The 137,855-nt window shown below is 42.4% G+C and overlaps 10 protein-coding genes and 1 long non-coding RNA gene across 20 annotated transcripts; 5 read left to right on the top strand and 6 right to left on the bottom strand.

The window, feature by feature from the left end:
* Nucleotides 1–4,414: 4,414 nt before the first annotated feature.
* Nucleotides 4,415–7,696, bottom strand: LOC138634793 (tubulin alpha chain-like). Its single transcript, XM_069721948.1, has 4 exons — nt 7,592–7,696; nt 5,918–6,140; nt 5,662–5,810; nt 4,415–5,564 (listed from the first exon to the last, which is right to left on the bottom strand). The coding sequence occupies exons 1-4, from the start codon at nt 7,592–7,594 to the stop codon at nt 4,584–4,586; spliced, it is 1,356 nt and encodes a 451-aa protein (XP_069578049.1). The 5' UTR covers nt 7,595–7,696; the 3' UTR covers nt 4,415–4,583.
* Nucleotides 7,697–9,136: 1,440 nt separating this feature from the next.
* LOC138634794 (tubulin alpha chain-like) lies at nt 9,137–12,056 on the bottom strand. Its single transcript, XM_069721950.1, has 4 exons — nt 11,948–12,056; nt 10,833–11,055; nt 10,577–10,725; nt 9,137–10,479 (listed from the first exon to the last, which is right to left on the bottom strand). The coding sequence occupies exons 1-4, from the start codon at nt 11,948–11,950 to the stop codon at nt 9,499–9,501; spliced, it is 1,356 nt and encodes a 451-aa protein (XP_069578051.1). The 5' UTR covers nt 11,951–12,056; the 3' UTR covers nt 9,137–9,498.
* Nucleotides 12,057–19,731: 7,675 nt separating this feature from the next.
* Nucleotides 19,732–21,451, top strand: LOC138634788 (tubulin alpha chain-like). The gene is made up of 3 exons (XM_069721943.1): nt 19,732–19,966; nt 20,056–20,204; nt 20,302–21,451. The coding sequence occupies exons 1-3, from the start codon at nt 19,846–19,848 to the stop codon at nt 21,280–21,282; spliced, it is 1,251 nt and encodes a 416-aa protein (XP_069578044.1). The 5' UTR covers nt 19,732–19,845; the 3' UTR covers nt 21,283–21,451.
* A 2,607-nt stretch (nt 21,452–24,058) lies between these two features.
* Nucleotides 24,059–37,554, bottom strand: pmelb (premelanosome protein b). Its single transcript, XM_069721941.1, has 12 exons — nt 37,495–37,554; nt 34,624–34,719; nt 34,363–34,509; nt 33,076–33,204; nt 32,572–32,733; nt 31,447–31,779; nt 27,775–28,026; nt 26,034–26,171; nt 25,840–25,942; nt 25,524–25,729; nt 25,330–25,420; nt 24,059–24,266 (listed from the first exon to the last, which is right to left on the bottom strand). Exons 1-12 carry the CDS (start codon nt 37,550–37,552, stop codon nt 24,104–24,106), a joined length of 1,878 nt encoding a protein of 625 aa, XP_069578042.1. The 5' UTR covers nt 37,553–37,554; the 3' UTR covers nt 24,059–24,103.
* A 7,448-nt stretch (nt 37,555–45,002) lies between these two features.
* sarnp (SAP domain containing ribonucleoprotein) lies at nt 45,003–51,972 on the top strand. Its single transcript, XM_069721924.1, has 11 exons — nt 45,003–45,056; nt 46,210–46,309; nt 46,586–46,629; nt 46,711–46,781; nt 47,211–47,262; nt 48,197–48,270; nt 49,006–49,043; nt 49,994–50,019; nt 50,132–50,200; nt 50,633–50,719; nt 50,837–51,972. The coding sequence occupies exons 1-11, from the start codon at nt 45,024–45,026 to the stop codon at nt 50,876–50,878; spliced, it is 636 nt and encodes a 211-aa protein (XP_069578025.1). The 5' UTR covers nt 45,003–45,023; the 3' UTR covers nt 50,879–51,972.
* A 1,043-nt stretch (nt 51,973–53,015) lies between these two features.
* ccnt1 (cyclin T1) lies at nt 53,016–59,988 on the top strand. Of its 3 annotated transcripts, none has more exons than XM_069721940.1 (9): nt 53,016–53,224; nt 54,636–54,717; nt 54,821–54,949; nt 55,579–55,639; nt 56,154–56,216; nt 56,352–56,397; nt 56,597–56,760; nt 57,741–57,811; nt 57,929–59,988. In XM_069721940.1, exons 1-9 carry the CDS (start codon nt 53,052–53,054, stop codon nt 59,204–59,206), a joined length of 2,067 nt encoding a protein of 688 aa, XP_069578041.1. In that variant the 5' UTR covers nt 53,016–53,051; the 3' UTR covers nt 59,207–59,988. The 3 variants fall into 3 exon arrangements, with proteins under 3 accessions (XP_069578041.1, XP_069578040.1, XP_069578038.1); XM_069721939.1 differs by having other exon boundaries at nt 56,346–56,397; XM_069721937.1 differs by having other exon boundaries at nt 56,343–56,397.
* A 1,651-nt stretch (nt 59,989–61,639) lies between these two features.
* kansl2 (KAT8 regulatory NSL complex subunit 2) lies at nt 61,640–72,070 on the top strand. Of its 3 annotated transcripts, XR_011312014.1 has the most exons (11): nt 61,640–61,716; nt 62,893–63,150; nt 63,294–63,466; nt 63,574–63,688; nt 65,348–65,511; nt 65,605–65,768; nt 67,104–67,200; nt 67,900–68,159; nt 70,105–70,278; nt 70,529–71,139; nt 71,210–72,070. XR_011312014.1 is itself a non-coding variant. In XM_069721920.1 (10 exons), exons 2-10 carry the CDS (start codon nt 62,900–62,902, stop codon nt 71,285–71,287), a joined length of 1,476 nt encoding a protein of 491 aa, XP_069578021.1. In that variant the 5' UTR covers nt 61,640–61,716; nt 62,893–62,899; the 3' UTR covers nt 71,288–72,070. The 3 variants fall into 3 exon arrangements, 2 of the variants coding, with proteins under 2 accessions (XP_069578021.1, XP_069578022.1); XM_069721920.1 differs by lacking the exon at nt 70,529–71,139; XM_069721921.1 differs by having other exon boundaries at nt 70,529–72,070.
* Nucleotides 72,071–72,369: 299 nt separating this feature from the next.
* nckap5l (NCK-associated protein 5-like) lies at nt 72,370–108,284 on the top strand. 4 transcript variants are annotated; one of them, XM_069721913.1, is made up of 14 exons: nt 72,370–72,525; nt 82,266–82,435; nt 92,630–92,715; nt 96,606–96,746; nt 97,182–97,250; nt 97,324–97,362; nt 97,449–97,568; nt 99,252–99,344; nt 99,587–102,480; nt 102,706–102,823; nt 103,002–103,074; nt 104,734–105,033; nt 106,539–106,690; nt 107,192–108,284. In XM_069721913.1, exons 4-14 carry the CDS (start codon nt 96,606–96,608, stop codon nt 107,450–107,452), a joined length of 4,260 nt encoding a protein of 1,419 aa, XP_069578014.1. In that variant the 5' UTR covers nt 72,370–72,525; nt 82,266–82,435; nt 92,630–92,715; the 3' UTR covers nt 107,453–108,284. The 4 variants fall into 4 exon arrangements, with proteins under 4 accessions (XP_069578014.1, XP_069578016.1, XP_069578018.1 ...); XM_069721917.1 differs by having other exon boundaries at nt 72,371–72,525; nt 104,755–105,033; XM_069721915.1 differs by lacking the exon at nt 82,266–82,435.
* Nucleotides 108,285–109,645: 1,361 nt separating this feature from the next.
* On the bottom strand, nt 109,646–114,888 carry tegt (testis enhanced gene transcript (BAX inhibitor 1)). Of its 2 annotated transcripts, none has more exons than XM_069721918.1 (10): nt 114,781–114,888; nt 113,423–113,675; nt 113,241–113,349; nt 111,579–111,699; nt 111,456–111,504; nt 111,245–111,342; nt 110,681–110,760; nt 110,481–110,581; nt 110,158–110,233; nt 109,646–109,800 (listed from the first exon to the last, which is right to left on the bottom strand). In XM_069721918.1, exons 2-10 carry the CDS (start codon nt 113,476–113,478, stop codon nt 109,777–109,779), a joined length of 714 nt encoding a protein of 237 aa, XP_069578019.1. In that variant the 5' UTR covers nt 113,479–113,675; nt 114,781–114,888; the 3' UTR covers nt 109,646–109,776. The 2 variants fall into 2 exon arrangements, with proteins under 2 accessions (XP_069578019.1, XP_069578020.1); XM_069721919.1 differs by having other exon boundaries at nt 114,770–114,873.
* A 1,368-nt stretch (nt 114,889–116,256) lies between these two features.
* ctdsp2 (CTD (carboxy-terminal domain, RNA polymerase II, polypeptide A) small phosphatase 2) lies at nt 116,257–126,012 on the bottom strand. 2 transcript variants are annotated; one of them, XM_069721910.1, is made up of 7 exons: nt 125,249–126,012; nt 122,471–122,634; nt 119,801–119,899; nt 119,525–119,581; nt 118,856–118,948; nt 118,161–118,346; nt 116,257–118,077 (listed from the first exon to the last, which is right to left on the bottom strand). In XM_069721910.1, the coding sequence occupies exons 1-7, from the start codon at nt 125,307–125,309 to the stop codon at nt 117,952–117,954; spliced, it is 786 nt and encodes a 261-aa protein (XP_069578011.1). In that variant the 5' UTR covers nt 125,310–126,012; the 3' UTR covers nt 116,257–117,951. The 2 variants fall into 2 exon arrangements, with proteins under 2 accessions (XP_069578011.1, XP_069578010.1); XM_069721909.1 differs by having other exon boundaries at nt 119,801–119,902; nt 125,249–126,009.
* A 10,178-nt stretch (nt 126,013–136,190) lies between these two features.
* On the bottom strand, nt 136,191–137,486 carry LOC138634778 (uncharacterized). The gene is made up of 3 exons (XR_011312015.1): nt 137,368–137,486; nt 136,674–137,014; nt 136,191–136,446 (listed from the first exon to the last, which is right to left on the bottom strand). It is a non-coding gene; the product is annotated as an uncharacterized lncRNA (long non-coding RNA).
* Nucleotides 137,487–137,855: the final 369 nt, after the last annotated feature.

The following is a 137,855-nucleotide window of genomic DNA, read 5'->3' as shown; positions in this document are numbered from 1 at the left end:
CTGTTAGGTAGGTAGGTAGGTAGGTATATACTTTATTAATCCCCGAGGGGAAATTTTTTCGCCACAGCAGCATACATACAGGAGCAATAATAGAAACCAGTTAGGGTGAGGATCTCACATTTTAGTTATGGTTACCAACCCACATGTCACAGAAAATTCAACATTTTCCTTCATCCTCTAAGTCTTCCAGGTGATGAAGGTCCTCGTCATCTGTGGGCGACAGCTTCAATAACTATCAAACCTAAAGGCTTAATCTGATGCTCCTACATTTAGCTGCAAGTCAGCTTCTGTGGTTGTGACACACTAATATGCACACATGAATCAGGAATATTTAAAACACCAAAGGTGCGAAGCCCTATTGTTTTTCGTAAAAATGTTCTTACACGTTAAGACGTTTGACGTTCTTATTCTTACGTAAAGTGATTTTCCTTTTTGGAAGCTTCATCATATTAAAAAAATCATGAAAGTGGAAACACATTTGTCTCCCTGCGAAAGAATTTCGTATTCTAGTGGAGTCGCGAATGGGCGTGGCCAAACGGCTCGAGAGCGCCCCCTACAGAGATGCCCCAGCGGCCACATTTACCTAAATTCACCAAATCCAGTGGACACGTGTATCACACCCAGACGCACTAAAAAGTTACATTGCACCGTTACTTCAACTGGACAGGAAGTCCACCATTTTGAATTTAGTCGCCATTTTGGGCGATTCTTACACGTTGTACTTTGTCGAACTCCTCCGAGGGATTTTGTCGCACCGACTTGAATTTAGTTTCTATGGATAGATAAAATATTTGGGATTAAATCTTAGCAAAATAATTCATTTTTGTCGATGCGTGTGCCCGTAAATAGGCGGCCATTTTGAGCATCTCGCCATGGAACTACGAGTTGCTTTAAATCTTATGTACATGGACCGACCTTCTCCAAACATCACAGGTGTGATAACAGCCCCGCCCTGAAGACCCCTGTGGGGGAATATTCGCTCATAGTCATAGCGCCTCCTGTTGGCCACTGGAAATGACACGACGTAAAGTCGGGTCACAATAACCTAAACATGTAGTTGATGATATATTGAGACATTTGTTCGACTTTGTCAATGTTTAAGGTCAAAGGATGCTTGAAACCTCACGAAACGTGTCACATACATCCGGCCTGGTGAGATGATACATCTGATGTGTTTTGCGAGTGGGCGTGGCCAAACGGATCGCCACCGCCCCCTGCTGGAGACAGGAAACAAGACAAAAATAGAAACTTTAAGAGGGTATATGCGGTCCCTCACGCGCTGCACGTCGGGGAGAAGGCTTCGGGGAGGCAGAGAGCCAGAGTGCGAGGGCCCGTACATCACTGCTTGCAGTTTTATTTTTCATTTCTAATTTACAGCATCTTTAAATTCAAGTAAACATTATCTCCAACAAAATGCTAGCACAGCCATTAAATTTCACACATATGACATTGTACTTATTCTTGGTTGAAATACATTTTATTATATTTTTAGTATAGGTTTTTAAAAATGCTTACCTATGTTTTTTTCTGGCCAGATGTCTGACACCATTTTCCCGTGGTCAGTCTGTCAATGTCTGGTCTGTTAGGTCTTGTGCTGTAGCAATCCGTAAAACAGCGTGGGGGTTAGGATAGGTGAACTGATCACCCCATCCGAATGAGTGGATGAGAGGTGGAGCACAGGCCTTCCTCCAGGCCAGTCTCCCAGCCCAGTCCCACTCCCTCCTACTGTGAGTCTGGTGGCCGTAATTTGTCTGTGGCCTGGGGAGGGGGGGGTTGGGGGGGGGTTGTCCCCTCTGTTGGCTGACAAGGGTCCAATTATATTGAGCTGTGCTCATGGTGGATGGGGAGAGAAAATTAAATTAAAGGGGAATTAAATTAAAGGGGAAAGTCCAGGTCAGTAAGGTCAAAAAATAAAGTTCAAGGAAGGAAGTCCAATTCAGGTAAGTATTTTAAGGTAAGTATTTTTTTTGTTTTTAAAAAGTTGTTTTAAATTTAAATTCGGGTAAGTATGTTCAAAAAAAAGAGGGGCTTGTGGTCTGTCTTTTATGTGCCTGTAGGACACATGTTTTATGTATTCCCTAGTAGGAATTCATCAGGCTAAGGCACAAAGTAAAGTGGTGATGTTGCTCTCTGGAATTTGTCTGCTTGCTAAGTGAGGCTGTGTGGTCTTCTTTGAGCAAGGAGACAAGTGAGTGAAGGAGACAAGGCCCTGCAGCTGTTGGCTCTTTATACTGTGCCCCTCCCTTTGCAGGGGGGGACCCCTATGGCACAGCTCATTGGCTGTGAGGGCCCAGCTCCTCCCCGCTGTTGGTCTGTGATTTTGCATGGGGGAAACAAGAGGGGAAAGGGGGGATTTAGGGAGTCCTTGGTTTTGCAAGAGACTGGGCCTTTTCCTCAGGGTTTGGCTTTTTCTGTGCTGCACTGATTATTTTTTTTTTTTTTTTGCCAATCTTGTTGTTATTTAAACTTTAAATTCAAAGTGAGTTTAATTGTGTCCACTAAAAAAATAGAAATAATTAAATATAATACAGGTGCAGGTAAGTATTTCAGGTAAGTAGGTATTTTTTAATTTAAAATGCCAATCATGTTAGTGTTATAAATTAAATAAAATTAAATCCAGGTACAGGTAGGTGTTTTCAGGAAACTATGTTATTTTTAATTTGCCAATCATGTTAGTGTTTTAAATCAAATAAATTAAACTTAGATAAAATCCAGGTGCAGGTAAGTATATCAGGTAAGTATCTTTTTTTTCAATTTTCCAATCCTGTTTGTATTTTAACTTTGGATTTGAGATGAGTTTAATTTAATCCTCTAAGAAAATGAATCATAAAATTAAAATAAAATCCAGGTGCAGGTAAGTATTGTTAAGTCTGTTTTTTTCTTTTTTGTTGTTGTTTGGCCTATGTTTAAATTTCTTAATTTTGTTCTCTAAAATCCTGTGGTTAAGGTTAGGCCTTAGGGGATTGGGGATAGGGTCAAAGGTCAGGATAGGGTTAGTGGTTAAAATTTTTGGGGTTAGCAATGGGTTGGATTTAGGGAGGGGGAGTGGGTTAGGGATGGGGGGGGGGGTTGGTTAGGTTTAGGGAAGAGGGATGGGTTGCCAGATATTCCTTAAAAAAAACCAATAATAATTAAAAAATAAATAAATAATAACAAACAAAAACAAAACATATATATAATAACATAAAAAAAAAGGGAATCAGCAATCTCCACATTTTTCAAATAATTCTGATGCTCATTTCAGGGCTTAAGGAACCAGCTACAGATCGGTCCATCCCCGCATGTCTTGCTCAGCTCCAATGCATACCACATTTTTAGTTAATTACATGTATTACTTTGAATGTGTAGCAATGTATTCAGTTTGTTTGCAGGTGTACAGCCAAATGTTTACTGCAATCAAAACCATCTCTCATTAGTTGGTTGTACGGTCTCTGCATGTCTGTCTGCAGGCATTTGTTTTTGTAAAATGCCACATCTGTCACATGTTCTTAGCAGCTCACAATTATTTGTTGTACCATAGTTCTGTCCCTCTCAACTGTGACAAAAAAAAGCTTTGAACAAAGTTAATGTAATAACTTGTGTTTGATGATATTTGTGTTATTCACTTTAAAAGTTTGATCTTTGATAGAGTAATGTGGGTTTCTTAACCTTACATTAAAAGGATTTATGTTATAATAACAGAGAAATGTGCTTCCATATATTTTGACATTTATATAAATGCATGCAGAGACAGTCATTTAACAATACGTTAGGGAGTAGTTACATTTATACAGTCTTACAGTTACAACCGGCCCTTTGAGGGCAAACATAATGCTGATGTGGCTCAGGGTGAAAACAAGTTTGACACCCCTGCTCTATACCAAACTGCTGGACTGCTGATGAGAGGCCACCAGGGGGGGCCATTGTGATTCTAAAAACCTAACCCGAGCTGTGCCCTAAGAACTCTTTCACCTCCAAAGAGTAGGCCTAGATGTTTTATAATCAAAGTATGTACATAAATATTACACAGCAATACATTTTGTTTCATCATGCGTACTATGGATGTTGTGAGTTAGGGTTAGGGGTATGTGTAAATGCACCGGCCAAAAAGTGCTCCTCAGTGTTATATTTTGTATTTCAGTCACACAGTGACTCTCCTGCAGATGGAACGTCCTCGGTTTTGTATCAGATCTATCAATGAATGTTGTTTACCAACATGTATACTTTATATTGATTGATTCTTACTCCATAACTTGCTCACTAGCGCCCCCTAATCAACATTTCTACAACAAACTGAAATACCAATTGTAAATACTTCAAAAATATGTTTCATATGTGTATATGCAGTAAACCTTCGACATTTAAATGCGTATTGCGTAAGTGTACAAATCAGTTCAGACTGTCATGACAAACAGTTCATAAAAAGACAAACATCTTCACATCACAGAGACTTTATTTTGAACAGCCAAACTTGACATTTTCAGAAGTTTTATTCTGAACAGCCAAACTGATACTTTATTCGATACACAAACGTTTCTGTTTGGAATGCATTCAAGAACACATTGAAATAAATGATTCCCCGTTTAGTGCCTCAAGGTCCCTTTTTAATACTCCTCCCCTTCCTCCTCTCCCTCGCCCTCGACAGAGTCGACTCCAACCTCCTCGTAATCCTTCTCCAGAGCGGCCATGTCCTCTCTGGCCTCAGAGAACTCGCCCTCCTCCATCCCCTCACCTACGTACCAGTGAACGAAGGCCCGCTTGGCGTACATCAGATCGAACTTGTGGTCGAGCCGAGCCCAAGCCTCTGCTATAGCGGTGGTGTTGCTCAGCATGCACACGGCCCTCTGGACCTTCGCCAGGTCTCCACCGGGAACTACGGTGGGCGGCTGGTAGTTGATGCCCACCTTGAAACCGGTGGGGCACCAGTCCACAAACTGGATGGAGCGCTTGGTTTTGATGGTGGCGATGGCTGCGTTGACGTCTTTGGGCACCACGTCTCCACGGTACAAGAGGCAGCAGGCCATGTACTTGCCGTGGCGAGGGTCACATTTCACCATCTGATTGGCCGGCTCGAAGCAGGCGTTGGTGATCTCGGATACAGTGAGCTGCTCGTGGTAAGCTTTCTCAGCAGAGATGACGGGGGCGTAGGTGGCCAGAGGGAAGTGGATACGGGGATAGGGCACCAAGTTGGTCTGGAACTCTGTCAGATCAACATTGAGGGCGCCGTCGAAACGAAGGGACGCAGTGATGGAGGACACGATCTGACTGATCAGCCTGTTCAGGTTGGTGTAGGAGGGACGCTCGATGTCCAGGTTCCTACGGCAGATGTCGTAGATGGCCTCGTTATCTACCATGAAGGCGCAGTCGGAGTGCTCGAGGGTGGTGTGGGTGGTCAGGATAGCGTTGTAGGGCTCCACCACGGCGGTGGACACCTGGGGAGCCGGGTAGATGGAGAACTCCAGCTTGGACTTCTTGCCGTAGTCGACGGACAGACGCTCCATCAGCAGGGAGGTGAAACCGGAGCCGGTGCCGCCGCCGAAGCTGTGGAAAACCAGGAAGCCCTGAAGACCGGTGCACTGGTCAGCCTGAGGACAGGAGGGAGACACAGAAACCTCATGTGAGACACAGTAGTTCAACTTAATATTGTAGAGCGACAGCTAGTCATCCTGATAAGTCACCCACTAGTTTACGGATCCTGTCCAGAACCAGGTCGATGATCTCCTTGCCGATGGTGTAGTGTCCGCGGGCGTAGTTGTTGGCAGCATCCTCCTTGCCTGTGATCAGCTGCTCAGGGTGGAACAGCTGGCGGTAGGTCCCAGAGCGCACCTCATCTGAGGAGACGAAAACAGGCTTTGAATTAGATGTTGGTCACTGATATTCAAAATATTTCACTTTAATTTACTCAAATGAAAGTTCAGCCAGAAGAGATGACACTTACCGATGACGGTGGGCTCCAGGTCCACAAAAACAGCTCTGGGGACGTGTTTTCCAGCTCCGGTCTCGCTGAAGAAGGTGTTGAAGGAGTCGTCTCCTCCTCCGATGGTCTTGTCGCTGGGCATCTGTCCGTCCGGCTGGATCCCGTGTTCCAGGCAGTAAAGCTCCCAGCAGGCATTGCCAATCTGGACACCGGCCTGACCGACGTGCACTGAGATACACTCACGCTGCAGGAAAACAAGAATTAGTATTAATGTTAACCAAAAACGTTTTAACTACAATTAATCATACACTTCAGATTACTTATTAAATGAGTAGGTCAATTTAAAAACCTACGGTCCAAATGAATGCGGTAGAAATACAGACTTTATCCAGTACCAGATATCACAACCTCATGACCGAGTCACCTGATAAATTCCAATATGTTCCACATTTTAGTGTTTGAATCAATTTATTTAAGCTAACGCATGATCAACGATGATGCATTAAATATGATCAAGACAGAAAAATTATCTTAATCTGACAAGTACCAATAATGATGTAGTAATAAAGTTTAGTCATTAGGGATTTCATTTTTAAAATGTAAACCTGCCACTACCTTTTTTTTTTTTTTTTTAAATTTTTTATGAGATCTGGTCCAGCAAGGCAAGTGAATATTCATAACACACACAGATATATGAATAAAGAAACCTGGGAAATATCATTGTCTTTACAATCGCTCTAAACACCAGAATAAAATTCAGCACAGGGGACCAACCCACGACTCAAAAACCCAGACTACAAATAGACTGTTCACATTTTAGAGCACAGGAATGGTACATAGTACCGAAGACCTAAATCAATCAATGCAGATCAGCCAACTGTGGCGTCGTCAAAACCATTTCAACAAATGGGGGGGAGTTCCCTTAGCCACCACTAGTGGCCGTTAAATGGGCTCTCGGTAAACTGTCCAATTACAACATAATATAAAAGTACATCGTGTATATAAACCAAACAAAGGAATGTATAGATCAAACGTGGAAGCGTGTTGAACTTGTCCCGCCCTGGTCTGGTGACATCACCCCCCCCTGTGGCGGACGAACACGGACCCTTACAGGGACCCTTACAGGGACCAGGGCGGCGCCCAGATAGACGCACTGCACCCACCGAGCCGCACAGTGATGGCAGACAACCTGCTGCATCAGAGGCAGTGAGGATGAGGTGCACAGAAGCGACTACAGCCCGTACACTACAGGCAAAAGCACGAACTAATCCCCGTCCCACCTCTAACATGAGGGCGGTGTCCGGTCCCTGCTTCACCTGCTTAGTTGTCTTCATTACTACAAACTGAGGCCAGCGACATCCCGCCAGACAAAAAGCTCTTTGTTATTCGCCGGCCGGCCGTTCAATGTCTGCAATTATTCCCACGACGTCTAACACAGGTGAGTTGTCGGTCATTTCGTCTATGGGACGAGGACATTTTTCGCTTCTCGTCTCCACAGGGAGACAGAAACCCTTCCCCACATTTAATCATTACAAAACTATACTCGCCGTTTAAATTCTCTTCTCGGTGAACATTAGCGAGCTATAAACGTCAAAGCTCACATTTCGGCAATTTACGTCAAGGTCTGCTTAGTGCTAATAAATCAACCTCACGTTTATCATTTGAGTTATTTTAGATTCAAATTGGTTTACTCACCATGTTTGCTTTTACTTGGAGATAAAACGACACGGATGGAGACAAACTTTACTTTCACGACCGACTGTCAATGAGTCCTGTGTAAGAAGCTGCTGAGCGTCACCGGGCGGGGTGTTTTATACTCGTCTTGGACGGATAAAGGGGAGCTGTATCCGATTGGCTGGGACGCACACGAGCTCTTCTCCTATTGGTTTAACACTATCTGTCATCTTCCGTAAAGAAGAGGCCTTTTTTTCACAGCAGACATTTCGAACGTTATCAGAGCAGGAAAATCCCAGTTTTACAAGCAGCATCAAAAGTACCTTGAGTATAAATGCCGCAATATGAGATGCAGAGCAGATAAATATACGTGGTCAAGAAATAATGATAGAAAAAGAGAAAAATAAAACCTTAAATCAATGTAGAAAAGGGTTTTTGTAATGTACAGTCATGCTTGTAAGATTGGATTACCATTAAAGCAGACAACTGCCTAGGCCGGACCAAACGTCCCACTTTACCCAGTATCATTTGGGTCTACATAAATTGATTACAAGCTAATGTGTGGAAAATTTTCAGCACTGAAGTACATTAACTATGTCTGCACCTCTATCCTTCATCTTGTGGTCCCAGTTTTGTTTTAACTCCACATTAAAATCAAGTTTTAGTTTATATTGAGCTCATTTGTTGTAAAGTTTCTCATCAAACTGCTTCATTTTTTTTATACGGTATTTACATAAAGGAAACTGCGGCAGACTAGTATCATAGAAGAACTGCAGGGCTACACCCAATATTATTTTCATTAGCTGGAAATAACACAATTATCTTTTTAAATAATCCTTGAAAAGAAAACATTATTATTGCCCTAAACCCAAATTAAGATATTCAAGTTGTTTTTGTCTCACCAGTCAAAAAGGTGAACAAAAACACTGGAAACAGGTAAATGCTCACCTATTACAAGCAGCTTCTGTACCATTACGAGGCCTTTTTTTTTTTTTTCTGTAAACAATGATAAAAACAATGAAATTTAGAGGTGTTGAGTGAGCCTTTATGTGCCGGTTAGACAACTAATTATTTCCGCTCTGCAGAACTTGAAGATGTCTGGAGAAATTTTTTTATTATGAGGGTCAGCAGCGCACCGACAACGAATTCTTGCCCACCGGGAGGTTAACTGGGCCGTGCAGATTTGGGCTTAAGAAACTTTGACTATAAGATAGCTTTATTAGAACATGGTAATAAAGCTGTAGGTGATTGTGTTAAATATTTTTGGTTTTTTTTTTTACAGATATTCTGCTTCTTATCCTTTCAGACCAATCCAAATGTCAATATCTTTTTTTACAGAAATTTGGAAACATGGTACCCTCAAGTACCCCACACCAGAGTCCAAGGGCCCCTGGACCAGATCTGAATGTTTGTGAATGTAAAGTAAATAAAATGACTACAAACTGAAAAAAAACTAGTGAGGGAAAGAGTAGCTCATATGATGAATGTAGATTGTTATCACGACAGATGTTTTTCATTCTTAAAAGAAACGAAACAAAAAAGAGAGAATGAACAAGACAGACAAAATTCATGTTAGAGTAAATGTATTTAGAACAGAGCCAAACATTTTCAGATATTTCATAGACAAACAGTTATTTTTGGAATGCCTTCAGGAGAAAGTTAAAGCAATTCTCTTCGTTTAATTAGTGCTGTGATCCCTTTTAACCCTCTTCCTCAACGTCAGAACAATAAACCCCAACCTACAAACCTGGTGATACACTGTCTTTTTCCCTTCATATTACACGAGTTTCACGTTCTAATGTTCTAAATTATTTGGAGTTATATTTTCTTAACACCCAAACTGGTAATTAATAGACAGACATTTCTGTTTGGAATGTATTCAACGTTTGGAACTGATGATTCCCCGTTTAGTGCCTCAAGGTCCCTTTTTAATACTCCTCTCCTTCCTCCTCTCCCTCGCCCTCGACAGAGTCGACTCCAACCTCCTCGTAATCCTTCTCCAGAGCGGCCATGTCCTCTCTGGCCTCAGAGAACTCGCCCTCCTCCATCCCCTCACCTACGTACCAGTGAACGAAGGCCCGCTTGGCGTACATCAGATCGAACTTGTGGTCGAGCCGAGCCCAAGCCTCTGCTATAGCGGTGGTGTTGCTCAGCATGCACACGGCCCTCTGGACCTTCGCCAGGTCTCCACCGGGAACTACGGTGGGCGGCTGGTAGTTGATGCCCACCTTGAAACCGGTGGGGCACCAGTCCACAAACTGGATGGAGCGCTTGGTTTTGATGGTGGCGATGGCTGCGTTGACGTCTTTGGGCACCACGTCTCCACGGTACAAGAGGCAGCAGGCCATGTACTTGCCGTGGCGAGGGTCACATTTCACCATCTGATTGGCCGGCTCGAAGCAGGCGTTGGTGATCTCAGACACTGAGAGCTGCTCGTGGTAAGCTTTCTCAGCAGAGATGACGGGGGCGTAGGTGGCCAGAGGGAAGTGGATACGGGGATAGGGCACCAAGTTGGTCTGGAACTCTGTCAGATCAACATTGAGGGCGCCGTCGAAACGAAGGGACGCAGTGATGGAGGACACGATCTGACCGATCAGCCTGTTCAGGTTGGTGTAGGAGGGACGCTCGATGTCCAGGTTCCTACGGCAGATGTCGTAGATGGCCTCGTTATCTACCATGAAGGCGCAGTCGGAGTGCTCGAGGGTGGTGTGGGTGGTCAGGATAGCGTTGTAGGGCTCCACCACGGCGGTGGACACCTGGGGAGCCGGGTAGATGGAGAACTCCAGCTTGGACTTCTTGCCGTAGTCGACGGACAGACGCTCCATCAGCAGGGAGGTGAAACCGGAGCCGGTGCCGCCGCCGAAGCTGTGGAAAACCAGGAAGCCCTGAAGACCGGTGCACTGGTCAGCCTGAGGACAGGAGGGAGACACAGAAACCTCATGTGAGACACAGTAGTTCAACTTAATATTGTAGAGCGACAGCTAGTCATCCTGATAAGTCACCCACTAGTTTACGGATCCTGTCCAGAACCAGGTCGATGATCTCCTTGCCGATGGTGTAGTGTCCGCGGGCGTAGTTGTTGGCAGCATCCTCCTTGCCTGTGATCAGCTGCTCAGGGTGGAACAGCTGGCGGTAGGTCCCAGAGCGCACCTCATCTGAGGAGACGAAAACAGGCTTTGAATTAGATGTTGGTCACTGATATTCAAAATATTTCACTTTAATTTACTCAAATGAAAGTTCAGCCAGAAGAGATGACACTTACCGATGACGGTGGGCTCCAGGTCCACAAAAACAGCTCTGGGGACGTGTTTTCCAGCTCCGGTCTCGCTGAAGAAGGTGTTGAAGGAGTCGTCTCCTCCTCCGATGGTCTTGTCGCTGGGCATCTGTCCGTCCGGCTGGATCCCGTGTTCCAGGCAGTAAAGCTCCCAGCAGGCATTGCCAATCTGGACACCGGCCTGACCGACGTGGATGGAGATACACTCACGCTGTAGAGAACAAAAAACAAAAAAAAAAGATAAAAGAGATATCACTCAGGTGTGTGCATTGATTTTCAAAAAAGAAAACTGTAATTTTACACTAAAAAACAGTGATTGAATAAGCTGTTAAGCTAAAATTGAAAAAAATAAATAAATAAGTTTTCAATTTACTAGTTTTATTTAGATTCACTTTGTGAAAAAGTAATCAATAGTTAGTGTCACCGATGGTCGAATCTTCTCTATTTGTTTCTGGCGCACTGCGTTGTGTTCCGTTGCTATGCGACGAGACCTTCACTCAGGCAACAGATGACGTATGAACTGTCGAAATGTGTGAAAACGTGCACTTTTAACCGCAGAAAACTTTTAATCTCTCATAGAAAATGTAAGATAAGGAGTATGTTCACCTACAACAGCAGAAGGCAGTGCTCTCTGCGCAGCTCTCGGGGGACCAGTGTCTATTACGAGCATGAATTTTTAATGGCTCGCCAGGATGGGGTTTCTTTGGGTGTGGGACATTTTAAAGCTCGTGACAGCTCATGCGCATCCTGTCAGTCTGGTCACGAGAAGTGATGGCGAGGCAGACAAACCAAAAACAACCCGCAGACTCGGCGGTTGGACCGGAGCCTTCATTATTCATTCTATCCACCTCTGAAGACCTCTTTTGTTCAGCCTGCCCACCACGTCCCGTCCGATCCGCACCAGAGCATCTCCCCAAAACCCAGCAGATAACCCCACTTTATATTAGTGATATATAATATGGAGCTTCAGTGTTGTTTTATAACACTCTTATTCCCACTTTTCATTAAAAGCTATCACCCCCCCCCCCCCCCCCCCCACACACACACATTTAAGGTCAGACCCTAAATGTGACTATTTAACGAAGCTTTTTGAAAGTTCTTACCATTTTGCTGTGTTGTAGTCGCGCTAGAGGGTGAACGGAGCTCCACGACCACCGGTCTTACAGTTCGACGGTTATGGGGTCGATGTAAGAGATAATGGCGCACATGAAGTTGAACAGCGGTATATATGCCGGTGATGCACCGGCGCCGGTGGCTGTTGCGCTCCTATTCGTCAATTCCCTGTCAGTCTGACGTTCTGAAGTCATCCGCGGCTTTCTATTGAACGAGCGGTTCTGTCGCTGCAAACCCCGCCTCCCAGACCCCACCCAACATCCATCCCGTTATTGTGCTGCTGCTGCTGCTGCAAGCATGGCGTTTAATAGTGAGGAAAATGCAGCGTAATTACCAACATGCTGGTACCAGTCAGACAGGCCCAAGATGCGCTTTTACACCTTCAAAGCTAATGATAGCATAACAGGTTGAAAGACTTGTAATAAAATGTAAAAACAGACTATAATATTCAGCACTTAAGAACTAAATATAAACTTGTTTTTTTTTGGTGGATCTAATCAGGCCCCATACATAATGGGATTCATGTCTGAACACTTGTTAGTACATCAGTCAGAAAATCAGCCAACTCATCTTTTTCCAAATGTTGACCCTTAATTAATAACCATTGATATGAACTTCAAACCTTCCTTTTATCAGAGTTAAACTGTGCCTTCAACCAGCGCCAAATCAACAAATATGCATCTAAAGTTAATGAGAAAAGTATTTTAAAAACCTGATTCTGGTTAAATTGTGTTACCAAAAAGGCCCCATACATTTTTACCATTGGGATTTATTTTTGATTAATCTCTGCTCTGACCAAGTGTCCTTGCCAACCTCCTGTCATAATATTATTTACAAACAGTCATTTCCATGATGGATGTGTAGTTTTTTTTAATGAGCAGCATTTTTATCTCCAGTCTTTTGTCTTTATTTTCTTAATCCTCTTCAGATAAAAGAGGTCATACTGCCCTGTCATATACATGAGGGACATGTAGGCCACTACAGGCGCCCAACCCCTCACCCCCCTTCCCCCTCCCAAGAATTAACGGTTGCTAGGAAATGAATGAAGGAGTTGCCTGGATACAGCCCTAGTATCCACACAGACCGCCTTTATCTGGTGGTCACGTGACCCAGCTTAAATGGCAGCATTAATGGGGCAGCACTGCAGCTGCCTCTGGGGGTGGTGAGTGGGGGTGGGGGGAGGGTCTCTCCCCAAAAATCATTCGCCCTTATGTGTTGCGTCCGTAGACTGTATATAAATCCTGCTTCTAAAGATCACACACAAGTGCATCGAAATGCAAGTGTCCTCTTATCAGACTGATGACAAAAACATGCCATGAGCATGATGGGGTGTGGCCCCGTTGATGCTGTCGACAAGATGCATCTTTCTGGAGACGTGTTTGGGAACTGTCAGTGTCTGTCTTCTATTAAAACTTGCAGTTAGAAAGACCATAAATTGTTCTGCATGAGCCTACTGACAGACAGTTAGCCACCTTGGTTGCTAACAACTTAAGTAGCTCTCTGGCAACCGTTGTCCCAGAGGCAGAAATGATGCTTCTTTGAATGCAGGGCTTCTTTAAATAGCTGAGATTTTGAGATTCAGACATGACAGAAGCTGGTATTTATAGCACCTGCAGCCAAAGCAAATGTTGAATCAGCAACTCTTTATTGCCACTTTTTGTCAAATCACATTGGGCATCATGTCATCTCTACTGTATGTCATTTAACTGAGTTTATATCAGAGGTTTTTAAACTGTCCAGACCAAGTTTCCCATCAACAACTTCCCTCTCCAGATACCAACAAATTTTTTTCAATAAAATATAATTCAAACATGCAACAGCCTCAGAAAGGCTAATAACAACATAAGGCTACAGCTTTGAAATCAAAGAACTACATTGACATCTCTGAAGCCCAAAGGAGGACCCCGACTTCCATTTTGCATTGAAAGGTTCGTCTGACTTGTCAGGTCCATTCGTTGTTAATTTCGTAATTTTTTTGTACTCTGCAGCCATTTTTTTAAACTCCATGTATTTAGCTCGCTAAAATCAAAAACTGAGTATTACGAATCCAGCTGCATCAAGCTAACATTAGCATTGTGCTATGTCGGACATAATGTGCTATCAACAGACTGCACAAAAAAATGAACACAGCTTTGGGGTCTGAAAGGTAGAGTCAATGCAGAAGTGCCATGAAGTGCAATACCACCGACTGCCCCTAAGGGCTGTCTCCAAAAAACCTCGGACTCCATAGACTCCCAATCAAAAAGTGCCAACTTCTAACATAGTGTCTCTGTAGACCTTCGCTCCTCCCCAGATCGTCCAAATATGGTCACTTCTGGCTAAAAAAACCAAGATGCCAACTTGATGCTTCAAAATGGGAGTACATGAACCAATGGGTTACGCTTGGTGACGTCACTGTTAGAAATTTTTTGTTAAATATTTAGATGATTAACAACCAAGCGGAAACCAACAGTGACGTCACCAGATGGTTTGTGAACGTTATGAAGCCTCGAGTTCAGATTCTGTCCGTCACTATCTTGCTAATTTGGAGCGGTTTGGAACAGGAAGTGACCATATTTGGACGACTGAACTGATCGGAAACCTGACGATACTACGTCCCGCCCACCGATAGCTGTAACCTGACTGCACCACAGGCCTGTCAATCAAACAGACACGCCCCCAAAAACAGGTCTTCTTGAATCTTCTTTTCTAATGAATGAGGGATTATTTTCAGATGGACCTCCAGAAAACTAAGAAGAAGGAGTGACTTTAGCTAACAACACCGAGATAACTGATGGACACATTTTATTAGGGCCCGAGCACCGAAGGTGCGAAGCCCTATTGTTTTTCGTAAAAATGTTCTTACACGTTAAGACGTTTGACGTTCTTATTCTTACGTAAAGTGATTTTCCTTTTTGGAAGCTTCATCATATTAAAAAAATCATGAAAGTGGAAACACATTTGTCTCCCGGCGAAAGAATTTCGTATTCTAGTGGAGTCGCGAATGGGCGTAGCCAAACGGCTCGAGAGCGCCCCCTACAGAGATGCCCCGGCAGCCACATTTACCTAAATTCACCAAACCCAGTGGACACGTGTATCACACCTAGACGCACTAAAAAGTTACATTGCACCGTTACGTCAACTGGACAGGAAGTCCACCATTTTGAATTTAGTCGCCATTTTGGGCGATTCTTACACGTTGTACTTTGTCGAACTCCTCCGAGGGATTTTGTCGCACCGACTTGAATTTAGTTTCTATGGATAGATAAAATATTTGGGATTAAATCTTAGCAAAATAATTCATTTTTGTCGATGCGTGTGCCCGTACATAGGCGGCCATTTTGAGCATCTCGCCATGGAACTACGAGTTGCTTTAAATCTTATGTACATGGACCGACCTTCTCCAAACATCACAGGTGTGATAACAGCCCCGCCCTGAAGACCCCTGTGGGGGAATATTCGCTCATAGTCATAGCGCCCCCTATTGGCCACTGGAAATGACACGACGTAAAGTCGGGTCACAATAACCTAAACATGTAGTTGATGATATATTGAGACATTTGTTCGACTTTGTCATTGGGCATCGCCGTGATGATGCGGCAAAGTTTGATGTCTCGCCGTAACACAGGAAGTTGATGGTTAAGGTCAAAGGATGCTTGAAACCTCACAAAACGTGTCACATACATCCGGTGTCATGAGACGATACATCTGATGTGTTTTGCGAGTGGGCGTGGCCAAATGGCTCACCAGCGCCCCCTAAACTGCAGGTCCGGCACCTAGTTTCACCTACATGCTCCAAATTTGTTGGTCTTGTCTATCACACTGAGATGTACCAAAAAGTGTCTCGGCATCGTGAATTTGTTTCCCTCGATCGGTGTGACCGTGTCGTGGTGGCCATTTTGAGCATCTCGCCATGAACCTACAACTGACTGTAACTTTTATGTACATATTCCGATCTTCCTCAAACATTACATCTTTGATTGCAGTCCCGCCCTGAAGACACCTGATAGTAATATTCCGTCATAGTCATAGCGCCCCCTGCTGGAGACAGGAAACGAGAAAATAATAGCAACTTTAAGCGGGGATATGCGGCCCCTCGCGCACTGCACGTTGGGGAGATGGCTTCGGGGAGGCGGCGCTCAGCGTGCAAGGGCCCATATATCACTGCTTGCAGTTTTAATTCACTTTGTATTTGATGAGAGAAGTTGAATGGGAGTTTATGGAGCCGGAGGCTTTTTGGAGCCGACCTTTAGTGGCACTCTGGGGTTTATAGCACTTCTGCATCTTATCCATTTTTCAGAGCTGGAAGCTACGAACTCTTTTATATCCAGTCTATGTTAACAACTAATATTTATATCATTCTAGTATTTGTAATAGATATGTCTATGACACTTTTTTGGGTCAGTTGGAGTGCGATTATCTGTCCTTTTAGTAAGACTCATTTGTACCACCAGGGAACTTTGATGAGTTTTTTTCCATATTTAATATCATACTCTTGAGTATGTGAGATTTTCAGTCAGTGAGCCAACTGATCAGATTTATTTCCTATCAGTCATTTTAAATATTTAAAAAGTGCACAATTCCATATTGCATTATTACACTGACCAATTGCATTTGTTGTAATTTTTTAAGAATATATACAATCAAAACATGAATATACTGCACTCACGTGCCACATAAATTCTGGGTCGTTATGAAAAATACCTTTTGGGCAACAATTACAGAAGATTAAATTTAATTATTTTTGTATTCTTACGTCTTCAGGCCAGTTTTCCTGTGAGGCGCTGCAGCACCATCATCAAAATGAAATATTTGAAGACCTCATGTGACAAAAAGTCCTTTTATTTTTTACTATTTTAGCTTTTAGTTGAAGAGAAAAGACTTTAATCATCTCATGGCCATGTTTGGTTGACTTCACCTGCATTAACAAAAAAACTCCAACTCTGCAGTGACAGATGGAAAATATGCTCTGTCACTTTGCCGGGTGTCGTGTTCTCTCTTTGCTGGATGCAGAGCAGTCAGTTTTACGCCATGAAGAGGACCACTCCCATCTCTCCGAGCATTCCCATCATCCCTCCCTCCTCCCTGGTGAGCAGCTGGTCAGACCATCCCTGTCTCACAGCTGCTAGAGGGAAGAGGAGGAGGAGGAGCAGGAGGAGGAGGAGGAGGAGGGGCGTGGACAATGTTCTCTCATGAAGTGCTGGCCGGGAGCCACGGCTGCTTCCTGTCCTTCTCTTTTATCCCCTGCAGTTCGTGTTGAGTACAGCAACCACAAAAAGGGCTGCAGTGAATAACCCCTTCACTTCCCTGCTGAATAAATAATAAGAGATCCCACATTCAGGTGGGAGCTTTCGGTCCGTACTGTATTGAGGATGGTTTTATTTCAGCCATAACAGTACAAAACACTGATTATGTCACTGTGTAGCACTTTTGCCGCCTTCACAAGCCTTTTTCAAATGTCTCTCATTCCTGGCAGGACTTAAAGGGGCAGCTTTAATAACCTTGTACCTGCAAGACTGTGCCAGTCAAGTCTCTTCATGCAAAACATTATGTCACACAAAACTGCAAATTCAGGCAGTTTTCCGGTTCCTCAAGCAGATCAGAACCAGAGAGGAGGCCGAAGACCAGCCTCAAGAGCAGGGGCAGACATGCAGCCACGTGATCGGCTCACTGAATGACATCACTGCAGAGAATCTAGGACAATGAGGGAGGAGAGCTGGCATGCCGGGCAGGACATCACGGCAGGAATATACTCCGCAACATGGGCTCTGGCTGACAGCGACTCCAGCGAGATGGGAGCATCTTGTGCCAGCAGAAGCATTCAGCCGTTTCCCATCATTTATCGTGCATCAGGTGCACGAAGAAAGTCCACGCAGATTTTAATGCAGAATTTGTTCATTTTGACTTTGTGTGTGTGGGCGAGGAAGGTTTATTGATTTGCAAGCTTTGCCTACCACACCTATAAGGTGCAGTGTGCCTAATAAATTATCTTTGTTTGAACTAGGCCTTTATTCTGCAAGCATGACCTCCATTTTCTGCTTCAGATTATGAACTTGAAAATTCACATTTTAACTACTGAAAGCTCAAATATATATGAATATATATATAATCATAATAATAAATAATTTTAATCCCACCAAAAAATTCAATCCCCAAACATACATTCATCTGCATTATGTTTATTTCACTTTAATGCACCAAAAAAAAAGCAGCTTTTCCCTTATAATAGGTTCATAATTCTGCTCATATTTGAATGCAAAACACAGTTAAATTTGAGCAACTCGACCAAATGGTAGGTAGTAAGCCCATTTTTTTTTCTTTCCATAGTTGCACAGGAGCAAATCTTCCTGCCCTGTGTGTGTGTGTGTGTGTGTGTGTGTGTGTGTGTGTGTGTGTGTGTGTGTGTGTGTGTGTGTGTGTGTGTGTGTGTGTGTGTGTGTGTGTGTGTGTGTGTGTGTGTGTGTGTGTGTGTGTGTGTGTATATCTGGAAGCACTGCCCTCCCATTCAGCAGTTGTTGCATCGACCCCGTTGGGTACAACACGCGACTCAAACACACCGTTTTTTTTTTTTTTTAGAAAAACACTCTTTTTTTTCTTCTCCCTCCTCTTCCTCTTTAAACCTCAAACGAAAAAAAATGGTAAGTGGATTTTTTTTTTTTGGTTTTTATTTCCAATCAGATCTGTCTGCCTGAAATACATTTTGTGAGGTAGAAATGCGGGTTAATCGTCAACCGGTGTGTCAGTTCTTGCAGTACGGCGGCAACGCATTTGCATCTCCGGTTTTTCTTACACTTAACAAACACATATTTATATATTTAATATTAATTCAACACCTTATGTAGTGGTATTTAGATATTGATGATGACTGATGCGCAGATTGGTCCGCAGCAGTGGCACGACGTGATTGTCATTGTGTAGAGATGAGAACAATGCGCTCGCTGGCGGCGTTTACAGGAACAGCAAGGACAATAAATCTCTTTATCATGTCAAGCAGCATAATTATTTGTCTTTAGATTTCGATTTTAGTCCGTTTTAATGTGTGAATACGCAACAACAAAAAAGAAGTGACACCTTACAAATACCATACCCCTGTGTAGAGGCTGGGAGGGGCGGGTCGGGTGGGGAAGGATGGAGACATTAGATTGTAGCTTTCATTTTTAATTCATGGCATACAGCAGCAAATGTATTTTTAATATCATCTATGATTAAAGAACATGAAGTGACGCAACGCAGTGCTTAATGACATGAAATATAATCAGTTCAATCTAATAAACACGCTGTATTTCGGTTAATTTCATCCTATTTCATGATTAAATCTGGATTACATTCATATTTTTCTCAAAATAAAAGCCTTAGCTGTGATTTTTTTTGAGGAATTTTTGTCTATTTTGCGTCCAAGCATCTGCCGTGATTGGTCATCCTCAAGGCACTAGAGCAAGTGGAATATTCCAGATCCTGCGACGCGGGCACGCACACGGAAATGCATTTGAATGTGTGGTTATGCTCGTAAAAGAGGGCGCAGAGAGAGTGGGTATAAAGAGGCTAGAGGACAAAAAATTTGGACTGGAGGTAAAGACGGCGTCGTTCCTCTGCGGGGGCTGCTGTCAGGCATTTGTCCCCGTCCCCCCCCCTCACGGGTTGTGGTGCAGGGAGGTGCCTCCTGCTGCACTGCTGTGCATCTCAGACAGGGGGCGTAACTGAATAATCATCAGTTTAAAATGCCTTTATGTTGCAGTTCCGATTGGTTTCTTGTTACAGCTGTGAAATTGCTGCAGGTAAATGACCTCTCTTGTTGTTCTCTCTACAGCGTGAGTGTATCTCCATCCACGTCGGTCAGGCCGGTGTCCAGATTGGCAATGCCTGCTGGGAGCTTTACTGCCTGGAACACGGGATCCAGCCGGACGGACAGATGCCCAGCGACAAGACTCTCGGAGGAGGAGACGACTCCTTCAACACCTTCTTCAGCGAGACCGGAGCTGGAAAACACGTCCCCAGAGCTGTTTTTGTGGACCTGGAGCCCACCGTCATCGGTAAACTCTTGATACGTACAGCGACACCGTAGATACCCTGACAGTTTATTTGGTCAAAGGTTAAAGTCATTTTGCCTCTGTCTCCTCAGATGAGGTGCGCACTGGGACCTACCGCCAGCTGTTCCACCCTGAGCAGCTGATCACAGGCAAGGAGGATGCTGCCAACAACTACGCCCGCGGACACTACACCATCGGCAAGGAGATCATCGACCTGGTTCTGGACAGGATCCGTAAACTAGTGGGTGACTTATCAGGATGACTAGCTGTCGCTCTACAATATTAAGTTGAACTACTGTGTCTCACATGAGGTTTCTGTGTCTCCCTCCTGTCCTCAGGCTGACCAGTGCACCGGTCTTCAGGGCTTCCTGGTTTTCCACAGCTTCGGCGGCGGCACCGGCTCCGGTTTCACCTCCCTGCTGATGGAGCGTCTGTCCGTCGACTACGGCAAGAAGTCCAAGCTGGAGTTCTCCATCTACCCGGCTCCCCAGGTGTCCACCGCTGTGGTGGAGCCCTACAACTCCATCCTGACCACCCACACCACCCTCGAGCACTCCGACTGCGCCTTCATGGTAGATAACGAGGCCATCTACGACATCTGCCGTAGGAACCTGGACATCGAGCGTCCCTCCTACACCAACCTGAACAGGCTGATCAGTCAGATCGTGTCCTCCATCACTGCGTCCCTTCGTTTCGACGGCGCCCTCAATGTTGATCTGACAGAGTTCCAGACCAACTTGGTGCCCTATCCCCGTATCCACTTCCCTCTGGCCACCTACGCCCCCGTCATCTCTGCTGAGAAAGCTTACCACGAGCAGCTCTCAGTGTCTGAGATCACCAACGCCTGCTTCGAGCCAGCCAATCAGATGGTGAAATGTGACCCTCGCCACGGCAAGTACATGGCCTGCTGCCTCTTGTACCGTGGAGACGTGGTGCCCAAAGACGTCAACGCAGCCATCGCCACCATCAAAACCAAGCGCTCCATCCAGTTTGTGGACTGGTGCCCCACCGGTTTCAAGGTGGGCATCAACTACCAGCCGCCCACCGTAGTTCCCGGTGGAGACCTGGCGAAGGTCCAGAGGGCCGTGTGCATGCTGAGCAACACCACCGCTATAGCAGAGGCTTGGGCTCGGCTCGACCACAAGTTCGATCTGATGTACGCCAAGCGGGCCTTCGTTCACTGGTACGTAGGTGAGGGGATGGAGGAGGGCGAGTTCTCTGAGGCCAGAGAGGACATGGCCGCTCTGGAGAAGGATTACGAGGAGGTTGGAGTCGACTCTGTCGAGGGCGAGGGAGAGGAGGAAGGGGAGGAGTATTAAAAAGGGACCTTGAGGCACTAAACGGGGAATCATTTATTTCAATGTGTTCTTGAATGCATTCCAAACAGAAACGTTTGTGTATCGAATAAAGTATCAGTTTGGCTGTTCAGAATAAAACTTCTGAAAATGTCAAGTTTGGCTGTTCAAAATAAAGTCTCTGTGATGTGAAGATGTTTGTCTTTTTATGAACTGTTTGTCATGACAGTCTGAACTGATTTGTACACTTACGCAATACGCATTTAAATGTCGAAGGTTTACTGCATATACACATATGAAACATATTTTTGAAGTATTTACAATTGGTATTTCAGTTTGTTGTAAAAATGTTGATTAGGGGGCGCTAGTGAGCAAGTTATGGAGTAAGAATCAAATTTCAGAGCTCCTGCAGGACTGACAATATTTTCATCACAAAACAGCTACTATTACATAAATACCAGGCTCAAAGTTCACTGAGGATAACATAAAGAGGCTAAAAGCTGAATTGTGCAAGCTGCGTCGATCTGAATGGCGGAAAAACTCCAAAAATAAAAATATAAATCAGGCTCATCGCGGCCTACGAGAACCACGAGGCAGAGCCCACCAGGTGTCCCGGACCAATCTTCCCCCACTCCAAGTGAAAGCTCAGGTATGGCCGCTGAAATAATGAACGCGAACATCTTGTCCTCCCTAAAGGGAGAGATTTCCAAAATTATAAGAGGAACTTAAAAGTGCGCTAATGGAAGATTTCAATGCCCTCAAGTCCGAATTACAAGCGGTGTGGTCCAAAATTGCTAATAACCCGACTAACTGTCAAAGAGACAAGTTGAAGCCAGTTATAATTTCAGAAATGTTCTTTGTACAGGCATGTTGAATTGGCAGGATTGATTGAAATGCAATTGAAATCTGTTGAGTTTATATGGTTGAGCTCAAGGTACCGTAATTTTTATGTAATGCCGCAAAGCAATGGGCTACACCAAGAGTTGGCGTGGGCACATGACCGTGGCATTGTGGGTCGTTTTGCTGGCACAGAGGCAGAGAGGAGTGAACGACCCCAAGCCAGACTAATTCTGCACATGGTCCAAAAGGTGCACACAGTAAATTGTTTTTGTTCATATATTTGTGTATGTTGTTGTTGACCTGCATTTATGTTGACATGTGTTGCATTTTTGAGAGATTGTAGTTCGTAGTTTTATGACATTGTTAATGTGCTAACGTGTGAGCCTGTTTGACAATGGACATTTGCATTAAGAGACTCCAGAAAGAGCTCGCAATGTATGTCAAAATGTTTGTTTTGTTTATAGTTTTCACGGTGTCCATAGTGTCGAGAGAGAGAGAGAGCATGCGCCAATAAAAGTTCATCAAAGACATCAGTACGAAGTGTCGCCATTTTTTGTTGGACTTGTGTAGCTACAACGACCGCCATCCAAACAGAAGTTGACCACATGAAAGCCGACATACAAGGCATGAAGGGCGGCTTATCAACATGGTCCGACAAGGTGGTTGCACAACAAGCTACGATTACCAGCCTTCAAAGACAGGTGACAACTTTAACAGACCGATGCGAGGACATGGAGGGGAGAATGAGACGCCATAATATCTGAATAGCCGGCATTCAAGAACAACCGGACTCCAGCTCCCCTAAAACAGTTGTCAAAGTTATCAAAGAAGTCTTGCAGATGGACTGGGACATAAAGATTGACCGATCGCACCGCACACTCGCCACCAGGAGACCGGGAGAAACCACGAGTGATCATTGCTAAAGTACACAATGACGGGGACGCTGTTGAGATCCTGAGAAGAGCCTGGGACAGAGATCTTTTCCTGTGTCTATTTTTTATTCTTTCTTTTTCTATTCCATAGCATAATCAATTCAACCTAGACTGTGCACTGTTGCTGCTTGCCCTTAGTGGCTAGGGACCAGGTCCCACCAGACTGTTGTTATTGTTAGTTATTAGTATTTATAAGCGTGGTGTTCTTCTTGTTCTGATCCCACTGTTCCCCGGGGGATCCTATGTTGGATATAAGAACAACAAGGTCATCATTTATTTTTCTTAAATATCTTTGTTTACCCCACTCCTATTGGTTTCACTATCTAGTCCAAATCCCCACATTCCACATAACAAGATACATGACTATGTGCAGGCTGTTTGTTTCCGCTCCCCATCTCTCTTCACAAAATCCCAAAATATGCAACAAAAAAACCAAACAAAATACAGACAACTTTTGGGCTTCCGAAGTTAATTTCATCATTAACAAGCATTGGATCTATGAAGACCTTCACACCTTTTATTTCTAATTGACGCAGGAAAAATTATCAATATTAATGTGTGAATAATTTTTTTTAAATCTGAACTGAATTCTGAAATCATTTAGCTTTAAATGCATGACCTTAATCATAACCTGAAGTGAGGAATATTTTATATAAAAGGATTGGAAATCGAAAGCCTGTGATGAACAAAAAGTATACAATTTATTCTGACTCCCAGAAGTTTGTTTATCAAGTGTGAATGCAGATTCTGATTATTTGTAACTGTATTGTACATAAATGAAAGAAAAACAACTCTAAACACTTTTGAGCAATGTTTATTGGAAAAAACATTAAACTTTCAGTTTGTCCAAATTAAAGCATTCACATCTACCAAACCTGCATCAAGTAGGTAAAAAAATATCAGAAGGCATAATTCCAGGAAATTCTTTGATTTAACCCTAAATATTACACATTTGTGAAATTTGTGTGTCCCAAAAAATATGTAAAAAAAAAAAAAAAGTATAAAAAGACATCTTAGGTGCCTGTAACTTGCAAATAAAGATGCAGCTTGGTTGTGTGAGAGCTGGCAGCGGCCTACATGGGCCTGTCCTGCAGCAGAGGGCAGTTGTCGACGGCTCCCCGTCTGTTCAGGAGGCTCCAGAACATGGAGGCTCCGGAGCAGCTGTGAACTCCACCGAGCTGTGGGCCTCCGGACCCGATGACGTCCTCCTTCAGAGTGCGGTAGGACTTGAAGCGCCTGCAGAGCAAAGCGCAAATACAGACAAGGTGTCAACGAAGAATTATCACCTGAATCCCCTCAGCTTCGTCGTTCATAAATTTGCTCTAACTGTTGTGGTTGTTGTGGAACACAGTGGAGCATTTAGCAGCTAAAGGGACAGATGTTTTTTTTACAGGACTTTGTAGAGACCTAGCATCTCATGCACTAGCATACATTCAGGTCACCTAAGGTAACCATTGGTTTCTCCGCAAGATAACTAACTGCTGATGTTTGAAAAACCAAACAAGATCATTTAAGAAACAATGTATTTCTGTATCCCAAAAATCTTCTAATCATCTGGCGGACAAAACATTCTGTTAGCTGCACATTTGGACTCTTTCCTGTTCTGGTAGCCAGCAGACTAGTGGAGCAAAAACTTGGGGGAACAAGTAAAAAGTATTTTTTTAATTACTCAGTGATTAAAAGAATCTTTGACCCTGTGCGCACCTGGCATTAAGATTCGATCTGATTCATCTGGGCATGATCGGATTACAAGTGGTCAGCTAAAAGGGATGGATGAATGTGCTCTGAGGCTGTATCCTGAGGTGGTCCGGACCACATAATTCTAGCAGTATGTACGCAATCCATCCAAGGCCAAATTGGAAGACCGCCTACTCAACTGATGTCCTTGGCCTGAACAGAAGGACGTTTTCACGCCAACATCTTCATAATAACAACAAAAATCAATAAAGAAGAATAACCAGCAATAATTAGCATTGTGTGGAAAACCCGCTGCCTTATTTCATTTGCGCCCACTATCATGAACGCATTGCGGTTTTAAGATGCCAGAAATTATAGTCAGCTGTGAAGAAGTCTGAAAGGCCGTCAGTTAAACGGAAGTAGAGACAGGCGTTGAACTCTGCAGCTGTATTATCAGAGGGGGACTTGGTATCGCCAAATAGTTAATATCAAATGACTCGAAGTGGATTGGGGGCAACTAAAAACTTGACTGGGACATTTTTAATCAAAGGATTTGTTGACAGTCAAGCAAATAAAGGGTAACTTATCCTTCAAGGTAAGCAAATTGTTTTACAGTTCTTACTTGTAAGAATATGCCACTATTCCGACAGCTATGACGAGTACCAGGACACCCAACAGCGTGGTGATGGTGCCAGAGGAGGATAGAGCAGAACCTGAAACAAGGATCGAACAGTTAGTAAGCAAGACAAAAGGAGGTAAGTACCGTTGAAACCTTTTACGTTTACGGGCTGGTGTTACGGCGGTTTTGTGGCGTACCCATGCCAACATTGAACTTGGCACTGGCGACGGCCAAACTGACGTCGTTGGCCATGGAAACGTTGATGCAGTAGACGCCGGAGTTGTTGAAGAAGTGACGCAACACCAGCTGGCACTCCCTGGAGGGCTCCACCATGTTGCACACGGCGTGAATCGGCCTCAGGCACTCTGCGTCCAGAATCACACTGCACACCTCTTTGGGAAGGCTGTGGACACGAGAAAAACCTCGGTGAGGAAAAACGAACTGGGCTTAAAGCAATCTGTGCAACCTGACTGTTTCCGTAGGTAATTCAAAGTGTAGTGTGGGAATTTTCACCTTCCCTGGCAGGTAATAGTGATGTCCAAAACATTTGTATCCTTTCCGGGCACTGCCATCACAGAATTGTCCATTTGTACAATCTCTACTTTATGAATGCCCTCTGAAAGAAAACCCAAAAAGGAAGAAGTGTCATGAATAATCGTTTCTAAATTTTGTCTTTGTAATTTTTTTTTGGCCGAAAAGGAACTCACCAACTACTTCAATAGTGGTGCAAAAGGAGCCGTATCGGTATATCACGCAGTCGTCATTTGAGGGTTTTTCGTCTGCGTTCCTCTTTGCTAGAACGTGGACCGCAGCTCGGCCCGTCAGCGCCACCATTCGCTTTGTGTCTGGTGAAGACAAGCAGGAAAATATTACACTTTTTGACATTTTTACTAACACTCCTAGAGTGTGTCTACACTTTTTCCTTAAGTTTCCAGAAAAAGTTTCAATTTAAAAAGTACTTTAAGTGTAATTTGAACCAGAGACCAAACTCCTCATGTCCAAAATTGCTTTGACTGTTGTGAACCTGAAACACCTTTAAAGGCAACAAAACAAACTAGTAAGGAAAGGAAATTAAAGCAATAAGAACTTTGTTTTAATGTCCATTCACAGACAGAAAAAACAATGCAATGATTTGTCATATTTTGTGATTTCTTCATAAAAGTTTAGGCAGTTATTCTTAGGTATTAGGTATTTTGTTCATAGAGTTCTTGATATGTTTAAAGGAAGCCACATGCAGTTATTTAGAGTAAAATATCTTTCTTTTCCTTCAGCGGACAAAAATGTATTGATTTTGTATTGTGAGCTAAACACTCAACAAAATAACAACTGTTTGCTGTCCTGGCTCCTAAATGGTAGAATGAGCTCCCCAATGACATCAGAACAGCAGAAAGTCTGAACATCTTCCACCGCAAAGTAAAAACACACCTCTTCAGACTTTACCTTTAATAGTAGAACTTAAAATGGAACTTACTGATAGAACTTTGAAGTTTGGATTTCTTGAAGAAATTGTATTTTCTTGATTCTTGTTGTTCTGGGTTTTGTATCCTCATGGTTGAAATGAACTTATTGTAAGTCGCTTTGGATAAAAGCATCAGCTAAATGTAATGTAATGTATTGAAGTTAATGCTTTTTCAATGAGAGTCTATTGGAGTCAGCCCCTGGTGGCCCTCATTGGTATTGCACTTCAAGGGACTTCTGCATTGGATTCACTTTTCAGACCTGCAGACTACGTTCATTTAAAAAAAAAAAAAAAAATTAGAGCTGGTAAATCTCCAGATAGAACAACAAGATGTGTGCTGTATTTTCAAAATCCTCAGTGGGCTTGTTTGTGAATATTTATCTTCACAGACAACAGTGGTCCAAACTCAGCAGGGCGCTAACATAAGTGTGTCTTCAAAAAAAGTTAATCGCGTAAATAATGTAGCCGAAGTGGTGCCGTACTTTCGTTTCCTGAGATATGTGGGACTTTTAGAGGTCAGTTGAGAGCTTATTTATCTATTTTAAAAGTTATATTTTTAAATTGACTTATGTATTTCATTCACTTTGCATTGACAGCCTAATATTATGTTCATATTTTTGGTCTGTTTTCTGCAAATTAGTTTTCTTATGTTGCCTCTTGGATTTGGTGTTATTTGTAGATCCATAAATATAATCAAATTAAATAAGAAAAACTGAGCTGCCCACTCTGTCAGCATGCAAATCAGATTTCAAGAAGCACAATAGAGCAATTCATTTTGTTTCGGACAGTAGCAGTGCTTCTCTAAAGATTTACATCACATTTACATTTTAGGAAATAGATTATCTGGTTCATCTGGCAGATGTCCTGCTGATTGTTTTCAATTGTTCTGCACTTTGCATTGTTTTTTTTTTGCACACATTATCTTCGGAGGGGATGGACCCAGTGTTCTCTTTTGGACAATTTACCATAATTATGCACTGGCAGCTCACCTGCTATCAGCCGGTTCTCTGCCTCACGGTCAGCCAGCAGCCGGTTGACGAGGGACGGAGTCTTAACCAGTGTGGACGACTCCTGGGCCGGCTGGGAGGAAGAGGAGGAGAAGGAGGAGGAGGAGGAGGCAGCGGAGGCCTCATCCTCGGAGTTGTCCTCCTCCATGTCCGAGGGAACCATGTTGACATTGAGACCCGCTGAGTTGGTGGAAACCAGCAGGGGAACAGCAGACACCAGCGCAGGAGCCTCCACTGCACACAGAAACGACCGGTGAGTTAGCTTCGTGCTACATTCGTGAGTACATCCACTCATATCCAATACCTCGTCACAGGAGGACTCTGGAACTGCCAGTCAGCTACCCGCAAGAAAGACTTCATCTCTGGCTTTGCTATCTAGCAATCTCTGGACTTCCTTGGTCTCACTGAGACCTGGATCACACCGGACAACACATCCACCCTGCTGCTCTCTCCTCTGTCTTCTCCTTCAGCCACACCCCCCAACCACTTCTTTATCTCTGACTCTCTCAAACTGACAACCTGACCACATCAACAGACTCTGGACCTGTCCGTCACAACATTCACTCCCTCTCTCCCTCCTCTCCCTCCTCCTCTTCCTCCTCCTCTCTCTCCCTCTTCCTCCTCTCTCCTCTCCTCTATCTCTGCAGCCAAAAGCTCTTTCTACCAAACCAGAATTCAATCCTCATTTTCTAATTCCAAAAAGCTATTCATCTTCTCCATCTTCTCCATCTTCTCCAACCTCCTTGACTCCCCCCCTCCTCCCTCCATCCTTCTACCAAGCCACTTTGTCAACTACTTTACTAAAAAGATAGATGACATACGCTCCTCATTTTCAAACCCAGCTTCTATAACTACATGTCCATCATCTTCATCTTCCTCCCCTTCACTTTCCTCTTTCACCCCCCCTGTCTCCCAATCAAGTTGTTACCTTGGTAACCTCCACCTCCCCAACCACCTGCCCCCTTTACCCCATCCCATCTCACATTCTCCAGTCTATTGCTCCAGACCTTCTTCCTTTTCTCTCCATCTCATCAACTCTTCTCTGTCCACGGTCTGTTTCCTGAACTCTCTGAAGGAGAGTGAACCCTCTCCTGAAGAAACCCCCCTCAACCCGTCTGAAGTAAACAACTACAGACCGTCTCTCTCCTTCCCTTTCTTTCTAAAACTCTGGAGCGAGCTATCTTTAACCAACTCTCCTCCTATCTCCACCATAATAACCTTCTTGATCACCAGTCTGGTTTCAACAGACCACTCAACAGAGACGGTCCTCCTTCTGTCTCTGAGCAGCTTCACACTGCTAGAGCAGCCTCTCTGTCCTCTGTCCTGATCCTTCTAGACCTTCTGCTGCATTGGACACAGTGAACCACCAGATCCTTCTTTCCTCCTTCAGGACCTCGGAGTTTCAGGCTCTGCTCTCTCCCTGTTCTCATCCGACCTCAACGACCTCACCTACCGGGTAACTTGGAGAGGATCTGTGTCTGAACCTTGTCCTCTCACTACTGGTGTCCCTCAAGGCTCCGTCCCAGGTCCCCTCCTCTTCTCTCTACACCGATTCTCTCAGCTCTGTCCTTCACTCGCATGTCTTTTCCTACCACAGCTATGCTGATGACACCCAACTGATCCTCTCTTTTCCAGATCTGAAACACAGGTAGCAGCATGAATCTCTGCCTGTCTGACTGACATCTCTCAGTGGATGTCCTCACACCACCTGAAAATTAACCTCCACAAGACCGAACTGCTCTTCCTTCCAGGGAAAGACTCTCCCACCCTCGACCTGACTACTACCTTCAACAACTCTGTTATCCCGACCCTGACTGATAAGAACCTCGGAGACACTCGACAGTCAACTCTCTCTTACTGCCACATCACTGCAACAACACGTTCCTGTAGATACATGCTGCACAACATCAGGAGAATACGTCCTCTTCTCACTCAGAAGGTGGCGCAGGTTCTGGTCCAGCTTCTGGTCCAGGTTCTGGTCCAGGTTCTGGTCATCTCACATCTAGACTACTGTATCTCCCTCCTGGCAGGTCTACCTGTTAGTACCATCTGACCTCTGCAGCTCATCCAGAATGCAGCAGCTCGACTGGTCTTTAACCTCCCGAAATTCAGTCACACTACTCCGCTCCTCCTCCTCCTCCTCCTCCTCCTTCTCCTCTTCCTCTTCCTCTTCCTCTTCCTCCTCCTCCGCTCCCTTCACTGGTTACCAGTAGCTGCCCGCATCCGTTTCCAAACATTGGTACTTGCGTACCGTGCTGTGAACAGATCAGGTCCAGTCTACATCCAGGACATGGTCCAACCCTACATCCCAGCCCCTCCCTCCGCTCTGCTTCTACCAATCAGCTTGTTGCTCCTCACTGAGTTAAACACTCTACAAAATCACAACTGTTTGCTGTCCTGGCTCCTAAATGGTAGAATGAGCTCCCCACCGACATCAGGACAGCAGAAACTCTGAACATCTTTCACCACAAACTAAAAACACACCTCTTCCTCCTTTACCTTGAACAGTAGAACTTCAGTATCTTAAAATGGAACTTACTGATAGAACTTTGTAGTTTGGCTTTCTGGAAGAAATTGTATTTTCTTGATTCCTGTCGTTCTGGTTTTGTACCCTCATGGTTGAAATGAACTTATTGTAAGTCACTTTGGATAAAAGCGTCAGCTAAATGAAATGTAATGTAAAGTACATACATAGCATACATAATAAATATTACTATATTTATTAGCTTTTAAGACATATAGCCATTTTTCGGAAAGATGCTAATTTTCTTTCGAAGTGAAAGATAAAATAAGATAAAACTCTCATTGATCAGTTTTTCAGTCAGCAGCTAATTAGCTTAGCTTAGCATACAGACTGGAAACAACTATACATAAAGCACAACATGTATACATAATTTCCTCTACATACACACACATAAGGGATAAAGACCCTCACTGAAAGAGTTGAAAAGCAACCACTGCTGGCCACTAAAGTGTAAAAGCCTTCTTATAAAAATATTTTTTTAAGTCAAGATTTAAAAGCTGAAAACATTCGGTGGAAGAAACCTTCAGAGCCGAGGAGTCAGTCCTCAAAAGGCTTTGACAACCTTTTGTTTTTAACCTGGACTCTGGAATAGTTCGAAGATCCAGAGTCTTGCATTTGATACTTAAAAAATAGATTAAAAAAGAGACTCAAAGTAAATGCAGTGAAGCCAAAATTGATTTAATGTGCACTAAAATAATAAGAAAATAATCACGTGCAATGACTTTATTTCAATTTTGTGTTGAAAACTACTTCCCTACTGTTTCTTCAACCCGGTATCACGGCCAAACGTGAAATAGCCACACTTTGGCACACATTTTGTTCTTTTATATATACTGCTGTTGTGGGTTTTTTCCCATCTGATTTGTGCTCTTACCTGTGTCTTGTTGTCTTGTCCGCACTGTATTTAGTTCTACCTCTTCCTCAGTACTTTGTCAGTCTAATATTTGTGGATTTTTTTTTTTTGCAATCATTCTGCCTCTTAGTAGGTTTTTGTTTTCCCCTTTGTTTGTTTTTTTGAGTCTGTTTTTTTCCAGTTGCCACAGCTTCCATTTTTGTGATTGTTAAACCTTTTCTTTGTGTCATGCTTTTGGGTCCCACCGTGCTTCAAGCATACCAAGTGTATTCCCTACCTGTAGTGCCCTGATCGGCAGGTGGAGCGGGGGCCTTGGTCGGCATATCAGACGGTGGGTCGCAGCTCTTGTCCGGGATGACCGCTTGCACCACCACCTGGGGCTTGAAGGAGCCAGAGTTGACGTAGGTGTGAGTGACGGTCAACTCTCTGGAAATGAGCGCACCGCTTTCGTCCCCGAAGTCCCAGTTGAAGGTGATGTCGGCATCGCTGAGGTACTCGCTGGGGTCGTGGAGGGTGATGGTGAAGGCAATCGCCCTGTTCTGGATAAAGCGCATGTCTCCGGCCATGAGGTCGTTCACTTGGTCCAGGGAGACAGCGAAGGGGATTTGATCTAAAGGGGGGACAGCACATAATGAGATGATGGTGGAAATGAGAAATCTTTGGGTTTATGGTTCAGGCCCATTTTTTCCCAACCCCTAATTCTCAAATAGTGAAATAAAAAAACAGCTTCCAGTTTAGCCATGATGCTAGATCAGGGGTCTCCAACCGTTTTTCTGAGAGCTATTTTGACAAAATGAAAGTGTCCGGGACCTCCTTATGTTTAGTAACATTTATTCACATAGCTGAGCTCCACCCTGTAGGCATTTCTTCATACCTCATTTGATGGGGGGGTATTTTCTGTATCTACAATTACACAGATGTTCCCTGAATGCCTCCTGCAGTGCTTGTAACTTGTGTGTGGCCAAACTGGTTTTAAAAGTGTCAAAGAAAGCGTTATAATGTAAAATTGTATGGGAAAATTCTGTGTTTCCCCTTTAATTTTGTCTCTCAATGTCTTTATGGTCGGACCCTGTGTGAAATTTCCTGAACGTTGACACGACTGATTTATCTATTTGTGTAAGACTATTTTTACGTTACAAACATTAGACATTAGGGTTTGCATGCAAAAACAAACTTTTCAGTAGTGTGGTGTTCAGTAGCTCCTGGTTCACACTTGCAAGGTGGCTGAAATATTAGTTTATGTCACATTTTGGTAGCAAATATTGCAAAAATTCGAATGTTTAAATCAGGGAACATCACGTTAAATTCTTGTTTTGCCTGAGTCAAAAATACCATAGTAAATATTAACAACCCTGGGGAGCCTCTAGCTTCCCTCAACCATCTCCAACTGCCTCCAACTAACCAGTGATGGAGAACTGTGTGAAGGCATATCCCAGAGGAATGAACTTCTCTTTGCTCCTGTAGTGGTAGATGACGATGTCCATGGTGTAGGAGCCAAGGGGGACATCGTCCGTGCTGATGGTCAGGGATGAGGAGGGCCCGTCCGATACCTGCCAGTACTGACCTGCCAAATCCAGAGCAGAAAACACTCATTGTCATTTTAATTCATCTTAATGTCACGTGTTCTCGTCTGAGCTTGTTTGCTTGGAACGGACATATAAAGACTGATAAATATTCTTCAAACCTAATATGACAAGTTCTGAATTGCCACAGTAAAAAAAAAAAATTATGACTGTTTGTTCTGAGCAAATGAAGTGAAATAATCTGATCATATGACCGGGCTCATGTATAATCCATCCTGGGTCATGTTTCAGGTCACGGCATGTGTCAAAAGAAACTCTGTGACCTGCAGAATTAAAACGTCAGTCAGCAGAGTTTTAATAAGAGACTAACAGGCTCCACTCACCCCAGGCCTTCCACACAAACACATAGGCCGGCTTCTTGTCTTTCTTTATCGGGGTCCCGTCGGGGAAAACCGGCTCCCAGTCAGTGTTCGGCATCGGGTACACTGGCTCAGACTTGTGGTACTTTGTTCCTGTAACGAGAGGTTTCAACTCTGAGAGACTGCGAGGGATTTGATTGAGATGTTTTTTTTGGCCACGTTGGCAAAATCTAAAAACCCTTAAGCCTTCGGTATGTTTGTTTTGTGTTTGTGTGAAACAGAGGGCAAGAAAACAGTTTCATTTTTAGGTCAAATAACCAAACAAAGCTGGCAGATATTTTTGTGGGTGATGCCTCGTGCGATTTGAGACAACACTACCCTGTTGAAATTTACACAAGTAAGTGTACTTCAAGTAAGTGCACTACAGGAAGAACACAAACTGAGACACAGATTCGACGAAGAGGTTTTAAAGCTAGGTTTAAAGCTAGGTTTAGGCAAGTTGTGATTATGGTAAAAAACAAAAACATGGCTGTTTGAGGCTTATTTCTAATTAAACAGGATTGATGGACAGAAAACTAATAAGGAGCGACTTTAGCTAAAAAATAACTTAAAGGTATTTACTTAGAATTTCATTAGACTTGTTGAATGGGAGTCTATGGAGCCGGAGGCTTTTTGGAGCCGACCTCTAGTGGTACTTAGTGGTATTGCAGCTTAAGGCACTTTCACATTGGCATAATTTTTCAGACCCGGAAGCTACGAACACTTTCATATCCAGTCTGTCGTCCAGACTCATACACACATATATTATATATTATATGTTATATATTATATATTATATATTATATACAGTCTGTATTTAGAAAGAGTACGTTTTCTTTTAGTGCCTCTTCTCTTTCTTCCTTTTGCATTAGCGCCACCAACTATCTCGCTAGCTCAGTCGATGTGACGTATCTCCTGCCGTGCAGAGGATTGTAGGTCAGAACAGTCAGAGAAGAAGCATGCTGGCCTGCATACTGTAAAATATGACTGGATGTAGTGGAACATCTTGATATTTTTTGGCATACTACTTTTCACATACTATGTATCAGTGCATACTAAATCTTTCTTCTGGCATACTAAATAGTATGATGGTATGGATACTGGAACGCACAGTCGCTACGCGTTAGGGTTGAGTCTCATTGTTTTGTCAGCATGGCAGTCGCCTTTCAGTCACTTATAATGCACCAAACTGCATGAAAGGTGCCGTACGAATAAAGTTTGATTAATTGAGGGAGAACATTATGTCACTGAGGGGTCAGATGTGTGTATTACCATTGACTAAACAGTCTTCAGCCCAAACCACATCTCCATCAGGCAGCATCTTTTGGTTGTGGGGGAACTCTAGGTCGATGGTGAAGGTAATTTTGGCTCCGGTCAGAGTCGGCGAATCGTTCGCGACATTGAACGACACTCTTCCACCTGCATCAGAAGACAGGAAAGCACAAGAGTTTACACGCGTGTTGTTGTTGTTTTTAAAGACAGGAAGTACGAGCCTCTAAAAGACTTTTTAAAACAACGTTACAACAGACGCACCTTTCCAGGAGTCCTTGTAGCGTGGGTCTCCGTCTTTCCAGATCGGGTACATCTTAATGTTCCATGATGGATAGCGAGTAAAGCGGTTTTTGGGCTCTGAAATATCAAAAAACAGAACATGAAACACTCCTCTATATGCAAGCTTTATTGATTATAGGTCCAAATCTTTCAAATAATTAAGAGAGAACACTATGATTTGGTTCAATATCCGTGAAATGAATTAATTCAAATAAAAGTCTATGAATGAAAAAGGTGAAATAAACATGCAAGAAGGAATTCAACATATGGAAACTAAAGATTCTAGTTAAAAAAGATTAATTCCTATTTCCCCCATAATTCGTCCCAGTTTTTATCATTCTTTTAAGAGGCTCTAAAAACTTTATTCGTGTTTTACATTCGTCCAAACTTCATTATTGGATTTCAAAGATTTAAATACAGTATACTTATGTCATAATTAAGCGCCTATGATTTGACTTGAATTAAAGCTGAAGGCGCCCACGGGTGCCCAATGTGATGCTGCCCCGCTGGCAGTTTAAACCTCAGGTCTCGATCCCTCTCATGTGATGCCTGGCTGGTTGAGATTATATCAGATTAACAGTGTCACAGGGTTGAATTGGGATTAAACATGATGCCAGATGACAGAAGTGTTGGCTGAATCACACTTTTTGGAAGTGATCTGCGCTCCTGTTTGAGTTCACTCGGGGGCAAACGGGCACGCCAGCGGACAACTCCAGTTTTTTTTGTTTATATTCTTGAGAATGTTAAAGTTCACAGTTTAAAATGATGCAACACATGCATTTATGTAAGAGAGATTAAGATGATCATGTTGGCCCTTGAAAAACATTTTATTTCAGTTTAAATGTTGGGCGGCATGAGACGGTGGGCAAAACAAATTTGGTAACTTTGGAAGAGATCCGAAAACTTGGCTAAACTTTGGAGCAAATTTTGATTAGATTAATTTACACTGAAATTTAAAAAAAGTATCTCTTTTAAGTCTGGACAGGGGGAATTATTACAATAACCAATAACTCTAAGTCAAAACCGATGAAACTATGTTTAAAAGTTATTTCAAAATAAAAGGATTGAGGTCAAAAGTGAGTGTTTTGCTCCTGAAATGTCAAATGCTGTCATTTACTTTCAGGCTTGGTTGAGTAAAGAGGTCACGGGAAAAAACTAGACTCAGATCTTGTCGACTTCAACACGTGCAACACCACAATAGGAACCAAGATTTACAGTGAGTTCTGCCAATGAAATCAGAGTGGATTAAATGAGAATAGGTTTTGTCTCTTTGAGTCTCTTAAATGGCATTTTAAGAGTTCAGTAACATCATGGTAACTTCACTGCAACCAAACTGTGATGGACAGAGTGATACTTCCAGATCAGGGAGTCAGTTTAGTGAAAAACTCCTTAAAATAAGCTTATTTCTAAAGGCTTTCTGAAGTTATTCAAACAATTAAAATAAAAAAAATATCACTTTTTCCTGATTAAACATTAAATATAAACCGTATAACATCTGCACAATGACTTTTTTTTTAAGAACCTTTAATCTTGGGTAGCTGGTCGTTGTGTAAATTGAATTATTCAAAATATTTTCATGCCATGCTGCTTTATAATTCACTGCAATTCAAATGCAATGTTGAACTGTGATTGTTTAAGCGTTTTAATCACTTGTTACTTTGCAGAAGGACATTTTACATATAAAATGTATCAATATCTAACGTCACACAATAAATTATTAATATTAAAAGACCCCAAATTACAAACAAAAGATATTAGGACAATTAAATTAATTTTAAATAAAATTTAGAATTAATTTAGTTATTAATACAATAAAGTATCAGTAATATTATTCAAATAATAGACTATATGACAGTAAAGGGTTAGGGTTATGGTTAGGGTTAGGGTTAGGGTTATGCTGGGGGAGCAGCATTGGAGCCGGTGACACCAACAAACTCAACAAGCTGGTTAAGAAGGCCGGCTCCATCATCGGCTACAAACTTGATAGTCTGGAAAAGGTGGTGGAGAGGGGGACGCTGATCAAACTATTGTCCATCTTGGATAATCCTGTCCACCCTCTCAACCACCTGCTGCAGGGACAGCGGAGCACTTTCTCTAACAGATTCCTCCAGCTCCGCTGTCACAAGGACAGATACAGGAGATCATTCCTGATACAGGAGATCATTCCAGATACAGGAGATCATTCCTGCCCACTGCCATAAGACTTTACAATAACTCACCTCTGGCAAAATCCATCACAGTACAAAAACACTGTTGACTGTGTTTCTTGGTTGCTTGTATATTGTATGTATATTATATATATAGATATATACTGTACCGTATATATATATATATATGTTGACTGTGTTTATTGGTTTGTTGTATATAATATATATAGATATTTAATGTACTGTATATATACTGTATGTACTGTGCATTTTATATTTTATATTTATATTTTTTATTTTATTGCTTTTCTATTATATTATTCTATTCTATTATTATTTTTATTCTATTGTTTCTATTATTGCTCCTGTATGTATGCTGCTGTGGCGAAAAAATTTCCCCTCGGGGATTAATAAAGTATATACCTATCTACCTACCTACCTACCTAAAACACTGAAAGTTCCTGAGATGTTTTTATGTAGCTATAATATTTACATACTTTTACTCAGGTGGCATTTTGAATTACTTGTAACAGAATATTTTTATATTGCAGTACTGCAGGTAAATGATCTTAATGCCTCCTTTGAGTTTGCTAACTTTTAAAATCTCTTCTGAAAGCTGTAAATGATCTCTTTCACCTCTAAATCTGAAGCTCAGCATTAATGAACACATTCTTTTTTTTATATAAAAATCATTGTTTCTACTCACTCGCCGCAGTTTGCGAAGCCACAGCCAGCAGCAGCAGCAGCACAGCAGACGCCCGCATTGTCAGCTTGCCTCCTCTTTGTGAAATATCCCTTTAGTGAGCAGCAGGGGAGTGAAGACCGGCTTTATAAACTCCTCTGATGTTGGAGCTCACACCTCCTTTACTCCAGAAGCCCCCCTTACAGAGATTTAGAGGCACCTGCACGCCGACTGTGATTTGTGTGTTTACAGTAAGACTCTGGGATTATGGTCGTATGTACAGTTGAGAGAGTAGCCGCGTAATCATTTAAGAAATGCTGAATTCCTCGTGTACTTTTTGAGTGGCAATGCTGGATCACAAGACTGTGCATAAACTGAACAAAAGAGAATTTTCAAATAAACAACCTGCAAATAATAAACTTATTCAGCTGTTGACACTGATTTACACTTAAATAAAACTGGTGGTGCAGCAGGACGAGTACATTTAGTCACACTTTGCATTTAAATGCTGTAATTTAGTACTACTTTTTATTCTACTCTACATTTCAGAGGGAAATATTGCACTGTTTACTCACTTAATTTACAGCTTAGGTCATTATTTACTTTGCAGATTAACCGATTCATTGAATTACCGAGCTGCAAAAATAAACAAACTAAAATTAGCGGCAGTTTAGATATTGAAAATGCTACGAGCGCAATAATACAATCAGTATTGATTACGAAATCAAAATTTTTCTGCATAGTAATTTTCTGGGAAACAACATTTTGACTGCATTAATGTATTTTAACTCAATGCTGTTGGTGGACTTTAACTATGTATTCCAGCACTGAGTAAAATAAACTGTATGGATATCTACAGCATCCCAACTGGAAATTTATTGCTCTAAAAATGTTGGGAGAATATTGTGTTTTGGTAAAAAAAATTGTTGTTTTTGTTGTTGTTTCCAGGATATTCTATTTAAAGGTGGTCTTCAGTAGCAAGGTTTTCTATTTTGTTCAAGTTACTATGCATAATTGCACCATTGTGTCTATGTATATCTAAATCTATCTAATCTATATCTATTTTAACTCTGTTTTCTTTTATTAGTGGGATTTATTGTGTTTAATTTGATGTTCCTGATGCATTTTATTTCTTCATTTTAAATTGTATTTTTTTGATATTTTGTAGAAGTGCGTGTATTTTTCTTACTGTAAAGCACTGTGAGCTGCATTTTTTTGTGCTATACAAAATAAAGTTTATTATTATTGTTATCTCTGTTTGTCTGTATGTAAGTTAAAACCAAAGTCAAATTCCTTGTATGTTTAAAAATACCTGGCCAATGAAGCCGATTCTGATGTTCCCAGAGTGTCATTATTTTATAGTCTGATAATGCGTTTTACAAAAAACATTGTGCAAATCTTTTGTGGTATCATTCTTAAAATGTTTTTAGAAAATGTTTTATTATTTTTATGAAGAAGATCCTGGAAACAAATGAAAAACCTTCCCGCTGAACATTGCACATTTCTAGCTGGGTATTTATGTAACTATATATCTTATTTTCATTATTCTAAACTTGTATAGTTATTTCACTCTCTGTCAGTACAATAAAAATCAACCACAATATGTGATTTTTTGGGGGGGGCTAAAATAAATGACCAGTCAGAGAGTTTAAAGCTCAATACAACACGCTGGGATAATTTTTTAAATCATGAGGGGTTTACAGCATCATTATTTTTATCCACAAAGCACATGTTTTAATTCAAACACAATATGAGAGGTCACCTAAATCTCTGCTGAAGTCACCAGACCGGTTTTGGGCTGCCTCTCCAATCACACCTTATTATGCGCGGATTTACTCTGAATTCATATCGATTATCTGCCGTCAGGTGATGGAAAAGAAAAATGATATAAATATATGTGTGGAGGTCGTATCAGGTGAAAAAGTCCAGTGATATACTTCAATATGATGCTAAAAAAAAATACAATGTGAAGTATTGAAGATTTGTTTCTTCTTTCTGTGTCATTACAACAATAGGCCACACGCACTGCTCAGAGGGGCAGCGCCTGCAGAAAAAAAAAATGGGAGGAATGCAACGTTAATGAGGATTATTGAAGCACTTGTGACTCCCTAAATTCATCCGGCTTTGTCCTGCTACCCCCTCAACTTTAAAGTCACTCTGTTATAAGATTTTTTTCTTTTTTTTGTCTCTATCATATGTTAAACTGTGACACTGTTTAAACCTCTTTTTTGAACAATGTCAGCATTCACAGCAAAATCCTGCTCAGACCTGTTTCATCTATTGTTACGGCGACCGTGAACCCTTTAACTCCCCTCGGGCCTCATCGCTTACATGTGCAGACCTGGCAGGGTCGATATTTCCTGTGGCAATTCTCTGTTGATATTATATTTAATGTATAAATAAATTAAATTGTAAACTGCATGCAGCATATAGAACTTTTTTTTGTGGCAGTATTTGATTTTGTGTTTATTTTTATTTTTTGTGTGTATATATAGTCTGTGTGTGTGTGTGTGTGTGTGTGTGTGTGTGTGTGTGTGTGTGTGTGTGTGTGTGTATTTATTCATTGCTAATTTTTTTTCTAAAATATTTATTTTTATCTATCTTATTTTATGTATACGTATTTGTGTGCACCTTTTTTGTGTTTCCACGCTGCTGTGATGACTACATTTCCCCACTGTGGGATTAATAAAGTCTAAATCTAAATCTATAATCCTGCTGTGCTGCAATATAAATGATTAACGTGAGACAAACAGACTGAAAACTTTATTTTATCAGATAAAACAGATGCTGACAAAGTTTTCTTTTGGAGGGCATAATTTAACGTTGAAATGAATCGCATTACATTTTAATTTATTACAATACTCAGAATATGGCAAAATACTTAAAATTCTGACATTGTGATATTATTGTATTGGTATATTGGTAATATCGTATCGTCCAATTGTGACCTTTACAATCCACAGGATGGTCGCACATGTGACTTAGGCAAGGCAAGTTTATTTGTACAGCACATTTCAACAACAAGGCAATTCAAAGTGCTTCACATAAAACCATTAAAAGCATCAAAACTTAAACAACTCTCAAGGTGTCAATGACCCCACAAGAAATTTAAACCTGATACTTTCCTCCAGTTGGTCAGAACGGAAGAAGGTGAAATATATATTCAAAAAACTATGAAAGACGGCCAGTTGAGTTGGATAAAATTTAGGTCTGAAAAGTGAGGCCAATGTGATAGTGCCTTACCACTGAGGGCCACTACGGGCTGGCTCCAAAAAAAACTCTGGCTCCAATTGTCAGGAGTTCAGTTTTGTCCTCCGTTTTGCCCCCGATCACCTCTCCTCCTGTGTCCCCTATCTTTGCCTGTGGCCACGCCCCTCACCAGTCCCAGCAGATGCAGCCACTCACCCCTGATCACCACCTGCAGGTGTGCTGCATCTCCCTGATCACCTCCCCAGACTATATGTACCCTGCCCCTGCACAACTCTGGTTGTCGGTTCATTGTGTTTGTTAGCCACCCGTCCGTCTTCCGTCTGCTCCCCGTCTGTCTTCCGTCTGCTCCCCGTCAGCTCTCTGTCAGTCCTGTTCCTGTTCCCGTTCCTCCGGCCTCTGTGTCTCCTGCGGATATCCCGGTCAAAATCACCAGTCGGTGGAGTTGCCCTCCCGGCTTGGAGGATTGTTGACGCCGTCCCTTCGGCTGGTCTGCCGGCTGCCCTGTTACCCGTGTCCCCCTGGAGCTGTCGGTTGAGTTGCCCTCCCGACTGGACGTAAAGTGGACACGCTCGGTGCCACCTTTTGGTTTGTAGTTTTTGTTTGTTTATTTTTTGGACAATAAAGACAGTATTTTTGGAACTTATACCTCGAGTCTATGTGCTTGCATTTGGGTCCTGGAAGAATACACCACCACATAACACCAATAACCCATAAGCGATGATAAGTGTTCTGGTGGTCCTTCTAAAAACAATTCCATCATCCTACTTTTTAGTAGGTGAAAGAAGGGTCAGGTCAGTAACATGATTGGGTATAAAAAGAGCATCCTGGGAGAGATTCACCATTCTGTGAAAGACTGCAAGCATCTAAGAAAAAAAATTCCTCAACGTAAAACTACAAAGTATTCGTGGATTTCATCATCTACAGTTCATAATATCATTAAAAGATTCAGAGAATCTAGAAAAATCTCTGTACAAGGCTGAAAACTAATATTGTATGGTGGTGATCTTCAGGCCGTCAAGCAGTACTGGATTAAAAACAGACAGAGCTCTGTAGTGGAAATCACTGCATGGGTTCAGGAACACTTCTGAAAACCATCGTCTGTGAACACAGTTCAATGCTGCATCCACAAATGCGGGTTAAAAGTAATTTCAGATGGACTGAGGCGAAGTGGAAAACTGTTCTGTGGTCTGACAAATCAAATCAAAAATGTTTTAATTATTTTTTGAAATCATGGACGCTGCATCCCCCAGGTTAAAGAGGAGACCCTGAACTGTTGTGGAGCTGAAATCCTACATCAGGAAAGAATGGGACAACATTTCTCTCCAGCCACTGGTCTCCTTAGTTGCTGGCATCAAATTAAAAATGAACATATATTCTTCTGTAAAACAATAAAAGTCCACAGTTTCAACATTTGATATGTTGTCTTTGGTCAAATTTCTATTAAATATAAATAATTTTTGTCACTGACTACCTGACAGGCAGACCACAGTTTGTCCGTCTGGGCAGTGTGCTGTCTGATACAGTGGTCAGTGGTACTGGAGCTCCTCAGGGAACTGTTCTGTCTCCTTCCTGTTCACCTTCTACACCACTGACTTCCAGAACAACTCAGAGTCAAGACATCTGCAGAAGTTCTCTGATGACTCTGCAGTGGTAGGATGTATAAGGGATGGACGGGAGGAGGAGTCAGTGGTCGGTGTATAAGGGATGGACGGGAGGAGGAGTCAGTGGTAGGTGTGTAAGGGATGGACGGGAGGAGGAGTCAGTGGTCGGTGTATAAGGGATGGACGGGAGGAGTCAGTGGAAGGTGTATAAGGGATGGACGGGAGGAGGAGTCAATGGTCGGGTGTATAAGGGATGGACGGGAGGAGGAGTCAGTGTAGGTGTATAAGGGATGGACGGAAGGAGGAGTCAATGGTCGGGTGTATAAGGGATGGACCGGAGGAGGAGTCAGTGGAAGGTGTATAAGGGATGGATGGGAGGAGGAGTCAGTGGTAGCTGTATAAGGGATGGACGGGAGGAGGAGTCAGTGGTCGGTGTATAAGGGATGGACGGGAGGAGGAGTCAGTGGTCGGTGTATAAGGGATGGACGGGAGGAGGAGTCAGTGGTAGGTGTATAAGGGATGGACGGGAGGAGGAGTCAGTGGACGGTGTATAAGGGATGGACGGGAGGAGGAGTCAGTGGACGGTGTATAAGGGATGGACGGGAGGAGGAGTCAGTGGACGGTGTATAAGGGATGGACGGGAGGAGAAGTCAGTGGTAGGTGTGTAAGGGATGGACGGGAGGAGGAGTCAGTGGAAGGTGTATAAGGGATGGACGGGAGGAGGAGTCAATGGTCGGGTGTATAAGGGATGGACGGGAGGAGGAGTCAGTGGTCGGTGTATAAGGGATGGACGGGAGGAGGAGTCAGTGGTCGGTGTATAAGGGATGGACGGGAGGAGGAGTCAGTGGACGGTGCATTGGAGCCGGAGACACCAACAGACTTAACAAACTGGTTAAGAAGGCCGGCTCCATCATTGGCTGCAAACTGGACAGTCTGGAAAAGGTGGTGGAGAGGAGGACGCTGAACAAACTATTATCCATATTGGATAATCCTGACCACCCTCTCCACCTGCTGTAGGGACAGAGGAGGACGTTCTCCAAAAGACTCCTCCAGCTGCTGTCACAAGGACAGATACAGGAGATCATTCCAGATACAGGAGATCATTCCAGATACAGGAGATCATTCCAGATACAGGAGATCGTTCCAGATACAGGAGATCGTTCCAGATACAGGAGATCGTTCCAGATACAGGAGATCATTCCTGATACAGGAGATCATTCCAGATACATGAGATCATTCCAGATACAGGAGATCATTCCAGATACAGGAGATCGTTCCAGATACAGGAGATCATTCCTGATACAGGAGATCATTCCAGATACAGGAGATCATTCCAGATACAGGAGATCGTTCCAGATACAGGAGATCATTCCAGATACAGGAGATCATTCCAGATACAGGAGATCATTCCTGATACAGGAGATCATTCCAGATACATGAGATCGTTCCAGATACAGGAGATCATTCCTGATACATGAGATCATTCCAGATACAGGAGATCATTCCAGATACAGGAGATCATTCCAGATACATGAGATCATTCCTGATACAGGAGATCATTCCAGATACAGGAGATCATTCCAGATACAGGAGATCATTCCTGATACAGGAGATCATTCCAGATACAGGAGATGGTTCCAGATACAGGAGATCATTCCTGATACAGGAGATGGTTCCAGATACAGGAGATCATTCCAGATACAGGAGATCATTCCTGATACAGGAGATCATTCCTGATACAGGAGATCATTCCTGATACAGGAGATGGTTCCAGATACAGGAGATCATTCCAGATACAGGAGATCATTCCTGATACAGAAGATCATTCCAGATACAGGAGATCATTCCAGATACAGGAGATCATTCCTGATACAGGAGATCATTCCAGATACAGGAGATCATTCCTGATACAGGAGATCATTCCTGATACGGGAGATCATTTCTGTCCACTGCAATAAGACTGTACAATAACTCACCTCTGGCAAAAATCTATCACACAACAATAACACTGTTGCACTGCTGTTTTGTATATTGTTTTATTCTAATTCATTGCACTGTTGTTTAGGTTTAGGTTTTGTTTAGGTTAGTTTATTTAATATTATTTATCTTATTTTATTGTATAGAGTGTGCATTTTTTATGCTGCTGTAACATAAAAATTTCCCTCAGGGATTAATAAAGTATCTATCTATCTATCTATCTATCTATCTATCTATCTATCTATCTATCTATCTATCTATCTATCTATCTATCTATCTATCTATCTAATATGGGTTTACATGATTTACAAAATGATCACATTCTGTTTTTATCTACATTTTTACACAGCGTCCCAACTATCCTGGAAATGGGGTTCTAGCAGACTGTCTACCAAATTCCCCCTATCTTTTTATATATTCAATTCAACACTCTCTAAAGCAAAAAGCAATTAAAAACATACATAAATCTTTATCCCCCGCCCCTTAGCGTTATATTATATTGCTGTGTCATTCTTATTTTGTTTGTTCTTGTATGTATTGTATTTGTATTTATATTCGTATTAAACTCATATTCATTTTTAATAAAATAAAATAATAATTGCATAGGTTGCATTTACTTCTTTCTCTTCAAAAATCACCACATTGCGTGGTCCTATACGCCAGCAGTGTCTCTGTTTGTCCACCAGGAGGCGCTGTGGGGAAACGAAGTCGGAGTGAAGGAGGTCAGAAGTTTGATTGGAGGAAGTGAAACATCAACAAAGAAAGATGGCCGAAGTGATAGAGCTGCAGAAGCTGAAGGTGGGTCGTATTCTAAAATATATCTGTTTTTATAAACCTCAGGTCTTTATATTAGCGGAGTGTTGGTTTTAGCCGGTGTAGCTGCGGGACCAGAGAGCGGGGTGACGCATAATAAGGTGGTTCGAAGAAGAAAATGTGGACGCTAGCAGCCGGCGTGTGCTCAATGAGCTGCAGCTAACAACCGAGCTAAAGGCGAAATCCAGGCCGTTAACTTCGCCGGGAGGAAATGAACATACTGAACATGTAATATTACTTTAAAACAGTTCATCTGGGTCCTGGTTTCATTCGATTAACGGCATCATTCAACTACAACTTAGCTAATCATTAGCCCGCTAAAAATACCTGTAGCACGCGAACTACTTCAAGAACGGATGAATGATTAAATTTAGACTTTATTAATCGGACAGTGGGGAGATTTAGTATGATTAATAATCATTAATTCATTAATAACAATGTGTAAAAACTGCACGACACGACTCATCTGTGGCTTAATTCAACTTGCAGGAAGTATTCAGATCCTTTATTTTAATAAAAGTAAAGAAGTATAAGCAGCAAAATGCAATTAAAGTATTAAAACTGCTAGTTTGGTCCCTCTGACTGGTGCATTTTTTATATATGACATCATTCGATTATTAATAGTGAAGCAGATAAATGGTCGACTCATGATTACTGAGAAGGAAGTTCTGATCCACAAATCTGTTTTCAGACGTTTGAACTTCCAAACATTAATTATATTAAAATGAAACCATGAAGAAGTTTAGAGGGAAACATCATAGTTTGGTGGAGCTGTTATCAACTTCGACTGCACACAGATCTTTTGTAAGATGTTGGAAACACTTTCGTTTTCAATAAAAAAATATTAATTTCAATATCCATTGTGTCAAATCTCCATTTTAAAAGGCTAAAAACTTATTTGATAAATCCTTAAGTTAGGGAATCTTCAGGGTCACTTAGGCAACGCTACCTTAGGTCTGGATTTCTTTAGTTTTGAAAAAAATAAATTCTTTCAATATTTATATTTTTTTATGCGTTTTTGTTGTTTATTTTCACAGCTGCAGCACAGATTTCCTCATACTTTGTCCCGTTTACTCTGAATGATCCATAGATGTTGTTTACTGGTCGTTGAATGAAGTGCCTGTGTTTTCTGTTGCAGCTTGCTGAGCTGAGGCAGGAGTGTGATGCTCGCGGTCTGGACACCAAAGGAAACAAAGGGGAGCTCATCGCCCGACTGCAGGCCTACCTGGAGGAGCACGGTGAGGCCGCGTCTCCATGCTGTCCTCACATTCACGTAGTACCATGCACTTATAAAAGAAAGAACAGCCGAGTTACACGTGCACAGGTGGTCCAACATGCATTCAGTAAGGCTGAGATAAATAGTTTTTCACGTACAATCTAGATGTTGTTTGTTCTTGTATGATTAGATTTAGTATCCTCTTTATAGTTCCTGTTTTTTCTGCATTTTTTTTTTTCACGGATCTCTGCCCCTCTTTCTCTCTGGAAACTTATTTCTTTTATATTCCAAACAACAGAAGAAGATGTGGACGTAGACGACGTGCTGGCAGAGGACGCAGTGGTAATCTCTTCTTTTTCACTCTCAGTCCGGATTAGTTTATTTTTGTGAAGGAAAGATTAACGTTTTCCATTTTTATTTCAGGACTTCACTAAAGTCGAGAGTTCCAACAACGTAAAAGTCGACAAGGATTCTGAATCTACTGAGTCTGAGCAGTAAGTTCATCTTCATTTAATCTATGTCCTTATTTCTGTCCCGGAGTACTTCTGTACTTCTTGACTGTTCCTGCACCTTTTAAGGAAACGTCACAATCCTGGTTAGAAGCAGAGAGAACTCAAACATGTCTTTTGTGCAGTCTAACTCCGTGATAATGAATTTCTTTGATAATATATGACCAAAATCATAAAAACATGCTGAATATGTTGAAACGGGTGAGGGTGGACTGGATGGATGGACGTGTGAATCATGATGGCAATTTTCAGTGGGTTTGTCATCACTGTAAAGGTTGCTAGGCAACCAGCACAACTAAAAAGAACGGACATGCTGATTTGCCCAACGTGCTCACATCTTGTGTTTGATTTTCGTAGGTCATCGGATTCGATGTAAAAAGACGAAGTGTCCTCATTTATTTGTTCTGCTTTCAGACCTGCTGAGACGAAGGTGGTGAAGATAACTCCTCCGTCGACTGGCAGCGAAGTACGTATGACATGTTTACACACACTCATAAAACCTCCCATTCAACAAGCCTGAAAAAAACCATATTTATTTAATTGATGATATGTGCAGGTGAAAGGAGACTTTTGCATGCAGTAACTCTCATATTTGTAAAATACAAAAACTCCTGAATCTGTGGAAAAAAATATTCAATTAAACTTGACAGGAAAGATAAAGTCACTGCAATTTATCATAACATTTAAAAAATCAGCTCATATGAAAGCTGCATTTTGGGTGTTTTCTGAGCCTGGATGAGTGCAGCCTTTAATGATGCTGTTCTCAGACTCAATGTGCAGTGTTTTTTTGTTGTTGTTTTTTTTTGTCGAGGTCATCACCTTTCCGGTACTTCTTTTAATTATCTTTTTACATCCCATTAACAATGTCAGCACTTATTTTTCTTTAAAGATGCAGCACCTTTTATCTGAGTATTTCTTTTTTACACTTCATCTACCATTTCCCCCCATAACATGGATATTTTCGGACATTTCCAGAAACAATATGGGAGTGATGAAACTCTCCGACGTATGTGACGTCTAAGCAGCTGTTTTACTTTTCTTCTTCGGTGTAATAAAGAAGCGAGTCTGATTTTTCCGGCCGTCATTAAACTATCAGTTGAATGTTTTTGTCGCGACTGTTTTAAACCTTGATATCAATCATGGACACCATCTCTCACCCCCTCCATGAAACTGTAGGAGCTTTAAGCAGCTCCTTCAGTGGCAGACTGCTGCACCCTCAGTGTAGGAAGGAGCGCCACCCGCAGGTCGTTTGTTCCGACAGCAGTCATTTGTAAATTTGTTCATACTGTGTACATGCTGCTATGACGAATAAATTTCACCACTGTGGGATTAATAAAGTGTAATTTATCTATCTATCTATAATGTTCAGATATTAAGTTTGACTTATTTTTGTTCAACAGAGACTACAGAAGAGAGCCGAACGCTTCAACATGCCGGCAACCTCTGAAAGCAAGAAGGCCATACGGGCAGCCAGGTGTGGCTTCATTACGACTCTTTTTGAATAACTTTGGATTTTATTTTGATAGTTTTGTCCATCTTTCCTGTCAGGAACACATTGATGATGCTAAAAAAAAAAGAGAATAGGTTAGCAAAGAATTTAATGAGTCTTGACACAGTTTTAATGTGCAGTTTTACGTTTTAATTTAATTTTAGTCATGTTTACATTGGAAAAAAACAAAACCAAAGCACTGAAAATGTCAAGTTTTGATGAAGATGTGGAGGATTTCAGATATTTTACTGTCAGACTTTCTTTTCTTGTGCAACTCTTTCCACCAAAACAAGTTCCCCTGACGATATTTAGCAAAGGCACCGGCACTGCTTTCTGAGCTGAAATCCATCTGAGACGACTGATTGTTTTCAAGACATACATAGAAATCCGGAGCCTTTTTCCCCGCTGCAGCAGAATGACATACGGAGGAGAAAAGTCTTGGCTATTTGAGACTACAATGACAACGATGATGGATCCATTACTGAGTTATGTTGTCGTGGAAAGAAGAATTTAATGCATCAAGTATTCATATAATACGAACCTGTTTAACCAGGTTCAAAACTCAGGCATAGCGACTTTTTTTTTCCCCTGTCCATATTGATTCAGACGGTCGGCTCTTTGTTCTCAAGGGTTTTTGTACCCGAGACAAAACTGCAAAATAACCCCCAAAGCACCATAAATAAAATGTTATGTTGAAATGTATCATCCCCTCTTCTTTAGGTTTTGTTTACCTGCTGAGGCTTCAAGTCCATCTCCAGGTCTGTTGTCACTCTTCACTTCACTCAACTGACTTTCTGTGTTCTGATGTAAACTAAAGGGAATCTGTGATTTTGAAATGACTGTTTTTTTGTGTACATATCGATTCTTTCAGTGTGATTTGTTGGCAGGAAAGCGGTTTGATTTGAACCACATAAGAAATCCTGTTTGTTCGTTTCATCATATTATAGCTGCTTTCAAACTGCAGGAACCTTTTGTTCTTAAAACTCTGTTATTGGGAACCTTTTTTTTTTTTTTTTTTTTTTTTTTTTTTGATTGAAACCAAATTATTCTTTACTGTTTTGTTGGTTTGTGTCACAGACTGATGAAAACAGCCTCTTTATTGTCTCACAAAGTTTTGATTGTGAATCCGACCTGTTTAGTTGCGAATTAAGAATCAAAAAACTTTTTTATGCTTGCATAGAAAAGACACAAAACTACCTTCGTACTTCCCAAGTATAAGAGGAACTATAATGACGTACAGTAAGTGTACGGTGGTTCGTTCATTCAACAGCCCTTTACCTCGTTGAGTTGAAACAGTTCCATCCCTCTCTTTAAAGACACCAGACTCCTTTGACAAAAACGGATTTTACCTCCCAGAACACAGGAGTAGCTCTGGATGAGTCGGCAACAAAACACCCAAACAAAGACACTCCTAAAATTTTCTTCATCTTTTTAAGTGTACGCTACATTTAGAATATTTTCACCTTTAATTTGCTGTCAGTCAGCCCTTTTATGACAGGAACTCCACCCTTTTATCGCTCTCTTTAAAGACACCAGACTCCTTTGGGGAAAAAAACCTGTAATTTTACCTCGCAGAACACGGGAGTTGCTGGTGTGAAGTAAACACTTGTACGATGTTTTTATGATGTAATATAACATCATTATATGTCTTACTGCTTTGAAAACATGCAGCATTTGACACGTTTTCTGTCTGCTGTCTCCTAAACAGGTGCGGTTGCAAACAGTAAAGCTCCTGTAAGTGTTGCAAAAAAACAAAAAACATCCCCGTTAGCCGATGTTTCGTTTCTTTATTTCTCCTGTTAACGAAGAGATGATGTTCGTTTAATTGCGTTTGTGTCTCGTGAAGGTGAACGTGGATCAGCTGAAGAAGAGAGCGGAACGGTTTGGCATGAACGTTTCGTCTGTTTCGCAGAAGGTGAGTTTGTGTTTGTTCCTGCTGATCAGGCAGAAATTCATGGTGTGAAATTAATTCAGGGGTTTTGTTTTGGAACTTTTCTGACCTTTAAAATCTGAAGTTTGTCTTTACCGTGATAAAATCAAGCGAAGAGGCAGCTCATCGTAAACTTTGTTTTTAGTCAGAGTCTCAGATTTCAGCTTCAGAGACCACACAAGAGCAAATAGTCTAAAACTGCTTTATACAATAATATTAAACTTTATTTTTTTGGTACATTTTATACAAGAAATGCAGATCAAAGAAAGAATATGTCATGCAGTGTTTCACATAAAAACAGATACAAACTAATTTCACGTCAACAAATTTTATACAATAATATACAGAAAACGTTTTTAAAAAAGGAACAAGTTGATGCATCAAACATTTGACGTGATACAAAACCTGTTTCCTCAGATCGAAGAAGATGAAAAACTGAAAAAGAGGAAGGAGAGGTTCGGCATCTTAACAAGTGCAGGTTCAGCTGCTGCAGAAGACACCGAGGTAATGTTCCATTGTTGACTTAAATTCTAACATATTTTATCACACAAAATGACCACAAAGGATGAATGAATGACACCGGCTGTGTATTAATGTTTTCTTTCTTTCTGTTCTCCACAGGCAAAGAAAATGAAGCGGGCCGAGAGATTTGGGAAAGTGTAAATAATGTTTTTGCTTTTTGTAAAGCGTTTTCATGGCTGAGACTCCTGAAAATGACAAAACATCACTGATGGGATTCCTGTTAATCAAAAGTACACTGAAATACAACGATTAATTGATTTCTTTTTTGGGGGGGAAATACAGAAAAATCTCATATTTTCAGGATAATTTTCTTTGATTTTTAGACAGACATTTTCTTTGCCTTTCAAGCTCTTCACTTATCATTTTTTCATAACCATTTTCATGAGGATTAGAGGGTCACTGTTTGTTCCTGTGTCCGAGCAGAGATTCTTTGTTTTAACATTTGTCCCCTTCTAACACTCACGGCTGCAGTAAAGTCCATTTATCAAGTCTTTACTAACAGTAGATAACAGTATTTGGTCCTGCAACTGCTTCACAGTAAAAACCTTCAGAGGGGAATCGTTTTTTGTTTTGTTTGCCACATCTCAGGTGATTATTTATCATTTAATCTGAAAATAAAAAGGTGCGTAAAAAACACCTGGAATTTTATAAATCAAATAGAAGATGAGAGCAGGTTGAAAACAGCGAATACTTTTATTTTGAAGGAGCTGCAGGAAGCTGCATTTTAGACAAGTGCCAGTTCTTTACTCTATAAAAGGTGGATTAAATCTAAATTGAATCATTTTGATGCTTTTATTTTTTTATTTTTTTTTTTTTTTTTTTTACAGTGGATTAGTTTGTTGTAGACTGTTAACTACAGTTATGACAAAGCATTTTATAAAAGTCATAAAAAAATAAACTTAAATATGCTGGAATATAAAACAATCCAGCCGTTTAAATATTTGTTAAATTCATTTTTTAAAGTAAATTTGAACAACAAAAACCTAGTTATCAGTAGCATAAAGAGGGCGAAATTATATATCAGATTATTGGCTGTACAGGAGTAAAACATGAATCAGATTTAAGTGTCTTCTCTCCTTTTATCTCTGTATTTAATTGTACTTTTGATTCGTCAGACAGCCTGTTGATTTTTTCTTGTTTTCTTTTTTCGGGGGATTTCATCGGTACACTGCTTCAGTTATCTGTCCATTTTATAACAGTTTGTGATTTGAAATAAATGGTTTTCAATTTTTTGATATCTGCTTCCTTTCTGCTTTTTAATTTTTATTTTTAGAGTTTGTTTATCAAATTTGAACAACAACAACAACAACAACCCAATTTTAAATAACTTTTTTATTGCCTTTCCTTGTTTGTTATTAGCTTTAAATTTTATTTTGGTTTTGAAAATTAAGATATCAAATTTGACCCCATGATAAGGCCAGCATAGATTTACTGCTGTATGTGTATATGTATATTCTATACTATTTGTATATACTCTTAAGTACATGTTATACCTTTACAAATGTACACAGGATGTTTCCACATGAAAAACATTATTGCATGTAGGTGATACAAAGTGTTTCGTATATTGCACATTAGTGATGCAGATTTGCTGTATGACTATACAGTACATGACTAAGAAATATACAGTATATAGATATAAAATTTGAAGAAATAAGTACCACAGCTTCAGCTACATTTTCTAAAGTCAGATTTGTACATGATTTGTTTACTGGTGACTTGATTCACTCCAAAAATATGTAAACACGGCTCTGTGGTTTCCTACATTGTCCTGAAGTGTTGTGAGCTCAGGTGTTACCCAATGCATGATTGCAAATCTTTCAATTTTTTTGGGACGTTTTTTTCAGTGCAACAAATAAGCTGCAGAAGTCTTGAAGGTGTATAGCATAGAATAAACAAAATATAATAATAGTACGATTTTAGAAAAGTTTCTGTCCTGCATTGTTGACTTTTGGAAATATGTAAAAATGTGGGACATCGTCTATATATTTGGAACTCAGGACTGGGGATAAAAATACTGTGCTGTCCCTCATGAAATGGGTCACTGGGTCACCCTCTTCCTACTACGTTTAATATAACATAATGAAAATGATGGAATGGTGACAGAAAAAGAAACCAGACTAAATTAAAACCATACAGTCCAACTTTAATATCATTCAGTGGCAAAGACTCGACCTCAGGGATTCAGTAGCTTGTTTGGGGTATTTTATTGCCGCCTGCTGGTCGCCAGCGGAACAGCAGGGACGTCGCGGGGCTGCTGTGTGACGTAGTTCCTGTGACGCGCAGAAATTTTAAACTCTCGTCCTTCTCAGTGATGGCGGCTTCGTTTCGTTCTCTTCCCGCAAGCTGTAACAACAAATGGTACTACACCCGGCAACAGATCGACAACAACCCGTCCCGGCGAGCTGGACTTGACCCCGACAAGGAGCTGTCGTACCGACAACAGGCGGCCAACCTGCTGCAGGACATGGGCCAGCGGCTCAACGTGTATCCTCTCAGCCGACGCTAGCGAGCGAGCTAGCGAGCTTCTCCTCCTCCTGAAGCCGGCTGGGTCGAGAGGGCCGCCGCTGCTGCTTCTCGGGTTTTTGTTCGACGGCTTCTCGTTGGTTTTTATGTCTCACGGCTGTTTCACGCGGTGGTTTGAGGTTTTACTACGTCTCCGTTACCCCGGTAACGTTATGTGAGCGCGGCGCAGGAGGCTAACGAGGCTAACGGAGGCCTGCGTGGTCGGCGGGCCTTCAGGACGTTAGCATTAGCTTAGCCTCTCACTTGCATATGTCCATGAACAAAGTGTGTCGAGGAGCAACGTGTTCTTCCTCCGACACGTTGGTTCCGGGTGGTTCGTGTGTTTTAATCTTAAAGACTCGTGCTGCTGGAATACTTCTTCCGGCTGCTGAGTTCAACCAGCTGTGGCTTCAACTTTGTTGTTCTGCCACTGATGTGATTACAGCCTCCTGATGAAGATGATGATGAAGATGACTGTCACACATGTGTAAAACGGTTTCTGGCAGCATCACAAAGAATTCGTATACTGACACCAAAAATACACAATCAAGTCCCATTTGATCAGATCTTAAATATTATAATGAGTTTGTGGATGATCGGTGCTTCAGAAGCTTTATTTCACGTTTCACTTCACTGTTGGAGAAAACACTTCTTCTTTTTAAACAACTTGAATTTAAAAGTGTTTCCTCTGATGGTGGATCTTCTGGGTTGTTTTCCAAAAGTGATGCAGTCACTGCGACTATCGAGACCTTCGAATCAGGGAAAACAATTAGTTGGAAAAAATAACTATAACCCAGCTACTTCTAATCTTTTTGTGGAGGTACCAACAAATCTGTTGAGGTAGTTTTAGAATAATCTTCATGGAAGAAGCATTCATTTTTTATTTGTTTCACACTTTATTTGCTTCAATCTAAGACATATCAAAGGCTTCAGGTACACATGAGAAAAATGCTTTTAATTTCATCACTTTTCAGGAACAATTAAACATTTTTTCAATGAGTTTCTTGTGAGTTTGGCTTCCGATCTTTGAGCAGCGTTTGATGGATCGGTTTGGATTTGAATGCAGTGGACGGACACTCGCCCTGAAACAGTCCCACAGTTCAATGTGTTCTTACAAGGATAACAGATGTTCTATAATTACACCCAAATATTTATACAAGACCTGTTTTTTTACAATGTGGATATCAAACGCAGCTTTATGACACTCCGGTGGCCGACCAGATATGATTTCCTGTTTTCTGTGTTGTGATGATGATTTTTTGAAGTCATTAATTTAAACCTCTTCAGTTGTGTTGTTTCACGTGTAGCCGAATGATTCCATTCAGTTTTTAAAGTTCATTACAGCTTTTTTGATGCACCGTTTACCACATTTTCCTTAACTAACATGTATCAGGTCCCAACTTACAATCAATACAGCTATTGTGTACATGCATCGCTTCTACATGGTCCAGTCTTTCACCAGATTTCACAGAAATGTAAGTATTGTTCCTCGTATTCACCCGACGAGACTCCGATGCCGATGTTAGCACTTAAATCAATTGACTCGTGCGTTATTTTTTGGGGTTCCTCCATCAACAGGTTATTTCTCCCGCCGCGCTCTTCCTCGCTGCAAAGGTGGAGGAGCAGCCGCGGAAGCTGGAGCACGTGATCAAGGTGGCCCACGCGTGCCTCAACCCTCAGGAGCCTTCGCCAGACATTCGCAGTGATGTAAGTGCTCGACTTCGGTGAAAATAAGTCATAATCGTGTGAGGAACACGTCGTGAGGTCTGATTTTCTGTGTTCAATAAGACAAAATCTATACTAGCAGCCCTTTGACAGGGAAACCTTCTTGGTTATTACATTTGAAGTTGCTGTAATTATTGACACTCCCCGACATGATTCTCGTTGTCTAGAACAAATAATACGCCACTTGTCTCCCATAGAGACAACAGCTATTTGAATGTTTTTTACTGCCGGCTCTCACTTTGCATGTGATCTATGTACACCCAATCGAGTGATTTTTGTTCTGAGCCGCTCCCTCTGATGTCGAAGCTGCCGGTGATTACGCGGGTTGAAAAACAAAAAAAACAAAATGAATTTGTAGGTTTTCAGTCGTCCAGGTAATGTGATGTCTAGCTGTTGTAAAACAAGAGCATCTGCACACGATGTCGCTTTAATCCTTGAGGCTACAAGAAAAGGTGGCTTTCAATATTTAACGTCGGTAACCGCACCTTTTTCATTTGAACTCAGAAAGCCTCTTGGATAAATGCTCCAAACCTTTTGAAAAGCCTCGTCCAGTTGCTCTTGTTTTGCTCGGAGGCCTGCCGGTGTGTAACGTGCTGTCCTCTCAACCTCAGGCTTACCTGCAACAAGCCCAAGACCTGGTCATTCTTGAGAGCATAATTCTCCAGACCTTGGGTAAGTTTGGAAGGACAGAACTGGGCTCCATTGTTTTTCCCTCCAGAAACACGTGATTATAAAAAAAAAAAAAATGACAGCTAACCTGTTTTATTTTGTTCACAGAGACCCCCCTCAACCCCCGCGTGTTAACAGCAATGTGACATTCATGCTACAATATTAGAAGCACTTAACCTGCTGGTTCAGCTTTTTTGTTTCTTAACTTTTTTCCATTTCCCTCTTTTGTTCTACATAGTTTTAAGACATTTGTTTGAAGAGTTTGTGGTGAACAACACGGAGCAGGAAACAGAATAAAAGCATTTTTTTTACTGACATGTTTTTCATGTTGTCCACGTCACTCTTGACTCTTCCACATACAACACTGCTCACTTTCTGGTTTGCAGGGACTTTTGTTAATGTTATCATTACCATGGAAACTGGATTTAACGAAATCTTATATATATGTCTGACTTCTGCAGTTCCTTTAATAAACTCTCCTATCTTTTTTTTGTCCCCCTTTTTTTTTTTATTGCAGCTTTTGAAATCACCATCGATCATCCGCACACTCATGTTGTGAAGTGCACGCAGCTCGTCAGAGGTGAGCATCAACTCTTCAATCTTGTTGTTTGTTTGGATATTTCAGCATTTTTTTTTAATTCTTGTTGTTTTTTGCACATCAGACTTGTTAAGTTGTAGGTTTTAAGTGTGTTTCTTTGTTCTATTGTTGTTCCAGCAAGCAAGGATCTGGCCCAAACGTCATACTTCATGGCCACTAACAGGTATACTCACAGTTCACTATGAAATATTGTTGTTTTAAAATTATATAGACACTTGTTCCTCAGCTTTTAGGGTGTGCAGAAGTTGCAGCTTGTTGTCATCATGTGTAATCAACATAAAAAAAACTCAATATACTGAATGTCTCTTTTTCTGCTTTGTGTTTTTTTTTCTGTGCTCTCCCGGACGCATCCTGCCACGTAGTCTGCACTTGACCACGTTCTGCCTGCAGTACAGTCCGCCCGTCGTGGCCTGCGTATGCATCCACCTCGCCTGCAAATGGTCCAACTGGGAGATCCCCGTGTCAACGGACGGGAAGCACTGGTGGGAGTACGTCGACCCGACGGTCACCCTCGAGCTGCTGGACGGTACGTGCTGCCGACGACCTCGTAATTCAGTCCGTACCACGTGATGTTGGGAATAATGTGACAAGGGACAAACACGAGGGTAAATCAATAAGTTCTGAGACTACTGCTCGCGGAGCTCTCGTGGATTTCGAGGAGCGCAGTGACATGCACGGAGCAGCAGAAAGACCTGATGAGGAACTGCGACAGATTTTGGTGTTTCCTGAGCGCCACCTGTTTTTGTGAGCAGTGGACCGGGTGTGTCGGTCTGTGATGTTTCACTAAGGACGAGCATTTCAAGCAAAACTACTGCTCCAAATTCATTCGGAACTATAACATTTTTTAATGGCATGTTCGCCACCGCTCGGTGCTTCATTTTAACTAGTGTGCTGGCTTCACTTGCATGGTTTGTACCGCACCTCCTCTTTATTTATGTTTTGAAGGAGTTCCATACAGAACTTTTTTTCTCAGACGGCTCAGAAGGTCCCAGCAGAGCTCCGTGGTTTCACTGCGACTTTCCTGGGATGAATTCACGGCACACAGCACACCAACATCACAGAAAACCCACCTGCTTCTCCTGACCTGATGCTCTTTTGTCAGTTTTGGACGCTGACGTTCTGCCCTCTGAAACCTGGATGTCACTCAGAACACCTCTCCAATTGCGGCCCTCCTGAAGCATCGTAAGAGTCTCCATTGACGATTTCCAGAGTTTGAGACAAAATCTGACGTGTGCCCTCTGGTCACGTCCACGGTGAAATCCCCAACGCACCCAGAACACCGCTCATAAAAAAACGTGTGTAACTCAGGAACTGATGATGCTCAAGTGACGAAGTTTGTACCCATTAATCCTCAGGGTCGAATATTTCTCCTGCACTGTGCACATCACGGTGCTGCGCTGTAGTCGTGGAACTTATCGATTTACCCTCGTAAGTCATACATCAGTTGGGGTGGATTTGTAACTTTTAATGAAGTCCAGCTGATTTTGCCTCTTAAACTTCCTGCAGAGCTCACACACGAGTTTCTGCAGATCCTGGAGAAAACACCCAGCCGGTTGAAACGGATTCGCAACTGGAAGGTACAGCTTTTATCCAGCTTTTTTGTTGACAGTTTTACAGCCACATCTTCCTGCGCTGTGTTGACATCTTTAATAGACTTGCTTTAACTGTGATTGTCTTGTCTTCTGGGGTTCCAGGCTGGAGGTCAGACACCAAAAGTCAAGCCAAAAGTCCAGGAGGAGGGCGACCAGCGGGACACCATGATCAGCATGATCTCCATGGCTTCATCTGAGAGCACCGTGGCGGGCCTGATGAGCCTCTCGGCTCCGCCCTCCGCCTCCTCTTCCTCATCTGGGGGCGACAAAGACGGAGCATCCGGCAGCGCTCCGACGTGGAGCGGAAAGTGTCAGGCTGGAACTGAGCAGCTGCAGCCCAACCACGAGGTCCACGCGCCGGCCAAAGTGTCGCTGAGCGAGTACCGCGCCAAGAACGCCGACGTCCTGGCTGCCCAAAAGAGGAAGCTGGAGAACATGGAGGCCAGCGTGAAGCGGGAGTACGCCAACGCAGCCCAAGCTCTCATTGGTCAGCAGCAGAGGAAGGAGAAGCAGCAGCATCATCACCAGCAGTCCAGCTCCTCCTCCACCGACATGTCTAACCCCTCGCCCATTATCCTTAAAATCCCCCTGGAGAAGGAGAGGCACGACAGGAGCTCTCTGAAAGTGCGTTTCCCGTTGGGTGCAGGAGGAGGAGGAGGAGGAACCCGTGGTCAGGACCCGGACATTAAAGTGAGAATACGAGTGCCTGAGAAGCAAAGGGGGAGTTCAGGAGAGGAGGGCAAGAGCAGGGACAAGCACAGGGAACGGTCCAACCACCACCACCACCACCATCACCACCACCACCACTCTTCCTCCTCCTCCTCCTCCAGCGGTGCCTCGCTCTCCTCCTCCTCACACAAACATTCGTCTGGCTCCGGCGGGGGAGCGCAGGGGAGCAGCAAAAAAGTGCCCAGCGACTCCTCTAGGACGAGTTCCTCATCCTCTTCCACCTCGCGTAAGAGGACACACTCCCAGGACCCCACAGCAGGCACTCACCCTCCCTCCAAAGTCGGCAAGTCCTCCAGAAACCCTTACCAGCTGCCGTCCCTGTCTTCCTCCTCCGGGCAACCTTTGGGCACCGACATCCTCCCGGGCCTCGGCCTGCCCCACCACCAAGGCGTCTACTCCAAAGGCGACAAGACGGACACTAACGGGCACGGAGCGGCGGGTGGGGCGCAGTCGAACGAGTACCAGGACACTTTCGAAATGCTAAACTCGCTGCTGAGCGCGCAGGGGGTGCAGCCGTCCCAGCCGTCCATGTTCGAGTACCGATCTCAGTACGGGGAGTATCGGTACTCCGGTGGCTCCAGAGGGAACAACCCCAGACCGCCGCCCCTGCCCTCAGAACCGCCTCCTCCCCTGCCGCCGTTACCCAAATGAGTCTCCTCCCCCACCCCCTCCACCCTATTCAGGAGGCTGAGTTATGTACATTTTTACTTGACATCATCGATCTTTGTTACATCGAGTATTGTATGATCTTATTTTTCTTTGAACTCACCCAGCATTTTTTTTTTTTTTTTTTTTTTTTTTTTTTAAATAGGCTTCAGTGTGACAGCAGAGAAATGTACTGGTGTTTATAAAGGAGTTTGTTCTGTTTTTCTTTTTACTGTGTACTTCTTGTGGGGCAATAATGATGAGGCTTGAAAAGCTTACAAAATGTGAGATAAAAAAAAAGATTCACAGGAAAGTGTAGATAAAAAAAAAAAAAAAATTCCTTTTCTGCTTAATTCAAATGAAATGTGATCAAGAGGAAGTCAAATGTCATGAAATCATTGAGGAAACAAAAAAGATTTCTATCACGTACCTGTCGGGTCTTCTTACCAATTGTCTTTTTTTATAATGTTTTTATAGTATGTTATTTATTAATTGAATGCTTTTAAAGAGAAAAAAACACAAAACATTAGTCCCCTTTTGTACCTTTTTTAAGGTTCCTCCTCTGTCTTCATCAAGACTGTACAGGCTAGTTTGAGAGTGCATGTCTCCAAAGCCATCTTTTCAATATTTTTTTGTCTTTGTTTGGTTTTCTGCATTGTTTGTTTAATTTGTACAAAGATTGCAAAAATGTTTTAAAACAAACATGAGATATTTTTTACATTTTGGTATGAAAAATTGCAAAAAAAAAAAAAAAAATGTAAATTAAGGAAGGCTTGTATTTTTTTTTTTTTTTTAGATCTTAAGTGTTGCAGTCATTGTTTTAAATGGTTGTAAAATGTTCATATTCAGTTCTCTAACAGATACACTAAAGTTCATACCAAGGACAAACACACAACGCTTTTTTAAACATATCTTACCCCCGGTGTGGTCACAATGAAGGAAATTGCCAACAAAAACAAAAATGTACAGAAGAAATGTAAGTTTATTTTTCTTTCCTCATGTAACAGCTAAAATGCAAAGATAAAAGTAGGCAGTATATATGGATATTCATAATTTTCAGCTGTGTTCTAATCAGCTGCACCCTGAAATCATGTCGGGGTTAGGGTTAGTTTTCTGATTTGTGGAGACCCCATCGAACGCAGCATAGTATTAACAATACACAATAATCAAAGGTCATCTTTGTGTTTTTGTCATTTCTCGGGGGGCGGGAGGGGAGGGGTGTTTTAAATGTGTAAAACCCAAGTGTATATCTGTCGGTCCGCGCCGGTCTGATTTAATCATGTCAAAGTTGTCTTTTTTGACTCCATACTGTAACCTACAAAGTAAAAACTGGTGGATATTCAGCTCCAGATTGTTGTTTATAATCCATCCACACAAGCCATCATTCATCAGAAAGTGTTTTGCATGTGTTCTATAGTTGTGTAAAAAATCATAGACGGCAAGCAGGCTATCGATATACCTCCTCCACAGGGTCTTGAGCATGAATAATTAATCTGAATTTAATGTTTGAAATTTTGTGTGTGAGCAGAAAGAGGTGCGAAAGAATCGGGTATCACCTGTACATTTGATTCATATTAAGCTTTATGTGGGTTTGACTGTATAATATTACTGCTCTTAACCTGCTTTCTTTTTATCGGTTTATCAAAAAGAAACTCGTGTTTTTTTCAGCAGATAACAGTAATGCAGTACAACAAATCAGCCATAGAATTGTGAAATATATTCTGTGCCCTCGAGATATGGACGATATGCTGGAAAAAGAAAACTCATTGCTCAGGCAGCAAAGGTTTTATTAGTTATTCAACTCTTGGTTGGAACAGGGAAAACGGTAAATGCACTGAATATTTATCTTAGTAGGTTTGCCTACAATGCAATTGACAAAGTGTTACATGTATAATGGTTAAAATATTAGAGTAGATATCCAATATATCATTGCCATTTGATCCGGGCAAATCATCCAATTTTAAGTATTAACATTACGCTGTGAGAAAGTGATAAACAAAGGACACATTTCGTAATAAAAATCCATATGTCAGAAAAAAAACGGAAGACACTCATGCAACCTAACAATGCAACAATCACATAGCTACAATAAGTTTCATGTTTTTTCATGTCTTGGTGTTTTAAGTGACACTCAGGTCTGGAAATGAAACGTTTCGGGGTTTCTTTTTTTTCAGTTCAAAAGTTCTATGTCAACACTGTTCCTTTTGATATAATGTGGTTGCTTTATTCTCAAAGTCAATAAATATTTTAAGAAAACTCGATGCGTTAAATGTTCTTATAAAACTACTGCAGCAGTTTTTGTTTTGGGTGTCGACGGAAATGTTGGGTTTGGTGCCACTTTGAATGGCAGCTGGATTGGCCAATGAACGCGCTTGAAAGGCTGGCGTTTTGACCAATCAACTCAGAGTAGGCGGGGTTGGTTTGTGTCCGCAGAAGCTGTGGCACTTAACGGAATGCAGGAAAGTCGACGCAGTGTGCTTCGGGAGGTCGAGCTTAGCCGGACGTCTGAGAGGGAGGTAAGCGGTTACGAACAATAAAATGAGGCAATGTTCATGTTCCAACATCAAAGCATTTCTACGGCATGGAGAACCACGGCTGCCTGTGCCTATCGACCGGCAGAGCTCGTGTTTTAGCTGCAAATTGTAAGAATTAGCGGTGAGCTACTGTTAGCAACGGCTAAACAAAGATGGCGATTCCGTAACGGAAAGAGTGACGCAGCAGAGAGGCGGGCTTTCCGGCGCGAACCCGAACCCGGGTTAGAGTCCACGAAGGCGGACAAATGTCCCGGGTTAGAGTCCACGAAGGCGGACAAATGTCCCGGGTTAGAGTCCGCGAAGGCGGACAAATGTCCCGGGTTAGAGTCCGCGAAGGCGGACAAATGTCCCGGGTTAGAGTCCGCGAAGGCGGACAAATGTCCCGCTGTTTCTTTTGCTGTCTAAACACTACCAAACGTGCTCCTTTAGGGAAAAAGGATTTATTTATGGAGAAATGTGTTCGTTGTTTATGTGCATAACGTCTATGAGCTCGTAGTGTGGACATTTAACGAGCCACGTTATTTACTGGGATGAATAACATCAACGTTTCTTTAAACTGCTGTAAACACGGTGTTTTTACATGTAGATGCTTGTTCTGTTAAACCCTGAGTACACCATCAGTTTAACACCTCTGACCTTTGGACCTAATTTATGATTCCGTGGTTAATTAAGCCACGTGTATCTGCAAGGTAAACATGTGAAGCTGACATTTCTTTGTGATGTTCATAGATTTCAGAGGAGTATTGTGAGCTCGGTATAGTCCTGTTCACATCTATGTAGTGACATTTATACTTTTGTATTAAATACCAAAATGCCTGAAAATATGAATGGATTTTAAAATATTTGAGAAGCTTGAATGAGGGAGGTTTTGACATCTGTTTTTTGACAATTTTTTTTTTAAATTTCCTGTCCATTGACTTCACAACTATTCACTTCATTTCTACTTCTTTGTATGGCTCTAGCCACCATATTCAGTGTCTCTAAAAAAAACATTTTGTTTATAAAATTCTAGAAAAAGTCCATTATGTTTTCCTGTTTCTTAAAAAAAAATTCTGTTTTGTCTGGCCAATAGTAGAATTTGAGAAGCTGTAACCAGTGATATTTTTGTCTTTAATTAATTAATGGCTTAATAGGTTTTTTGGCTCAAATGTCTTTCAGGTTTGAAATGAACAGGATACGAATCCACGTTTTGCCCTCGAGCCGGAGCCGGGTGACCCAGACGGCCCGACCCCAGGAGCTCCAGGCCTGCTCCTTCAGCCAGCGGCCGTGCTCGCAGCCCCGACTGGAAGGCCTGGACTTCTGCATCAAACACATTCTGGAGGACAAGAATGCGCCGTACAAGCAGTGCAGCTACGTCTCCGCCAAGAACGGCAAGCGCTGCCCCAACGCTGCCCCGAAGGCCGAGAGGAAAGACGGGTGGGTGGAAGGTGGAGGTCCCGTCTGCTTTAAACAACAGCTCCGTTTGCTGCCGGGCTCGGTGGACGCTCCCAGAACTATTACACATCCATAACAGGTCTAAGCAGCTTTGTCATCTTTTTTTCCCTTCGTCTGTTCTGTAGAGTAACGTTCTGTGCAGAACATGCTCGCAGGAACGCCATGGCTCTCCGGGCTCAGATGAGAAAGGCTTCATCTGGTCCGTCTCCGGAGGTTCTGTTGTCTCAGCTCAGTGGGTTCAACCGTGCAGAGACACACGGCCTGGAAGGAGGGCGCTCTGAAGCCAACCGCGTTCTCGGTAAACAGCACCGACTCTGCTGATGAGATTTCTGTGTTTGTGTGTTGACGGGTGAATGTGGGCGTGAAGTTTCTTCTGATGTTAAAACGTTTCAACGCTCTTGGTAGACGAGGACAGTCTGAGTGAGGAGGAGCCGGGACCGCTGGTACTGGACCAGACGTGGAGAGGAGACCCGGACAGTGAGGCTGACAGCGTTGACAGTGATCACGAGGACCCTCTGAAGTAAGCTCAATTAGCTTTTTAATATAAACTCACAATGCCATCTTATAGTATTTATTGATAAATGTCTGGTTGAAGGTTCAGATCTTCATTTATCTGCATTAAAGATGAATTTGACTGCTCGCACCCAAGTTGTCAATAAACTAAGCTAGCTGTGTAGTGGAGCGGTGCGACTATAGAAAACAGAGACGACAGGCTTTATTGTCGCGAAATCTAAGCCTACAACAACTAGAATGCTTAGTGGTCTTTTTGTTCTTCGGGTAGATATGGTCCTAAAACAATATCACCATATTTCAGGGTATTTGTGCGATAAACCGCAAAGTGATAACAATAAAACAAAATACTAATTTCAAGAACACATTGTTGCAACCATGTAATTGTTATAGTTTTATGTCAGCATAAAGGCAACAATTTGCCTTCAATTATTTTATAAAAAAAAAAAAAATAACATTCGGAATTTCGATTGAGTCATCTTGCTAGTTCGGAGCAGAAGTGACCATATTTGGACGAGCTGGGGGAGGAGCCAGCGGTGGATCTGACTGATCTGATTGGAAACCTGACGATACTACGTCCCGCCCACCGATAGCTGTAACCTGACTGCACCACAGGCCTGTCAATTAAACAGACACGCCCCCACAAAACACAACTTTTTGGGAGTTTATTTTATAGTTATAATTGAGAGATAATTAAAACTAATAAGAAGGAGTGACTTTAGCTAACAACACCGAGATAACTGATGGACACATTTTATTCACTTTGTATTTGATGAGAGAAGTTGAATGGGAGTCTATGGAGCCGGAGGCTTTTTGGAGCCGACCTCTAGTGGCACTTGCTGGTATTGCAGCTGAAGACACTTCCGGATCGGAACCATTTTACAGACCTGAAGCTATGGACTTTTTTATATCCAGTCTGTAGTTTTCACACAAGAAACCCAGGCTCTGTTAGACTGAAAAAAATAGTAACACCCATGTTGTTAAAACATTATGTTTAATTTACGCTCTCTTTCACCTCGGCTCTGATCAAAAGCAGCAGCTTGCAGTAGCTGCTAGTTTCCAAGGGAGCCTACAGAAACTCCTTCCTGTGGTCTGTTGATTTTTTTCCCGGAGTTACAAAGGAGCTAATCGGTTCAGTTGGAAGGAACAAAATCTCTCCTCAGCCTACTTCCTACTTCTTTAACCCCAAATCATTCAGAGCGGCCTCATACTTTTCATATTTTTCAGTCACTTAAGTTACTTGCCTAATAACGGTACGTTATGTCGAGTATTGACATTATCATGGTATTTCATTGTGCTGTTAATCTACAGGATTTTCTCACAATACACGGAACAGAAGGGGCCTCTATTGAAGTTTAATTAAGTAAATCAATTACGACGGCAGAAAGATTTTGGAAGCCGAAAAAAAAAGTATAAAATGATGTGCAATTTAATCACCAGTGAGTTTGAGATTGTATTTCTCTCCAAAGGTACACATTGTATGATTTGCTCTTAGTATTAAACTCTAAAGTATTTTAATTTCTTGTTTTCTAATTTCCAACCCCATACTATGAGAGAGAACAAATGGTACATATCGTATTGTTTGTGATAAAATACTAAGATTTTGGGAAACAGACTCGTCGTACCTTGTTTGTAGAGTAAGTTTTTTTTCTTTCTTGTGTATTGGCAGACATGCTGGAGTGTACACGGCGGAAGAGGTGGCGCTCATCACTCGAGAAAAACTCATCCGGCTGCAGTCGCTCTACATCGACCAGTTCAAACGGCTGCAGCACCTGCTGAAGGAGAAGAAGCGGCGATACCTGCACAACCGCAAAGTGGAGCACGAATCTCTCGGTAAACACGCGACTGATTCTCACTCTGTTTCCAGCGCTCCTTTCTCTCGCAGCCCGCTGCTGATTTATCTGTATTTGTTTACGATGATGGCAGGAAGCAGCCTGCTGACGGGGCCTGAAGGTCTGTCCACGAAGGAGAGGGAGAACCTGAAGAAGCTCAAAGCTCTGCGTCGGTACCGCCGGCGGTACGGAGTGGAGGCCCTGCTGCACCGGCAGCTGAGGGAGAGGAGGCAGGCCGTGACGGAAGGAGTCCCGCAGGTGGAAATATACATGCAAAGTCATAGAAGTCAAACTAAACTGCTCAGCTAGCTCAGTCTGATTGGAACAAAGATATCTGATGAACAAAGATATCCATAGACTCTTGAGTTTTTAAGATTTTAGCACCCAATTTCACCAAATGGGTCACATTTAATAGACCTATAACAAATATAAACTATATTATATGAAACTCAATTCTAATGATATATTCCCATTGAGAAGGTAGAGTGATATTTTTAGATGAGCAGGGTGTGATGTCATGATGATTTGAGCTCATTCCAAATGTTCAGTTGACCAATCAGATTGCTGGGTCAGAACTACTTGTTGTTGTATCTGATGTTAAAGGGTCAGTGCACCAAAACTGCTGTCTGTTCTGTGACTAGTTTCAAGTTTATCTGTCCCAGTTTGACAGCCTCCATGTCTGAACTTCTGTTCTAACTCCAGTGTGTCTGTGATTGAGAGGAATTGTGTTTGTGGTTTTAGACTCCAGCACGGTGTTTAGTCTCAGAAACAAAGTCCGGGTTACTCTGGAAGATCCACATATGTCACTTTGTACAGTGGTCACTGAAAGGAGGTCAAAAACCAAGGACTGTTTTCTCTGTTTTTTTTCTCCCCCCCAGTCCTATTTTAAGATCCCTTTAAACTGTGATTTTTGGAAACTGATGCTGACGATATGATATGATTTGGGGTTATTTTTTATTTTATTGAGACCGTTTAGACGGACAGGAATTGTAGGAAAAGACAGCAGAGGAAGACCCATAGAAAATGTCCAACTGGCTCAAACTCCAAATGGGAACTCACTATTGAGATTGTGACATTTAAAAAAAAAAAAAAAGTTTGTCATTTTATGATCTTGACTTTCCATATAGTGGAATGATGAGTCAATTCATTTTATAAAATCAAATTTGTTGGAGAACAGAGCCACAACAACAAGAATGTTCAGTATTACATAAAATTTATAAAGTTTTGCTTGAGTGAAGAGACTTTTGGATTTCAAAAAGAGAATAGTCCCAATTTGTCTGGACCCCAACGGCTTCAAATTGAAAGGCGCAGTTTCAAAATGAATGCCTGCAAGCGTTTAATAAATGATTCAGTCATTTACCAGGTTTCGACTTCATCTCTTTTTTGTTGTTGTTGTTGTTGTTGCAGGATGTAAAGTATGTCAAGTATGTTGAGTTGGATTAAAACATACTTTTGGTTTTAGTGTGTAGTGTTCAACATCTCTCCGTGCAGCAAATCAGAACCGAGGTTTTAAACCTCATCAGGCCGGCACTTCACTTTTACTCAAGCTGTTTGAAAGTGATCTCATCTAACGCTCACTTTCTTCTGTTGTAGCCTCACACGAGAACAGTGACTGAAAAATGCATCTCCTTTGTGGAGGGGAACCGATGTACCAATCCCTCCCTGCCGATGGCCCGACACTGCGTCTCCCGTATCCTCCATGGTTTTTCAGTTTGGGTTTGTCCAAAATAGTACGATCTGTTTCCACACAAGAAACCCAGGCTGTGTCGACTGAAAGAAAATATTAAATGTGCACATTTCTTTTTAATTTAAGCTCTCTTTCACCTCGGCTCTGATCAAAAGCAGCAGCTTGCAGTAGCTGCTAGTTTCCAAGGGAGCCTACAGAAACTCCTTCCTGTGGTCTGTTGATTTTTTTCCCCAGAGTTACAAAGGAGCTAATCGGTTCAGTTGGAAGGAACAAAATCTCTCCTCAGCCTACTTCCTTAACCCCAAATCATTCAGAGCGGCCTCATACTTTTCATATTTTACATTGGACAGGATTTACATCATAGTTCCCTGTTTAAGAAGAATGAAAGTACAGAGAGTTTTGTGTTTAGTGGTGATTGGGATTAAATGATCTCCGACATCAGTGTTGAGTTGTAGACAAACCATGAAGTGTTCGGATAAAATCACCAACACACTGTTTACAACCAATCATAACAATAAGTAGTTTTATGTTGAGAAATAATTACAACTAGATTATTTTTATAGGAATAATCAACAGTATTTGAAATAATACTAATTAGGCAACTTGTAATTTCAATGTCCACATGCTAGCATTTGTCTTCCTGTGTTTTCGTCTTGTGTTTGTGGATGCATCATGTGACTCCTTGACCGCCCCGACACTCAGACATCTACCAAGACAGCAACCAGGTGCTCTTCAAAATGTGCCCTGGGCTGAAAGACGTCCCGTGCGACCGCACCGTGCACATGGGTCAGTCCGACGACCCGCGCTGCCCGCTGCACCTCACCCTGCCCCCCCTCATGTACCAGCCTGAGCAGGAGGCCCCTCGGCCAGAGCAGTTCGCCGCCGCCGCCGCCAGCAAAGACATGTACCTGAGCGCTGCCGAGCTTCAGCCCACAGAGAGCCTCCCCCTGGAGTTCAGCGACGTACGTAGAAATATGTTCCCGTGCCAACGTCACGTCGTGTTACACGCTTACGTGCACAATCACGGCCACTTCAGGCTGCTGCCATTTGAACTGGAACAAACTCAGTGAAAGCTGTCGTTCTAAAACCTCTTGTCTGCTGCCGGTACCGGTTCTAATCTGCTCTCTTTTGGTACCAACTACTTTCCTGGGTTTTGTTTTTTTTGTCACTGTAGATAGAACAACCTCAATGTGGCAGCGTTACTATGGTGACACAGCAAGAGATCATCTTTTAATGTGTCACTGGATCCTTTTGTTGGCAGCCAAACAGGAACGTCTCAACCTCCTCAGTTGTGGCGTGGTTTTGCAGGTTGCCATTAATTGGGCAGTTGAGTGAATAAAAAAAATATTATAGGAGCTTAGTTTGTTTGCAATGACATCCAAAAAGCAGCGATTGTTTACAATTATTTCTCTCCAATCCGTGGTCTGCAGCGTTTTTTGTTTTGTTTGTTTTTTGTTTTTTTTAACGTCATCTATTAGTATCTGTTCAGCTTGCTCAGCACCAAAATGAAAAACCAAATAGAGGACAGTTGAGCGGTAGCTTCAATATTGAAAAGAAATATTTTTAGGAAGCATTTGTAGGAAATTAAATGTGTCACCAGGTAAACGGAGATTCTTTAGTTGTGTTTAAACAGGTCTAATAAATCTGACGTGAACATATTCTGTACAGATCAGTTTTTAATGTCGCAGTGAAGAAGTTTACAAACCATAACGGCTAATAAGTGAAGTTGAACTGTACAGTACACCTCCAACACTTCACTTACACGGGCAGCCATGGACGCACAGCATAATTACCCACAACCCCCCAAAACTTTGACCAAAGTCTTGGAACTGTGGTCGGTTCGTTTGAGGACAAAACAAAGTAGAACAACAAGAACAGGACTGTTTAATAAGTAGATGTGATTTAAATTAAGTGAAACTAAACTGCTTTTTGTCAGGTGGTTCAATTACATATATGTAGTGTCCCGTAGTAGTCATGGTAACACGCGAGGGCAGCACTGATGTGGGAAGACTGTAGAACTTGATGTTTACAGCTCTTGGTTCATTTTTAAAACACAAACCGGACCATACCTCGAATGTTGTTTGATTTGAACCAAACAAAAAAAAAAACCTTAAACTATCAATGGAATCAATAGAAGAAGCCATGAGTATGTGATGTATAAATATATGAACATGTAGCAGGGTTTTCTCGGGTTTCTGGAGGGCTTAGGTGCCAAGAATGATGTATTTTCACTTAATGCTGGACCATTGTCATTATTTACTTAAAAATACATTATCTGTTCTTTTTCAAATTGGAATTGGTAAAATCAAACTTAGAGAACCTATAGAGCAGGGGTTTCAAACTCATTTTAGTTAAGGGGCCACATACTGCCCACTTTGATCTCAAGTGGGCCAGACCAGTAAAATCATAGCATAATAACGACAATATTTCCCTGTTTAAATCATTGGTGAAGGTTTTTGGATGATAAACCCTATTTTAAGGTCTTTCTACAATAAACTAGAAACATAAAGACCAAAAACTCAGACATCAGCCCACTGTTTATCTGCCTGGGCTCTCCTCTGCAGATTCCCTAGCAGCGAGCGCCGCTGCCTCTGGAGCAGACGTCGCATTTACGTTGTTTTTGAAGCAATTACTGGATCGATTTTAAAAAAAATAAATACAAAACGTTTGTACTCGTAAACCTCCACATTCTCATAGAAATGCAATTTATGTCTTTCTGTAATTTTCACACTTAGCAAAGTCATCCGGCGGGCCGATCTGGACCCCTTGGGGGGCCGGATTCGGCCCGCGGGCCGTATGTTTGACACCCCTGCCATAGTGGCTTAGTTAGTGCACCTTAGTTTTATAATTGTAGGGAAAATCTTGTACACTATGCATTACACGTCTCATGGCTCTCTGTGGTTGCAGGACCTGGACGTGGAGGGGGACGGCATGCAGGGTCCTCCGTCCCCACTACAGTTCGACACGGCGCTGGCCCTGGAGGACCAGACCATCAGAGCCATCGCCGAGGCCCCGATGGACATCCTGACCGGCGAAGACTTGGACACGGAGAGAGACGTAGATGCCATCATTGATGACCAGGTGAACTGTCAGGCAGGGTCTTAAATCTTTCTGTTCGTTCTGATACACTGATGAGATCAATATTGGATGAGACGGGTGTAATAAATATACAATACTGCATTGGGGGGGGAAAGATGCAACTTAAGGTTAACTTTCTTTTTCTTCAAATTTCTCAAAACAAAACAAAAAAAGCCACAGTTGGACGTGTTATAGTAATTTATCTTCTTCATAAGAGATCATCTCTTAGTTTCATGTTTCCTCTTTGTGTCAGTAACTCAGCTACAACTTGGAAACACAACGAGGGACTTTGATACCAACAAACCTGTAAAGACGTCCAACTCGGACCACTGAAGTCTCATTAACTTCGTACCGGCAGAGTGACGGCCACGTCATGGCCTCCAGCACTGCACTTTGTGAAGGAATCCAAAGCTGTTTCAGTGGCCGTAGGAGCACCTGAGAGATTTCTAGATGCCTCAGGAAGGTTTCTCTTCATCACAAGTAACGGGAGGAAAGATTTACAGTGAGCAGGATGCTGCCGCCCAGAGGAGGAGAAGCTGCAGCACATTCAGTCTGTTTGCTCACATTTCAGAAGATTTTTGTTCCGTTTGTTGTTGAAGCACTTAAAAAAAAAAAAAAAAAAAAAAATTCTGGTACTTGTTAACTCGTAAATAAAGCTCACAAACTGCTGGAAATTATACTTTTTAGTCTGTGAAAGTCAGAATTTGATATTTGAGTGGCCTGTAATGATGTCTTCAAATCTCTGTAACGTGGTCGGTGAGATCTCGGACGTCTGCCGACCACCAAAGATTTCCCCGTATTCCCTCAGCTACTACATTCAGTCTGCAAGCGCCTCAGATCTCAGAGTAAAGAACATGAACTGAGGTCAGTCCATACGGGAAAAACATAGCTTTATCTGCAAATTCCACCTTTCAAACAAACTTCCTTCTCTCAGGTGGTGTCGGAGGTGGTCGGAGGAGGAGAAGACGTCACCGGCGGCTCGTACCCGGACGCCGCCGCCGCCTCCAGATGAACGAGCTTCGAACAAACACGTCTCTGTGACACTTTATAACGCAGCCCTGCGGCTGCCGCTGTGTTTTTGTCGTATGAATTGGGTACCGACCGGTTCCTGTTGATGCTTTGAATGTGGAAGCGGCGGAAGAAAACATGACTCCGGGCGTTTCAGAGGAATATCTGCATGAATGAAGTTTATGAAAAATGTTAAACAATCTGCATTTTGAGTGTTTAAAAAAACACCTACAGTGATGTGACGGAAAACTGAAAGCTTTTATTCATGTCGTCTTCTTCGCTGCGTTTGAAATGAAGACGAGTTGAAAAATGGGTCTATATTTAGGTAAAACTCCTCGCGGGCATGTTGGTTCAGCAGGGGAGTAGAAAACAAACGCATCTTAGTTGAGTGTTGCGCCTCTGGAAGACTTCTATAAAATGATAATAATATAACAGATGTAGTTGGATTAAACACTTCTAACTAGAAATGACTTTTCTTTTTATCAACAACAAGATCATTTCTTCTATTTTCCTACATAAATACTCAACTAATATTTATTTCCTCTGTTTTTTGCTCCTCGGTCATGTTTTCTTCCATTTAAACACCAGTAAAATCGCCCAGTAACTAACCGGCTGTCTTATAAAGTGTCACACATGGTTCATTTCCCCAAAAACTGACCTTAGAAATGGAGGTCACCTTCAGAAAAACAACCTTTTTCAGGCCTCTGTAGTCGAATATTCGGCCACCCAGTCACTGATTGTACTTCTGTTTGTCATGTGGGTGTATTTATTTCAAAATTCATTTGTTTGTTTGCTGGGAACAGGAAAGAAAGGCAGTTGTTTGTTTGTTTGGTTAGGACACTCATCTTTCAAGCATAAATAAACTATTTTCTGATACATTTCTTGACTTTTCTTTCTTCATAAAAATCCGGACCAATCTTATTTGACTGTTTCAGATGGTATTTTAAGGCTCCTGCTTGTTGAAGTACATGAAGTTATGTTTGGCAGCGTGGGACAGCCTTAAAAAAAATTGGGGCGGGTAATGAAATTTCATGCAATGACATCACTTTTCCTCCAACCCCAAACAGTTGAACGGCGGGGCGGAGAGGAGGAGGAGGAGGAGGCGAGCGGCCGCTGCAGGGAGAGGAGCGCACCCGCCGCTTCCGACCAGCGCGAGCGACACGTTTAAACCAGAACAAAAAACGGTTTATTTTTTGTATGAAGCGGTCATGATGCGGCAGCAAACGACCCCAACCACATGAGGTGAGTGTTTAAAACCCTCCAAAAAATGCCGTGTTTCGTGTGTTTCGTCTCGACACGGAGCCGCTCGCGTGCTTTTCATTGTTTTAACATCAACCGGGGGAGGGGGGAGGGGGTGCTGTACGGTACCGACACGGTAAAAATGTTGGCGTGCCATTCAACCGTAAAAAGCTGCTGACGTTTTCCGCTGTTTGTTGGGGACGTTAGGGCGTAGCAGAGGGACCCGAGTCGGTGCAGGGATTTCTGGTTTTTGTGGGTTTGGAGGGCCTGGCTGTCCCCAAGAAAGAAAGGGGAAAAAAATGGACCTCAGCCCTTCCAGTCCACATCTCTGAAATACAGCTTGGAAAGAGGAACATGGAGAAAAAAATAGGAAGTGTCATCAGAGTCCTGTTTCAGAGGGAAAAGGGTCCGTTTGAGAAGAGCTTCATTAGCTCGGTGTGTCTGACCGGAGACGTGATGCTCCAGCAGGCTGCAACGACACCAACATGAGCCTCAGAGCTGCTGGATGCAGGAGAGTCTGCAGCAGGGATGCAGTGCACCAGCAACCAGCCTGCTCTGGACAACACCAAGTTTGGCTCAGTTTTTAAGGAGCTTAAAAGGAATACATCAGTGATGTAGGTTTGTTTGAGGTGATTTAAAGTCATCTTCCGCTCAAACAAATATGCTTTGCTTGTCGCTTCACTTGTTTGACCTTAACTGTGCAGAATCATGTTGGATGTTTGTCTATCACCTGAAATCTGAATTTATGAACACGGCTGGTTTGGACACATTACTGTTTCAGCTTGAAAGTAGGATGCAGATAAAGGTTTTAAAATAAGTATATTTAGATTATGGATTTTTCACTCAGGAAGAAGTGGAAATGTCATAATAAAGAGAACATCTTTTGAGGAATATCAGACACTGTCAGGAAAAGCAGAGTATTTTCTTTGTTGATTAATCCACAGATTATTTATTGTTTTCCTTGGTTTGTTTGCTCCATTCAATGCTGCAAAGATGCTGTTTAAAGAGAAAAACAGAAAGTTGATAGGCTTTAACCAGAGAATGAGACTATAATGATGAACTGTTTATCAAAACAGTAATTTTCTGACAATAAATTAATCAATTAATTGACTTAAAATTATTTCTGGTGAGGCGAAGTGTTCTCCTTGTGTACAATGAGATTTAATGTGTAATTCAAGTTGCACATAAAAAATGCCTTTGAAATTCTAGAAATAACAAAAATATTGCAAAAGCTAACTGTTGCATCAATTAAAAGAAAATGCGATCGGACTTAAACTGATGAGACGAAAACGTTATAAGCTGTGTGAAGCCCTGCAGAGATGGCCAACCTTCCTTTAATCAAAACATGAAACAAACAAGAAATTACATATTTTCTTTGTGTTTTCCAGCGTTTGATGTTTGTTTAATTAGGTATGATGATATTCTCAGGACAGCACTTCATGGAAAACTACATTAAGTGGGATTTTCTTTGGCAGATTTCCTGGAAATTTAGGTAAAATTGTAGTCAAATTTGTTTAGAAACATGACAGACTTTTCAGTAGAGTCAATATCAGCTTATTGCAAATGTATTGAATCTGTGTATTTGTCAAGCCATAAATAACAAAACAGTTTCTTTGTAGGGGTGGTAGTGAGTCAACTGTATATAAAACTGGATGTAGCTTCTGGGTGGAAAAAGTGTAGCCATTGCGCAACTGCCATAAAGTGTAATACCTCTGAGGGCCACCAGAGGTTGGCTCCATAGACTCCCATTCAACTTCTCTCATCAAATACAAAGTCAATATATATTTTCTACAAGTTATTATGGTGTCATTCGCTAGAGTCACTCCTTCTTATTTGTGGTCCATCTGAAAATAATCCCTCATTCATTAGATATTAGGCTTCAAAAAGCGGTATGTTTGGGGGCGTGTCTAGTTTGATTGACAGGCCTGTGGTGCAGTCAGGTTTCCGCTGTGGTATTACAAGACAGACCTGTGGTTAGTATGCTAACTTCTGTAAAGACCTCTGTAACACAATACTTAGCTGTCTGTGCCAAATCGTCCACACTGCTATTTCTACACATACTATAAAGGTTTGGTGCCTTTTGAAACTTTTGAAACAGAATGCCCCTTAACCCTTAAAGATGACTGATTATCTAAGTATTTCTGTTTTTGGACTCTAAAGTTGACTTTTCCAGTCAAAGCAGTCGGTTCCGTCGACGGTCGTGTCGGCCAGTACAACACAGTGCCGACGCTGAATATGTGTTAGTGGACCATGCTTTTAAACAATGCTGCTTTTCAGTCAATGTGATACCCTCCATATTTTCTGAATGGCATCGCGGTCACAAGGAGAGGATTGATTATTGTTTGTTTTCACCTTGTGAGGAATTTTATTGGCAGCGAAACATTTGCCAGCAATCTTAATAGGTTGTAGGTCGATTTGGAGATTAAACCAGATTTTAAAAGCATGTTGGAGTCCTTCTTGTTGGAGAAAAACAGCCCTCCTTAATGAGGTGTTGGTTTGAGGCCAGATATAAGCTCATACTGTTTTTTATTGTCTCATCGTTTTCCGAACAAAGACCAGGCTTTCAGGTCAGAAGGAAAATGGAAGGATTCCTTCTGAATGACAGGCTGGCAGAGATGTTCAGAGTTCAGGCTGTAAAATATTTAAGTTTCTCTGAAGATCCGCTATGAAACGCTCGATGAATGTTTTAGTGTTTGCAGGCTGCTTTTTTTTGACCAAATTTTTCTGGGAGAAGAGATGACGTGCGCTGCGTCCTCTTCCAGATCATCTGCTGATGTCATGTTGCTGTTTGTTGTTTCTGGCGGTTGCAGACAATCACCATATATCACATATAAACCATGACATCAATCATATATCATATATAAACCATGACTTCAATCATATATCATATATAAACCATGACTTCAATCATATATCATATATAAACCATGACTTCAATCATATATCATATATAAACCATGACTTCAATCACCATATATCATATATAACACCATGACTTCAATCACCATATATCATATATATCACCATGATATATATCATATATAATGTAAACCATGACTTCAATCACATATATTATATATAAACCATGATATCATATATGATATATATCACCATGACTTCAATCCATATATAAACCATGACTTCAATCATATATCATATATAAACCATGACTTCAATCACCATATATGATATATATCACCATGACTTCAATCACCATATATCATATATATCACCATGACTTCAATCATATATCATATATAAACCATGACTTCAATCATATATCATATATAAACCATGACTTCAATCACCATATATCATATATATCACCATGACTTCAATCACCATATATCATATATAAACCATGACTTCAATTACCATATATCATATATATCACCATGACTTCAATCACCATATATCATATATATCACCATGACTTCAATCATATATCATATATATCACCATGACTTCAATCATATATCATATATAAACCATGACTTCAATCATATATCATATATATCACCATGACTTCAATCATATATCATATATAAACCATGACTTCAATCATATATCATATATAAACCATGACTTCAATCATATATCATATGTAAACCATGACTTCAATCACATATATTATATATAAACCATGACTTCAATCACCATATATGATATATATCACCATGACTTCAATCACCATATATCATATATAAACCATGACTTCAATCACCATACATCATATGTAAACCATGACTTAAATCACATATAAACTTCCATGACTTCTGACCTTTCCGTTTTAAGAGAACTGAAGGAGAGCCGGACGAAACGGGCAGAAAAAGACTAAATAAATTTATCGTAATTATTTGTACAACAATCAACTAAAATTTCATGATTGTGACGGCTAGAGCTGAGTCCTAAAATTGTCAGGAAAACCTTGTAAGTCTATAAATACACAAATACTTTTCATTTAAGAAGTATAACTGCCTCCCACTTCATTGAAAAGTAAATTCAGATTTCAGATGAGCTCAGACAAACTGTCCAGCAGATAAATGTGAAAATAAGCTTCTCCAGCTAAAAGATGAGGAGGACTTTAGTTTCCAGCAGCAGGGGATTGAACATGTGTGGTCTACTTTTACTAATTGGGTGAAATTATTGGGATTTTTCTTGTTTTCGTGGGTTCGTGTAACTGAAGCTTGGAAGGATTTCAGAATAAAAGCGGCCGGATGAGTCACAATTGGAACGAAAATGTGGTGAAGAACATGCATGAACATTTCATCCTGAGAAATGTGGTTCCACTCTCATCACATTTACGGCCTATGTGCTCGTGTTCAAGCTGCGATTGAAGTTTTGCGACCACCTTTCCCCCCCTCCCCTCCTCCCCACACACACACCCCTCCCACACTCCCCCAATAGCATATCCCGAGCTGCATTACATCATGAAAATCCGAGCCGGTGACTTTTTGGAGTGTAATGGGCGTATAAGTGCTCGCTCGCTCTGTTCACCTCTAACTGTTTGCAGATGTCGTGCACGCCTTCGTGTCCCACATCTCGTTGCAGCCGACACCACATACGGCATTCAGACTTTATTACCGAGGCGGGAAACGTGGCATGGAGTAAGTGTTTAATTTGGCTGTCGGTGCCGTTAACTGGGTTTGGTTATTAAATTATTTTAATAGCGGTCATGTGCGCGTCGATGGACAGAAAGTTATATCGTGGACAGTTTTAACTGATCAAAGCAAGAATCACAAAATGATTCAGGAAGTTGAGTTTTACTGCAAACTGTAATACGACCAATAAAATGCTGAAATTAGTAGAAAATTAACCAACAACTACTTTGATAGGTGATTAATCATGTTTTCAGTTAAAAGTACAAAATGTCTGAGGTCAAGCTTCTTATTTGTGACATTTCCTGTTTTTTTTTGGAGAATTGAACTTTTAATTGGACAATTTAGAGCTGAAATATAACCCGACCTAAATTGATTATTGTTTATTCATAGTTTTCAGCATTTCTAAAGCAAAACTGCAGAACACAATCTGCACTCAGATTTTCAGATGTGACGATTTGCTGCTTTTTTAAATTTTTTTTATTGCTAACTGAATATTTTGAACATTTATAATCGTCCTGTTGCACTAAGGTAAACTGCGGAGGCCATTTTGACATCCTATGACATCATAAGATATAAATATTTCACATTTAAATCAAAACAATTGTCAACAGATTAATGGATAATCAAAATAATTGTTAGTTGCAGCCCTGAAATAGCACAAAGTGGTGTACAGATCCAATTTTTGTCTTCATTTGCAATTTTTTTCCCCCATGTTTTGTCAATAAAATGTCAGAAAGTGGTAAGAAAATGTTCCTCCAAGTATTTCAAGGTGAAAAAAGACGTCTAAATTTAAAGCTATTTAATCTGCAATGATATAAAACAGATATGCGACTACAGAAAACCACATTTGGCTTTTTTTTCTTTGCTTGAAATTTGGCCAATCGATCTGAATATTCACTGATAGTTTCCCTGTTTGTTCTTTCAGCTCCTCTGAACTATTTCTGTCTCGCCGCTCAACATGTGGCTTTTTATGAAGCCAAAGACCTCTCAGACGTTCAAGGTCAGTCTGTCTGAAACATCACTTTATTAGGTCATAGTTCGCAGCTTTTTACAAGGAAGGAAAAAGCAACAGGATGATAATTCAGTGGGTTTGAAGTGTCAGACAGGTCTGACCCTCCTGCGCTCCTCCTATCTGCCCTCCTTTGAAGATATGGGACCTCCCCGCCCTCCCCTCCTCTTATCAGCTGTCGGTGCAGCCCCCTTTTTATCATCCCACTGTCTGATGCACACAGGTATTGTAGTTACCATGGTTATACACCAAAAAGCATTAGCATAGCAAAATATTCATCAATTACCCCGCGGAGTCGAAGTGATACGGTGGAGCTCACAGCGGGAGGCGGAGCCGACGGAGACCTCGTCAAGATCCTCGGTGCTTTTTACACAATGCAAATATTCACATCAAAGGAATCATCTCTGCTGCATTGTTTCCCCAGAGGGGGAGGAGAGGGCTCCCACCACCCCGAAACACTCCTTCAAAATAAAAGCCTTCACATGACTCTGCGGTCGTGCAAACATGGATGGTCGAGCGAGGAAGCCAATTCGGCTGCAACAAACATTCGTTTCATCGGAGAAAAGAAATGCAGCTTTAATCAATTCAAGCTCACCGGTTTCATCCACTTCCTGTTTGGCCCAAAAAAGAATTAATAGCTGCAGTTGTGTTTGTTTTTTGGGGTTTCTACACTCAGATTTCGTGTTACGACTCGTGATAACCGGATTAAAAACTCTTCCTTTGTGCACCGCTGCAGTTTATTTTCATTTCTCTCTCTGGGTTAACCGGCCTCTCTGATTTTAACATCAGCCTTTACAGATAACCGCTTTCTTTATTTTTAAAAGAGGACGAGATTTTAATTCATCACACGCATCAACAGACTCACGAGCGTTTTTAATACAGTAGGAGATGAAACGAGGGAAATAAAGGTTACTGCGGCAGGAGCAAGTTATTTAGAGGGAGATGAAATATGTAGAGTGTAATCACACAAGTAGAATAGAATCATAAACTGTAAATAATTAAAAGAAAAAGGCTCAGTGTGTTCATAAAAATGGGGATTATCACGGGATTTAGGCTTCTTAGATGCATTCTCAAAAAATGAACTCTTTCTCCAGTTCGATTCTGGTTACTGTCCGTAAAACCAAAATGAAGAAAGAGAAATGATGATTTATCTGGTTTATCTAACCCAAAATGTTGTGTTTATATCAGACTTTTAACTCGTAACAATAATAGGAGACAATAGTTATGAAGTAAATAAAATAAGACTTATACAAGACCTATAAAATAATCTTTTCAGGTTTCCACACAAATCTGCTGCATATTTTGCAAAAACGTACCAAAAGCTGGCCAAAGAAAATTTAAATTGACGTGAGTTCTCACAACCAGAGATGCATGCTAAATTTGCAATAAAAAAAAAAACATACATTTATTTCCATATACTGTATATACTTACAATGAAGTGTGGCAGTCAGAATTAGTGGCTGCAAAATGTAAAGCCAGTATTTTAGGATGTGAAAAACAAAAGAACTCAACTGAGCTCAGATTGTCAACTGTTAATTTATTCCATCCGTTATGAAGGAGGCGGTTCAGTCAACGACAGAACAAGTCACTGCAGTTAAACCTTAAACAACGAAACAATGCTGGAAACATGACCAAAGTATAACATTTATTTTTGGGATCCATGTTCCATATTGTGAACTTCTGTTGTGTGTAGAGGAGATGTGAGAAAAAAGTCTGTGGGTGACGGCTTGCTGTCATTTTTGAACGCATTGTTTTTCTGAAGGTTTTGGCGTCTTCACAGAACAGCCAGAAGTCAAACTGCTCGATGAAGCTTCCAACGACTATGAAGTCAGCAAAGTGTTGTTGTTTTTCTCACTCACTGCTCGTGTCAGTGTCAGTGATCATTTCTTGACGGCTCCCGTTGTCCGGCGTTTTCCAAGTTTCACTTTTATAAAAGCTCCATTTTCACTTAAGGAAGACGTTTAGTTTTTTAACAAGATCAAAACAGAAAAACACGGCTTCACAAATGTACCCGGTTTATTGTGGACGTAGTCCTTGAACCAGTACGAGGACGGTGACCTGTTTTCATGAGATCATCTGAGGACGAAGGTGCTTTTTGCTCAAAAACAGAATTTGTATTTTAGTGACTTGAGAAGATTCGCTTGTAAAAGTTCTTGTGGTGGAAAATACTCTGATAGGTGATCTCCTGCTTCGATACTATCTAGTATCCCAAAAAATTTCCCTTTGGGGATTAATAAAGTAACTACCTAACCTAACCTACCAAAACAACTTCTCATTTGGGACGAAATTTCGATACCTAAGCTACAGCCACACCAACATGTTTTGGTTTCAAAACGCATGACTTTTACTACAATTACGCTTCTCTTCAGTGTCAGAAAGCAACGTAGCCTGGCTTGGTTTGGTTTACAGGAAAATCTGCATTAGAACGCCTTATTTAACTCTAATCTTTCACCACACACCTGTGTGAGTTGTTTGCGCTGCAGAAACTAGAGGCTTTACTGTGCGTAGCAGGCTAGCAATCATTTAGCGATAGTTTGCACGTGAGGCGTTCAGGGAACATCGGTAAATTGTAGCGTCTAGCAATAGTTTTGCATGGGAGGCGTTTATGAACTTCAGTAAATTGTAGCAACAAAACCAAGCTGGTTTTGCTCTCCCCCTCTAAACTGCATGAAAACTAAGTATTTGTACCGCAATGTTGTTCTTAGAATGGATTTTCTAAAATGGTCAGACATTTTTGATACCGAGCCGTATCTACATCGGGTGACAGCGAGTCATCTTTGTGAAGCCCAAAGACAGTCGATGATCCGCCAGCGTCCTCATGCAACTTGCTGCAGCTCCTCAGCCTGGACGACGGCCGCCTGGATTAACTCGTCTGTTCTCGCCAGCGTGTCTTGCTCAAACTCCAAATTTCTCAATTTTTTTTCCTGCTGACTCACGGAAACGCAGCGCGGAGCTGGACAGACGCAGTTGTTCCTCTGGTTCCTCGTCGTCTCCACCGAGCACTCAGCGCTGTGAAACCTAACTTTACAGATGCTTCTCATTACGGAGCTTTTTATAATGGCAGAAATGAACTGGAGAACGTTCTTTGAATCATTTTCATTACAAATTAAACAATTATTTTCTCTATTAAGTTATTAATTACAGTTTCTGAAAGATAAACTTCACAGTTAAACTGCAGATCTTGTCTAACAAGCAGTTTAAAACCAAACGGGATTCAGTAAGTTGACTTTTTTTTTTGTTGCTGTTTATTTGTGACAAAATTATTTAGAATCAAAATCATCTTTATTGGCCAGGTTTGTTTACACATACAAGGAATATTAATAAATAGACATGAATAGAAATATATACAGCTACAAAACATATATACACCTAAACAAAGATGCAGTTGCACCAAACAAATAAATTAAAAGAATTGGAAGAAATTACAAGCTGAGCAATAAAAACAATGAAACAATAAAAAAAAAAAAAAGAATATCACGCAAACAACACACAAAGATATACATGATGTAAAGTGGCAGTAAATTAATATTAAAAGTGTTTAATAGTAAAAACAAGTATTTTTCCAATCTAGATTTTAAAACGGGAAGTGATTTTGATGATCTGAATTTGAGATCCAGATCCGGCCATATATTTCGTTTTTCTTGGTCATTGTAAGCTTCTGTTGTTACAAAATGAGTCGTTTCACAATTTTTTTATTTTTAACATTTGTCTTTTTCTTGTTTTATTGAATCTCACTGAAAGTTTCTGCTGTTTTGAACAAACTTAAAGACTCAAAGTACGAGAAGGACCTGACATCCTGGTTCTGAGATCGGAAGCAGGCAGGTGTACATAAGGTGCTTTAAAGACAAGTAAAATAACTTTTAAAGTACACTATTGCGTATAGGGCTGGAGCTAACGATTATTTATCATTTGTTAAAATAATGGCATCCACAGTTTCTTAGGCACCATTGTCATGTCTTCGGTTTGCTTGTTTTGTCCAACCAGAAGTCCAAAAGCAAAAGATTTTAAATTTAAAGACCTATATGACAAAAAAAAGCATCAAATCCTAACATTTTTCTTTAAAAAGTTCCTGAAACTCTTTCCTGTTAAGAGTTACATGTGAGGGTGATTTCTACCGACTTTGTTTTAAAAAGGTGCCATCAGCAGGCCAGACGAGAGAGCCAGCCGGCGATGACGGCTCACCGGCTTCAACTCCTGACTTCCTAATGAGGTCCGACTAAGCCGAGGCCTCCGCTAACACCGGCGGGGTTTTACAGCCCGGCCAGAACCACCCGGCACATCCCAGTGTCACATTTCTTTGGAGGTAGGTTGATCTCCGTCTTCGCTCGGAGCGCTGCCCGTTAAACTGTCGGCTCCTCAATGGTGCGTTTGTGCTCCGTGAGTCTGATTTAAAGCTCTGAATTCAGACCTCAGCTGTGAACCATCTGCTGGCAGATCTGGGCTCCTTGTTTCTTTACGAACAACGGCCTGCTCGAAGGATTATTTTTGTAATCGATTGATCTTTCCGTCAATGAATCGTCAAAACTATAACATGTCAGAAAATATATAGAAATCACAGTTTCCTTAGAGGCCAGTCTGACATCCTCAAATTACCTTCCATTTACTGTGTGACACGTCAAGCATAAGTGCAGAGCAGAAAAATGAATATTTATAATCAAATGCAGCGTTCAGGCACCTTAATGAAAAGCTGAAAGTAGCAAGTGATGATATTTTTGCTTCAACTCTTATTTAAACAATTGGTCAGAAAATCTTAATAATGACCCTCAATTTTTATTCAAACCTGAAAGGTCAAATATTTAAATTGCAGTCCAAAACACACAAACATTAAATGAGATATTTGTTACATAAGAAAAAAGCAGAAAACCTTCACAATTGACAAGTTAAAACGAGGCTGAACAGTACGTTGAGTATTTAATAAAATAAAAGTAATTTCCTCATGAACTGACTAATCGATTAAGAAAAATATCCGTTGTAATCAAGCAGAGCGCAGCATGACATTTTTACATGATTTCTGTTCAGTTAGCCACCAAATAACTTGAATATATTCAGCTTATTGTCCCGATTTGATGCCATGTGTTTGATAATTACAATTGATTGCACTCTGTTTACTTTTTTGTAACACTAGACTAAAAGGGTCTTGAAGAGAAAATGTATATGATGAGTCATATTTTCAAAAACAATCCACATTACATGTCTGTCAGTCTTTCTGTTTTATTTTACCAGGATTACGCCTATAAAGCCATGCTGCCGAAAAATGTGTCGCTACAAATATCACTTAAGAGGGTTGTTGTTGCTGTCGGACAACAGTTAGCTGTTAGCAGATAGTTTAAACCATTAGCGATCAGTGGCGCCTTTAAATGTGAGGATTTATGCACTTTGAGTTGGAAATTTAAACAAACTAACAGCTCCCTGGTTCAATTTGTTCACACGCCGATGCTAACCAGCTCACCAGCTATTTCTCAGGCGGGGGGCGGGGGGGATTTCTCATGTAATCAGGCCTTGAGGAGTTTGCTTATGTGTGAACGGAGGAGTCAGCTGGTGCGATGACGGCGTGACACGTCCTGCTTTACATGCCGTTTGCATGAGTTTTAGGTCGCTCGCATGTCAGATCCTGGAGACCTTCTTTATCGCCTCTTGACACTCTGAAGCCGGACTCTCTTTATGTCCACATTACCAGATCCTCACTCAGGGGTGGGGTGGGGGTGACAATAGGCCTTTTATTTCGGGAGTTATCCTCGTTCCCTTGTGTTAGCTCCAGGAGAACATGTGACCGGCTCTCATTCAGGTCATGTCGGCCCGCTCAGCCTTTGACCCTCTTAGAAAGGGAAGCTGCTCCTCGATGTCCATTCATGCCGTGCAGACGTCTGACGATCCCGACAGGCCTTCATTCAGCTTTTTCAAGTGACATGCGTAGTTACCTGCTATTGTGCTGCATGGTGAGTTTTCTCTGCACAGGGACCAAAAAGACATGTTTGTATTTGACAGTTAAAGGTCCAGTGCTTTACATTTTTCTGGGTTTTAATTTTGGGTCTTGATATCCATAAGGATATATTTCTGAGGTTTTTTAGTGCCAAAAATCATGAAATATATCCTTATAGAAATATATTCCTATGGATATCAAGACCCATCAGCTCTACCAAGAAACAGGAACAGGCTTTTTTGTGTCTGTGTCGTTAAGATGCATCGATATCAACGACCCTTTCTTCTGATTGGCTGGCTTATTTCCGAGTGACGTACATGCAGGCCAATCACAGGTTTTTCTTCAGTCTTGTAGCTGAACGACCGCTCTGTTTTCTACCACATAACAAGTTGGATATTGGACCGGACTGAGGGCTGACATATGACATGAGTGTGAGTTTGTGACATCACAAACTTAAGGAAGTCCAAACGGCTTGTTGCTGAATACGGGCTTGTGTTTTGCACTTCTTAGTGGAACTGAGTGTTTTGACACTTTTGCAGCGTTTATACAGCACTTAAACCTGCTTTATCATAAAATAAGAAATTACATTAGAATTTATGCAATGTGGGAGCTTTAATGGATTGTCTCTTTTCAACAATGCTGACAGGGGCTACATCTGGCACTTGACGTAGGGGTGTTACCGCTGCTGGACACAGCAATGGTCACAAACTATTCAAATAACAGCTTGCCTTCTTCACATGCAGTAGCAGCATTAAAGTGTAACTATTGGTTTGCATGGAGTGAGGTGAGATCCCATCACAAGGTGGTCACTGGAGACGCATTCAATACCATGTGGCTAATTTCATGACCTCAAATTGGCCAGTATAAACAGGAGGAATGAATTAGTACTGTAGCTTATGATTAGTTTCATCATCAATTAATTGTCTGATTATTTTATTCATCCATCCATTAATTGTTTTGGTTTACAAAAAGTTCAAAAACTGCCATCATAGTTTCCCAAAGTTGAAGTTTTTGTGATCGGTGATTACTGAGCCCATCAACCTACCCAGTGTTTATTGCCTGTTATCTCTCTCTGCGGTTCTTTTCTCTCTCTGCTAACCTCTGAGTCTGGTTCAGGTTGTCTTCTTGTTAAAAGGGTTTTTTCCTTCCAGAGTTGGCTCATGTGGGAATTGTCGAATTTCTTGTTTCCCATCTATATTATTGTAAGTTTTCTGTTATAAAGACTTATAATTGATATTCAAATGTCTCTCAGATTATTTTCTTGATAATATTCAGCCTGTAAAAAGTTCCCCAAAGTCCTCAAATCAACAGTCCAAAGATAATCACCTTAAACTAATAAAAAACAAACTTTAATCAGAGATTATTTTACATTTTCTTCCTTTTAAAATGATCATAATAATAGTGTCTTTAAACGTACTGCAGAATGATCGAAGAAAAAAACTGCCCCTGTGTTCCTTCATGTGGGCATCTGTTTATAGTTTTAAGAAGCCTCCCTTTTTAGTTGGAGCTTTTCAACCACTAGGTGGCGACGAGGACAGACGGGGCAGCCATGTGTCAGCAATAAGAGGAGAAATCCTCAGTGGACAACGAGCTCTTTTGATCTGGCTGATTTTTGATGTGAATCTCAGCGTGTCTCCTGTGTTTTTTTTCTGTGGTGGTTAATTCTTAATGATGACTCGTGCTTTTTTTTTTTTTTTTTTTATTTTTTTCAAAGACAAACAGCTCATCATGAAGCAGTGTTTTTTTTGTCTCTGGGTTTCCCCTGTTTTTAGTTTTTTTTTTCCAGCTGGGATTCATCAGTGTCAGCATTTATCTTAAAGACAAAAAACAAAACAAACGTGGCTTCTCTGGTTTCCAGACACAGAATCAGATTTTCTGCTTGTGAATTTGAATGTGGGACACTTCTGTACTCGGCGAGATCTGAATGACAATAGTGTGAAACAACTGACATCCATGTGAGCACCCCCGGGGGCACTTGATTTTTGTGTTTAGGAAGTCTGGTTGGGGCAGCGTCGATTCAGGTCAGGTCTCATGTCGACTCAATTGGGGTCAAATAAAAAAAACAACGTATAGATCCGCCTCTTAGAAATAGTTAGCAGAGGCCGCCGCGGGGGAAGTGTTGCCTTCCATTATTGCTTTATCGTATTATCCTCCCACATTCTGCTCATGAAAAACCAGAGTGTTTTCCTCCTCCTGTTGTTGTTGCCGTGGCTGCCGGGTGGTTTTTTTGTCAGCAGACTCGGTTTAGTGTGTCTGGTATGTCTGGGGTGATGTGGCTTCATTAACAAGGACAGCAGATGAGTCACGCAGGGGGAAAACCTGGCGAGATAAAGTGGCGAGACACTGACAAACTCAACGCTGCCGACACGCAGATAGTACAAACATGCTGTATCACTCCCAACAAAAATTACGGCATGACACTTAAACTGCTAACGTTTTAATCAGGTCAGACTTTTTCTGATTGCAGCTTCTAAACTGTGAAAGGTTTGCTGCATTTCTTTGTTGATGTGAGACAAGTTGAATATTTGGGTTTTCGATTGTTGGACAGACAAAACAAGACATTTACGTAAGTCACACTGAGTTCCGGGAAATTATATCTAAAGCTTGTCGATTATCGGCCAAATATTTAAACAAACAATCATTGAAGGCTGTTTTTGTTTTTGTCTAAAACATTCTAATATTCTGTTTTGGAAAGTGACAGTCTGATAGTCTCAAAAACACAGATTCAGACAGGCACAATTTCATAAGTCACAAACTTAAGGAACCAATCCCAGAGGAGTGGGTGGAGCTAGAGGTGGGGACTATGAAGGAAATGGTGTCAAATTACATTGAAGCCACTTTTAAGGCATTGGGGGATTTTTTTTTTTCTGGATAAAAATCTTCTGGGAATGAGATTTTGGAGCAGAGAGGTACTTAAAACAGTTTATTCTCGTTTGTTTTGTCTACAAATTATGTGAAAAAAGTGAAAGCTGTTTGTTATAATAATGTACAGTTAAAAACAATGTGAGTATTCAGTTTACAATCAGAAAAGCAGGAAATCACTGCACTCAAGAAGCTTCAAAGTTTTTAGTTTTTTGCTTGATAAACTAAAATGACAATTTGATGTTTGAAATACTTGTAGATTAATTTTCTGTCAGCAAAACAATGAATTGACTAACAGTTGCAGCTTTACGGTTATTATATTGAGCAAAAACCTGCCGGTGTAGTTTAATCAATAACAAAACTAGCTTCTTTCAAAAGCCAGAAATGTTCTGGCTTCTTCTTCTGCTGCTCGTCATCACGTCAGTATGAGTGCTTAGCTTGTCATTTACTTTGAATTGAGATGACGATTTTTGAGTATATGGTTCAATTCCCGGCTGGACGGTGACTACACTTCATTTCCCGCCTGAATAAAGGCAAAAAAGGCCAATAAAGAAAAGGTTTCAAAGAAAGAGATCCAATGTGGATTTGTCGGCTAATAAACAATCCTAACGTTCATGTTTGGGATCAATCACAGTTCAACATTTTTCAGTGCAGACAAACTTTGTAATGAAGACACTGAAACTTCCGATTCATTGTATGAGTCGAGTTGCTTATCATCTCTCACTTTCATCATCTTCCGGTTTTCATTTTGGACAGAACAAACCGTTTTTGGGGTTCACGTAGCATTTTATAAGCTAAACTATCGATAAAATAGACCAAACAAATCGATAAGGAGAGCAGTGACTGTCTGCAGCCTTCAACTCTTCAACCGATGTGGCTGACAAAGAAAATCCTCTTAACACACAAGCCGGTTTTCTTTCTAGGCCACCGGGCTGCGGGATGGTCGGACTTCCTCTCTGTTAACGTCCTCTTTGTCCGGGGTCTCCTCTTGAAACAGCCTCCCCCTCTCCTCCTCCTCCCCCTCTCCTCCTCCCTCTCCCCCTCTCTCCTCCTCCCCCTCTCCTCCTCTCCTCCTCCTCCCCTTCTCCCTCTACCCCTCTCCTCCTCCTCCCCCTCTCCTCCTCTCCTCCTCCTCCCTCTCTCCTCCTCTCCTCCTCCTCCCCTTCTCCCTCTCCCCCTCTCCTCCTCCTCCCCCTCTCTCCTCCTCTCCTCCTCTCCTCCACGGCCCGAGCCGGCAGCTGCGGGGTTAATATTCAGCAGCAGCAGAGAGGCAGGAGTTGTTGGAGGAGGAGGAGGAGGAGGAGGAGGAGGAGGAGGAGGAGGGAGGCGGGGCTGGTCCACAGCTGTTGTAGTAGGTCTGCTGGGTGGAGGAAGCCTGCTGGAACAATGGGAGACATGGCAGCTCCTGCAGACAGCACAGACGCACACATGCCCGACGACGGGTGCGTTTTCTAGCTCGAAGAAGGAAAGAAAGCGGCTCGTTCGGCCGCAGAGTGACGGCACTTCTACCGGACAAGAGGAGGGGTGGTGGGGGGTCTCGTAAGGTTGTGGTCTCTTGTTCTTTTTTTCTTTCTCCGGTGTTTTTTTCCTTCAGCCAGGACGAGATCTGCCAATGACTGGATGACTGGCAGCAAGGTGAGCTCACCCAAAATATAATCTCTACTCAAAGGAAGGAGGACAGGGTTGTTGTTTCATGTGTGAATCCTGCTGCAGTTTTTGTCCAGCTGACATTTTCATTGAAATTTTTTTTTTTTTTTGTGACCATTGATTGAGTAGCATGACAGCGACGTGTGTTTTGTTTCCGGTATTGATTTTCACATGGATGGCTCTCAGCTGTAGCATTTAACATCCCCTTTAGCTTCCATTAGATGATGATGACAGCAGCATGCCGGCTCGCTGTGACCCTCCTCCTGATCGGTACCGACAGGAAGCACCTATAGGACGCCCTCCTCCTGATCGGTACCGACAGGAAGCACCTACAGGACGCCCTCCTCCTGATCGGTACCGACAGGAAGCACCTATAGGACGCCCTCCTCCTGATCGGTACCGACAGGAAGCACCTATAGGACGCCCTCCTCCTGATCGGTACCGACAGGAAGCACCTATAGGACGCCCTCCTCCTGATCGGTACCGACAGGAAGCACCAGAGGACGCCCTCCTCCTGATCGGTACAGACAGGAAGCACCTATAGGACGCCTTCCTCCTGATCGGTACCGACAGGAAGCACCTATAGGACGCCCTCCTCCTGATGGGTACCGACAGGAAGCACCAGAGGACGCCCTCCTCCTGATCGGTACAGACAGGAAGCACCTATAGGACGCCCTCCTCCTGATCAGTACCGACAGGAAGCACCAGAGGACGCCCTCCTCCTGATCGGTACAGACAGGAAGCACCAGAGGACGCCCTCCTCCTGATCGGTACCGACAGGAAGCACCTACAGGACGCCCTCCTCCTGATCGGTACAGACAGGAAGCACCTATAGGACGCCCTCCTCCTGATCGGTACTGACAGGAAGCACCTATAGGACGCCCTCCTCCTGATCGGTACAGACAGGAAGCACCTATAGGACGCCCTCCTCCTGATCGGTACAGACAGGAAGCACCTATAGGACGCCCTCCTCCTGATGGGTACTGACAGGAAGCACCAGAGGACGCCCTCCTCCTGATCAGTACCGACAGGAAGCACCTATAGGACGCCCTCCTCCTGATGGGTACTGACAGGAAGCACCAGAGGACGCCCTCCTCCTGATCAGTACAGACAGGAAGCACCTATAGGACGCCCTCCTCCTGATCGGTACAGACAGGAAGCACCTATAGGACGCCCTCCTCCTGATCGGTACAGACAGGAAGCACCTATAGGACGCCCTCCTCCTGATGGGTACCGACAGGAAGCACCTATAGGACGCCCTCCTCCTGATCGGTACAGACAGGAAGCACCTATAGGACGCCCTCCTCCTGATGGGTACCGACAGGAAGCACCTATAGGACGCCCTCCTCCTGATGGGTACCGACAGGAAGCACCTATAGGACGCCCTCCTCCTGATGGGTACCGACAGGAAGCACCTATAGGACGCCCTCCTCCTGATGGGTACCGACAGGAAGCACCTATAGGACGCCCTCCTCCTGATGGGTACCGACAGGAAGCACCTATAGGACGCCCTCCTCCTGATCGGTACCGACAGGAAGCACCTATAGGACGCCCTCCTCCTGATCGGTACCGACAGGAAGCACCTATAGGACGCCCTCCTCCTGATCGGTACCGACAGGAAGCACCTATAGGACGCCCTCCTCCTGATGGGTACCGACAGGAAGCACCTATAGGACGCCCTCCTCCTGATGGGTACCGACAGGAAGCACCTACAGGACGCCCTCCTCCTGATGGGTACCGACAGGAAGCACCTATAGGACTGTGTTGGTCTAACAAAGTGTCATAAATCCATATGCCATAAAGGGAGGGCGTCGTATAGGCGTTTCCTCCCCGGGACGTCTGGGCCGGCATTTAACATAGTTTTTTCTTTTGATTGCTCTCAGACTTTGTGTGTGTGTGTGTGTGTGGGGGGGGGGGGGGGTGAGAGGTGGGGGGAGAAGAAGGAAGAAGCTCATCCGTCCCCTCCCCCACCTCTCACCCACCAAAATATTGCTTGTGAACGATTGGTCTCGCTTCGTACAGCCAAAAACATCAGACAGGAAGCAGGCAGCTGAGGGATCTCCCCCCCTCCCACACACACACACACACACACACACACACACACACACACACACACACACACACACACACACACACACACACACACACACACACACACACACACACCAAGACTCTTCCTTCCCTCTTTGATATTTATCTGCATCTGTATTAAAGATACAGACAGACATCGCCATGGTGATGGTGTGTCTGCAGAAAATAAAAAAATAAATATAAATTAACTTTGGCCTACATTTATTTTTTTGGGGGGGATGTTCAGTCTTGTTTTAGTTCCACCATGTGAGGATTTAGTTTTTTTGTCACATTGTTTACATCTCCCGCCTCCACACTTTGCCGACACAGCAAGAAGTTCAGCGTGCTCGTCTCCAGATTGGCAGATGGAAAAGGTTCCGTTTGACAGATCCTCCAAGCTGCCAAATCCCCGAAACGCTCACTGACATGATTTAAGAAGCTTTTGTGCATTTCTTCTTCCTGCTTTGCTTCAGTCGCCTTTGATTTTTTTTTTGGGGGCTTCATTTCATGAATCTCATCCTCTCATTCTCATCTACAGCATCTGGTTCTGTTGGAGGTTTCTTCTGTTAAAAGAGAGTTTTTCCTTCTGCTGGAGGTTTCTTCATGTTAAAAGAGAGTTTTTATTTTCTTCTGTTGGAGGTTTCTTCTGTTAAAAGAGAGTTTTTATTTTCTTCTGTTGGAGGTTTCTTCTGTTAAAAGAGAGTTTTTTTCTTCTGTTGGAGGTTTCTTCTGTTAAAAGAGAGTTTTTATTTTCTTCTGTTGGAGGTTTCTTCTGTTAAAAGAGAGTTTTTATTTCCTTCTGTTGGAGGTTTCTTCTGTTAAGAGTTTTTATTTCCTTCTGTTGGAGGTTTCCTCCGTTAAAAGAGAGTTTTTCCTTCTGTTGGCGGTTTCTTCTGTTAAGAGAGTTTTTCCTTCTGTTGGAGGTTTCTTCTGTTAAAAGAGTTTTTATTTCCTTCTGTTGGAGGTTTCTTCCTGTTAAAAGAGAGTTTTATTTCCTTCTGTTGGAGGTTTCTTCCTGTTAAAAGAGAGTTTTATTTCCTTCTGTTGGAGGTTTCTTCTGTTAAAAGAGTTTTTATTTCCTTCTGTTGGAGGTTTCTTCTGTTAAAAGAGAGTTTTTATTTCCTTCTATTGGAGCTTTCTTCTGTTACAAGAGAGTGTTGTGATTTGGTGCTATATAAATAAAATTGAATTGAATTGAATCTCACCAAAACCTGAGTTTGATTCACTATTTCTTCACAAATCAAAGTGACCGCGGTGATTAAACACATCGAGTTTCTCTTTCTGCTTTTTGTTTTCTGGCTCGGGGGATATGCTGCCTTTGTGATTCCCAGCTTCCCGACACGGATCACAGATCAGGCTGTATTTTTTCCCAGGACCAGGTGTACCGAGGAGGACACCGCCAAACCCGATGATCTGCTTTTGCTCTGTTAAGATTGAGAGGGCAGATGCTCAACACCTCTAATCCCATTTCAGTTGGACAAGATGTGAAAGGATCAGGCTTGTGTTACTATGCAAACTGCTTGTGGAAGTGAAGAGTTAATACCTGAACATGTCTGTGTTGATCAGTGTTGAACTCTGAAACTTTAAAAACAAATGACTGCGTGGCTCTCAGTCAGGGTGTCCTGCGTTATTAGAAAGGGGAGTGCTGAATTATTCATGCATGTTTCTTTCATTACACTTCACGATGACTCAGAGATGAAAGGAATCACGAGAGGAAGAAGAGAGACGGAGGAACTTGTGGTCTTTGCTCTGTCGGTGTCTCCCCGAGGGCATCGCAGCATCCTCCTCCTCCTCTGCTCTCGCTTTCCTGTTCGCTCGACCAGCAGCCTTCGCCCACCTCAGCGCAGGTGTCATTGGCCTCGGACCGCCCCAAACTGTTTTCAAGATCTCATTCCACTCGCTGCAATCTTGTGGTTTCTGTCTTATGATTGAAGAACATGAAGATGTTTCTCAGTGCTGATGAGAGTTGTTCATTAAAACGTGTTTTCTCTCTTTCAGCTCTGAGGTTTTGTTGTTGGGAGACAGAGGTGCCTGACGGGAGACCGACTTGTCTTCAAGGATCATTACGAGAGCTCAACCCACAGGTGAGCGAGTGTTTGCATGTGTTTCCATCATGTTGTCATCTGGAAAAAAAAAACACACTGCAAAGTGTGTTGATTTTGAAAGGACTAGTTCTCTAAAAACTAATAATTATTTTTAATATTTACCACGAAAAGCCAAGATAGTTGAGAAAGTTGACAATCAACACAAAGTGACATCTTCATGTTCCTTGTTTTGTCCAAATATCAGATTAAAACTCCAAAATATTCAGTTCAAATCAGAGAAAAACAGCAAATTCTCACATCTGACAAGCTGGAACCATCAAATATTTGACTTTTTGTCCTCTAAAAAAGACTATGAAGAGTCTTTTACTGACAAAATGATCAAGACAGTTGAAGAAACGGATTGTTTGAGCTCTACATTTCTTTCTTTGTCCAAATAAACATCCACAACTGCAAAGATATTCAGAAAACCAGCAGATTTGAAACTGGAACAATACCTTTTGCACTGAATCAATCAATCAATCACCAAAATAATTTCGTTTTTCATTGTATTTATTTAGTTATCAATTGAAAATGTATTAGTTTGTAGATCATTGAATCTATGAAATGTCATAAAATATGAGCTGGTGATGATTCCAGTTTTCATTTTTTTTTAACAGTCCAAAGCCTAAAGATATTAAATTTACTGTTTTATATAAAAATTTAAAACCGTAAATCTTCAGATTTGAGAAGGTGGATATTAAGAAGCTTCTGCAGTTTTGACAGAAGGAATTCTACATTCATTTTCTGTCCATTAACTGATGTTGTTCTGGTTAGCTGTGAACAACTCACCACGACCAAAGAGACATCTTTAGGTTGCTTGTTTTAACAAGACAAAATGTTCAATTTACAATCACATAAATGAGAGAAAAACAGTAAATTCTCACATCTGAGAAGCTTGAACCATCAAATATTTGACTTTAAAGATTATTTTACTGACAAAACAGAGCTTGTGATGATTTCAGTTTGCTTGTTTAACAGTCCAAAACCTAAAGATATTTGATTTATATCACAAATACAAACAGTAAGTCTTAACATTTGGGAAGGTGGATGGAAAGAAGCTTCTGCAGTTTTGATAGAAGGAGTTCTAGAATCATTTTCTGTCCATCGACTGATTGTTGTTCTGGTTCGTTGTGAAAATATCCTGAAATTTATCTTTAACTTGGTTTTGGTTCCTCGTTTCATTTCCTCCGTCTCTCTACTTTTTTCATTATCCGACACTCGCTGTGTGTGTCGTTGGTGAACAACCGATGAAAAGTTACACCAACCGCTGTTGCAGTGGCTTCTGGGTAATTTGTTTAAAGCACACCGTGGCTTTTTTATTTACAGCCAAAGACACTTTTTTTTTTTTTTTTTTTCCTCGGGTGTCTAGTTTCACTTTATTTGTTTGTCCCGCCAACTTCCCTGCAGCTCACATTTTTCAATGCACAGGTATCCGTTTGAGTAATTTTTCAGGAGGAACAAAAGCACCACATGTTCGTTTGGCTCCAAGGCGACACATGATCCGCCCTGTTTAGTTCACTGATTGGAGCTTTAAGCTGCGAGCGCGGCGCCTCGCTACACTTTGTTTACACTTTACTTACACTTTGTTTTTACACAATATACACTTTGTTTACACGTTACTTAAAATTTGTACACTTCATTTACACTTCGTTTACACTTTCTGAACTTTGGTTACACTTAGTTTACACTGTACTTAAAATTTGTACACTTAATTTACACTTTGTATACACTTTACTTACATTTTGTTTACACTTAATATACACTTTATTTACACTTTACTTACATTTACTTTACACATATATACTTTGTTTACACTTTACTTACACTTTGTTTACACTTTATTTACATTTTCCTTACCATTTGTGTACACTCAGTTTACACTTAATATACACTTTGTTTATACCTTACTTACACTTTTTACACTTCATTTACACTTCGTTTACACTTTGTTTACACTTTGTTTACATTGTGTGTACACAGAGAGAGAGAGAGTGATGGGGAGGGAGGGATGGAGAGAGAGAGAGAGAGAGAGGGAGGGATGGAGAGAGAGGGATGGAGAGAGAGGGAGGTAGAGAGAGAGGGATGAGAGAGAGAGGGGGAGTGAGAGAGAGAGAGAGAGGGATGAAGAGAGAGAGAGAGAGAGAGGGGGGAGTGAGAGAGAGAGGGGGGAGGGAGAGGGATGAAGAGAGAGAGAGAGAGAGAGAGAGAGAGGGGGAGGGAGAGGGATGAAGAGAGAGAGAGGGATGGAGAGAGAGGGGGAGAGAGAGAGAGGGGGGGGATGGAGAGATTTGTTTACACTGTACTTACACTTTGTTTTCACTTTGTCTGAACTTTGTTTACACTTGATCAGAGAGAGGGAGAGAGCGTGAGCTGCAGCTTTGTGCTATTATTATTATTGTTGTTGTTGTTATTATTATTGTTGTTGTTAGTGAAGAAAGGAGTTTGTATTTAGAAGCTCTCAGCGTTGTCGCTGCTGAAGATCAAACAGATGTTAATGTGTGCTTCCATTGATCAGCTGCTTCCATTGATCAGCTGCTTCCATCAGCCTCCACTTGGGACAGCGGGTTCTGTCGGGTCGGTTCCACCGAGTTCGATAATCTTCCTGTAAATGCTTTTGCAAATGTCTCCGGTTCCTCGACGGCCCGGCGGGTCGATTTGTGATGGAAACTTCTGGACGTTTCCCATCAGCGGGTTTAAACTCTTTGTGAGTCTGTTGTGTTCTTGTTGTTTGGTCCCGGTCCAGTGTGTTCTGGTTCAGACGGTCACATCACAGATTTTGTACATTTAAAAGTGATTTGGAGGAGCTTTGAAAGGTTTTCTCCGGACCAGTCTGGTCTCGGCGGCTCAGATCAGATTTCTTGAATCAGTCGTGACTTCATTTTAAGAGCGAGCAGCGATATCGGAGAGGAGGATGCCGAAATAAATCGTCTGCTGGCATTATTCTTCCACGTTGTAAAGCCGTATCACCAATGTAGCTCCACGTATGCCGTTACCATAGCAACCCATGTCTGGCCAATCACAGCCAGCAGGGAGAGGGAGCCAATCACAGTGTAAAGTGCTTTTAACACTGTTACATGATGGTAAACTAAACATTTTTGGATTTTGCACAAATGTTCAGACAAAACAAGACATCTGAAGATGTTATTTCAGACGTTTCACTTTTTGATTGTTTAAAAAAAAAGTACCAGCAGGTTTTTCAATTATATTTATAATCATTATTTACAGCCAGTCAGTTACAGCTTCAATGAGCTGTAGACTGTGAGAAAATGAATCAAAATGAATCAACAGTTTAATATTATCAGTTCAGTCATGTATAAAACGGGCTCCTCTCACTAGCATCCTTTTGTTATTGTGATTTTAACTCTTCACACTGTTTGTGGGCTGTTTTTTTTATTGTGAAGCACTGTGATTTCATATGTGAAAGGTGTTATACAAATAAACTTTACTTACTTACTATATAAAACAAATATTTCAAACATGTTTCCACATTAAAATTAGGAGGATTTCTTGCTTTCTGTCTTGTATATCTCTGTAAACTAGTTTCTAACTGACAGTCAGAGAAACAGCACATTTAAAGACGTCACCATGGTATGTATATATGATGCACATTTGTCAATATTTTCGGACATTTTTTGGGCTAAAAATGAATCAATCCACCGTTAAAATAATCAACAGATTGCTCGACAATACAAATAATCATCAGTTGTTCTTAACCTGACGTAAATGTTCTTGTGGCGCTCGTCGATCTTTCAGATTTCTGTCTCCCAACTTCTGCAGTTTCATTTTTTTTTTTTTTTTATATGAATTTACCAGCTTGGACTCTTACTGACCTCTCAAAGCAACGAGTCCTACAAACATGTACGACCACTTTTCCACCTCCTGTGTTGCAGATGAGAACAATGTCTGATGAGACAGAACAGAGGATGTGTGACGAGGACTTCGGCTCAGACGAAGAGGGCGAGGAAGGAGACGTGGAGTCGTACCTGGAGGACAACAGCAGCGAGCTGATGGACCGGCTGAGAGAGCTGGAGGTCCGTGAACAAAGAAACAAAACCACGTGAAATAAAGAGCTGATCAGCAAGTCGGCAAATTAGTGAGACACTTTTAGAGCTCTCATCTTATTATATCCAACTCTTTGTCAGAAACAGGAAACATTACATCTAAAATGTTGCGTTCAATGGGGGGATTTTCTAATTACATTTAAAGGCAAACAAAGATGACAAATAACGATAAATAAAACAAACTAAAAGTGGATAATTCAACGTGGATAAAAAAAATTACAGGCGGTGCTAGCATGCTGTTTCTTAACTGGAACCAGTGACATCCTGAAGTCAGCTCTGGTTGTTATCTTGGTATTAAGCTTATTTCGTAACCACTGTGTTTCTATGAGCATAAAAAAAAGTAACATTACTAACCAAATATTAATGTGTATTTAATGTTAACATGTTTATTTTTTCACCCTTCAGGCAGAGAATTCTGCTCTGATGTTGGCCAACGAGAGTCAGAGAGAAGCTTACGAGAGATGTTTGGATGAGGTGAGTTCACCTTAATGTCTTCTTAATGGAACTCTTTGTAGAAACTCATGTAAATCTTCTGTGATGTCATCAGGTGGCCAACCACGTGGTTCAAGCTCTGCTCAATCAGAAGGTAACATTTGTGTGTCTGCACTTCTTTACCTGAACGTTATGAACGGAGGTGTGTCTGGATGTAACGCCTCCCTGCTGTGTGAACAGGATCTGAGAGAGGAGTGCATCAAGCTGAAGATGTTGGTGTTTGACCTGGAGAGACAGAACCGAGCGCTGTGTGAGCTCTTTCAGCAGAAACTGCCCAACCACCCCACCGCTCACTACCAGGTAACTCCGCCCACCTACCTGAGTGGAGGAAGTATTAATACAACAGTTTAAAAATGCTCCATTACAATTACAAACTCCTGCATGGAATAGATATTTCAACGTGAATTTTGCTGATTTGAGAAAAATCTTTTGTAGTTATAAAACTGAGTTTATCAGGCCTGTGTAGCTGCTCCTCACCTCATAACTCACCTCAATCTGTGACCAAATTGTCAGCAGTTGCATTGTGGGTAAAGTAGGCACCTGGATTTAAAGAGAAATAAAAGAAAAAAGATGATGTCTGTGGTTCTGCTGGGACTTTTAGATTAGGGAAGTGTCTTTTTTAAGGTAAAGGAAATACAATATTCAGACTCCTGTTTTTGTGGACTGATGATGACGATTGTTTCGTTGTAATATTTTTTGGCCACCTTTTTTTTCTAAAGTTTGAACAAAAAAAACCATCAGGTTGGTTTACGTCCTTTTTTTAATTTTTTTTTATTAGTAATAGTGTCTTGTCAGCCTGTTTGGACTGGGCGTATTATTTGTACATGACACAACAATGGAATTATTCATTAATCATTATATATTGATGCACAGTGTTTGATTTGTTGCTGATATATGCACATATTTTATTCCACCTAATTGCAGAGAACATGAAGTCTCCCCTGTAGTGGAATTAACACATTATTATGCCTCTGCTGTTGTTGTCATGGTGACCCCATAAAAACACTACCTCAGCGTAGGTTACTCAAAAACAGGCCATATTTATTTTAATCAGGAGAGAATCAGTTGGAGTGAACAAATACATGATTTCTTTTGTGCAAGAACAAGAGAAATGTGTGCGATGTGACCCTGTTGTGATGTCATCATATTTAAAGGAGGCGAGGCAGTGGGTTGGACAGGAAGTGGCAGGAAAAACTTCAGAAAGAGCTGAATTGAATTGAAAAGACCGGAAAGGAATTGAGGATAAATAAGAAACAAGCTTCATTTTTGGATACAATTTTCTTTCAAACTAAACTATAAGATTCATCCTATTTAAACAGGCCTGCATGATGTTCTCGCTGAGACAAACTTTGCAAATATATTGTGGCACATTCTTTCACACTCAATGCAGTAGACGTGATGTCATCGCAGCAGCAGGGACGTGGCGTCGAGCCTTGAGGCCGAATTAAACCATCATTTTATCAGCCTGTCGTGTCAGCAGAAATGTTCATTTTGAGCCAATGCTGATGCTTCATTTTAAAGCTGCTCTTTCCTCTCTGCTCTCTTTAGTTTAATTAGCAAATTTGTACTTTAAAGTAAAAGTTCTCTTAATGCAGAACGACCCCCTTTCAGAGTGATAAATATTTAAAACTATTTGGTGTTTATTTTGCAGCTGTATGAGCTCATTTGAACTACTTTACCAACCGGATAATTTAATCTGTCACAAGTCATCATATTTTAGAAGACCATCACATGTTTCTTATGTAACCTCAGTAACTACAGCTGCCACCGTTCGCTGTAAGAGCTGTGTTCGTGCAGAGCTCCGATTCAGACGAAGCCTCTGATTTTAAACGCCGTTGATCCGAACCAGATCTCAGTCTTTTCACCTCTGAGCTGCATTGTTCCAGCATCTGCCGGAACAATGCAGCTCCTGCTGCTCGTGTATACAATAGCCCGCAGTGTATACAGTGTCATCATAATTGCCTCATGAATCTCCCGTTACAGGTCCAGGCGGGACCCCTCCCAGACTACAATGCACAGCTGCACAATGACTCGGCCAAACAGGTGGAGCCTGCACAGACGGAAGCACAAGCCAAGGTGGTTATTACAGAGCTTTACCAGACATAAAGAGGGCAGCAGCGCCGTTATATCAGTCCCCGCCCGTGTGACGTTAAAACTGCTCTGACATTTACTCTATTGTGGTTTTTTTTTAAAACACCTCGCTGCTAATCTCCCGCACACTCGTTTCCTGAACGCATTCCCTCGAAGGTCCCGATGATTTAAATTGTTTTGTTGGCACTTCACGGTGAAGCTGACGCTAAACTCTTTCTGTCCAAAAGGGAAACGGCTACCGCACACAACACGCCTCCCCGGGCCCCCGTGGCCCCGCCACCTCCATGGAGGCGCTGTCCCCCTTCTTCAAGAAGAAAGCACACATCCTGGAGGTCCTGCGCAAGATGGAGGAGACAGACCCCCTGAAGTTCCACCCGTCCACGACGAGCCTGTCCTTCTGCGACTACAGCCAGGTGCTCATGTCCACGGAGGCCGTCCTGGCCACCGCGGACCCCCTCCCTCTACAGTGCAAATCCCACCACACGCACTGCCGCTGTTCGTGCTCGGACGCCGACGCACACCAGCACGTCAACGGCGACGGGGCGGCGAAGTGCGAAGGAGGGAACACCTGCTGTTTGCACTGCAAGAGGAGCCCGGACGGTCCTCCGAAGCCGTGCAACCACGTCTGTAGTCCCTCCAAAGCCCCGTCCGCCTCCCAGAGCCACGTCGGTTCTGGAGCTGCTACGAGCGAATGTCACAGCAAAACCAGAGCGGGAGAGTCCGTACCCTCGTCCAAACAATGCACCAAGAATGAAGCCCACCAGCAGCCAGCCGCCGCCGCCCACGCGTCAATCACAGAACCGGTCGATCAGAGCATGGAGGCGATGGAGCCAGAAATCTCTGAGAGCTGTCCAAACGCTAGTGCCTCCGAGGAGCTCGCTGGTTTCTGTGCCACCTCCCACCCGCCCGGTTCTGTGAAGGAGGGCGCTCAGATCTCCCACTGTGATACGGATACAAGCGACGGCGCTCACAACGGCTTGGCGCCCTCTTCCGTTAACGACCCGTCGGCTGTCCCCGAGAAAGACGCCACAGATCGGGGGGCTGCGTCCGTGAGAGCCGGCGCCACCGTCAGCCCCAGCCCATCCTGCCTCAGCGACGTCAAAGCCGCCGCCATCAACTCCCCGTCCAAGCTGCTCAAGTTCCTGAAGATCCCCTCGATAGGGGAGAAGTCTCCGCCGTCCACCTCGGCGGTCCGTCTGAGTCCCCAGCTCACCCGCAGCTCTCGGATCCCCTGTCGCACCAACAACTACGAAGTCTACCACTCTCCCGTTCCCACACGCAGAGCCACCACCACGGAGAGGTGCCGGCAGCCCCCTCCCCCTCCCGCCAGGTCCGAGTCCTACCCGGCCACACACTCGGCGCCGACCTCCCCTCCGCAGCCTGAAGATGCCTGCTCCCCGCCCGCGAAGGAAATCAGCTACAGCTGCCTCTCTGCACCTAAAACCAGTGCTGGATCCAAGATGGGGGCTCCGTCCTCCACGTCGTCCTCCTCTCCTAAAGTTTCTCAGAGGGTCCCTCATTATGAAAATGTCAACGATATGTCCACCAACTCCGGAGCGGAGGAGCAAACGCGGGGTCTCGAGAAAAGAACCACTCTTCCGTCCCAAACGAAGGCGAGCGGCGGTGAAAGGAAGCTCGTTAAATCGCTGCCGGAAAGTGTCCTGAATCCGGTTCCTCAACGAAAGCAGTCGTCGGACTCCACGTCGGAGTCCACGTCGGACGACGAAGAGGACTCGGACAGCCCGGTGTGGGTGAATCATCACAGCCTGCCCAACTCGTCCGCCGCCGGCAAAGCCCAGAGCAGAGCCAACTACTCCCGAACCAGAGAGAAGCAGGAGGGGGACATCGGGGAGGTGCCGAGCTCGGAGGTCGCTCACCCTGCGCCTCCTCCTCCTCCAGCCAGAAGGAGCGACTCCTCTTCCATCCCCAAAAGGCCTTCGGCAGCGGCGGTAAGACCGCAGGCCGACTCCAGTCACCACGCGTTCAAAGACAGACTGGCCGCGCTGGGCAAGCTGAGGAGCTCTGAGGATTTACAAGTCGGCCTCAGGCCCGTCGAAACGGCGAACGAGGGCACCTACGTTGAGGAGAGGAGCCAGACGGCGGAGAGACCGATGGAGGTCCACAAGGAGGAACGAAGACACTCCAAATTCACGGACTCTTTGGACGGTAAACCTAAAAGTAGCAGCGTTGGTTTGAAGTATCCGGGTTCGTCTCAGCTGTATGAACAGGCGGTAAAGTCTTCTGGTCCCGCTGTGGTCAAACAAGAACTGTATGTGACCAAACCGGAGGGCTCCAAGAGCAAAATCGGTCTGCCGTCCCCCAACGCTGACGCTCCGCAGGTACTACGCAACAACATCAAGTGTCCCGGCTCCCTGAATCTGGCCTATAACGTTAAAGCTGCCGTTGGTCCTCACAGTAGCAGCAGCCCCAACAAAATCCCTCCGAAGTCACCGTCCAAACCTTGCCAGGGTCCGTCCGTCCACAGAGGAGGGAAGCCCTCGGAGGCCCCCCGCTACTCCTCCAAATCGGAGGAGAGGACCAAGATCAGCGGGAAAGGGAAAAAGAATCCGATGTACGGCGACAGCCTGCCGCCTCCTCCTCCGAGACCGCCGACGTCCGAGGCGGAGAAGCCGCTGCAGCCGGCGCCCAGCCCGCAGTCCGCCATCGAGCAGAAGGTGATGAAGGGCATCGAGGAGAACGTGCTGAAGCTCCAGGAGCAGGACCGAGGAGGGCCGGGCGGCGAGGTCAAGCAGAAGGCCTCCAACGGCATCGCCAGCTGGTTCGGCCTGAAAAAGAGCAAGCTGCCGGCGCTGAGCCGCAAGACCGACGCCGCCAAAGCAAAGGACGAGAAGAAGGAGTGGAAGATAAACATCCCGTCGGTGGGCAGAGACTCGGTGAAAATGGCCACCAGGTGTAAAGAAGGCGTTGAAGGTCTGAACATCTCGACGCTGATGGAGAAGGCCGAGGGGCTGAGGAGAGCCCTGGAGGAGGAGAGGGCCTACGTGGAGAGGTCGGGTAGAGGTCACTCCTGCGAGGTGGTGATGGACCCGGCTCAGGGCCAGCTGGCCGTCATGTACCGCGGAGCGCGCTCCGACAACTTCATGCAGCAGCTGCTCAACAGGTGAGGATGCTTTCTTATCCTGATTAAAATCACTGCAAACATCCCTTCAAAAAAAGAAACAACATAAATAAGACCATAGTCAGACCAGCTATCTTTATTCTTTTATTTTCAACTTCCGTCCATGCGTCGACCTTCATTGGAAAATACAGGAGCTCCTTGTGAAACGCTTCACATACATCGTGTGAGGAAATCACTTTAACGGAACTTGTATTGTTTTAAACGTAGAGTGGACGGGAAGGACGTGATCAGCGTTCCCCAGCGGCGGCTCTCCTTCGACTGTAAGACGTCCAAACCGATGTTCAGCCAGCAGAACGACGTCATCGGTCACGATGACATGGAGAAGGTTCCGATGTTCAAATGTTTTAACTGTGCCTGTACACAGGGACATGAAAACAAATTGCTGCATTTAATTCAATTTAAAGTTAATTAAAAGTCTGAATCTGGCGTCTAATCTGAGACTCGTCTTCTGTATTTGAGGGTTTCAACAGATTCACAGCTGCTTCTGTTGTTCTTTCATTCAGGGATCAGATCGAATCGGAAAGATCACGTCAGATGAAAACCTCGCCGACTCCGTTCACTCGCAGCACTTTACAGGTAAGAAAAGTTCATTTTAAAAGGGCTGTTAGCTTTGTGGAGTTATCCGGATGTAAAGAAACAAAGACTAGAGAAAATATTATAAAGATGAAAACTTAAGTTACATTTGATAACTAAATTGATTTACTGTACTTCAATTAAATTAAAATGTCCTTTAAGTAGTCCTATATTAGTGTAATTTATACATCTAGCATGGTGCATTTTAGAGGCAATTATTGTACTTTTCACAGCTATAATGAACTTTTCCATTCATCCCAAGCTGTATTTATTTATTTTTATTTTATTTATTTTTGTGTATATAGTGTGTGTGTGTGTGTGTGTGTGTGTGTGTGTGTGTGTGTGTGTGTGTGTGTGTGTGTGTGTGTGTGTGTGTGTGTGTGTGTGTGTGTGTGTATTTATGCATTGCTCTTATTTTATTTTTCTAAAATAATTGTTTTTATCTATCGTAATTTATGGATACGTATTTGTAAATTAGTTCTTATTGTGAGCCCCTTTTTTGTGTTTCTATGCTGCTGTGATGACTAAATTTCCCCACTGTGGGATTAATAAAGTAAACTAAATTTAAGTCTGAATCTATAATTAAGCTACTTTGCAGTCGAATATTTCACTCAAAACCTAAATATAATGTATTGTAACGTCTCAGCAGTATTTAAAGTAGTTAACATGAGCTACATCTCAACCAGATGCTAAATTAAAATGTTTGTTTAATTTAAATGCTTTGACAAATTATTTGGAGCTTCCTCAGATTGTAATTTTTTTAACAAATAAATACAAATACAATCAGTGAAAAGTATTAATATATTGTAAATTATTTTGAAGGTTATATACCAATTTAGTTTTATTTTAATCTGACAGTGTCAATAATGATTATATTTTAGTTTTTTCTATATTTGTCGTGTTATTTTTTCTAATCTAGTAGTTGTTCGTGTATAGATCCTGTTCCATGACAGACAATTGGGGATCCTTTAAACCATCAAAATAATCCCATAATTTAACACACAATAGGAAACTTTTTAAATAATGAATACTTAAATTTTGTTTTTACTTTTGGCAGATAATAGTTAAATGCTTCTGCTTAAGTGTAATTTGAATGTTTTTTAAAGGACTAATGGGTTATTATTTTTTGCACTGTGGTACTTTTACTTAAAACTGTAGTGCGGAGCTTTTACATATAAATTACATACAAGCACCTTCAAAATGACTTCACAGTGCTGATTAAGCCTGCAGTGTCACCAGCAGATAAATCTCTCGGTATTTCACAGTAAACAGAGTTTTTATTTGGTGTCTGGTGAGACGTTCCCGCTCCAGTAGTGATGCATTTTACGTCACCCTGCCAGAGCAAAAGTATGGCAGAAAATCCTACTAAAAAAATAAATCAAAGAAATTTCTCTTGGACGTCTTGGTAAAATATGAAGGTTATGACATGTTTTTGTAATTCCTCTCACTGCCAGAAGGGGGTGACGGTTCAAATAAAGGATCAGTGTATAAATCAGTGATTCTCCGTGAGGGGAAATAATGGTGCACACCTTTTTTAGCATATCGGTGGTAAATAAACGAGGCCCCGTGAGGAAAAGTAATTCTGATGATGTCGTAAAAACATGAAATAAATATCAGTTTGTTAAAGTATGGGATGATTTCATTCCCTCATTTCCACCTCAGTTATGAGTCTCTGCTCTGCAGGCTCCGGTGCTTCCACGTACACGCTGGACAGCGGCATCGGCACGTTCCCGCTGCCCGACTGCAGCAGCGGTGCGGCCGGACGGGGGCTGTCCAAGACGAGGACCGGCGCCGAGCACCACTCCGCCGGCTCCCCGGGTCGGGCCGGCCGGCGTGCGCGCACCCTGGACCGGGAGCTGCCGTCGCAGGAGGACTGCTACGTGCCGCACAAGCAGCTGATTCCCACCATTCAGTACGGCTCGGTGCTGGAGGGACGCAGCTCGGCCGGCGTCATCCGCGAAGGTGACGACAAACTGCCCCGCTGCAGACGTAATAACAGCTGGAGGAGGTCCGGTGGTTCAGTGCAGGCTCAGATTCACGTCTGGGGAAAAAAACAAGATACACGAAGGCCTTGAAGAGTCATAAAAAAACACCGAGTTGAGTTTCTGGAAAAAAAAACTTTAGAGAATAAAAAGTTTTAAACTCAATTCACAAAAGTCTTGAACATAAAGATGGATGAGTTTGGTGACCTTTAACACCTGGAAACAAAACGTGGCTGCTGTTAGCTGCAGCTTTCAGGAGGCTCAGTTTTGACCAAAAATTACATGATCTTAATTAAATCCATTGTTTTAAATCAGTTTTATGCCGCTAATCTGGGTCCTGATCTCATTCATTTATTTAATTATATCATTAAAAATCATTGTTTTATACTACTGGGAAAAACTGAAAAGACTCATTGAACAAAAAATGATTCTAGGCCTGAATGTCCTGATTGATTTTTACACCATAAATGACCATTTAAAAAGTTTGTGTTCAGCATCTGTCAGGTGAAATAGCCTCATGATATCTTTTATATTCCTATTTCAAACTGTCGGACGTCACTGCAGAGTCGACAGCCTGCTGGGATGCTGTAATGTTCACATTTTTAACATAACGAAACTCGTAGGTAAAAGTAGAGTTTCAAAATTTGGCCAGATGATGTCAGAATATTAAAAAAGCCACAAAAATAATGAGCAAATAATCAAAACTAACCCTAACTATTTATATGCAAATAGTCAAACAAATATATAACTTTGTATAGATATTTAAAAGTTGTATATATATATATATATATATATATATATTTAAAAGTATGATATCAGTACAGTGAAATTTCAATGGTGTAATCGACTTTGATCTCAAATTCAGATGCCTAAAATAACAAAAACATCACTTAACTTTTATCAGTCTTTTAGAGAGGGCCCTGAAGTTTCACGAGAAATTAATATTTGTCTATCATTTTTCATTAAATTCAGTATTTTACTTTATTTTTACTGTGTTAACATGGAGACAGTAGCAGTAAGCTGGAAAAACAGTTATGAATGTCATCATTTTGAAAGCATTTGATCTTAAAACGTTTTTAATTTTTATTGTAAAATTTAATCTAATGATGGTGCTCATTGATAAATTAGGCGACACTGAATATTTGCACAAAGTCACAGTAATCCAACAAACAGTTTCAATATTTCAGCGAGAATCAAAAATGTAAACTTCACTGTGGTGCTACAAGAAAAGTCAGAGGATTACCAATATCTGTGTGATTCATCCTCTGGAAACTATGAATATGTGTACAAAATATCACAGCAATGCAGCCAATATTAGTAGAGCTATTTGGTATGGTTACAAAATACAGGTGTTCCCTTTTATTAACCTTCCTCACTTTTGGATTTTAGACGAGTAAACGTGCTCCTAAATTCAGTCCAGTAATAAACCCACGAGAAAATCCCTCTTAGAAATAAAACGGTTCCTTTTTGTTGCTCCATCTGCAGCCTCGGAGGCCCACGGAGCCAACGTGTTCTCGCCTCGCTCCAAGACCTGGACCTTCCCCAACCTGAAGACTCCAGCGGGGCCGGCGGAGGTGTACCTGGCCGTGGAGGAGGAGGAGGAGGAGGCGGTGACCTTCGGATCCCCGTTCAGAGCGGTAGGCCAACGCCAGCTGGGTTCATTTTCTTTTTCAAATATATCCACATAATGAGGTCTGAGTTTTAGAGTTTTGGTGCTGAAAGCCGCTCTCATGCTCGAGATAACAACTCGTAAAAGAAAGTGAAGTAAGATCTGTATAACGTATGACATCCTCCAAACAAACTAAGAGTCAAAACTAGAAGACGTTCATTTAGGTCAAAAAAATGAGTGATTTGTGGTCGATGCTTAATGAAAGTTGCTGAGGACAAGAATTATCTGGGTCACTTACAGGCTGCAACACTTCGCAGTAGAAATACATTTTAAAATCTGCACTCACATCTTACATAATGTAAAAAAAAAAACAGAACCACATTCTCCCTTTAGAAATTATTAATCGCTCGACTATTAAAAATTCACAGAGACGATTTCTGCTGCCCAGTTTTCTTTTTTGCACCTGAAGGCGTTTACGTAAGACTGAAACACACGTGACCCCCCGCCCCCCTCCCCTCCCCACCCGCAGGGCATGAAGGCCGGCGGGCCCTCCTCCAGCCGGGTGGTCGACCCGGGCAGCCTCCCTGTCCCCGCCCAGTCGGGGATGAGCCGGCGGGGGAAAACGCGCGTTCCCACCGTCCCCGAGATGAGCCGGGAGGCCGGACTGGAGCTGCTCCGGGAGCGGCCAGAGGAGGCGCTCTCCCCGAGCCGCCCTCCGGTCCTGGAGACGCCCGAGTCTCTGAGCGACTCGCTGTACGACAGCCTGTCGTCCTGCGGCAGCCAAGGGTGACGCAGCGGAGATCACCGCAGCGTCGTCTCCCGGTCGCTCATCTTTTGAGGAAAAGAAACCGCAGACGCCCTGCTAACGTTAACGTTAACCGGAGCGGCGTGTCATCAGGCTCGTTGCAACTGGAAGGATGAACTGATCTCTTTCTCCTCAGGATCTCAAACATGAAGCCAAAAGCCACCAAGGAATCTCGCTTGTTCACCTTTTCACAATCAGACTGGACTGTGGACACGTCTCTTTGATTTCATGTATACAGGACGGCAACACCGCATGGCCGAGCTACCGTTCAGCACAACAACGCATCTGTGATCAAATACATCCGTTCTGTTCCGACATCATTTCACCCACATAACGGAAAAACGACGGAGAAAAAAACATGGATCGCCTGGGAAAAAAAAAAAAAAAAAAAATGAATGTTCATGTCTGTGGTTCTTAATTGCTAAACTCATGCATCACGATCTTAAATGTAAAAACGATTTTTATTGATCATGTTGATATTTTGTTTCGCGGCCAAGGAAAAGGTTGTCAGAATATGTCTTGTTTTTAAAATCATAATACATTTAAAGGTAATATATACCAGCAATAATAACATAGATAAGAGAAATGGCTACACTATTCAATGAATATGTATTTCTATTATTTATTTATTTTAAATGTACATCATTTGCAGTCATTTTTTTGTGTGTAATCTTTCTGTGAAAATTGCAGCCTCGCTTTGTAATTACGTTCATATCTTGTGTTCCGACATCTCTATTGCTGTTCGTTACCTAGCAACTAGAGGTCCTCTGTACCTACTGCCGTTTTTTCAACTTTCTAATTAAAACGTTTTGATTTAGTTCTCTATGTTGGTCTGTCTTTAAATGAAGAGTATGTTTACAGAGCTGTATGGTTCTCACAGGGTTCCCACCAACCATCAGTGATGTCATCATCCATCAGTGATGTCATCGTTGGTTGGTTCAGATTCTGTCCGTCACCATCTTGCTGGTTGGGAGCGGTTTGGAGCAGGAAGTGACCATATTTGGATGAGCTGGGGGAGGAGCCAGCGGTGGATCTGACCGATCTGATCGGAAACCTGACGATACTACGTTGAAGTTGAATGGGAGTCTATGGAGCTTTTTTATATTTGTGACGACATGCTATAGTATGAGTTTATGAAATTTTTGACAATATACTACAGAATTACTTTTTTGAGAATTTGGACAATTTAATTATATAAATATAATTCTAAATATTAATAATTACATTATTATATATATACAAATAGAAAAAAATCCAAAGCTCCAGTCAAATTAAAACTGTTTGGATTGAAGATATTAAAGACACAGTCGCTTTATTTTAATACGTTCAACACATTTATTTGAGCAAATGTATCAAATTATCAGTTTTACATCAATAAAATAAATTCTTCACAGTATACTTTCAAAATAAAATAAAAATAAATCGCACTGATGCCAAACTGTCAGGTTAAACATCACATCATTTGGCAAACTAATTTCTAGACAACAGATATTTAGAGGAATTTACAATTGGAGTGGTCAGAATAAACCGCCTGTTTTCACGATCCAGGTTGGAAAAACAACAAAAGAGAAACAGACAGATGGCACCGACTCGTCCTCCTCCGCCGTCCAAAATCGAGTCCAGCGAGTGGATGAGAGTCCGTCTGAGTTGTCGATCATCGTGAGTCTGACGGGCGTTCAGGGTTTGAGTCGGGATTACCAGGCTTCACAACTCTCCCTAAAAAACTAAATTTGTGGGAACAAAACGATTAAAGGGGGGAAAATTTCTGAAAGGAGGATCTGTTGTCAAAAAATCATGAGACACCATACCTTGTAACACTCCACTAAAGAACTGAGGAAAACTATAAATAAGCAAAAATCGACAAAATGAAATTACGTAAAATAAAAACGATAATCAGTTTCAGAAGCTTACATGACCCACTAAAAGGAGCCTATCATGTCATTAATTTATGGCACTAAATAACAGTTATATGAAAATCATCTGTTAGGAGCTGCTCAGCTTCTTCTGGGAGCCTTCGTAAGGGCAACGCTCCCCTCTACAGGCCAAGCGTGATCACTGCAGCGTTAGTGTGTTCTCCATTCACAGCCATTGATGGGACTAGCGTTACTGTACCATAAACTTACATTCAAACCCTTGCTGTAAGTTTCAAAAAAAGTAAATCAAAGAAATTTTCAGTAATATAAGACCACATAAGAGTTTAATTTGAGAAATGAAAACAGAAAATGAAAAGCACCGAGTGCGTCGCAAGTTTGTGCCTTTTCTGACTGATTGGTTATTTGAATTTCCTGCTACGACCGGCTGACGACTTTTTACTTCTTTTCCTTCTTCTTCTCCTGGAAGAAACAAAACAAGGGAGAAATAGTTTGTTTTAGAACACAAAACTCAGCATAATTAACAAACGATATCGAGCGCACACATTTGTTTTTGGAGAAATCTGCCTTTGAAAGCTTTTTATTCTCAAGTACAGAAGTTTTGTCAGTCTGAGCCGCATTTTATTGCTTCAAGTTTGAACTATTTTATTTTACATTATTTTTTTTATTTTTTTTTACAGCAAACACTTCGACACTGACACCATCCTACAAAGCATCTTCAGTGTTTGTCTTCAGGAAGCAGTCATTGCTGCTTTTAAATACAAAGAGAAAAATCAAGAATATAAACCTTCACCAGACCTCATTTCACTTCGTCCTCACCTTATCGTTCATGGCGAGGATGACCATCAGTTTCCTGAAGATGGTGATGAAATCGAGGAACAAGTCCACACAGTGCCTTTCAAAATAAAATACACAAAGCGGAAGTTAGCGTCTCCAAAATAAAAGGCTGTAATAGTTACACATTCATCATGTAAAAGCTGAACTTCTGCAACACTTTTGAAAAAATTAAGTTTATTTCCATCATGTTTTTTGTCAGAACTGATGCTCCTTTGTATACCTTATTATGGGATGTTATACCTGCATTGTATACGGTTCTAAGAACAGATAAAAGGACTTTGCCGACAGTGAATACGAGTCCTCACCAGACGTAGTCCTTGTCTCCGTTCTCGGCCTTCTCGATGATCAGCTGAGTGTCGAACAGCACGAAGCCGCACATGATGAGCAGGCCGAGGTACATGTGAGCCTGTTACACACCAAACAACATGCTTACAGCACACGCTTACAGCACACGCTAACGCAGCGGATCGAAGCTTCGTTCAGCACAACATCGGGCTTCAGTTACCTTGAAGAGCATCAGAGATCCAAAGAACATGTTGATCACAGACATGAGGAACAGGAGGGAGAGGCCGGACATCAGAGTGCCTGAAGTTAAACAAAAGGTTCACGATGCAAATCTGTCATTGTTCATGTGAAACAGCATTTCTCTTATGAACAAAACTAGAACACAAAATAAAGTGTTAAGTCCAGTTCAGAGCAAAGATTCACAACCAGACGATTTGAAACTTGCGTCCACTCGCGGTTTTCCGTCGCCCTGAAACATCTCAACATAAACCGTCCCTACTTCTGCTTCAACTTTGGACATTTTTCGTGGCTATTTATAATTTGTGGCATCTTAAAACATAAAGAGAACAGTGACGGTGAGTTCAGTGCAACAGCTGCATTTTTAGAAGTGATGAAACCGGACGGAGCTTCATCGGAGTACCGGGACACGTCTGGAGATTCGTGCTGTGAACTGGAGACAGCAGATGTCCCGTTCTGGCAGGTTGTCTCTCGTTTGGAGAAGTTGGCGTCTCCTCTTATAACTTCTGTTCAGTCTCTGACGGCAGCATAAACAAAGTGCCGTTACCTCCGAGGAACAGGTAGCTCCTGCGTTTAGCATAGAGGGCGCTGAGAGTGAAGCAGATGAAGATCACGGAGGTTCCCATGAAGGCCGTCACGATGATGCTGCAGGAGAACCAACACAACTTTTCACTTTGGATTTCTAGAGCAACGCTCGCAGATGTTTTAATGTTTAACTCGCATTCGGCCGTTTCAACACAGACCGATCGTTCACGTACCTCGGGTTGACGGCGATGACAAAGTCCAGCGTGGGTCCGAGGCCGACACCTGGCGGGCCGGAGAGGAGACGCCGCTTTAAACATCACCCACTAACACCACCGAACTCCAGTCGGACACGTTACCTGTGAGGAAGGCGAATCCCGCCAGGATCGCCAGTCTCTTCTTCTCCGTCTCAGAGTTGTGGGGCGTCATGGCGAGCCAGAACATCAAGCCCAGGGAGCCGAGCACAGACAGCACGCCGCCCTGAGGACCGGGTCCGAATACTGCACTCAGTTACGGTTGTGATTAATGTCACACGTCAATCTGGTCACAATACGGAGATTCAATTTGTTTGAATAGTTGTCAGATTTCTTTACTTTTAAAAAGTGCCGAGTCACTTTCTCACAGGATGTTAAAAATGTAGGTAAATATTTTCTTAACGTCTTCCAGGGGTTCAAATTACAGACACACACTTTGACCTGTGCTATTTTTATTGTCCTATATATTCCGGCAACACAATAAATGCACCTATTGTGCTTCTTCTGTTGCTTTTTGTCACTTCACATGTTTGTTGAGTCTCTAAACTGTTTTATTTTATTTACTTAAGACAAAGAACATTTCTCCAAATAGGATGTTTTCTTGGTGTATACGCTCCCATGTTAAAACCTCCAGCACCAATTTTTAATCCATTTCAGTTTCTTCTGAATTCCAAAACAACAAAGAGACGATGTGTTCAGAATATCCTGAACATGTTTCACATTAAACACAGACGGAGACGAGGAAGTCGTAACACCGACTGTTGTCTGACTTCAGGTCTTGTCACGGTGTTTCTCAGCAGACGTACTACACCCTGCTAGCTGCCAGGGATTCATCGTTGTTCGCTCCGTCAGCTACACGTCAGAATCACCTCCAACACTTTACAGAAGGAAAGCTGCTCAGATTCCCTAACAGAGCAAAACCTCTGACATATCTGCAGTTCATAGTTAATAATAATAATAATAATAATCAATAATAATTCATAATAATAATTCATAATAATAATCTAATAATTTGTAATAATAATATAATAACTAATAGTAATATAATAATCTAATAATAATTCATAATAATAATCTAATACTTTGTAATAACTCATAATAATATAATAATTCATAATAATAATCTAATAATTTGTATAATAACTCATAATATAATAATTCATAATAACTAATAGTAATATAATAATCTAATAATAATTCATAATAATAATCTAATACTTTGTAATAATAACTCATAATAATATAATAATTCATAATAACTAATAGTAATATAATAATCTAATAATAATTCATAATAATAATCTAATACTTTGTAATAATAACTCATAATAATATAATAATTCATAATAATAATCTAATACTTTGTAATAATAACTCATAATATAATAATTCATAATAACTAATAGTAATATAATAATCTAATAATAATTCATAATAATAATCTAATACTTTGTAATAATAACTCATAATAATATAATAATTCATAATAACTAATAGTAATCTAATAATAATTCATAATAATAATCTAATACTTTGTAATAATAACTCATAATAATATAATAATTCATAATAACTAATAGTAATATAATAATAATTCATAATAATCTAATAATTCATAATAATAATTCATAATAATCTAATAGTTCATAATAACTAATAATAATTCATATTAATAATAATAATAGCTCATGTGCACATGGGATCAGATCAGGCAGGATGAAGGGTTCCTATTTAAGGTTCTACCTGTGCAGGTAAACAGCTTCTTACCTGAAAGAGGCGTGTGACCACATGAACGTAGGAGCCGGCCGCGGCCACGAACATGCAGACGGCCAAGCTGGAGTAGACGTTCTTCAGGTGCACCTGAGTGGAATGAGATCTGCAGCGGGACATCAGAGTTAAAGACGCCGCCGGTCACACGACGTCTCGGAGGAATCGGCTCGCTTACGTACATCTGGGAGAACTTGAAGAGAGCGTCCAAGTCGATGTTCCGGTCGAACACGTTCATGATGGAATCAGGAGCCGAGATCTCAGAAGGTCTGCGATGGGACGAAGATCTGGACACAACGATCAACCTGCGATGGGACGAAGATCTGGACACAACGATCAACCTGCGATGGGACGAAGATCTGGACACAACGATCAACCTGCGATGGGACGAAGTCTCCTCGGGACACAACGATCACACGTCCACTTATTCTACAACTTCATTCACAAGCAGAAGAGAAGAAACTCATTTCATCTGAAGGACTCGATGTGAATTAGAGACAAAATCAAATTCTATATTTTTGACCAAATTGTAGAATAAATTAAATATTAAAGAAAAATCACACAAATCCAACTAAAATACAGATTTATGGTCTTTGGGGTTTGTTATATTTTAGAAGTGTGTACTTTTCATTTACAGCAGAATAATAACAATAACAATAACAATAATAATAATAACAATAACAGTAATAACAATAATAATAACAGTAATAATAATAACAACAATAATAATAATAACAATAATAATAACAGTAATAATAATAATAATAATAATAATAATAATAATAACAATAATAATCTCCTGACATGCAAAAACAAATTATTAATATCAGGTTTTGTTTCGACAATAAACCACAAACATTGTTTAACCTTTTCGTCTCGTGGAGACATTTTAAAGCTGCTTGAAGCATTAATCACCGAACCGGTTCGGAACCAACACCGAACCGGTTCGGAACCAGCACCGAACCGGTTCGCATCGGAACCAGCACCGAACCGGTTCGGAACCAACACCGAACCGGTTCGCATCGGAACCAGCACCGAACCGGTTAGCATCGGAACCAGCACCGAACCGGTTCGCATCGGAACCAGCACCGAACCGGTTAGCATCGGAACCAGCACCGAACCACGCACAGCAAGCTAACGACTGTCTGATAGCATGATGTCGATTCGTGCTAAACCTGCTAGCTGGCGACCGAAACCAAAAACATTAAATAATAAATATGTTGAGCAGCTAAAATGGTGTTTGACGCACGAGCCATCGCGTGTGTGTGTGTATATAGATCTATATATCGATATATAGATCTATATACACATAAATAGATATAGATCTATATATAGGTTAGCTATTAGCTGCTGCTCGCCAGCAGGCGTTAAGTAACGGCTAGCCTGGCTAGCTAACGTCCGACAACAACTCGACGACGACGTGTTTGTTCGGCGGAGAACTCGGTTCATGTTCCGGCCGCCGGGACCGCGACACCCCGGCACGACCACGGAGGGCCTCGCGGCCTCGCGGCCCACCTGGCCGGCCTCACCTGCCTCTCACCTGCCGCTCCGCCGCTTCGCTGCTTTTCTCTTCGACGTGTCAGTCAGCGCGACAGCCTGTGACGTCACCATGGAAACGCCCAGAACTCCGAGACGCGACGCAAAACCGGAAATAAGGCGGTTTCCGAATGGAAATAAACGCACAAGTCGTGTATTTTTGCATTTGATATACTTTAAAACGTGTTATTATTAAACATAAACACTGCCTGCCGAGGAACCTTAATATTACTTCCAGTACTTCCTGGTGTGTCACCGAGTAATGTCCCCAGTACACTTAAAATGGCCGCTTCATTAATGATCAGCTGACTCGATCAGACTTCATGTTTACGAGATAAACAAACATTCTACTTGTTTGTGATCTCACTGAAATAAACATGTCCGGGTGTAAATGGGCGTGTTAAGCTTTACATCAGTTATTATGACGCATGATGTAACGTATACAATTAAAAATACATAAACTTATTTATAATTTTATTTAGAACAACAAATGTATGCTATAATAATTACATGTATACTCACTGTCAGTAGTGGAACATTTTTTTAATCCGAATTTTTCTGATAAATGGAAAGATTAAATGTTACTTTATGGTTTGACACAATTTTCCTACATTTTTAGTGAAATAAATAATTTTGAAAGCCCTCAGACCAGCTGGAAAATACATTGTTTGTCTGAATTTATTGACTTTTTAGAGATGCATGGTTCTTACAAAACAGAAAAAACATATAGTCTAATGGGATATGATGCATTACTGTAGATAAAACTAACCAACAGGATATAAAGTAGGTAAAATCAACACAGCCTTAAATAACCACAGCAGTAAAACACACATTAATACAGCAGTAATATTAATATAAAAACTAAATATATAATAGTAAAACACTGACAGGGAACATTTTCTGTTTTGTGTGTACTTTCATTTTTGTATTGTAAAGTATATTTTGCTGATACTTACATACTTAAGTAAGACTTTGAATGCAGTACTTTTACTCGGAGTGGAATATTTTCCACAGTATGGTACTAGTACTTTTACTTCAGTAAAGGACCTGAATACTTCTTTCACCACTGGTTGTTGCTAATAATACTAATTATTACTGCTAAAGTTTATCCTTTAGCAATGTTTTAAATTTCAAAACATTATTTTTTTCCCGCTGAAGTAAAAAAGTGTCATGTAATTAAATTACTTCAAAGTTGTGCTGTCTGTCAGTTTACTGACACAACTGTACACTGAAAAATGTGTAAAATCTATTCTTATAAGTTTTGAATTTGCATTTGTACAACACTCAAAGCAAGTAGTACTGAGACAGCACCAGATACTTCAAAATAAAAGTATTTGTAAGTTTGTAACTGTGAGATCTGAGTCTATCTCGACAGTAAGATAATTAAAAAAAAAATTAGAAATATTTTAATGAAGGAATATAAATGACAAACATAAGACAATTTTGTTCTTTAGTACCAAAGGAGATAAAACACACAGGGTCAGGAAAATATAACAACATTTTATTTTGAATAAAAATTGGTAGCACCTTGTCTTTCAGAGTTTTGGTCAGATCAGTTGACAAAATGAGTTTTTGATTTATTTTGATACACAAAGACAAATTGTGACTTTCAACACATACTTTTGGTCATCACAACTGGTACATTTTCATTGTCATTTTACTAATTAACATGCAGGCAACAATTGCATCAGACATGTAACATCATACAAAAACCATCCTACCAAGGAAACATAAGCCCCCAAAATATCTGTCGTACTGAAATCCAAATGAAAAAAAGAATAAAAGATGATTTCTTGTGTGATTGAATCTCAGATTTAAATCTGATGGTTTGATTTGATTTGACTGCGCAAGTCTTTGAGTTATCCACGAACTTTGACAGCAAAATGTGTTAGGCACAGATCAAACAGGTAAACACAAGGCCAGCCTCAAAGTAGGCAACGGGATTACAATACAAAAATGTTGAGCATTAAGACGAACCGGACAATTACAAGGTTTTGGCCAATAAATATAGAAAAAAAAAAAACACGCACACATGTTAAAAAAATAAAATTAAAAAAATTAAAAAATTGAATTTGATATTTTCAAGTGTTGCACTGCAAGTACCACAGCCACCGGCATTACACTTGCTCTTGACAGTGTTTTCTCACGCTCAGCATGACACATCAGAGTGTGTGTAGGCCTACAAATCTCTGTTCAGGCAGAACACCATTCTCTGTCCGAATTTCAAAAGGCACAGTTTTTTTTTTTACTTTCAGCACTGTCAATATAAAACAAGTGCAAGTTGTTTGTCATATAGAAAAATAAAAGAATGAAAACATAGTAACACATGAACTATTATCAAAACCCTTGACTGAAAACTGTGGCGTTTTATGGTCGTCCTATGTGCCAACATATTCCAGTGTGTCTGTTCTCAACGGACCATGAGACAATAATGTCACCCTGTTTCACCCAACCGATAATATCAAATATCAATCTGACCACCAATCATTTATATTGCGTGTTTTGTAGAAATTGTGTTTATAGTACAAAGAAGTAAAATACACTTTTTGTTTTTGCTGCTCATTTACAGGTAAATAAGGCTACAGTAAATGTTTACATCTGAATGAATCCTTTGTGTGGCTGCAGGTGTTCTGTCCATGTTAGTACAGAACTGGGTTGCATAGAGGAGCCATGTTCACCGTTTAAAAAATAGATTTCCTTATAAAACAACAGAGAAAAAGAAATCGGTAAAATGTATAAAATCTGGTGGAATTTTTTTTTTAAATAAAGAGCTGATGTTTTTTTGTTGTTGTTGTTCCATAAAGGCACAATAATGAGAAAAAAAAAAAAAAAAAAACAATGTCCAAAAGTCAAGTCAGGGCAGGCAGGCTTCTGCTTTGGCAAAAGAACCACGTCAATATTCATACTAACTGGAGTGATTGCAATGGGACTGCTTTGGTTAGTGGTCGTGGACGTTGTCAGCACTGAGCTGCCGTCTCTAGTTTGTTGAGCCAAAAACAACCTAATACAACTTTTTATTTATTTTTTTAAACAAAGGTTTTTTGTGCGGAGGCTGAGATAAAAAGGCAGTCTGAGCTGGAATATTTACTCTCGGTTCTGTTGGAGCTGAAGACGTCTTGAAGCTGGGAGCTCTGACGGGGAGCTGAGCAGGTCCATCGGAGGGGAGGGGGCGGGGCTAATGTCCGCGGAGCTCGTCCAGCCGGGTGTAAACGTTGTCGGCCTGACTGAGCTCCTCAAACACAGGCAGCAGGTTGAGCAGCTCGGCGTCGTCCACGTCGTCAAACCACGACACCACGGGAACCTGAGCGACACAAACACACACAGTTGGCACTCCACACTTCAATCTTTATAAAAAATACACACAGTATCAGGTAAAAAACTCACAGCATTGTTGGGGTGGAAGATGTAGGAGGCAGGAGAGTTGTCCAGGATGAGGGTCTTGTGGAGGTCTCGGCCCAGTCGGCTCAAATCTTTGACGTAGCAGCCCTGGTGGAAGACGCACGACTCCCGGAACAAGCGGGCCCGGAAGACGCCGCACTGATCCAGCAGGTCGGTCACGGGGTCGGCGTACTGACGGGGGATCAGGGAGCACGGTGAGGGGGGGTGGCAGGGATCGGCCACAAAAGGAAGCCGTTTTCTACAAAAAGCTGGATATATTTCTAGCAGTAAAATGTTTACACATTTACAATCCCAAATTCAGGTTTGTGTTGTAAAGTCAGGATTGAGTGCTAGTAAATCAGAGTTAAGTCAAACTTGGGGTTTTTATTTATGTAAATACTATCTCATCCCTATGGAAGAGCAAGTGTGTTTAAATTGAGCTTAAATGTCCAATTCAGAGTAACTAAACTGAACACAAGAGGCCGACTATCTGCAGATTTAATGAAACATGAGCAGGGCATCTACTGAGGTGACTGACAGCGTGTTAATCAGCTGCTATCACGGAAAAGGGGGGGGGAACTAAGAGGCGAGAGAAAGCAGAACAACATCTGATAGATCAGCCAGGAACACATCTGTCATCAAACGAGAGACACTCGGTGCTGAATAAAACACGGAGATCTATTTGTGAGGTTGTGAAGTACCTTAGCGAGACTGGCTGTGAACAGCACACATTCAAACAACTCGCCCATTCTCTGCAGGAACTCGTCCACGAACGGCCTCTTCAGCACGTACACCTGCGGAAACACAGCAGTCGGCTCAGCGAACGGCTTCGGAACCACACTTATTTTTTTATTTTACATTTTACACCGTTAAAACTTCCGTCCGTTAGCTGCTCACGGCCGGTTCCTGAAACAAGTAATCAAGAATAGGCCGTGCCAGTGTTAACCAGCCTATCCTGGATTACTTGAACCAGGCAGAGGCCCCACAGAGGATTCCTTCAGCAGCACACGGGGTCCTGGAGAATCACATTTCTGACTTAATGACATTTCCACGTGTCCAACGGGGAGTCCAACACACAGCCTATCACAGGATGCCAGAAGTGCATATATATATATATATATATGCACCGTCCTATCACTTATTAAAGACATTAGAGCTGAAGTGACTCATTTTTTCTTGCTGATGCACCACTTCCACTTGTGTTATTCCTTGTTTAACATCTGGCCAGCAGAGGGCTCCACACACCCGTCTTTGAAAAAAAAAAAACTGCTACAGGACCCATCCCTTTTTTCAGCTCAGCAACCACTGCATAGACCCCCTCCACCCCCACCACCCCCCATCTCCCCCAACACACACAGAGAGCAGTTTACCTGGTGTGTGGTCCCCTCTATCTCCACAGGTACGATGAAGTCTGCATTACTGATCGGCTGAAGGGAGAAAACAGGGAGATGCTCGTCATCATGAACCACATTGTGTACGTTCACATGACGTTACATAACAGCTCCTCGGCGCCGCCGTCAATCACACACACAAACAGAAGAGAATTCACCGGGTGCTCCGGTGCAGAAACACAGATTAGTGTTCACGTGAACATGTTTAAAATGAGGCGACATGATGTGAAGGAGTGAATCACAGCGTTGGTATACCTTGAACGAACTGTGCACCAAGGTCTCGTCCAGGTCTATGACCACGCAGATCTTCCCCTGGTCGTCGGCCTCCACCTCCGGCAGCAGGCTGGCTTCACACTGCTGAGGGCACACACACACACTTTATTAAAAGACATCAAAAATCTAAGGTGCACTGAGGCAAAGTGGAAAACTGTTCTGTTCTTCTTTTTGGAAATCATGGATGTGCCACATTCTGCAGGCGAAGGAGGGGAGGGACCATCCAGCTTGTTATCGGCGCACATATACAGAAAAAGATACTGTTTTTGAGGCAGCACATGCTTATATGAGCAAAACATACCAAACTGCATTCTATGTAGAAGAAGAGTCCGGTTGCTAAACTGGCCCATCTGTAGTCCGAAGCCGTTGAAAAATATTTGGCACATCATGAAAGGAAAAATACGACAAAGGCTAAAAAAAAAAAAAATCCGATTTCAGGCAAGTATGGGACAACATTTTACTTTTAAAACTCCCACTAATGTAAACCTACTTCACATGCAGTTGTGCTCGAGCCTTAAGGAACACAATCAGTCCCGACATCGAATTGATTTCACCTCCAGGGGAAAATTCGCCTCAGTTTTAGGGGAGGCATGTGTGACTTTAATTATTTACTCTTAACAGCCTCAATGCTGTGTATGTTTTGGGATTTGCATATTTAAGTTTTTTTGATTGTGGGCTTTGTCAAACTAAACAGGAATTCACCTGCAGGGGGAAAACAGCCACTGTGATATAATCTCATTTGCAGTTTTGTTAATGTTTCATTTTGGGGTCTTTTTATGGGAAGATGAATACATTATTAATATATTACATAACAGAAATTGCTCATCCATTAAGGAAGGCGAACTAGGATTGAGGGAAATGCTATCCAATGTGCAACAACAACTAACCTAATGTTTCATGTTTCATGTGGTTTTATTTTGGTGGGAGGCTGTCAGGTCCTTTCACACGCTGCTTCCTGTTTGCTCCTGATGCCAGAGGACACGCCTCAACGTGAGCAAACATGGCATCTCATTAAGACGTCCCATACCGCGGCGCCGAAGCCCTAATCAGGCCGACAGCAGTCAGCAGCCTGCTCCGACCTTTCATTTCATTTCTTTCTTTTGGTTTCCACCTCTACTCGCTGTCCTGCCTCTCGGACTGGCAGTCGACTCTGACACTCTTATCTTCCTCGCGGGGACCAAGCGTGAACATCAAACTGATTCCAGATCTGCAGACGTCACGGTGAGTTTTTCTGCTGCTTTTAGTGCGCAGTTATAAAACAAAGACAATAAGAAGCACATTTTTACAGACGCATGCTGAGTTTATTCCTACAGATGGAAAAACTACACAAACACCTCCTTTATGACAAGCTGTGTGTCTGTGTGTGGTGTGTGTGTGTGTGTGTGTGGTGTGTGTGTGTGTGTGTGTGTGTGTGTGTGTGTGTGTGTGTGTGTGTGTGTGTGTGTGTGTGTGTGTGTGTGTGTGTGTGTGTGTGTGTGTGTGTGTGTGTGTGTGTGTGTGTGTGTGTGTGTGTGTGTGTGTGTGTGTGTGTGTGTGTGTGTGTGTGTGTGTGTGTGTGTGTGTGTGTGTGTGTGTGTGTGTGTGTGTGTGTGTGTGTGTGTGTGTGTGTGTGTGTGTGTGTGTGTGTGTGTGTGTGTGTGTGTGTGTGTGTGTGTGTGTGTGTGTGTGTGTGTGTGTGTGTGTGTGTGTGTGTGTGTGTGTGTGTGTGTGTGTGTGTGTGTGTGTGTGTGTGTGTGTGTGTGTGTGTGTGTGTGTGTGTGTGTGTGTGTGTGTGTGTGTGTGTGTGTGTGTGTGTGTGTGTGTGTGTGTGTGTGTGTGTGTGTGTGTGTGTGTGTGTGTGTGTGTGTGTGTGTGTGTGTGTGTGTGTGTGTGTGTGTGTGTGTGTGTGTGTGTGTGTGTGTGTGTGTGTGTGTGTGTGTGTGTGTGTGTGTGTGTCTGTGTGTGTGTGTGTGTGTGTGTGTGTGTGTGTGTCTGTGTGTGTGTGTGTGTGTGTGTGTGTGTGTGTGTGTGTGTGTGTGTGTGTGTGTGTGTGTGTGTGTGTGTGTGTGGTGTGTGTGTGTGTGTGTGTGTCTGTGTGTGGTGTGTGTGGTGTGTGTGTGTGTGTGTGTGTGTGTGTGTGTGTGTGTGTGTGTGTGGTGTGTGTGTGTGTGTCTGTGTGTGGTGTGTGTGTGTGTGTGTGTGTGTGTGTGTGTGTGTGTGTGTGTGTGTGTGTGTGTGTGTGTGTGTGTGGTGTGTGTGTGTGTGTGTGTGTCTGTGTGTCTGTGTGTGTCTGTGTGTGGTGTGTGTGTGTGTGTGTGTGTGTGTGTGTGTGTGTGTGGTGTGTGTGTGTGTGTGTGTGTGTGTGTGTGTGTGTGTGTGTGTGTGTGTGTGTGTGTGTGTGTGTGTGTGTGTGTGTGTGTGTGTGTGTGTGTGTGTGTGTGTGTCTGTGTGTGTGTGTGTGTGTGTGTGTGTGTGTGTGTGTGTGTGTGTGTGTGTGTGTGTCTGTGTGTGTGTGTGTGTGTGTGTGTGTGTGTGTGTGTGTGTGTGTGTGTGTCTGTGCGACGAGGAAGTAAAAATCTTAAATAAACAAAACAAAATAAAATAATAAACACTGCTGAGGTTTCTCCAATTGTTTTTTTTCAGCTGTGTGAAATATCACTGAAATAGCGTTACCTTGACAACCGTCCCATTTTCCTGTGACTCCAGTAAGGCCTGCTGGGAAGGAGGCGGTGATGGTGGTGGTGGTTTGGGGCCATCCTGAGCTTGGAGGCAGCAGAAGAGCGCTTTGAAGATGTTACAACTCCGAGGCTGTTTCAGGGCAGTCCGGCTCACCTGGCCTGGTCAGCACACACACACACACACACACACACACACACACACACACACACACACACACACACACACACACACACACACACACACACACACACACACACACACACACACACACACACAAAGACACACAGTCATTGAAGAGAACTGAAAATCGCGTAGGCGACATGAAAATGTTAAAGTGTGTCTGTGTGTGTCTGTGTGTGTCTGTGTGTGTCTGTGTAAGGGGGGGGGGGGTAGCATTTGTGTTACATCTTCTTTTAACACCAAAACAAATCTTGGGGAAATATTTCAAAAAACACCACAGAGTAAACTGAGCGTAGCGTAGAGAGATGCCGTTGGTGGTTCTGTCCTGAAGCGTCTGTCTGTCCAGCAGCATGAAGCTGTTTTAATGCTCTGCTGCATGTTATATAATCACAGGGCGGGAAAACACAGCTTCAGCTTTTCAACCAGAAAACACAGAAAACATTCCAACCAATTTATAAACTCCAGAGACCTTTTCAGAGGGTTTGGAGACATGGGCAGCCTGAAGCCGGGCCGGGCTATCACACCTCAGCAGGTCTTTTTGGTTCCCCCCCCCCCTTCATGTGGGGATTTGCTAACTGAATTTCTACATTAGAAGCTCTCTCTCCTCCAGGAACAGGAACTATTTCTACATCAGAAGCTCTCCCTCCTCCAGGAACAGGAACTATTTCTACATTAGAAGCTCTCCCTCCTCCAGGAACAGGAACTATTTCTACATTAGAAGCTCTCCCTCCTCCAGGAACAGGAACTATTTCTACATTAGAAGCTCTCCCTCCTCCAGGAACAGGAACTATTTCTACATTAGAAGCTCTCCCTCCTCCAGGAACAGGAACTATTTCTACATTAGAAGCTCTCCCTCCTCCAGGAACAGGAACTATTTCTACATTAGAAGCTCTCCCTCTTCCAGGAACAGGAACTATTTCTACATTAGAAGCTCTCCCTCCTCCAGGAACAGGAACTATTTCTACATTAGAAGCTCTCCCTCCTCCAGGAACAGGAACTATTTCTACATTAGAAGCTCTCCCTCCTCCAGGAACAGGAACTATTTCTACATTAGAAGCTCTCCCTCCTCCAGGAACAGGAACTATTTCTACATTAGAAGCTCTCCCTCCTCCAGGAACAGGAACTATTTCTACATTAGAAGCTCTCCCTCCTCCAGGAACAGGAACTGTGGAAAGTGGCTCACAGATTTACATCATTTTTGTTCGCAAGGACAAACCAGCATGTTACACAACTCCGAGACAAAAGAACACTGGATCCAGGTTTTGGTTGGACACCATGGGTTCTGTCCAGTACAACATATAGTATTAGAGAGCCAGTATTGATTTGTTGGCCGTGTATGACATAACAGATGCATTAGATCCGCCCTGCGTGCACGAGGACAGACAGAAGATCACTTTCACAGATCAATCCATCACTTAAACACAAAACATGCACACAGACACGGAATTATTCTCCAGGAACGGAGACAACAAAAACAAGCACAGCCGTGTGTGTGATGCACAGACAAGAAGAACCAGGAGGTTTGAACAGATGAACAAGAGCCCGAAGAAAAGTGTGCAAACAACGAGATGTACAATGGGCGGTGCGCAGAGGGGCGTGTTTGTGCATTCCGCTGTCAATACCGCGGCACCTATTTCTGTCCGGTCTCCGGTGAAACAATCACACTGTCCTGCACTGAGCAGCCGGTAATATCCAGCCCCCGGTAATATCCAGCCCCCGGTAATATCCAGCCCCGATGCAACACGAATCTGTCTAATAAAAGACAGTAAAACGTGCAGCAGTGCGGTGACGCGCACTAATCTGTAAAAAAAAAAAAAAAATCACCATCCTCCAATACAAAAATGTGGGCAAAAAAACACCACAGCAGCAGTTTTATAATCCACACACACACACACACACACACACACACACACACACACACACACACACACACACACACACACACACACACACACACACACACAACCCAGTCCAGCTCGGTTCCGTGTGGTCGTTGTGCATGTGGTGATAAACAGCCAGAGCTGCTCCGGACCTGTAGTCGGAGACGGGCTGGTGCCAAACAAGCTGCAACCTGAGACATGAATCGAGCTCCGGTCGTGGAGGTGATCAGCAGCAGTGATCATCACAACAACACATGTAAAGACAGATCTGCACAGGAAGAGCAGCAACACACAACAACAGGATCAACAATAGCTGAGCTCTGGATCACAGCGCGTAATGGAGACCGTGAACTTCTACCTGAGCGCATATCCACATCCAGGAGATCTGAAGCAGGGAGACACCACACACCTTCTGTCTTGTATTTTCAAATTAAGAGTGATGTTACTGAAGAAAAAACACCGAACCTTACAGGTTTGGGGTCAAATATCTTGAGAAAAAAAAGAAGATTACGATTGTTTATGACTCCGTTGTTGTGTATTTCTGCAGTGATTTGCTGTAAATATCACAGATCTGCTGTGGATGTAAAAAAAAAAGACAAAAAGACAAAAAGGCAATGCGCCTGAGAGCGCGCGCTCAACTGTCAGCTGTCAGGACGCACCGATCAATAATTCAGACGAACTGTCCACCGCCGACCCGCCGAGGAGCTCTCACCTGTTTTCGGTGACACTTGAACGTCTTCTTTCTGCACTTGGGTGATAACAGAACTTTCCATCTGACAATCACGGAGCCCTCAAAATCCTCAAATCCTGTCCCGGAGCACCGACGGGCATCCCTCATTGGGTTTTCTGGAGAAGATGACTAATATTCACCGAGTAACTTCACCCGCTTCACCATCCGGGCTGAGACACGGATTGATCTCCTTCCTGTTCTTTATTCCCCGCCGTTTCTTCTTCTTTCTCCCGGAGGTCCGCCCGGGAGGGGGCAAGGCACTTGGATATGTTTTTAGCGAGCTATTTGAGACGGTGCGGCTCGTTGTTGTCGGTGTTCCCGCTCCTCGGACTGCTGCCGCCGGAGAGCTGCTCTCTCCCGTCGCTGCGAAGTCCTCAGTTGAGCACCAACAACATGGAGAATCCAGGCGAGAGAAGGAAAACAACCGAGGAAATGGGGCAAGGGAGGCCGGTTTCAAGCCCCCCCTTACTACAGATAAACAACATCGCCCGAAAAGCCCTAAAGAGCGACGAAAAACACGCAGAATCGATCGGTTACGCGAAATTTAACGCGTAGAATTAGATTCCAGTTCGAAGTTTGCTGTAAAATGTGAGTTTTGTTGTCATCCGGGCTTTTGTTGTTCTCCGGTTGGGACTCCGCGGGCGCCTCGAAACCGTCGTTGCCCTCTGATTGGACGCCGGGGCGGGAGGAGGGGCGTGACCAAGGCATTCCTCCCCGTCCTGCACGCGCCGCACCGAACACATTCCAGCGCTGCTCGTAGAAATGAGATCACGTTGTTTGTAAATTATTAGAAAATAAATAAACAAGTGTAAATAGATGAAGCTCGGCTAAGAAGTACACGAAGATAGCCTGCGTATTTCATATCTTTTTTGTTAAATGGTATGTTAAGACGTTATTGGTTCAATTTTAGTTTCCAACAAATGCTTATTTTTTTGTTGGTCACGTGTAGCCTCTTTTTTTAATTATTCAAATGAGAAAAACAAGCACCACAGGGAGTGGAGAGTGTTGTAATTATTAACAATTATAATACCAAAAAATACACCCCACCACTGAAAAAAAAATAGGATACTTATATTTTGCTTAACATTTACTACTTGTATTCTTGCTGTGAAATGACCATTTTTTAAAAATTTACTTTTCACTTTGCAATCCTTAAATTCGCGGTTTTTAAAAGTATGATCTTGATATTATAACCTCTGTTAAGAAGGGCAACCAGACAGCTTATGAACAGGCTTATTGAAGGATATGAAGTCATAAACACCAAACATACAGAGTATTATTGGAGAGCTAGCTTTAGCATAGATAGTTGTTTATAACACACTTGGTTGTTATGATGGTTGCATCATATATACTGTATATTTATGTATTCTCACCACTTAATCTATAATTAGACTGTTTTCCTTAAAACTGTAAATAGGTATACTGTATCTTTAATAAGAGGAAGAGCTTGCCAGTTTTCCTTCCTCTGATGGACCCCCACAGTCTCTGAACATGTCCATATGAGAGGAGGCTGGTTGTTGGAGGGACGACATGGCAGAGCTTCATGTCTGAGGGGTAACAGAGGGCAGAGTGAACCCAGCCTCCTTTCATTTACTCTCATTTCACTTTTACTTTATGGACACGACAGTAAAACGAAACTGTGGCTTGTTTTTTTTGCCTGAACATTGCCGGGGGGGGGGGGGGGGGGGCACTGTGTTACGACTATCACCAAACACTTGTGCAACACAGGCTGCGCTGCAGTTACTGTACTTCAACACGAGACTGACTGCTGGTTGTAAAAACGTTACATGATGGTTGCATCATATCAAAATGAGGACAAGTATAATGTTTCTTAAAACTGGGGATTATTTGCATGTAAATCCTGTTATTATTTGAAAAAAAAAATACATAAGAAGTTGTGGTTCCTGTTGTTTTTAATTGGAATAAGTTTCACTGAACTTCACTGAGTACAGTGGGGGAAAAGAACTCAGTACATGTACTCAAGTACAAGTGCTTAAGTACAATTTTGATGTGCTTTACTTGAGTGTTTCCATTTGGTGCTACTTTATACTACATTTCAGACTCCACTACCTTCATCTGACAGCTTTACTTACTTTTTAGATGAAGATTTGACACACTGGATGATATAACAAGCTTTTAAAGTACAACACATTTTTAAGTCTTAACATAAGTCAATGTGTAGTCGGGGTCACACTTTAGATGTCAACTCTGAACTTCTCACATGGTTTAATTTCTATAAATGTTCAAATGTTCCAATAACTAAAAAAAAGAAAAAACAAAAATGAGAAAAAAAGTCTAAAACACATTTATTTTTTCCTGTCAGTAATGGTGACGACCGCTCACATTTATCTGCTGTCTCCGTGGATTTAAAGTAGTTGAGCAGCTCCACCTGCAGCAGCTACAACACCAACATGCTGCTGACACTGATGCTGTACTATTAATAATCTAATGATGTCACATTTAATAATATACCAGTCAGAGGGACCAAACCAGGACTTTTAATACTTTAACTACATTTTACAGCTCAAACTTCTGTACTTTTACTTAATTAGGATTTTTAATGCAGGACTTTTACTTGTAATTAAGTATTTTTGCTTTTCAGTATTGGTACTTTTACTCAAGTACAGGATCAGAATACTTCTTCCACCACTACCCGAGTAGTTTCTTGAACTAAAGCTCATTTGTTTTATCTTGTTCAAACAAACAGAAGTAGATCTGACATGATGTAAGAGAACGTGGTCAACCGTCGGGTCTCCACATATTTATATTTACAGCTTTGAGGTTCTGCAGCGCCTCCTCATCCTCTGCAAGTTAAAATGAAAGTGATCCTCTCCCTGCAGCGCACAGGAGGAAAATATGGTGTGAAATTAAGCAGATATTTTCTATATTTAAGCACACATAACTCCCATAGGTACAACTCAGACTCAGAAATAAGCAATAAAAATAAATTAATAAAGGAATGGCTGCACAGCTCCAAACACATGTGGAACCAAATACACGGCGAGCTCAGCCAGTGGCCGCAGTGGCCACAATGCAAGACATAAACAAGGAAGGCTCCGCTGTTTGCATTCCTGGTGTCGGACATTTTAAGGCAGCACTGACAGATCAGTGTAAAAATATATACAGAATAAGTACAGAGTGCACAGCTGGAAAATGTCATGCGGCTTTAAAGCCACTGTTTACTAAATCAAGTGGAAATTCATTATCTCTGCCTGCTTCCTGGTGACTTCTTCTCCTTCTTCTCCTTCTTCTTCTTCTCCTTCTTCTCCTTCTTCTTCTTCTTCTTCTTTTCTCCTTCTCCTTCTTCTTCTTCTTCTTCTTCTTCTTCTTCTTCTTCTTCTTCTTCTTCTTCTTCTTCTTCTTCTTCTTCTTCTTCTTCTTCTCCTCCTCCTTCTTCTCCTTCTCCGTCTTCTCCTTCTTCTCATTCTCCTTCTTGTCCTTCTTCTTCTTCTTTTCTCCTTCTCCTTCTTCTTCTTCTTCCTTCTCCTTCTTCTTCTTCTTCTTCTTTTCTTCTTCTTCTTCTTCTTCTTCTTCTTCTTCTTCTTCTTCTTCTTCTTCTTCTTCTTCTCCTCCTTCTTCTCCTTCTTCTTCTTCTCCTCCTTCTTCTCCTTCTCCTTCTTCTTCTCCTCTTCTTCTTCTTCTTCTTCTTCTTCTTCTTCTTCTTCTTCTTCTTCTTCTTCTTCTTCTTCTTCTTCTTCTCCTCAGAGGAGTCAGCTGGTGTGAAGGAGGCCTTGGGGTTGAGGGCCGAGGGGCAGAGGGGTCCCGGGGCGGAGGGGTCCCGGGGTGAAGGGCCGAGGGGTGGAGGGGCGGAGGGGCAGAGGGGCCCCGGGGTGAAGGGCCGAGGGGCGGAGGGGTCCCGGAGTGAAGGGCCGAGGGGCGGAGGGGTCCCGGGGCGGAGGGGTCCCGGGGTGAAGGGCCGAGGGGTGGAGGGGCGGAGGGGCAGAGGGGCCCCGGGGTGAAGGGCCGAGGGGCCCCGGGGCGGAGGGCCGAGGGGCGGAGGGGTCCCGGAGTGAAGGGCCGAGGGGCGGAGGGGCAGAGGGGTCCCGGGGCGGAGGGCCGAGGGGCGGAGGGGTCCCGGAGTGAAGGGCCGAGGGGTCCCGGGGCGGAGGGGTCCCGGGGTGAAGGGCCGAGGGGCGGAGGGGTCCCGGGGTGAAGGGCCGAGGGGCAGAGGGGTCCCGGGGTGAAGGGCCGAGGGATGGAGGGGCGGAGGGGCAGAGGGGCAGAGGGGCAGAGGGGCCCCGGGGTGGAGGGGCGGAGGGGTCCCGGGGTGAAGGGCCAAGGGGCGGAGGGGCGAGGGGCGGAGGGGTCCCGGAGTGAAGGGCCGAGGGGCGGAGGGGTCCCGGAGTGAAGGGCCGAGGGGTGGAGGGGCGGAGGGGTGGAGGGCCGAGGGGCGGAGGGGTCCCGGGGTGAAGGGCCGAGGGGCGGAGGGGCGGAGGGCCGAGGGGTCCTGCAGCTGTACCCTGAAAAAAAAAACACGTGACTTCCAACATCAGTGACTCCTTAAAAACAACATCCATCTTCCTTAAGTCAACAGAACGGATGCAAAAGCATGTAGAAATCATAAATAAATCACAAGTCTATCGTTACATCATCATATGAAAACAAAATGAAAACAAATGTGATTATTTAATGATTTTTTTTTTACAATTGCATCCCATTAAATGAATAAGTTCTGGTGAGCCCAGTAATAAAAGACTGTTGTAATAAACTTATCAGGGATATCTAATGCAAACTTAACCCCTTAGTGACACATATTAGTAAATAAACACTTCGGATATTGTTGTTGTTTGTTAAAATAGAAAGTAAAAGCTTGATTTAGTTCATCGTAAATCAAAAAAGTGAAGGAAAATGAGCCTCTAAGGGTTAAAATGTGACAAAATTCAATATAAAAATGTAATATATTGACATTAATGGTATCCATAAAAAGCACATAACTCTCATGAACACACACACAAACACACACACACACAACACAACACAACACAACACAACACACACAACACACACACACACACACACACTCACACACACACACACACACACACGCACGCACACACACACACACACACACTCACCCACACACACACACACACACACACACACACACACACACACACACACACACACACACACACACACACACACACACACACACATAGAGGAGTCCACAACTTCATTATTAGCTGCATCCAGGACAACAAACTAGCAGTTGAAATATTGAAATATGTTCTCAGCATCTGAGCCTCGTGCAGCACCAGGACTGGAAGGGTCTTCGGTCATGTGATTTGCTGGAAGAGCCCCCCTCTTCCTCCCACCTCTTCCTCCCTTCTCCTCCTCCTCCCCTCCCGTCCCACCTCGCAGGCCTGCCCCTGAGTGGCCTCTGCTGGGGCTACGTTTCCAGGAAAAGGGGCCTACCGGACAGGCTGTGAGGCCTCAGCAGGGAGACACTGGCTCATTGAGAAAAACAAAAACAGAGAGAGGCGGTGGGAAGACTCTCCCCTCTTACATAACGCTGCCTCCATGACAAGGGGAGGAACAAAAACAAAACCAGTTCCCCAGTTCCCCGCCACAATGCAAAGAAAAACCTGTCCATTCGCCTCTCTGGAGCTCTTCAGGACTGGAATTCGAACAGTGAAACCAGCAGTTACACAATAGTTATAGACACACACACACACACACACACACACACACACACACACACACACACACACACACACACACACACACACACACACACACACACACACACACACACACATAGCAGGCATGTTGTCCTCCAACAACAACAACAACACAACCCTGAATGCACACACGCTTTAACATCTCCGAGTCCAATCCTGTGTTTTTAAATAGAGTAACAACACACACATGATGTAACACACCAGGTCCTGTAATGTGCTGACATGTTTACTGTAACTGAGGAGGCTCTCTCTGGCAGCCTGCACCTCCCCCTGGTGGACAAAAGAGACAACTGCATGTGATAGCTTCCCCAAAAAAATCCCCAGATTTGTTTGTATAATCCTTTTCCAAGTTGTATATTTGATCTAGTCCATGTACTAATATTTAAACCGGAGAGAAATTTAGTTTTGTTTTCTTTCATTTTAATTTGTTGAATTGTCTGTAAAACTAGAAAATAAAACAGTTAGAAAAATTGTGAATTCCAGAGTTTTTAGTTTGTTTACCGTCCACATTCAGTTTTTACGCTCCACCATTTTGCAGAAAACTTTGACACTTTTACTGTTTGCTGCTACCTTTTATTACATTAAAATCAGGACGTTTTATTCACATCTGCACTGCACTGGTTGTCATTCTCCTGTTTAATCCTTTTTATTGAATTTTACCTTATTTTTTCCTTTTATTTTACTCTCTATGTTTTATTTAATGCCTGTCTGTGTTTTTCTTCTCTTGTATGTATGAGTTCATTTTCTTTAAATGTTTACCATCTGTTATTTTGTCATTTTAATTGTTTATATCATAAATCTGCTGTGTTGATGTTGAGACGAATCCCTCCACAGTTGCTCCTCCTGAAGTTTTTTTTGCATTTTGTTTTCCTTATGTAAATCTTGTGGCAAAAATCGGTGATATCAGGCTGTATAAATAAAACTGACTTGACTCGACATGTCTCTTGCAAAGCACTCTGTTTAAAGACCTCATTAAAATCCATGAATATGTCTCTCAAACATTTAATACTCGTTACCGAACAATCAAGGTCAAGCTTATTTTAAGTTTTTTATATAATGAGTAAGTTTTGTCTGAATTCAGCTACAGATTCTTGATTATTAAATAAAAACACATACAGCAGCATCCAAACATCAAATTTCAGCTTGTAATATAAATAAATCTGTTAAATGAGACTGAACATGCTGAAGCGAAACAATTTAAAGTCAGTCTGGTTGCTCGCAGCTGAAACCTTCGACACGAACGTCCCGATGTTTCCGTTCAGAAGTCGAACTCCGGCTGCCGCTCGATCAGGACGGTGGCGTCGTTCTCTCTCCGTGCGGTCGGATCCAGGAAGGACAGTCCCAGAGCGACGAGACACAAGCACACCTACAGCACACAGGTTCCAATTAATCAGATCACACGTTCAATAAAACTTTTCTCTTCGTTACGATGATCTTTTTCACTATTTTCTGATGTTCTTTAGACCAAAAACAGTCAAATGAATGAGCTGTTTCAACATTTTACTAATGTGTGGATTAGAATCTTCATTTTTTTATATTGCACTTCTTAATGTTTGTTAGTTTGCATTTTAAACATGTTTAAATATTTTGTTTATGTGCACAGTCGCCTCAGATTGTATTTAAACCTGATGAAATGACCAAACTTAAACCTCACAGAATATCTGACCTTAATGTGGCAGGTCAATATATAATTCAATAAATTACAAATAAACACAGAACTAAATTTATATGCCTCACAAGGTGTCAGAAAATAGTTAAAAATTATTTCCTGTTTTGTCAAAAAAAAAACTTAAAGAATTCATCATAATATCAAAATTGTCAAAGAAAAAAAGTTAATTTTGACATTTAAGAAGGTGGACGCTGTAAAAAAAACAACTCAAACAAATAAATGATGATTAAAATAGGCCAATTCATCTTCTGTATATACACAGTTTAATCTGAGACCTGAGAGATGTAAAAATCAGATGTTGTCTGTAGTTTTGTTTTAAAACTTCCTCTTATGCTTGATTTGATTTCTCTAACTTGAAATGAAACGTGAAATCTTTGAACCACGTGGCACGAGACTGACACATTGGATTTTAGAGAGTTATTTAATGAGTAACTTGAAGTTCAACCACTGCAGGAGCATCTCCTCAACCACCCGGCATCACCTACCAAATATCCCACCAACGTTAGGTAGGCGATGGGGAGGAACGCCGCCAGCACGTAGAGCCACGCGCTGTTCAGGGCGCTCACGTACACCAACACCAGGTACATGTTGATGGCACACACAGCCAGGATGACCAGTCCTCCTCCGACCTTCACCGACCTTCACTGACCTTCACCGACCTTCACCACGCTGCCGGGACATGGGAAGAAATGAGTTGAGAAGGAGGGAGGAGTTCACAACCGGTGTCGATTAGTTGATAGACTTGCAGTCCGTTGGCGAAGTCGTTCATGAGAGATGGAAGACTGGTGAAGGTGAAGATGGGGATGAGGGCGAAGGGAAGCTGGCAGACGACACAAAGAGGATGTGTTATATTACAATGTAGTGATCAGCAGAAATAAATCAATATGACATTTCACATGGCAAAATGTCCACTTTAAGTCAAATGTCAAATGTTCTGACTTTCATTGACTGAAAAGTCGACTTTGTGCTGATCAGACAAAATCCAGCCACATTATTTATTCCCAGCAATTTGTGAGATTTATTTTACTAGTTCACAGTAGTTTTTAGGGACAAAACTGGATGGAGGCAGCATGCTTCTTACTGTTGGCTGTGAAGGGCTCCTCTCCCACATTTTAATATATCAGTGGTAGTTTTGAAAAACTTTATATCTACTTAACCAACCTGTGAAATCATCATTTTGTAGCCAAAGTTCGAGATTTTTATTTCCCTGCATGTTTTCCTTTGTTTCAGGAAAAATCACATGTTGACGAGTGATAGTGGACTTGACAAGTTCAATAACTCTATACATATATAGTGCTGTATATAATTGACTAAAATATTACATTTTGATAAATGGCAGTTCCAATACTATTGATATTTCAATACATACAAAATTAAATGAATACATTTGTCAAGTGAAAGCAACATCAATGACAGGTGTTTATGACAGTGTTGGGAGTGTAAAAGCAGACTAACTATCATGTAGTAGCCTAATAAAAATAATATAAGTGAGATAAAACAGACTGAAAACTCTAAATTCTGGATCTGGAAGTGAAACCCGATTCTGCCTGCTTGTGTGTTGATGTTAACGACCTCCTTTTGTATTGCAGATTATAAGAAACCCACAAAGATCTAAAGGGTGATATGATGATGGGCAGAGCTTGGATGAACCCATTTGTAACCCCCCCGCCTCACCTGCATGCTCTGCAGCACATTGAGGAAGTCGTTTATGCCCGTCAGGCACCGCACGTCCTGGAAGGTGGCCACCAGCAGGATGGGGGTGACGGCGAGGAGGCGGGTCAGCAGCACCCGGGCGAAATGCTACCAGCAAAGGTTCAAGAAGCCCTGAGGAGGCAGGAGAGCACATCAAGTCTGAGACATTTATACAAGGAAATTACACACAGGCGTTTCTGAAGGTGCAAAAACAGAGATTAAGTAGAGCAGAAATTCTGTTTGGGAGAAAACATTCATGATAAAGGTGACAGGATGTTGGTTTCTCCTCCACTGACCTCCATGACAAACTGGCCGTTCCAGTCATAGTGGAGCTCTGACCGGCCGCGAGGATCTCCACGGCCCAATCCATCTTCTATAACTACATTTCCATCATCTTCATCTCCTTCACTTTCCTCTTTCACCCCCCCTGTCTCCCAATCAAGTTGTTACCTTGGTAACCTCCACCCCCCCCAACAACCTGCCCTCTTGACCCCATCCCATCTCACATTCTCCAGTCTATTGCTCCAGACCTTCTTCCTTTTCTCTCCATCTCATCAACACTTCTCTGTCAACGGTCTGTTTCCTGAACTCTCTGAAGGAGAGAGTGAACCCTCTCCTGAAGAAACTCCTCCTCAACCCGTCTGAAGTAAACAACTACAGACCGTCTCTCTTCTTAACTTTCTTTCTAAATCTCTGGAGCGAGCTATCTTTAACCAACTCTCCTCCTATCTCCACCATAATAACCTTCTTGATCACCAGTCTGGTTTCAACAGACCACTCAACAGAGACGGTCCTCCTTCTGTCTCTGAGCAGCTTCACACTGCTAGAGCAGCCTCTCTGTCCTCTGTCCTGATCCTTCTAGACCTTCTGCTGCATTGGACACAGTGAACCACCAGATCCTTCTTTCCTCCTTCAGGACCTCGGTGTCTCTCTGCTCTCTCCCTGTTCTCATCCTACCTCAACGACCTCACCTACCGGGGAACTTGGAGAGGATCTGTGTCTGAACCTTGTCCTCTCACTACTGGTGTCCCTCAAGGCTCCGTCCCGGGTCCCCTCCTCTTCTCTCTACACCGACTCTCTCGGCTCTGTCCTTCACTCGCATGTCTTTTCCTACCACAGCTATGCTGATGACACCCAACTGATCCTCTCTTTCCCCGATCTGAAACACAGGTAGCAGCATGAATCTCTGTCTGTCTGACTGACATGTCTCAGTGGATGTCCTCACACCACCTGGAAATCAACCTCCACAAGACCGACCTGCTCTTCCTTCCAGAGAAAGACTCTCCCACCCTCGACCTGACTACTACCTTCAACAACTCTGTTATCCCCGACCCTGGTCTCTGGTCCAGGTTCTGGTCCAGGTTCTGGTCATCTCACGTCTAGACTACTATATCTCCCTCCTGGCAGGTCTACCTGTTAGTACCATCTGACCTCTGCAGCTCATCCAGAATGCAGCAGCTCGACTGGTCTTTAACCTCCTAGATTCACTCACACTACTTCGCTCCTCCTCCTCTTCGCTCCTCCTCCTCCTCCTCCTCCTTTTTACTGGTTACCAGTAGCTGCCCGCATCCGTTTCCAAACATTGGTACTTGCGTACCGTGCTGTGAACAGATCGGGTCCAGTGTACATCCAGGACATGGTCCAACCTTACATCCCAGCCCGCTCCCTCCGCTCCTCCTCCTCCTCTTCCTCCTCTGTCCTGGCTCCTAAATGGTAGAATGAGCTCCCCACCGACAGCAGGACAGCAGAAACTCTGAATATCTTCCACCACAAACTAAAAACACAGTGCAGCAGTGACTGTGCTACAGCGTGGGTTCTCAGTGACTGTGCTACAGCGTGGGTTCTCAGTGACTGTGCTACAGCGTGGGTTCTCAGTGACTGTGCTACAGCGTGGGTTCTCAGTGACTGTGCTACAGCGTGGGTTCTCAGTGACTGTGCTACAGCGTGGGTTCTCAGTGACTGTGCTACAGCGTAGGTTCTCGATCACAGACGACACTTCGCCACAGAGTTCGGTTCCAATGGTTTATTGTCTTTCCCGGCGGAGCCTCCTCTCTCTCTCCTGCACTACCTCTGAGCACCCGGTTCAGTCATGATCTGGTTCAGCTGGGCTAATTCTCCTCTTCCGATAAAAGCATCAGCTAAATGAAATGTAATGTAAAAAGTGTAATTATTATTCGTGCATCATTCTGTTCCTGTTTTCCCAGAGACGTTAACCACTCCAATAAAACACAATTTTTTAAATTGGTTGCTTTAGCTAAATTAAATCAGCTAACATTTCTTGTTCTTAAATTTGTTTAATTTACCAACATTTTTTCCAACAATATTGAGACATTAAGGTAAATCATTATTAGCATTTTGTACACACCTAAAAACCCCAAATGGACTCCCGCACCAGCGCATCGACAGTCAGGATTAAAGCTTTGGCTTTAAAGTCTCCGTGAATATTTCCTCTCTTCAGGAATGTGTTTCCAGCTTTTGCAGGAAACACAGGAAGTTTAACAAAGGTGAACTTTGCAGTTTTGTGAGACCCTCGAATGTCCAGAGAGCGACCAGGACCGACCAACACCGACCGGTCCGGCAGGAACTTCCTGGTGTTCATGTGGTCGGTGGAGAAAAGAGAAAGAAGGAACCTGCAGGGCTGCTGAAAGATTTCCTTTTGTCTGCTTCTTGAATGTCTGCAGGGTCACACTGACGGACGCTTTGGAACTTTTAAAAGAATAAATAGCATAATTTTTACAGTCGGACCCAGTCGGTTCCAAAGTACTTATTGCAGCTGAAGTTTGGACTTTACTGAATTTCTTTATGAATCCATCGAAAGTTCAGCCATCACAGATTCAAGTTTTGATGGTTTTATCACAAAAATAAAGCAACAACCCACCTAGCTTGGTACGGTGTGGGGACATCACCTTGACTTCAGTGTTTTTAACTATGTTATGATCATGAAATCATTATTATTTTCAACCCTGGTTTATGAATATAAAAAAAATATCTACAATAATCAGTTAATGACGATGTCTCAGCCATAGGGTGCGTCCATCCACCACACCTTCGTCACCTACCTTGAAGCCACCTTTAGCACCTAACTGGAGGTCCGACTCAATGTTACCCGGGTCCAGGTAAGCAATGCTCATCAGGAACCCGGGTCCAGTGAAGGCCAAGAGCTTCCGGAGACCAAACCACCTCTACAGGAGAGACAAAGTCTGAGGACACCGAATCTGGATTCATTTGCAACATTAGTGGCGGTTCGGATTACCTCGCTGTCCTCCTCGGAAACAGAAACCCTCTGGTCAAAGTAAGTACTGCAACCAGGTTCAGTACCGGGACCAGATTCAGTACCGGGACCAGGCTCAGTACCGGGACCAGATTCAGTACCGGGACCAGATTCAGTACCGGGACCAGGTGACTGTGAGTTGTCTGGATCGCCACTTTCTCCGCTGAAATGGGACACAAACATCACAGCTTTAGAAAGTACACAAACTGAAACACACAGTACATCAGTGGATGGAAGAGAGACGGGGAGGTCCTAACTATATATATATATATAGTT

Source organism: Brachyistius frenatus, unplaced genomic scaffold (genome assembly GCF_029030835.1).
Source record: "Brachyistius frenatus isolate BFR_SWC_R1_liver_20210118 unplaced genomic scaffold, ASM2903083v1 Contig_278, whole genome shotgun sequence".
Taxonomy (NCBI): Eukaryota; Metazoa; Chordata; class Actinopteri; family Embiotocidae; genus Brachyistius; species Brachyistius frenatus.
Note: the sequence above shows the minus strand (reverse complement) of the source record. Positions and strands in the feature narration are given on the sequence as shown.

Excerpts from the sequence above, each read along its gene's own strand:
- LOC138634793 (XM_069721948.1), bottom strand. Across the intron at positions 5,811-5,917 it reads CCTGGAGCCCACCGTCATCG|ATGAGGTGCGCTCTGGGACC; the intron begins GTAAGTGTCATC and ends TCGTCTCCTCAG. Across the intron at positions 5,565-5,661 it reads TGGACAGGATCCGTAAACTA|GCTGACCAGTGCACCGGTCT; the intron begins GTGGGTGACTTA and ends TCCTGTCCTCAG.
- LOC138634794 (XM_069721950.1), bottom strand. Across the intron at positions 10,726-10,832 it reads CCTGGAGCCCACCGTCATCG|ATGAGGTGCGCTCTGGGACC; the intron begins GTAAGTGTCATC and ends TCGTCTCCTCAG. Across the intron at positions 10,480-10,576 it reads TGGACAGGATCCGTAAACTA|GCTGACCAGTGCACCGGTCT; the intron begins GTGGGTGACTTA and ends TCCTGTCCTCAG.
- LOC138634788 (XM_069721943.1), top strand. The coding sequence starts at position 19,846 with ATGCCCAGCGACAAGACTCTCGGAGGAGGAGACGACTCCTTCAACACC. Across the intron at positions 19,967-20,055 it reads CCTGGAGCCCACCGTCATCG|ATGAGGTGCGCACTGGGACC; the intron begins GTAAACTCTTGA and ends CTGTCTCCTCAG. Across the intron at positions 20,205-20,301 it reads TGGACAGGATCCGTAAACTA|GCTGACCAGTGCACCGGTCT; the intron begins GTGGGTGACTTA and ends TCCTGTCCTCAG.
- pmelb (XM_069721941.1), bottom strand. The coding sequence starts at position 37,552 with ATGCGGGCGTCTGCTGTGCTGCTGCTGCTGCTGGCTGTGGCTTCGCAA. Across the intron at positions 31,780-32,571 it reads CACACAGTTCTCCATCACTG|ATCAAATCCCCTTCGCTGTC; the intron begins GTTAGTTGGAGG and ends TCCCCCCTTTAG. Across the intron at positions 25,730-25,839 it reads ACTATTACCTGCCAGGGAAG|CCTTCCCAAAGAGGTGTGCA; the intron begins GTGAAAATTCCC and ends TCGTGTCCACAG.
- sarnp (XM_069721924.1), top strand. The coding sequence starts at position 45,024 with ATGGCCGAAGTGATAGAGCTGCAGAAGCTGAAG. Across the intron at positions 46,630-46,710 it reads TGCTGGCAGAGGACGCAGTG|GACTTCACTAAAGTCGAGAG; the intron begins GTAATCTCTTCT and ends TTTTTATTTCAG. Across the intron at positions 48,271-49,005 it reads AAGGCCATACGGGCAGCCAG|GTTTTGTTTACCTGCTGAGG; the intron begins GTGTGGCTTCAT and ends CCTCTTCTTTAG.
- ccnt1 (XM_069721937.1), top strand. The coding sequence starts at position 53,052 with ATGGCGGCTTCGTTTCGTTCTCTTCCCGCAAGCTGTAACAACAAATGG. Across the intron at positions 54,950-55,578 it reads CGCCAGACATTCGCAGTGAT|GCTTACCTGCAACAAGCCCA; the intron begins GTAAGTGCTCGA and ends TCTCAACCTCAG. Across the intron at positions 56,398-56,596 it reads TACTTCATGGCCACTAACAG|TCTGCACTTGACCACGTTCT; the intron begins GTATACTCACAG and ends CCTGCCACGTAG.
- kansl2 (XM_069721920.1), top strand. The coding sequence starts at position 62,900 with ATGAACAGGATACGAATCCACGTTTTGCCCTCGAGCCGGAGCCGGGTG. Across the intron at positions 63,467-63,573 it reads TGAAGCCAACCGCGTTCTCG|ACGAGGACAGTCTGAGTGAG; the intron begins GTAAACAGCACC and ends CGCTCTTGGTAG. Across the intron at positions 65,769-67,103 it reads TGACGGAAGGAGTCCCGCAG|CCTCACACGAGAACAGTGAC; the intron begins GTGGAAATATAC and ends CTTCTGTTGTAG.
- nckap5l (XM_069721915.1), top strand. The coding sequence starts at position 96,606 with ATGAGAACAATGTCTGATGAGACAGAACAGAGGATGTGTGACGAGGAC. Across the intron at positions 97,251-97,323 it reads ACGAGAGATGTTTGGATGAG|GTGGCCAACCACGTGGTTCA; the intron begins GTGAGTTCACCT and ends TGATGTCATCAG. Across the intron at positions 102,481-102,705 it reads ATGCAGCAGCTGCTCAACAG|AGTGGACGGGAAGGACGTGA; the intron begins GTGAGGATGCTT and ends TTTTAAACGTAG.
- tegt (XM_069721918.1), bottom strand. The coding sequence starts at position 113,478 with ATGAACGTGTTCGACCGGAACATCGACTTGGACGCTCTCTTCAAGTTC. Across the intron at positions 111,700-113,240 it reads TGGTCACACGCCTCTTTCAG|GGCGGCGTGCTGTCTGTGCT; the intron begins GTAAGAAGCTGT and ends CCCGGTCCTCAG. Across the intron at positions 110,761-111,244 it reads GAGCTACCTGTTCCTCGGAG|GCACTCTGATGTCCGGCCTC; the intron begins GTAACGGCACTT and ends GTTTAACTTCAG.
- ctdsp2 (XM_069721909.1), bottom strand. The coding sequence starts at position 125,309 with ATGGAAAGTTCTGTTATCACCCAAGTGCAGAAAGAAGACGTTCAAGTG. Across the intron at positions 119,903-122,470 it reads AAAATGGGACGGTTGTCAAG|CAGTGTGAAGCCAGCCTGCT; the intron begins GTAACGCTATTT and ends GTGTGCCCTCAG. Across the intron at positions 118,949-119,524 it reads TAGAGGGGACCACACACCAG|GTGTACGTGCTGAAGAGGCC; the intron begins GTAAACTGCTCT and ends GTGTTTCCGCAG.